The sequence below is a fragment of the Pseudorasbora parva genome, chromosome 10, assembly GCF_024679245.1.
Source record: "Pseudorasbora parva isolate DD20220531a chromosome 10, ASM2467924v1, whole genome shotgun sequence".
NCBI lineage: Eukaryota > Metazoa > Chordata > Actinopteri > Cypriniformes > Gobionidae > Pseudorasbora > Pseudorasbora parva.
Genome location: NC_090181.1, coordinates 14,902,397 through 15,046,575, shown reverse-complemented (window position 1 = coordinate 15,046,575; position 144,179 = coordinate 14,902,397). Strand labels below are relative to the sequence as shown.

Here is a 144,179-nt window from a genome sequence, read left to right as displayed (position 1 = left end):
ATATAGACAGGTGTGTGGCTTTCCTATTCAAGTCCAGTCAGTATAATCAAACACAGCTGGACTTAAATGAAGGTGTAGAACCATCTCAAAGATGATCAGAAAAAATGGACAGAACCGAATATATGAGAATCACAGCAAAGGGTCTGAATACTTAGGGCCATGTGATATTTCAGTTTTTCTTTTTTAATAAATCTGCAAAAATATCAACAATTTGTGTTTTTCTGTCAATGTGAGGTGATGTGTGTGCATTAATGAGAAAAAAAATGAACTTAAATTATTTTAACAAATGGCTGCAATATAAGGGGGTCTGAATACTTCTGTACCCACTGTATATCTGTTTAAATAGACAGTTATCTCCTTTTGGTGCATTCAAGTGCTGTCCCCCCAAAATGACAACAGAGTCGGCTCCCATCAGCGCTAGTTCTTTGGCGTCAGTTTGGTGTGTCCCAACCTTTAACAGCACAGTGAAAATATACATAACCGGAAATATCGATAGACTCCTTCGACGCCCATATCTGGTATTCAGTTCTGCTGTAATTAAGGTCTATTTGGTGTATCTGAGGAGGAAGATGAGGAACAAAATGTGCAGTGTTGGGTGGTCTCCAGAACAGGTTTGAGAATCACTGTTCTAGTCTATTCTTGGACTATGGTTAGACTTCTATTAAATTTTCACTGACAGCCCAAATTTTGCCTGGTTTTAGCCGACGTTAGGGCTGTGTTTGGACAGCTATTAGATGTCTTTTAAATGCAAAATTGCTAGTTGGGAAGTTTGCTGGCAAAAAAAAAAAACGCAATAGTGCCCGTAATAAAACAAGAATCAACATTAGCTTGGCTCTTTAGTGATGGCGAGAACAGTGATTTGAAACATTGTAAAATTGATGCAGAGATGGTGTTTTTATTACTTAACAGGTGAGTAAAGTATTTTATTTAACAGATAGATTGACATGTAGCTTTCTAACAGAGTTAATTGTAAAGCATCATCTATTGTGAAGGGTCATGTCATTACGGTTGTTGGAATTACAGTCTATTAATGGTTCCTTCAGCTAGTCACCTTTTCCATCTAAACTGGTCATATCTATTAAGCCTAGTGGTAATGTACCTTTAATTGTCCATTAGCTGAGCACAATCATTTACTATTAAAGAATGTGTGAAACATTTACACATTCTTTGCTTAAAATTCCTCGCGTAAAAATTTACCTTGGTGCCACCATGTTTATGTTTCCAAATTCAGAGGCCGTTCAGCTGCATTTTCCCAAGGAGGTGGATTAAAAATATTTCCTTCCGAAGCTGAAACGCAGCATTTTTCATCCAGTATTGCTTAGTATCCTCTTCCATATCCAAGGCATTGGGTTTAGTAGGTTAGCATGGTGCAGTTATCCCTAGTGGTAGAAGGAGGATCAACAGAAGCAGGTGCGAGTTTCTCCACCAGATGAGAGACACTGAACTGTAAAATATACAAAATTGTAAATTATGGTTCTGTATCAGCCCAAGACTAACATACTCTGAGGAAATACAGTTACCATGGTAGGGTACGAATTGATCACCATGGAGACAGATGGTGAGGTCAAATAAAGTTCAGCCTTCCCCGATTTTCATTTCCTGTCAGAAAGAAAAAGGAGGCTTGGTCTAACTGTACGGTGACAGTCAAGCAAATATGAAGAAAGAGTAATGGCTTGTTGAGATAAGCACAGTCTCGCATGTTAATAAAAAAAAGTTCTCATGCTGCAGCTACATTGCAGTAGTGCAGTAGTGCTACGAAAAGTAAAAATGAGCTCATGTCATCAATGACAAATTATGGGCACAGTATGAAACACAATGGGATATGGTGGTCACTTGATTTATTTGTTCCCGCTCGTATCAATCCATCTGTGGAGGACTTAGCAAGGACAATCATTTACAAGAGTTTAGTCATTAACACATTTTTAATAGGTAACTTATTCCTGCCATAAATGATTGGCCTTTGGTTTAATTGGAGAAGCCTATTCAGTGATGAATAGAAAAGAGAATGTGTGTGTGGCAGTTATTTTGTGAAGCACTAAGCGGACATGATGTCCAGAATCCTCTTGGCTACAGAACTGACAATATCATTTAAGCATCTTCTTCAGGAACTCCTATTCATTTTTAATAGCTCCATTTCCTTCATCTCGACCAGGCACTGCTTCACTATAGGTGCAGAGCACTCAGAGGGATGACAGCAGAGATGTAACACTCCGTAATGACAATGAGGGCACACAAGAACAAACATTTTCAGCAGCATTTATGAAGCTTTCCGAAATGAAGCAGTATAAAAAAAAATTAAAAAGTAGTTTAATTTTCTGGATACCATGAATCATTGATAAGATGACGTTGATTATTCATGTTCCTTTTTGTAGGTCAATCTCTACAGCTCAATAAGGCTCTAAATCCAATGCAGCATGTTTTGACCATGAATACAGCTTTGGTGCTCGTTCACTCGAAACAAGAAATCGGTGCTCGTTCACTCGAGTTACAATCACACAGTGGGTATTATCAAAGACGCAATCTGATGTGTCGCCCATGAGCTACTTGGTATGCTGAATATCTGGACCTGTCCACGATTTAAAATCCAGCTGTGGTGAAAAGTACATTAGCAATGATTTTTTCTTTCTTATTCTCTTACACGTGACGACAAATCTACTCCTACCACATGCAAGTCCCACATGGCCCCTCTCCGGTGCTGATGCCCCTAGTGGCACAAGGTTATTATAGTTTTGCTTTTTGAAATTAGTTTTTATTTTATTATCGTTTTCAATTTTGCTATAAATTTCAGTTTAGTTTTAGTTAGTTTTACAAATGGTTTTGCTAGTTTTAGTTTAGTTTTTATTTTGCAAATACATTTCTATTTAGTTTTTATTTATTTAGTTTCAGTTTTAGTTTTAGTAATTATAGTTTAGCAGAGTTACCATAATGAAGTGTAGAGACCAAATCAAGGTTTTTAATTTCAGCAAAGTTTAATGTTTGCACAGATTAGAGTTTAATCTTACTAAACATCCTTAAAGCCGCACTTGGCTACTTTTGCTCTCGGGGTCCCCCTACAGTTTGGAAAAAATAATGTCCTCAACTACTGTCATAAGAGCTGTCATCCTACAACAGGGGATGCCATCGCGCGTGCATTTGCTGACATGACAACCCTGATAGCCCTGAACTAGTGATGCGCAGGTCGTCTCATAACCCGCGGACCCCGTATGTCTATTCAATGGTCGCGGGTGCGTGGCGGGTTGTAAAAATATATACAGTGGTGCGGTGCGGGCCAAATAACTTCATAAAAGCGTCCCGCGGGTCGGTGCAGCACTAACAGTTCCCCTGAACACTGCAGGAGGAGTTCTTCTGGCGTCGCGTGTGAAACGTCTTCATCAGGTACAGTCAGTGGCATGTTTCAGAATGTCATATGAATATCATTTCATGGGTTTTATTTTTTTCAAACGCCAAATAATCACGATGCTCACGTTTACAAGCCAGCGTCATTATAGTAGTCTATTGGTTAGCGTTTTCCAGAATCTATATGATACTTCAGTTCAATGTTTGAGTGGTCGGTAATCACCGTAACAAGCAGGACCGCATCGGTCGGGCACGCCTCCTTCAGCTCACGCCGACGAGCAAACGCTGGTCACATGCTGATCCTCGTCCTGCCTTTAATCACAGCACTCTCTCGTTTCCTCTTATTGCTTTCCTCCAACAAAACCTTTTATTTCTTATTTGTCTCTGCTGCTTCGGACATGACTATATTATCCGACGAACAAAGTTGGGCTCGCACGTCCGAATGTAAGGAAGTGTGTGTGTTGGTGGAAGTGACGTATATGCCGTAAAGCAGTCGAATTTTGTAGTTCTTTTTTTTTCTCGGGTTACTACCCGAAACCCGAAGTTTAAAAGTAAGATTAAAAACGATACAGACCCCATCAGGCTATGGCAGACGTGTCATTCAACCTATTGTAAGTCGATTTATCATCACAAGAGTCTTAAAAAATATATTATGAAGGTAGAAAAGTTACCTAGTGCTGCTTTAAGTGAAATAACTTGATAAACGAGCATTATTGTTTAAACCCAGGACAGTCTTACAAAACATGCATAAAGTTGGGTCTTCACCTTTGAGCAAAAAAGCTTGAGTCAAACTATGACCTATACAAACAATGATCTGGAGATTAAAAATGAAATAAATTATATTTTGATATTAAAAAATTATATTTGATATTTTTGACATAGGCTAATACTCAGAGGATCTATCTTAAAGAAACAAATAAATGCAACGTAAAATATAAAAGTAAAAATTATAAATTCCAGACAAACTCATTCATAACAAAGATTAAATATTGTTAAACAATTAAAAGCTTATTTTAATTTCTTCAGCAGTACAATGTAGGCTAGCAGTGTAAGACCACAGCTAAAGTCATCTGAATACAGCCAACACACACTGTTGTGCTGTGTGTGTGTGTGTGTGTGTGTGTGCGTGTGTGCGTGTGTGCGTGTGTGCGTGTGTGTGTGTGTGTGTGTGTGTGTTTGTTGTGCTATAATTGTAAAGGGGACCAGTGTCCTCACTTATCTAGTAAAATATTATGATAACTGACTAGTGAGGACATTTGACTGGTCCTCGCTAGTTAAATAGGCTTATAAATCGGCCAAAACATGTTTTTATTTAAATCTATTGTTTTGCACGTTCTTGGGATGGGTAGGTTTGGGGAGAGGGATTGGGTTAGGGGATATAAAATATCATTAACCTGATATAAAATCAATGGAAGTCCATGCAATGTCCTCAATTATATAGTGAAACAAACGTGTGTGTGTGTGTGTCCTGGTAATACCAGGCTGGTATTCCCTACTTTGTGGGGAAATGTCTCCACACAGATAATAATATAATATAATGTAAATGATTATGATAACACCTTTGAGCCTGTCAATATTATGCAAACATGAAATCTCAAACGCACAGTAGGCTTGCTACTTACTATAGCTGACTTTTGCGCCTGCGTCTCTCGTCGCGTAAGAAACGGCATTCTAAAACAGTGAGCTTAAGTTAAAAGAAGTTCAACGTGCATCTCATTACCTTGTGTTATTTACCATTTCACTGCCACGGACGCATTGATTCTTTGTGAGCTGCCGTTTAGGACTAGCGATGTGTTGACTGTCTGCACGCGTCCGTCACAGGACAGCGGTTAATCTCCTCAAATCACTTCACACGCAGTAGCGCAATATAGACACTCCCTCAACCGCCACAGTCAGATTTTCGACCACATTAAAGAGAGCTTATTAATAACAAAAACGAATATTTATTTTTGCTAATTATTATTTTATTTCAGTTAGTTTTTTAGTAAGAGTAGTTAGTTTCGTTTAGTTTTAGTTTTTTATTTATTCAGATTTTTAAATTTTATTTCAGTTTACGAAAATGTTTTTTGACCAATAGTTTTAGTCTTAGTTTCAGTTTTCGTTTACGAAAATAACCTTGTAGTGGCAGACCGCTTATCAATTTGACTAGAAAAATTAAGCTTGCATAGGCAAGTAATCTAAAGAATGAGGTCTAATAATAGTACAGTGTGCCTGGGGAGTCTTTGCAAGGTACTCCCCGATGGACCCTCACTTAATTGCAGCTGTTGTATGCACCAAGGTGTCTACGCGTTCTGCTTGTGCACTTCAAAATAAAGACTATATTACATTCAGCAGGTACTTTTACAATAAACCTTTGTAAAGATTATGATTTTGTAAATAATAGAAAAATCACAGAGCCCTGTCATCTGTAGCTAAATACAAAATAAAGCATTCTAAGTTTAAAATTGTTCCTCAGGTTTAGCTCTACCGTGAAATGAAAATTCAGCATGAAATGAAAATCAAATTTTCATGTTTTAGGTCTTATTGTAAACAATTCATGCCTAAATATCTGACTTCAAAAGTGCAGCAAAGGCCAATTACCTATCCATCATTACATATTACTTATTACTTATCCACCTTACCTATTTTAGGGGAGAGTGGAGGTCATGTATCTGTTCTGGCTGACTGGGCTTCTTCTTCACTGAACCTAATAAAAAGCACAATGATCAATACAGTGATGTAGTGACCAGTAGCCAAGAGCATTTCTCATACCTTACTATCGATGCACTGTCAGTCTGTCTCAGTCTAAAGTTATGTCAAGCTGTATAGCCTATGGGAGGCTTCACTTCTGGGAATCAGACCAGTTGAGATCAATGAAAACCTCTGCATTTAATGTATATATATTTTACAGTTATGGAGTATGTGCAACACATTCATAGCCTGTTCACAGTATGCATCCTGCTTAAGGTTGCAGTGGGATACAAAAGACCACTACTGAAATGGCTGGATTTCCATTTAATATGGCCATTTTCTTAGTAAATTATATTACCAGCATAAGAGTTTAATGACATCATTTTGTTCATTTGTTCATGAAAATGTACATGACTTTCTTAGAAATGCTCTTAAATATTTAAATATATTAGTGCTGTTTGGATTTAAATTAGCAAATGCTAAAGAGTCAATGATTGGATCATTATTGCAGTGAGTTTTGAGTTTCTAGCATGTTATATATTTCGCAACAGTTCTTCCAACCCTAATTGATGGAGTGTGTAGCTTTTCAGGATGACAATGTCAAGATACATCAGGCTCAAACTGTGAAAGAATGGTTGGGAGGGAGCATGAAGAATAATTTTCACACATGAATTGGCACCTCTGAGTCCAGACGTGACATTCATTGAAAGTCTTTGGGATGTGCTGGAGGAGACTTGACAGAGTGCTGGACTCATGCTGGCAGAAAAAGAGTTAAAGACTATTTAAAAGAGTATTCCTCCTTCATGCGCATTGCTTACCACACTACCGCGACAACTGTGAACTACTACTGTACATTAAACACTGAATTGACAGGATATTCTTTTTTAATAGATAGTAAGCTGTATTATTCAGTCTCTTGGCGACATGAGTTGCATTACATCATTGTTTCAAAAAGCATTTTATTGTTCTGTGTGTGACTGAATAAACATATCTAGCATAGCAAACATAATAACCAAAATGTAGGGAACTATGACTTCATAACCAAAAAACCCAACCCAACCTTAAGATCAAACTATTACAGATCGATCGTCCTCCTTACAATGGACATTAATTAGTGGCATTGTCTTCGGCATTGTCTTCAGAGGCCTGTACGCTGTGTAAAAACCCACAGAACTTCCTTTCCGGAGCTTTACTCACTGAAATAAAATCCACCGAATAGGCATGAAGGTTTCTTTCCAGAGCAATACAGAAGTGTTTTTAACCTCTTTCAGATATTCCATAATAGTACTGGAGGATTATCGAATCAAATCGCTCATAAAAGGGATCCTGCAAGACTTCTCCAAATCTCTTTTTCCATTCTGGTTTATTACAAACATATGGTGTTATCCACACAAACAAGTTAGACTTCCCTTAACCCAAATCATGACTTTTGGACAATCTAAGCCATATAGCTCTACTTAAGAAGCTTAGGAGTTACTTTCAAGGGGGGAAAAGCTGATGTAAGAGGCACTTATTTTATCTATTACTATAGGTTTTTTTGACGCTTTTTTTGGCAAATTTTATTATTTAAAGCTGCAGTCCGTAACTTTTTGCACTCTAGTGGTTAATAAACAGAACTGCATGTTGCGGAAGAACATTGCAGCCGGAGCTACTCCTTCTGTTTATGTCTATGGCGGATCAGGCAGGGACTGTGTTCCTCCGCAGCAGTACCTACCAGTCTGGCCTGAAATAGTCCCAATATAAATACTTATTATAAGTGTATCATAATGATTCAGGGTAAGACAAAAACACGGTTTGGAAAATGGATTCATGTTGTACATTCTCATTATATAATTTTTGTAAATCTTGAACACAAAAAAAGTTACGGACAGCAATTTTTTTTTACCATTTTTATTTTTTATATTGGGTTCTATAGCTATAATTATTTTGGTTAATCAGAAGAGACAAGTCTGTACATTTATTATGTTAATTTATATAAAATATTCACAATTTACCAATTTTTTCTCAATGTGGAACAATGAAAAAAATCTATTAAGCAGTTTAGCATAATATTTTTTTAATATTACTTCAGAAAATCAAGAATATATATATATATATATATATATATATATATATATATATATATATATATATATATATATATATATATATATATATATATATATATAAAATGAAAATAATAAATATAAATAATAATATTTAATATAATAATAAATAATATAATAAATAATAAATATTTACTTGAAATTTAGTTGAAACTTTGAAATGGTTAAAATGGCTCAGCTTAGTTGAAAATGGTACAAATGTTTTTCATAACGTTATGAAACAGAAAAAGATTACACTTCTAAGAACTTGTTTGATGTAGTAATAAAATCTTTTTTATCGTCGACCTTACTCTTCACAGCAAAACAGTTTGCTATAAAGCACTGTTAATTTTATAATGTTCTGCACCATATTATATAGGATCATATTTCTATATCATGCTGAACTGTATTACTATATGCTATTCATCAATGCTGCACATAACAAGTAACCTCAGTTTACGGTCATTGATTAGACTACTATAATTAATGCGATCGTGTCATTTCAAAGAAAGTCTCTAGATTTGCTGCTAATCAACATTCTTTTCTTGTGCCGAGACTCTTTCAATGGTATAATGGCACAAATAATTCATATTAACATTGCAGAGTGACTAATAAAAGCTGGAAGGCCTGTTGGTGAGCAGCTCTTGATTTTACCCCTTTTGCATTTGTCTGCCTCTATTAAAGCAGAAATGCTCCTGTTGATTGATGATGTGCTTTGTGTGTAATCAGTGCCCTCATTAAGAGGGGCCACTTATTATTCATCTTCTTCTCCTTCATCACAAAAAAATATAAACTCATTGAGCACGAGAGGTGGGCAAAAATTCACATTGTGTACTCTGACATCCTGGGCCTCATATTAAACAGGAGTTTGATGCATGCTGAGCTTTCAGAGACTATTGCTGCTAATCTCATGAGTTTAACATGAAAGGGGTCATGATCTGAGAAATCAAATTTTCCAACTTTTGACATAAGAGAATTCTATAAGAATATCCTGTAAGATTCAGAACTAAAAACTACCCTTTTTTATCCAAAAACACCTTTTATTGTAAACCAAATCCAAATGACTTATTGTGGAATAATAGATAAGTGAAAGACTATGCAGGAGAAGCCTACTTCATCACTGCAACTTTGGTCCCGCCCACTCGCGTGTTAATGAGATGGAGGAGAGAAAGAACTTCCAAAGGATTCTGATGAATGTGCTTATTTATTTTCATCAATGCGAATGTTTCAGTTGAGCTTTTTTTATTATTATTCTGTACAGTTTACTGTGGATTCTTTGGATCAGTCTGCATCTCGGCACAGGCTTTGCAAACAGACTTGTACGACTTAACAGTAATGTGCCAACTTGTAAGTAACTGTGTTAATTCTAATGCCTGATCTGTGACCAGTTATTTCTCATATGTAATGATTTATGTACACTCAGATGTTCTTTGTCTGTGTCAGTAAATCAAACCAGTGACTAAACGGTCAACTTCACATTGTTTCTCTTAGTAGGATTAAAAAAAAAAAATCTGTTATATATTTTATACAGAAAGTTATATAATTTATGATTTAATATATAATGTAATCAATTATACACTGATTAAATTATATAGAAAGTGATCAAAGAACGCTCCCTTTACAATCGCTGGAGCTGTCAATCAAACAGCACGAGTTTATCAGTGGCTGATTTCTGGACTCTCGCAAAAACTCCCATAAGAATCTCTGTTAGCATTCATGCTTCAACATGTCTGTGATCGGCTACAATGTTTATCACTGAAACATTTCATGCCATAAACTAAAAATAATGACATAGACATAAATATAATGCTATAAAATGCTATGCAGTTCATGCCCCCTTTAAGGCAAATAACAACAACATGAATTATCTACAAAAAAAACAAGTTTCTGAACAAATTTGACATGGAGACTCAATACTGGATGGGGAGAGAGAGAGAGAGAGAGAGAGAGAGAGAGAGAGAGAGAGAGAGAGAGAGAGAGAGAGAGAGAGAGAGAGAGAGAGAGAGAGAGAGAGAGAGAGAGAGAGAGAGAGAGAGAGAGAGAGAGAGAGAGAGAGAGAAATACAACTTTATACTGATAGTCATTCTTCATCCATTTTTCACATTTGCCATGTTAGAATGACAGAAGAAAAGAGACACAAGCCTAATAATGCTTTTTGCGCATCTGACTGATGTCCACCAAAGGAGATAATAGTGACAAATCACAGTCTCTCAATCAAAGCTAAACATCACTTCATCACTCCTCTTGTTTCTTCTGTCTTCTCTCAGTGTCACTGGTTCACAGGGGGCATTTATTCAGACAAATTGTGCCTATTATTCACTTGTGCACCAGTAGTAGGGCACCCAAGCATCTGTAATTATAGGCTCTTCTGCAGAAACGGGTAGCACCCCACCTTCTCGAAACCCTTCACAACAGGCCAAACGAGAGGTTGTTTCAGGGCTATCTCCAAACAGCAGGGGGCAAAGAGAGCTGTGTGTGTGTGTGTGTGTGTGTGTGTGTGTGTGTGTGTGTGTGTGTGTGTGTGTGTGTGTGTGTGTGTGTGTGTGTGTGTGTGTGTGTGTGTGTGTGTGTGTGTGTGTGTGTGTGTGTGTGTGTGTGTGTGTGTGGCTCTAAATCAGTGAACTGGACCTGTTTCCACTTTGCAGAGGGAGATGAAGCATATTGATCTCGGAGACACTACCCAGCCTGAGCACTACCCAACAAACACACACACGCGCGTAACATTTCTTCAGGGTGAATGGGCATAGATGCAAAGAACACAAAAGCTTGGGTTCACACTCCAAATCTCCTATGGGGTGAATGTCTAGTCAAAAAGATTATTTCAGATATTCCTAACTATTACTGTCTAAAGCAACTAGTCCTTTCAATGTCCTTCTATGGATGTGAATCATTAAAAAAGACCTCAAGAGGTGGTTGGTAGTCATTTAGAAAGGAATGGCTTTCATTATATTATTACGGCCATCAAAAACTCCCATATGAGACTACAGAGGTCAAAAGTAACACCCACACACAGAACGCCACCATTATAATACATCATAAGGTTATAGCAAGACTATGTGAATAACCTTCTTGGTCTAGACTCTAGAGATTCCAAACCCTCAAGACCATCTAAATTTTGATTATGTGAATGGTGAAATTATAAAACATTAAATATTTCTCATTAAATATATTTTCATATATTATTTTATTGTGTTATTAATAATTATTACTATTATTATTTATTTTTATTTTTTATATATGTTGTGTTTGACAGTATTAGCGCAGTAAGACTATTTAGTCCAGTAATCACGTGTCTGAAAGGTGCGCGCGCTCGGCGCTTGTAAAACGCGAATGAAATGTTTAACAAAAATGCGGCTATAGCGTATTTATATATATTTATAAACACCCCCTAACTTTAGTGCATTTGATTGGATATTTGCTCATATCAGTGTGTAGACACACAGGCACATTCAAACAGAGCCGAAATAAACTGAGAGAAATATTTTTCAAAACGAAGAAAAATAGAAATAATTAATTAAATGCAAAACCAAATTCAAAAGCGTGTATTGAACCTTGAATGCAGTACCGAACGGTTCAATATTATATTGACTATTGTGGGATCCCTAATATACACTCACCTAAAGTATTATTAGGAACACCATACTAATACTGTGTTTGACCCCCTTTTGCCTTCAGAACTTTAATTCTACGTAGCATTGATTCAACAAGGTGCTGAAAGCATTCTTTAGAAATGTTGGCCCATATTGATAGGATAGCATCTTGCAGTTGATGGAGATTTGTGGGATGCACATCCAGGGCACGAAGCTCCCGTTCCACCACATCCCAAAGATGCTCTATTGGGTTGAGATCTGGTGACTATGGGAGCCATTTTAGTACAGTGAACTCATTGTCAGGTTCAAGATACCAATTTAAAATGATTCAAGCTTGGTGACATGGTGCATTATCCTGATGGAAGTAGCCATCAGAGGATGGGTATATGGTGGTCACATGGTCAGAAACATGACATGGCATTTAAACGATGCCCAACTGGCACTAAGGGGTCTAAAGTGTGCCAAGAAAACATCCCCCACACCATTACACCACCACCAGAAGCCTGCACAGTGGTAACAAGTCATAATGGGTCCATGTTCTCCTTCTGTTTACGCCAAATTCTGACTCTACCATCTGAATGACTCATCAGACCAGGCAACATTTTTCCAGTCTTCAACTGTCCAATATTCCAATATACCAATATACTATTGTAGTGGAGATGAGTGGTACCCGGTGGGGTCTTCTGCTGTTGTAGCCCATCCGCCTCAAGGTTGTGCGTGCTGTGGCTTCACAAATGCTTTGCTGCATACCTCGGTTGAAACGAGTGGTTATTTCAGTCAAAGTTGCTCTTAAAAATTGCATTAATGAGAAATTGAACAGGTGTTCCTAATAATCCTTTAGGTGAGTGTGTGTGTGTATATATACCAAATTTAACCGCGATAACCGCTTTCACCAGAGTACTAATCACGCACAGCTGCAACCCATCATCACCACAATCACCAGGAGCACAAAAGGCGCGCACACGCACTCAGTCACTGTCCGGTCTCGTTAGAGAAAGGTACTAACCTCTTCTGCTTACCTTAAGGACTCCCTCGATGATACTTACCCGTCTCCAGTGTCTTCTCCCAGTCTCCAGCGATCTCCAGTGTCCAGCGTGTGTGGGTTTAGTTTTCTCCACCGTTCCTCTCCTGCGAATCCTCCTACGATCTCCAAGTGCACCCTGAGAATCACAGACCAGAACCATCACCTGCATATCTTCACTCCGTCAAGTTAATTCTCTACTGGTTGCTCAATAAACCTGAATAACTCACCATCTTGTCTTCGTAGACTCTGTACCGTAACAATAATTTACTATAAATTAGTATTATTTTTAAGTTGTTGTTGTTGTTATTATTAATACATGTTTTATTATGATTATGTTTTTTCAAATAAAATATACCATTTTATAATTAAATATTATTATAAATATGTTAATATTAACTAAAATTATCACAAACTATATTAAATATCTAATGTCCCTCCTAACTCATCATTCATGCATGCAGAGATACGGGTATGTCCTCTGATCTATAGTTGACTGATGACAGCAGTCTCTCATCACCTAAAGAACTCTTAAAGCTACACTGTGTGATATTTTCCCCCATCTAGCGGTGTAAAGGTATATGAACATCCATTGAATATTAGTTTCTGTTCCTCTCAATTCCGATTTCGTTTCAACTCCTACGGTGGCCGATTTAGTCCAAGATTAACATGGCAATCCCCCTCTTCACATTCGACACGGTGCCATCGAGTGTTAAAACGCGAAAAGCAAAGCTTGAATTTATGGGGATGTCCCTCTTTGGCTAATGTACTTTCAAGATGGAGGGTCAACATGGCGGCCAGCATTCGAACCCCTCACCCGTATGAATTTTCAATGGCATATGATAAACTTACGAGAATACTTTATTACTTGAAAGAAGTAAATTTACATTAATGAGCACATATATTTTTGAAAGAGCTAAGTGTTTTTAGCTAAGAATAAACTAAAAAAAGTTACACAGTGTAGCTTTCAATTTTGAGCTGATGAGGGCCTCCACTGTACCTGGCCGGTGGAGGATTATGGACAGTGTTGATTAATAATTACATAACCACAGCTTGCCTTCCCTCCCACTCGATGCGACACATAATCATACATAATTACAGACATGGCTGTTCTTCCATCTGCCCTCACCACTGGAGCAAAAGCCGTAGGCTTCTCCCAACAGTCTGACACATAAAACACATGTTTGCAATAGTAATGATTATTTTGGAGCCAAATACCTTGAACTATTGCCATTACTGAATAATAAAGTAAATGTTGATATATATATAAAAATCTACAAAACATGGCAAAAATCACAAAGTACTAATACCCAGTAAGGTTTAGTTTTTTACTTCTAATGAAGAAAGATAACACAGGGCTTTTGTTCTAATGCCAAAAAAGCTAAATACTAAATTATAATGCTACCACATCAAAGCACTGACTGGAGGAAATACAGTAGAAAAGCGTCCCCATTTACAGTCCATCCCTGTCATTACAGTCAAACCCTTAGAGTAGGTTTCCTCCCCGGTGAACAATTACCAGCGCGCCCCGTTCCTCCCTCTCTTGTGTGGGCTGTGAGACGACACAGGAACACTACGGTTCTGACCTTGACAAGCCACTCCACTACTCCACTCACGCAAAAAATGAAGCACTCTTATCTCCATGGCGATGAGAGCCCTCTCCCACCCCCGCGTGAGCAACGACTACCGCAGATGCCATCAACTTGATTCATAACTGCAAAATTGTTCAAAGATTTGTAATGTATAGCATAACAGCGTTTGCACAAAGGCCATTTTTCAAGCTTAGTCACGGTCAATTGTTGCACTCTAAGGTTAAAGATGACGCTAAGACGCAACCTCATGTTAACGCACATATTTGGTTAACCGGTAATATGGTTTATCCATTTAGATGTCAATTTAAACTCACTGTGATTTAATAAGCATGCTATTAATCTGCTAAAGAAGCAGCATAGGTAGTCACACATGGCCAGACCTTCAGACTCAAGGCAGTGGACCGTCCAAGTCGATGTCCCTGCAATAACAGACAGGCGATTCGTTAATCAATAAATGATTAATTCAGGAACGTTGAGCTAATTTACTGCAATAATGGAGCTGTGAACCTCACATACTTTTGAAAATTTAGCTGTTTGGCATCACAGCATTTGTTACTAGGCAGATTGTAAAAGAACACAACACACTTGTCTCGCAGACATCCTGTAGAATTCAACCAATCAGAGGATGACTTTGAAACTCCTGAAGTGTTTGTGCCATATGCATCAGGCGTTCAGCCAAGTTGACGTGACATCTAAGGCCGAGACTACAGCATAGGTTGACATCATTAAAGGAGTACTTCAGCGCTGGGAAAATGAATCTGTATTTAAACTGGGTCATTAATGTAGTAGAAATGTGAATTTTATTTTTAATTTAGTGCTTTCTAGACTGAGAAAAGACAGAAAATGTATTTTTGTTTCATGGGGATGAAAGACTACTATTCCCAGAATGCTTCGCTGCCCTGTGAGGCCATTCCCAAAGCCACCGCTACTGGGTTACAGTGACTGAGTTCAGAAAGTACAATAAAATACTGAACGTGTGTGTTCAATATAACGATCGAGTTGCGCGTGCGTCTCACAGCAGACTCAGATTAGGAGTCAGATTACCTTTAACGTCATACATGAGCTGAGGGGGGAGCACAATCATTTGAATATACTCCAGGGTTTCTACTGATACAAAGCCATATGCTAATCGCTGAAGTAACCCTTTAATTAACTGTTGACAATAGTGGAAAAAAGATTAAAGCAATTTTTGTACAAAACAATCTTTCAGACATTTCAGACGCTATATATTAAAATGCATTTTGTTTATCAGAAGGCACTCAATTAGTCTTTCAATCCATCTAAACAGAATTTGCTTCAATCAGAAGAAATATGACTTGCCTCATTAAAGATTACATTTTTTTGGACATTAAGGGCAAATATGCTGAGGCTGCACCTTTAATGTCACATTTTATAAAAACAAATAGTGAATATGTCAAATTTAATAAGCACCTTGTTTGTTATCTTATACCACCTAAAGCTACACAATGTTAAAGTGTATTATATACAAATCTCTCAACAATCATTTTGAGTGAGGTATTAGTGAGGAAACAACTATTTGAAGGCCGTATTTACTTAAGTTATGTCAATAACTTTGTTCAGAGTTGTTTTCTGATGTATAGAGAACTGAAGCATCTGCATGATGCTCTAAAGCCAGATAAACTCAAGATGAGCTTTTGTTTTAAATTAAAAAGTATCTTAATAATTTAGCAAATTTTGGCACTACAGCTGTTATAGCAAGGTTTACTAAATACAGGAATACTGTCTTGCCAATATATGTATAAAGCAGCAGTCGCATCAGCAGCAGCCACAACTTATTCATAAATGAACATATAATGATGCTAAATCTCTGATGCTGTGATTTCATAACTAACTATACTAAACTTAATTTAGTCATTAATTACATTGACATTTAGCTTAACATTATTAGTCAGTCGCTGTCTCGCTGATGATCTCATAACCTGAGCAAGTTCAGGCTGTGAACTCATTAATAACTTCAGTGATCTTATAGTTCTTTTAAGTTAGCCAAACCAAAACATTTTTGAACATGATGGTTGGCTACTTCTATAACAGATTAGTCATGTGTTTCAATTCTGCATGTAAACACATTTACCAGAAAGACTATTTAGATAAGCTTTGATAAAGTCTCTTTTGCTCACCAAACCATTTATTTGATCATATATTCAGTAAAAACAAATGTTGTGAAACATTATTACAACTTAAAGGTGTCATGAACTGGCTTTTTCTTTTTTATACTGTTGTCTGAGGTCAACTAATGATGTTTGTGTGGTTTTTACATTCAAAACCATCATAACTAATAGGTAACATGCTATTTTCAACACTGCACTGTAAAAAAATATTGTTTTTTGTTGGTTTAACTTAAAAAAGTAAGTAACCTGGTTGCCTTAAAATTTTGAGTTTATTGAAATTAAAATTTTGAGTTGATGCAATGAAGGACATTTGTTTAATAAATAGAAACTCAAAATATTATTGTATCTAAACCACATAAAAAAATTGATAAATCATGAAAATAGCACTATTTGGCATGTTTAACTATGTCATCAGAAATAAAACACACAAAATGACCCGATATGCTTACAAAATCTTTTAATAATATTTTAATAAAGGTTGTCGAATCTCAAAAAATATTCATTGTATTAACTCAAAAATTTAATTTCAATGAACTCAAAATTTTAAGGCAACCAGGTAACTTTTTTTCTAAATAATTTTTTACAGTGTGGTTTTGAGGCTCTGAGGATAAGATTTGTATATTTATTGAGCTTCAGTTCCCCTTTCAGTTCAGTTCACATGAGGGATTGTTTCAAAAGCAGCAACCAAAATGATTCTCTCGATCACAGGGCTCATAAACGTCGTCATCAAACAAACACTATAATTTATTTCTCATCCACCTGCGATTGATTGGAATATTATTTCTGTATTACTTGGCCCGCCCGATCGGTGAAAGCGCCAACTGCAAACCGCAAACTGCACACACACACACACACACACACACACACACACACACACACACACACACACACACACACACACACACGTGCGCACGCCCAGATCAAGAAAGGAATATTATTTCACTGTTTGAGATACACTGGCCTGCCAACTGGCGTATGTTTTGGTAGCCCATCTGGAAAACACATAGCCCCAAGACTACTATTACATATAAAAAAGACGTTTTACTCACATAAGCGTGTTGCACGATTCCTGTCAAATACAAAATAGAAGGAACAGTTTGGTGTTTAAATCTCAATATGTCTGCAAATCCAACACGACCTGAGACTCGACCTAAACGATTCTGCAGTTAAATGAAGTGAACACGTGTACAATGTCTTCCCCATGTGAGCTGGAACTTCATTAAAAATAAATGAAGTATTACACATTCCTAATATTAGGATCCAAAGGAAGCTTATGCAGTGACTGTGTTCTTCTACAACAGGGGTCAGCATGTATATTTTTTGCCACTAGATAGCAGGCCAGAATATAGACAAATATGAATGAAAATAACTCAAATAAAAGAGCATTTGTTTGATGTTTGAGTGCTCTTAACAAAATGTGTTTAATTATTTCCACTTTCCATATTGTGAATAATAAATGTATTTTAATTTTCTTGTTACACATGGAACCTATTGTAATAATTATTTGATGTCACGTATAGCATACCTTTACGCTCAGAATTATTCCTTGGCATCCTCAAGTAGTAAACTGCATTTTTTTTATCGTTTGCGTGCTGGAGGTAAGCTAAACGATTATCGAGTGCAGAGTGATGTTAACATTTAAGATCGCACTATCAAAGTGTCTGAAAAGAGGAAACAGCGAAAATTTGGGCATACAAAGAAGAATGGGAATTAAGACATCTGTGCGTGCATTCTACCTGGTTTTGTGAATGCAAAGCTGGTCTGTCTAATCTGCAACAAAGTTGTCACTGTTTGTAAAGAATGTAATATCAGACGGCACCACGAGACATGACCACTTTTTTGTTGGTTCTTGTCAATATTTTTTGATAAAAAAGGAAGCTGAATTTGAGTTGTTATTGTATACCTGTGTTGTGCTGAGGCCCCGCGATATAGGAGAACGTTTCAGTGGTACACTGTTTGTTTTATAATACCAGACATTTCATGACGGCTCTTTAAGAGGCGTGTCTAGCGATCTATTCCACAGACTCTTGAATGTCTTTCAGAACTTTTCAAATTAAAAACTCTCAATTTATCCCAAAATAAAACATTGCTGCTAAAACGTTGTGTTTTTTTGGAGGTAAAATCATTAAAGACAAAATTGAATGTAGTGAATGTTAATATACTCGGATTCACACTGCCCGCTCTGAGCAGGGTTCAAACTCAGGTCTTTCCGCACGGGAGTCTGACGCTCTATCGACTCTAACGAGGCTATATGCTAAATAATTTAGCGTTCGTCGCTTGACTAGTCGAGACTGTTTTCCAAGATGCCGCCTGACCGTAAACGCCTAATGCACTGTCTTTATAAAGTATCTTCTTATTAAACTGTTTGTACACTTACAAAGTTCTCAATGCTTCGGTTTGCATGTAGGGACCCTCATTATGTGTTAGTGTGAGGCTATTTTGAGCCTTGTTAGTGGTATTAACTAGCAATTCAATTTCACTTACCCTTTGCCCTATACACAAGCGTTATAAGCTAATCTGTTTTTAGAGATAAAACTCTTTACATTAGCATCCCAGAGAACAATCTACTTGGTACCCATCTGTTAATTACCCCTATAGTAATTTCTCACCGGAGTTGTCCTTAAAGGAATTGGTCCTTAGTTAAGGAATTGGCTTAATATGAAAAAGCGGTAGAGTATCCCTTTAAATGTCATAATAAAGTCATAATAATATTTTTTGTATTTAGAATATATAATATTCAACACACTATGATTGACAGCTTTAAATATAATACATTTATAAGTAAGCTTGTCTAAAATATACTCAAGATTCATATCCTTTAATTTGCATGGGTAAGAAAAAAACTGAAAATGTGTGTCCCATGCAATACATAAGTTTGTGTCCTGCTGGCCACAGCTGCTTAACTGAGGAAAATATGAGAGTTGGAAGGGTGGGGTAAATTCTATGAGCGGGTATAGATATGTCACCCCCTTATCGAACTTGAGAAGTTTTGTCATGTGATGTGATTATATTTTTAGAAAAGTCACATTACAGAGACACATGAGAAATGTTATTTTTGTTTTTGCAAGTCAAAGCATATTTTTATGCTTTGACATGCAACTAGTTACAAGTTACTAGTTTAAGTAAATGCTTTTCTTTTGAAATTTAATTGTAATAATATTCCAGAATAATGCTGTAAAAGCAAACGATAAAAAATCTTACCAACACTAAACTTTTGAACAGTAGAGTACAAGGTCTTGGTGAATTGTCAATGTATAAAACTATAAAGCTAAAAATTATAATAAATTGTTCAATGGTAGCTGTGAGGTTAAGTGTGTCAAAAGCTTTGGTATTATGAATTAGAAATCATATTTCTGTTGCTTAGTGGTGGAATGTAACGAAGTACAAATACTTTGTTACTTTACTTAAGTACATTTTTCACGTATCTTTACTTCAATAGTGCATACTTTTTACTTTTTTTTTACTTCGTTACATTTTGCAGCAAATATTTTACTTTCTACTCCACTACATTTCTACAGCATTTCGTTACATTTTCGGATCAGTTTCAGGGCTCGAGATTAAGGTTTGTTCGGATAATTAATGGATAATAATAGGCTAATGTATGAACTGATGGTTGCGCTGTTGACAATCGCGCAGCCTCTCGAGGAGAAATGGAAACAAACCAACGCCGCTCGTAGCCTACAGAGAAACTCAGTAACTGCAGTAAATATTTAAAATGTGAAGGTTTTTATATTTTATAACGTATAATACAGTTAAAAAACATCACATGACACGACCAAGAGTGCTGTTTTCCTGAATACCATCACGACTGAAAATGTGACACTGATCTCATGACAGTTCCATAAACAATTAATTAAAATGAGTCACTTACATTGTAGATGCAATATAAACTGCTTTTGTTCTATTACAGCAGCGAAAATATTTCCAAGAACAGATCATATTTCCACATCAGAACCACAACGCATCTCACAGCAATAGTGTGTTAATAAATAATTCAGCGTTTGAATGAATCGGTTGAATCAATGACCTGTTCGTAAACGACTGCCTCATTCATGAACGAATCGTCCGTTTGAACGAACCGACTCAATAACTCACTCATTAAGACCTGCCGCCACCTACTGGTAGTTTAGTTTCCTGTTTAAACATTCTTTCCAACGTTTCTTATTGTATTAAAAATATATAGTTAAAACAATCTCATAACATTATTTAATGCACTTGTAATTTGTCAGTGTAAATTGTTTAATTTAACAAGCAGCGTTATTTTAATTTAATTTATTGATCAAATTTAAGAATATAAAAGGAAAGCTGAAGCATATCCTATATTTAAGATTAATCCTCATAAATATGAAGATTTAAATACATCAAAGCTGATGAAAATGTTACTTCTGAATATTGATATTTAACTCGGATGATAGGCCTAAGCACAATTAGCCTATATACATTAACCCAAAACTAACTTAATTAAAACACCACAGCCCATACTGTTTTCTCCTTTTTAATTATTAGAATATATACATTAAGAGAATAAATTGTTGTACAAGTACTTTTACTTTTAATTTTAAAAGTACATTTAAAATCAAGTACTTTTTTACTTTTACTTAAGTGGGATAGTCGTTGTAATACTTATACTTTCACTTAAAGCAGCATAGGTAACTTTTCAACCTTCATAATATATTTTCAAGACTCTTGTGATGATACATCGACTTACAATAGGTTGAATGAAACGTCTGCCATAGCTTGATGGGGTCTGTATCGTTTTTAATCGTACTTTTAAACTTCGGGTTTCGGGTAGTAACCCGAGAACAAAAAGAACTACAAAATTCGACTGCTTTACGGCATATACGTCACTTCCACCAACACCCACACTTCCTTAAATTCGGACGTGCGAGTCCAACTTTGTTTGTTGGATAATATAGTCATGTCCGAAGCAGCACAGACAAATAAGAAAGAAAAGGTTTTGTTGGAGGAAAGCAATAAAAGGAAACGAAAAAGCGATCAAATTAAAGGCAGGATGAGGATCAACATTGGACCAGCGTTTGCTTGTTGGCGTGAGCTGAAGGAGGCGTGCCCTAACACTCGGAAAGCGCATTGCTAACCAAGCCATCACCTGCTGTTAGCATCCCATTGACTCCCATTCATTTTTGAGTCACTTTGACAGTGGATAACTTTACATCTGAGGCGTTTAAAGACTCCATTTGGCCATTGTTTATTTCTAAAGAAACACGACAATGCATAAAAGGCTCCGTTACCTTGTATCTTACACTATCGCCCCGCAGAAGCTGTTTTTGTAAAAATAGGCTAACGATTGCATCATAACCAACGTGACTTTGTCGCACAGTTGAGAAATTACCGTATAGACCTGAGGAGACGCTCAGAAACAATCTTTTACTGTCTATGAGGCAGTCGGGGGGACATGGAAACATAAAGTCTGATAAAGTCAAGGGAGAAGAATGGGGAGAAGCCCATAGTGAGCCAAAAGCAACAGGAGAAAATATTTAAACAACGTGATTCAGATTTTACTCTCTACAACTACTAGAAGACCTACAACTGCCAGACAGGAGGCTCACGTCACATCACTGCCGTTTCTAGGCATAGGCAAACTAGGCGGTCGCCTAGGGCACCAACAGCTGGAGGGCGCCAGTGAGCCCCCGCCCCAACAAGATTTTTTCATTATTTCATAAATATTTTATTATTAATATTTCGTACTTTTACTATTTCAAGGCATTATGATTAGTTGCGATTATTGGAGTGAAGTCGCCATGGTGATAGTGGCGCTGCTGTAATGAAATGAGATCATGTAGAGGGTGGCAGAGAACGTCGTCATCAGTGCTTTAGTTTCATCATCATGAAAAGGTCAAAGCCATCAGGGGCTCAGTATCGTAAAAAGAAAAAAGAGGAAATATAAAAAAGAAAGCGAAATATACAGGTATGTTAGCCTACTTATTGTTAATTGTTCTCTAATAAGCTGGTCGCTCTATCATAACGTTGAGCAAAGCATTAGACTGAATTTTAGTAGCCTACTGGACGGACCACATGCTCATTTATTTCAGGTGCAAAACATTATAGCAGTTAATTTGAATAAAAAAAAAAACATTACATCAGAGATAGCTGTTTAGTGTAAATTGGTCAAGTAAAACTATCATAACCATGAGCATCACACGCCCTTTTTTATGAACTTATGCCTCAGCCCCCCCCTAAAAAAATATGTGATTAACCTTTAAAACATATGAATCTTGCCTAGGGTGCCAGAGAGGCTAGAAACAGCCCTGCGTCACATCTACGTCGTCAAGCTCAGTCTGAGCCTGCGCAGTTCGCTCAGCCATCAGGAAGTGAGTGCCTCTTGATTGATCTCATTTTCCGCCGTTGAAGTCTATGGGAACACTCTGTCCATTTCTTTTACTGTCTATGGGCATGCCCGACCGATGCTGTCATGCTTTATAGTGATTACCTACCACTCAAATATTGAACTGAAGTATCATATAGATTCTGTAAAACGGTAACCAATAGACTACTATAATGACTCTGGCTTGTAAACGTGAGCATCGCGATTATTTGGCGTTTGAAAAAAATAAAACCCATGAAATTATATTCATATGACAGGCTGAAACATAAGCCACTGTAACGAAGAACACCTGCATGTGAACTCCTCCTGCAGTGTTCAGGGTAACTGTTAGTGCTGCACCAACCCGCGGGCCGCTTTTATGAAATTATTTGGCCCGCCCACCACTGTATATATTTTTACAACCCGCCCCGCACCAGCGACCATTAAATAGACATACGGGGTCCGCGGGTTATGAGACGAACCGCACATCACTAGTTCAGGGCTATCAGGGTTGTCATATCAACAAATGCACGCGTGATGGCATCCCCTGTTGTAGGATGACAGAGCTTACGACAGTAGTTGAGGACATTATTTTTTCCCAACTATAGGGGGACCCAGAGAGCAAAAGTTGCCCAGTGCTGCTTTAAGTAAATATGGCTCTGGTTATTTGTACTTTTACTTAAGTCCTGAGATTCAGTACTTCCTCCACCACTGCTGTTGCTTAGTTATTGATCGATCTCCTTACACTTTTTAACTAAAACGTGGTGCATCTTACCCTGCTCGGTCAGTAATCACTGGGTATCCACTGCAAAAATACTTTATATCCCTCAATAAGAGCCGATGGCTTAAATGAGAACCTTACATTCAAAGCACTGCAGCTCTCTCACTTCAGTTGTTTGGAGAATTCAATTTGCTGGTTGCCTGCATTTTGGAAAGAGGCATGCCTTGAATTGCGGCAAAAGGATTTTGGATATCTGTCCTAATGCTGCCTGTTAGAGCCAAACAGCTCTCACTTGAATACTACTGAAACAAACTATTAGATATAACCGCTGTATCAGAACATAAATAAAGGATGAGCATCTGAATATTCATCATGCACATATGCAGATGCAACTGGACTAGATTTTTTTTTAATCAGATGGGTTTAAATGAGTTGTAAATGGGGCTTTTATTTTAGAGGGTCTTGCAGGGAATTTTCTATCAAGCTAAATGCAATCTAATAAATTGATGGCATTGGTGACAGCAAAACTACACTTCATCATAACCAAATGTACCCTGGTGGTTTCATGATTTACATTTTTGAGCTCACAGCATGGAGCAAAAGCAATATCACATAGATTTGAAATATTGATCTTTTTGAGTCACAACTCACAACTGAAACATCTTGCTGTGTTGTGACTGAAATAAAAATAAAAATTCTCAGGGATATAAGGGCAGACATGTTCATTATCTCTTTGGTGATGACTAATATAGACACTATATGAGCTATGAACTCTATTGAGGCTTTTACTATTCAAGTGAAAGTGTATTGAGGAGCTCACAAATGTGTAAAAAAAAATAATTAATTCAATACTAGTAGAACGCACCCCTTGAGGCTGATGAATCACAGAGAACATACACCAGGCTGATCAATGGGCTTGTTTTAGGACTTGAGTCTTGTGATCGAAGAACAGCAGAACTCCTTCATATAATAAGCTAAGTCTCAGTCGGCCTTTGTGATGGATTCCTCATTAGATCAGACAAGGCATACAGATAGTTTACTTCATCAACAAAGACAGACAACCAATAAATCTGAGGCTCAGGAGACCATCCAATTATAAAATCTTATCCAATTACCATCGCAAGGGTTAAAACGTATTTGAGCCATTAAATGAGTAATCACTTTTTGGAAATTAATGAACAAATAAGTATGATGATTATTTTATAATTGTCTTTATTTAATGATTCTTATCTCAATGGAGCACTCAGTGTTTTTTTATTTATTTATTTTTTATGTTGTATGTCATGGATGTCTAAACCATCTTTTCATATCAGCGATACTTTAGAGCTGTTGTCTGCTATTTTCTGAGTTTGGAAAACCTTTAGAAAAAAGTTATTTTAGTATTATTTACTTTATTTATTAGTATTTATTTTTATATTTTCAGTATTATTTTACTTTTATTTGTTTTTTATTTTATTTGTTTATTTGTTTTTTGTTTTTATTTGTTTTTGTTTATAGTCATGTTGTTATCTGGTTTTGTCTTTTTTTCTTCATATTTCTATTTAGCTTTAATTTGATTTCAGTTTCAGTTATAGTAATTTTAGTATTTTAATTTAAACTTAAAGGTGCACAATGCAACTTTACGTCCACTAGAGGTCGCCTATTCTAAACAAAGGCGTAGTTTGATGACGCAAAGTTTCAGCGCAGCATCTTGGGACATGTGGTCTTCACCTCACAGCCGGTGGAAAATGGACTCAGGCAGAAATCACGTTCATGCATGCGGTTATTACGTTACTGTAGTGTGAAGCAGAGCAGGACTGAGTGTTGTGGAGCTGAGCACGGCCGCTGGAGTGATTGTTACACAAATACCTGCCTCACGAGCACCGGGACTTTTATCATGACGGGACGGGACACATTCGCCGGGCGCCTGCACTATTTCCGCTCTCACGGTTATGATTGTGAGGTAATGCAGCTCTGTTTATCATTTTAGATACATTTAAGTGTGTTTAAAATGATGTCATGACGTTACTCCGTGCGTTCACTTGTTCTCACTGCTAAGAGTAAAGCGCTCCTGCCAAGTAAAACCCGAAACCAATGGTAGCGCAGATATGACGCAATTGACAGGCGACTTCCTCAGAAGCTATGCTGAAACGTCCCAGCCGCGATATTTTTTTCCCCAGGATGGTAGGGGAAGGTACCGCCTTTTTCGTCTATGATTGGCTAGAAGGGCTCTCCTCCGATTGGTTATACATCTCACGTTCATGGTAGGCTGTAAACTAGTCTGTTTTGATCATCTTTACAACAGAAGTAAACAAAGTCAATTCAACATAGGCTACACACAAACACACACACACAAGTGTGTTTTTGTGACATATGAGGACATTCCTAGGGCGTATTGATTTTTATACTGTAAAACCCTATTTTCTATCCCCATACACTGCCCCTGCTCCTAACACACAGCCCCTAAACCTACCCCTCACAGGAAACATTCTGCATTTTTACTTTCTAAAAAAAATGAATCCTGTAGGATTTATAAGCCTTTTGAAAAGTGGGGACATGGCCAATGTCCTCATATTTCACCCTCTCCTTGTAATACCTGTCTCATACCCATGTCATTATACACATTTGTGTCCTCATATGTCACAAAACATGCCCACACACACACACACACTCACACAATTACTAGTATTTTAACCATAGACTTTAACATGCACTAAAATTGTCTATTAGGCTACTAGCAAGTTTATGCAATGTTAGATTCACAATAAATAAAATATGTCATATTTGAATCATACTGTGGTGTCTCTTCTATAAAATTGGCTATGAAATTGTGAACTTGAAATATAAATCTGAAGACACGGACATACAGCGCTTTTCTTAGTATGTTGGATTGACTTTGTTTTGTTTACTTCTGTTGTAAAGACGCTCAAAACAGACTAGTTTACAACCTGCCATGAACGTGAGATGTATAACCAATCGGAGGAGAACCCTAGCCAATCATAGACGAAAAAGGAAAAAATAGCAATTTTCTCACAATTTACAAATAGTTTGAAACATTTAGGATATTAGGTACTCAACTGAACAAAATATATAACACTGGCCTAGTGTTTTTTGGATATTTTACTGCAAAAATACTACATTTAAAGTTAGTTGCCAAGCAATATACATTATATATAGGCCTATATATTTCAACTTTATTTCAATTACTGCCGTGGAACACTCACAAAATATTTATAAATTAATAAAGATATTTTAAAAATGTCTCTGCATTTAATGTTCTTGATACTGCAGCGTAGTGTATCATATTTTGATGTAAGATCTCTTCAATTATTTAAATATTATTTTACATACATTCCTGGGCAACAACAACAAAAAAGTACCATGCCCAAAATGGCTAAATGTTAAGATTTGAATTGCCTTAACCACAAACTATTGGTCAGGAAATGTACTAAATTTAAGCAAATGCACTGCATAAAAATCCATTGCTGTCTCAGAAAAACATCACAGACAGATTTTTGACAGACAGATTAAGTTTTTGGCAGAATATGGGAAGTTTGTGTGGAGTGATAAATTGCTATGAAACATGAGTTGCATAGTGATGCTCCAGAGCGGTGTCTTCAAAAATCAGTTAAGAAATGCATGTTTACCACAGTGAAGCATGGAGGAAGAGGTGTCATTATGGGGATCTGGTATTGGTGAAATACTTCACTTCAAAAGCCATGTAATGCTTTGGAGTACAGGAGAATATTGCAGAATGTCTCGCTTCCCACAATTGAAAAGTTGTTAGCTAAAGATAAATGATCAGATGTTTTTTTTTTTTTTTTTAACAAGACGATGCTCCTGCCCAAATTGAAAAGACAACCAAGAAGTGGCTTGAGAACGAGTCCCATCAGTTTCATGATTTGGAACCCTATAGTGAATATTTGGTCTCACATTGAACTCAAATGAACTGGGAAATGACACAGACTCTTCTTCCTGTAAAATGCTGTCTGTAAGTTTACCCAAACGGCCTAAACACTTAAAGAAAACAAAGGCAGGGGCTATTCCATGCTAGGTTACTTTATCTACAGTTTATTTGGTTAAAATGATTAAGACCATTAAAAGACCACTGACAGGCCAGAATTCAGTCGTGTTACTCCATGGAGGTAGAGTCCCTTGTGCGCTGCAAAAGTGCGTTGTAATGCGCCTTGGCGAGTGTAATGCAGTTCTTAATGAGATTAATCCACAGGCTGAGAGAGACAGAAAAGAGGAGCACCAGCCATGATTTACAAGTCTTACAGGATCAATTAGCAGAGCTGCTTAAGCGGCCAATTGCTCAGCTGAGACAAAAACTGTGTCACAGATTTTAATACGAAGCAATAAATCAGCAGGAGGCCAAATGATGGCGGGGCAGTGCAGTGTTTGAAGACGGGAATGGTGAACTATAATGCTGATCTAATGTGGCAGACAAGGGTCATACCCCAGAATTTAAAGAGGTGAACAGGGAAACATATTAGTGATAAAAAATGTTATTCATTCTTTATTATTATTTAAATATATACTTTTATTATTTCAATTGTAATCTAGTTTAGCTTTAAATTAGCCATCAATTGCCTGGATTACAGCTCTACACATTCTAGGCTTCTTCGCAATGGTTTTTAAATAGTTTTTAATTAATTCCCATGCATGCTGCACACTTCTTGGCTAGCTTTTTAATCCCTATTCCATCTGTTCCATCCAATCCATTACAAAAATACCTTAATTAATTTTTATTCAGTCAAGTAGACACCATTAATCTAAAGAAAACTTCAAAAGCTTTGGATTTTCATTTTTCATCATAAGCCTTTACATAGAAGAGTCACTACCAGTTCAACCTTTCTAAACACTGTTTTCAGAGTGTGTTCAAAGTGTGCAAGCAAATGATGATCTGACTTTACTTTCCTTAGTCATTTTCACTATTGTTTCACATTCAGTTCACAACAGTTATCTTTAAGATTAGACTAGTTCTAGTTTTTATAAGATTTTCTTTTTAATTTTAGTTTGTAGCTAAAGAAATGTTGCTTTGGCAACTAGCTGAAATAAAATAAGGGTTTATGTTTTATTTCAGTCAACATTTATTTTATTTCAGGTAGCAATTTTTTTAATACAGTTTTAGTTTTAATAAACCATTATAACCCTGCTTCACGTATAGATGTTCAGGGATATCTCACCCCAAAATTAAATAAAAAATAAATAAAAAAAATGCTGTTTGGATCTCAACATTCTAAATGACTGCCTTACTTTGTCAGTCCTCAGCACGGCCAAAAGGGCTTGAAAATCTTGAACCAGTGTCGAAAAATAGCGGGATGTCACCTGATGACACGTCTGAAGCATCTGTCCTGTCCAGAACGATAATGGCACATTCGTCTGCACAGTCCCAGATGCAGACCACAGGGACTTGCAGATGTTCTTTTAGCCTCTAGTTATAATATGGAAATTGGCTCAATGAACTATTTGTAGATAACTCACACTTGTGTGTTCTGGCCAAGGACTAGCAGCATAATTCATGCACTGGCCAAGTACTTTCTGTTCCAGCTCTATCGATTTTGTGGCAATGGGTTACTGTCGAGCCATTGAGATTATATGCCATATGTTTGACATGAATGAACGGTTGGGTTTTTAAATCTCTTTTGGACTGAGTTGGGGTCGGACGGGTAACTTCTTACTGCTCATTAAATTTCAAAACTCTCTTGCATGCATCTAATTTGGCACATAGTAGGCCTAACGTTACTTCCAAGATCTTGGCTCAAAAAGTAGATAACAGACTCCTTTGAATGGTTCTTAACCACCATACACACGATGTTGAACCTATTAAAAAATTATTATTACTATTACTTATTACTTAATAATATTACTTACTAGCCAACACCTGTACAGTTAAGTTAAAAGGTAACGTTATGTAGGCCTACCCTTAAAAAAAATTATAAAACGTTAAAGTGTTCAGCTGTAATTGTATCTATTACATATTTCTTTTCTTTTTTTCAAATCTCCAAAAGAAGTAACGTTAGGCTAGCTTACAACAGAACTACATTCTCCATTGTGTGTGTGTGTGATGTAGCTGGAGAGCGAGTCTTTACCTGCCGTAGAGTCGTTCGCAAGCTGCACGTGGAAGTGTTGAAGTGCTTCTTCATTGCTGGCAAACGATTATGATGCAATTTCAACTTTGTTTCAAATTATTGTAGGCAAATAAATAAATATCTATTTCATCCAGAGTGGTGGGGTCGTATCACGGACTGTCTGTGGATTTTGTAAGCTCTCTCTTCACCTCAGGGCAAAAAGCATTGGCTTACATCCCAAATGGGTTCTGCTAAAGGCCCCAAATGGTGGAATGACCTGGCAGTTTTTTTACAACCCATCAACATTTCAGTAGCCTACCTTTTAAAATGAACTATTTAAAGGTCCTGTTCTTTGCGATTCCATCTTTCAAACTTTAGTTAGTGTGTAATGTTGCTGTTAGAGCATAAATAATACCTGTAAAATTATAAAGCTCAAGTTCAATGCCAAGCGAGATATTTTATTTAACAGAAGTTCCCTTTCAAAGCCTACAGCCAACGGCAGGCGGGACTAACAGCCCTGAACTTCCTTCAGGAATGACGTCGCTAGAACTGTTTGTTCACTAACCCTCCGCCCACAAGAGCGCGCAAAAAAGGGGGCGTGGTCTTGTTGCTCTCGCAGCATGTCTCCCAGGTGGAGAAGAGCAGGCATTCATATGAGGTGCCCCTAGGGACATTATTCAGAATTGCCATGCATTTACATGTGCTTTTCCTCTCACATACACATATGAAACGAAATTCATTCTCATTCTATAATGAAATGCTCACACACATACAAGTGAAATGCTTTACAAACACAACTGAAACGCGATTATACATACAACTGAAAATGTTATGCTCTCACACATACAAGTGAAATATGCTTTTACACACACAACTGAAATGCCCTCTCACACACACAACTGAAACGCTCTCATACATACAACTGAAAATGTTACGCTCACACACACAACTGAAACGCTCTCATACATACAACTGAAAATGTTACGCTCACACACACAACTGAAACGCTCTCATACATACAACTGAAAATGTTACGCTCACACACACAACTGAAGCGCTCTCATACATACAACTGAAAATGTTACGCTCACACACACAACTGAAACGCTCTCATACATACAACTGAAAATGTTACGCTCACACACACATTTGAAATGCGCTCACACACACAACTGAAACGCTCTAATATATAACTGAAAGCGTCGCAGAGTTGCCATGGATACGATGCAGCAGCAACCGACAAACTACAAAACTCCCTCTGTTGTTTTTCTCCCACTGCTTTCAGGTGAGTTTATTCTCTCTAAAGTTACACAAATAATACACACAGCTTTTCCTAACACTTTTCTTACGTGTAATTGACACTCTTCTGTTGAATATTTACTTTATAGAAATGTAACAACGTTATTGTCTTCGAGAAAGTTCGTTAGCATCTCAACTGTTTTCAGAGCAGGTAACGCAACTTAAGCTCTTATTAATAAAGTTTGTGCTTTTAATAACATATTTATGGGTAGATTAGAGCCGAGGTGTTGAACTTCACAGTTTTGTAAAGGTTTTGCTGGAAATTGAACTGGTCATTAGAAGTTGGCTTATTAATTTAATGTTAGTTAAATGTGTGCGCTGTTAATCGATGACATCAATCGATGAATGCGAAAAATGCGAATGTGAAACTGGTTAAAATATAGATAAAAATGTTCTGTGATTTCAGGAGGGACAAAGTAACCACTCTATCTCTCCCAAGATTCCAACATTTCTGGAGGAAGCTGCTGACAGAGAAGTAGGAAACACAGGTGAGCTGATAAAGTTATAATCTCTGATGAAGTAAAAAATAATGTTTTACCAATATTTTCCACCTATAATATCACCATACATCTATCTTCTTTTTATTTTCTCAAATGATTGGTTTTATTTATTTTGTTTTAAAAGGCTTTGACATCCATACGTAAGTGACACTGTATGAACAATATTAAAGGTGCACTATGTAGTATTTATATATGTGTTATATATTTTGTTCAGTTGAGTTCTTACAATATCCCAAATGTTTCCAACTATTTGTAAATTGTGAGAAAATTGCTATTTTAACCAAGGACCAGTGGCGTCTCAGCATAGCGTTTGAGGGAGTCGCCTGTCAATTGCGTCATATCTGCGCCTCGGCAGGAGCGCTTTACTCTTAGCAGTGTGAACAAGTGAATGCATAGAGTAACGTAATAACATAATTTTAAAACACACTCAAATGTATCTAATATGATAAACAGAGCAGCATACTCATGACCGAAAAAGTGGAAATGGTGCAGAGAACAGTGTTCCATCCCGTCATGATAAAAGTCCCGGCGCTCACGAGGCGTGTGTTGTTCATCTCATTAACAATTGCTCCAGCAGCCTTGCTAAGCTCCACAACACTTGGACCTGCTCTGCTTCCTACTACATTAATGTTAATAATCACATTCATGAACGAGTCCTATTCTGATTATTTTCCAACGGCTGTGAGATGAAGACTATATGCCCCAAGAATCTGCTCTTAAACTTGGCGTCATCAAACTACGCCTTTGTTTTTTGCTTTGCATTACGTCATGTATAACCTTGCGCACACAGAAAGTATTAAAGAAAAGTACTAGCTTTAAAGAGGTTAAATTACTTTGTGAATTGCTATGTTACTACAAATGATGGTTGATGAAAGTCTTATTTATGCTCTACTTTAAATGATGTGAAACAAGTAATACAAAATTTGCTCCATCTTCATTCAGGTTCTGTACAGCAGTCAGGCCCAGCATCTTCAGAGGCTGATATAAAACATCTCATGAAGAACCATCTTCGAGCTGCTCCCAACAGATATGAGGGAATGGGACGCCAAAATGGTCAGACAGCAATTGATCTGTGTTCAGATTCAGATTAGGAAATTGTTCAGAAATTGTATTTAATGTGTGTATTGTGTCTGACCTCAGCGTATTTCCCTATTGTACACCACAGTTATAAATCATACAGAATGAGTTTTTATAAGAAAGTAAAATGCAGAATGTTCCCTGTGATGGGTAGGTTTAGGGGCAGGGGCAGGGGCAGTGTGTGTGTGTGATGGGTAGGTTTAGGGGCAGGGGCAGTGTAGGGGGATAGGATGTACGGTTTGTATGATATAAAAACCATTACGCCTATGGAATGTCCCCACATTTCACAAATGTGTGTGTATGTGTGTTAAAACACTGTGGTATAAAATTTTTAAATGTTCTAATTTGTTACACTGTTTATTTAAAGGGATACTTCACTTTTTTCATATTAAACTATGTTATTCCCTTAATTAAAACGAGTTGATATATATCTCTTTCGTTCAACACGAATAGTTGAACGACCAAGTATGGTGACACAAAGAAAAGGAAAAGCACCACATTTTATTTTTTGTCATCATACTTGATCGTTCAACTATTGGTGTAACTGTATTTAAATAGAGAAAACGTGGAGGTGTTTGGTCGCTTCTACTTGATCTCTGTTTGGTACAATAGTGAATGAACTGGGCTTAGTGGGCTAAGCTAAATGCTATCAGATCATCACCGCGCGTCAGAGAGATTAAGAGCACGCACTGAGACGAGAGAGGGATGTATCAACTCGTTTTAGTTAAGGGAATAACAGTTTAATATGAAATAGCGGTGAAGTATCCCTTTAAATTTGAGTTATGTTGTTATATTTTCCACAATTTAGATTTTTTTTATTATCAGTATCATTAATGTTCATATATTATTATTTATGTTCCTATCTATTATTTATATATTCCTACACTGTCAGAAAAAAAGGTACATTGCTGTCACTGGGGTGGTACCCTAAATAGGGCTGTGGCAGTTTTTTGCTGTGCCGGTAAACATGCATGACCAAGGGGGTAATCTAGCACTCGGAAAGCGTTCCACCCCTAGGGGCTGCCATTGCTAACCAAGCCATCACCTGCTGTTTGCATCCCATTGACTCTCATTCATTTTTGAGTCACTTTGACAGTGAATAACTTTACATCTGAGACGTTTAAAGACTTTTAAAGACTCCATTTGTCTATTGTTTATTTATAAAGAAACACGACAATGCATAAAAGGCTCCATTACCTTGTATCTTACACTATCGCCCCGTAGAAGCTGTTTTTGTACAAATAGATTGCGTCATAACCAACGCGACTCTGTCGCACAGTTGATAAATTACCGTATAGACAGGAGGAGACGCTCAAAAACAATCTTTTACTGTCTATGAGGCCGTCGGGGGGACGTGGAGACAAAGTCTGATAAAGTCAAAGGAGAAGAATGAGGAGAAGCCCATAGTGAGCCAAAAGCAATGGGAGAAACAACGTGATTCAGATTTAACTTTCCACAACTACTAGAAGACTTACAGCTATCAGACAGGAGGCTCACATCACATCTACATAAAATTTGGTTTGGCCGACCACAGCCACCACGTTACTTATACATGCTCTTAAATTACCGATATGTACTTTTTTATGTTACTAATATAGGGGTGAGTAAGGTACAAAGATGTACCTTTTCACTTTTGTACCTTCGGGTACCGCCAATGACAGCACTGTACCTTTTTTTTCTGAGAGTGTAGCTTTGGCAATATTGTATGATTTATGTCAATAAAGCAATTTTTTTTTATTTGAATTTACAAAATCCAGTATTGTATGAAATGTATGTATGTATGTATGTATGTATGTATGTATGTATGTATGTATGTATGTATGTATATATGTATGTATGTATACTGATTAATAAAATTATTATTATTAATTTTGTGTCATTATTTTGGTGGTCAAGAAAACATCAATGTGTGGGTGTCAAATTGACGTTTAGTTTTTGACATCAATTTGATTTGCATTTTTTGACGTCAATGTTGATGTCAATTTGACGTCGATTTGACATCAATTGCCCGCTGGGTTGTAAACGCATTTCACTTGTAGCCTATGTGTGTGAGCGTTTCAGTTGTGTGTGTGAGAGCGTTTCAGTTGTGTGTGTGTGAGAGCGTTTCAGTTGTGTGTGTGAGCGTTTCAGTTGTGTGTGTGAGAGCGTTTCAGTTGTGTGTGTGTGAGCGTAACATTTTCAATTGTATGAGAGCGTTTCAGTTGTGTGTGTGAGAGCATTTCAGATGTGTGTGTGAGCTTTACATTTTCAGTTGTAGGCTATGTATGAGAGCGTTTCAGTTGTGTGTGTGAGCGCATTTCAGTTGTGTGTGTAAAAGCATTTCACTTGTATGTGTGTGAGCGTTTCAGTTGTGTGCGTGTCGGTGTAACATTTTCCGTTTTATGTATGAGAGCGTTCCAGTTGTGTGTGTGAGCGTAACATTTTCAGTTGTATGTATGAGGGCATTTCAGTTGTGTGTGTATGAGCGCATTTCAGTTGTGTGTGTAAAAGCATTTCACTTGTGTGTGTGAGCGTAACATTTTCAGTTGTATGTATGAGCGCGTTTCAGTTGTGTGTGTGAGCGCATTTCAGTTGTGTGTGTGAGCGTAACATTTTCAGTTGTATGTATGAGAGTGTTTCAGTTGTGTGTGTGAGCGCATTTCAGTTGTGTGTGTGAGCGCATTTCAGTTGTGTGTGAGAGCATAACATTTTCAGTTGTATGTATAATCGCGTTTCAGTTGTGTTTGTAAAGCATTTCACTTGTATGTGTGTGAGCATTTCATTATAGAATGAGAATGAATTTCGTTTCATATGTGTATGTGAGAGGAAAAGCACATGTGCATGGCAATTCTGAATAATGTCCCTAGGGGCACCTCATACATTCAGCGCTTGCATCTCTCCGTTATGGTAAGAGGCGGGACCTTTCCGGGCAAAGTACGCTAAGCTGCTGTCCAATCACAACAAGGGAAGCGCTGGCCCAATCAGAACTTGTTACGTATTTCTGAAGGAGGGACTTCATAGAACAAGGAAATCGTCAGGCCGTTTTTAGGACGAAGGAAACAGCGGTGTGAAAACAGTAAATTGTGTGAAAAATACTGTTTTTTTACACGCGAAACATGAACTCATGTTATATTGCACACTGTAAACATAATCAAAGCTTTGAAAACATGCGAAGAACAGGACCTTTAACTTATAATAAAATATAACTAAAAATATATATATTATTTTATTATGATGGGCGAGGAGATAGAAAGCCTCAAAGAGTGTTAGTTACTTATTTAAATAGTTCTAATGCTCACATGCACACTGTTGGGTCAGCTATGCAGCCCCATACATAACAAACTGCAATACACTGTGTATTCTGACACCTTTCTATCAGAACGGTATTAACTTCTTCAACAATATGAGCTACAGTAGCTCGTCTTTTTGATCAGACCACACGGCCCAGCCTTTGCTCCCCACGTGAATCAATGAGCCTTGGCCGCCCATGACCATGTTGCCACTTAACTGCTGTTCCTTCCTTGGACCACTTTTGATAGATACTGACCACTGCAGACCAGGAACAACCCACAAGAGCGGCAGTTTTAGACATGCTCTGACCCAGTTGTCTAGCCATCATAATTTGGCCCATGTCAAACTCACTCAAATCCTTATGCTCGCCCATTTTTCTTGCTTCTAACACATCAACATTGAGGACAAAATGTTCACTTGCTGCCTAATATATCCCACCCACTAACATGTGTCGCAGTGAAAAGATAATCAGTGTTATTTACTTCACCTATATGACTGATGAAATCTTATTTACTTCCCTTTTCACAGTTTTAGTGTCCTACTTTTACTGCAGTCCATCTATGAGCAATGACCTGGCCCATATCCACACTAATCTCAAAGAATTTCATCTCTAAGATCCCATCAATCGCTATGAGAAGACAGAGCAGGTGCTACATTTCTCTGCATGCACTATCTTCTATCGGTCCATCTTTTACCACAACACTCCACCTTCTCTTCGAACAAAGGTGATGCATTTTGGTACCAGCCATTAGTCTGCACTCAACCTGCTGAGGCCCATTCCTGTGTGACGAGAGAAGGATTGAGTTTAAGATTTTACAGAAGAGCCTCCAGCTCAGTATTTCCTCCTTTATTCCATCCCTCTGCGTTTACATCCGCTGCAGACCCCTGGAAAACCAAGACCCAGTGTGTTAAATCAGTATAAAATAAATGTTCAGTATAAAATATATCCAGCCTGTATTTAGCCAGATAGGGAGAATGCAAATTTGAGTAAATTAATTAAATTAAACTCAACGGATTCATTTTTCTTCATTAGAGCAACCCATGGTTAGATGTTGAATTAAAGGCTTAACAATCTAATTATGCAGATAAATGTGAGACGAATGTGAGCCCTGTTCTTGAATTCAATAAGTAGATAATGGTCAACAGTCATGAACAATCAAGAGTCTTTTATTAAATATACTGAGTGGGAACGAAAATAGATCCAAAAAAATGTAAGCAGAATCAGACTTTGTTTTTGAACAATTTCTTTCAATGTCTTACTCATATAGAAAGAAATGCTGTGGTGATCTTTTTTTTTATATATATATATATTTATTATTTCCATATTAACCTCTAAATTATGCACCATATACAGTATTTCTATATAAAAGAATACAAATATTAGAATTTTTTTATGTTTAATGAATTCAGGGTTTAAGATAAAAACAGAGCAAAGGCATTTCAAATTAATAAAAGAAAGAACATTGCATCTAATACTATGTAATCACTAGATGTGTAATCACTAGATGTGTAATCACTAGATACCTGCATATGCTATCCTATCGCGTGCAGAGGGAGTTTGAAAGACAACCGTTTATCCCGCCTCTCAGATTGAGCCCTGTCTATGGTGAGTTTCCAGACCAAACATCTTGATGTGGGTCTGGCTTGTCCAGCTAGCACTGTGTAGGATTTTTGCTATAAAATATCCAAAAACCATAGGCCAGTTTTATATATTTTGTTCAGTTGAGTTCTTACAATATCCCAAATGTTTCCAACAATTTGTAAATTGTGAGAAAACTGCTATTTTAATCAAGGAGCCGGGACGTCACCTGTCAATTGCGTCATATCTGCGTTACCCTCGGTTTCCGGTTTTATTTGGCAGAAGCGCTTTACTCTTAGCAGTGTGAACAAGTGTCACAGCAGCCGCTGAGCGAACGTACATAACAATTAGTAACGTCATAACAATTTTAAACCCACTTAAATATATCTAATATGATAAACAGAGCTGCATTACCTCATACTCATGACCAAAAAAGCAGAAATGGTGCAGGCGACTGTGTCCTGTCATAATAAAAGTTTCTCGCGTGTGTGTTGTGTTCTTGTGTGTTGCGCAAGAATCGCTCCAGCGGCCTTGCTCAGCTCCTACAACACTCGGCACTGCTTCATTCTATAGTAACGTTAATAATCGCATCCATGAACATGATTTCTGCCGAGTCCTATCCAGATTCTTTTCCACCCGGCTGTGAGGTGAAAACCATTTCCCAAGATTCTAAATTCAAACCTGGCATCATCACACTACGCTTTTGTTTTGAATAGGTGCCCTGTAGCGGATGGAAAAATGACATCGTGCAGCTTTAATTTCCCATGGCAATCATTATTGGCTGCGAAGATAAGACCAATTAGCCAACTAGCCTTCTCTAAACATGTCTAAACATCTCTTTTAATACAGCAAATTCCACAAAAGTCATCACATTTTGTAGATGTTCGGGTTTACTACGATGGCTATTTGTTTTGTTTTTTCACATGCGTTTATCCAGTACCTTTTGTCCATGGAAACAAATTACTCGTTACTAATTACAAATTTAGGCATTAAAGTTCATTAGCATTACATTTGGTGGTATAACACTGGTCATTTGTCAACAGTGTAGTTTCTCTTGTTGCGCTACAAAAAACCCAGAAGAGTCCATCTGGGGCCTGTACCATGATGGTAGTTTAACAAACTCAGGGTTAAAGGATTAGTTTCGAGTTGACAAAACCAAACCATTGTATTAAGGCTTTGTTGGTCCCATGATGCTGATCATCAGCTTTCTTTGTCAACTCAGGCTTTGATCCTGACTTCAGGAGTTTAGCTGTGACATCAGCAGTGAACAGCCAATCACACGCTGTGGAACTGAGATTCACTTCTCGCGAGACAATCAGTGAGATTAATTTCTCTCTTCTGCAGAATATTGCATGATTGAAAAATATTAAGAATAAAAAATAAAAAAAATACACAGCAAGAAGAAAAGCTGTTTATGAAAGAGGACAACTTTAAGAAAAAATTGTATACGTCAATGCAAGTAAAAGTTATGAAGTTAGTTTAGTTGATATAGAGAAAATAAAACATTTAAGCTCAGTGAGCATCTTTTTTTTATAGGCTATTTTTATTTATTGATTTTAAAACTTTGTCCATATGACTTTATGCAGGTGATGTTATTTATATGACTTATGTATTAATTTTAACAAAGTGCCTATTAATGATTGATTAACTAAAATGATAAATGTGTAATTGATTTAAGGTATAATAATTACATAAATTATAAGTAAATCATTCAAAATTAATATTATTATAAATAAGCATTGTTAAAAGCAAGACGCTTTAGTCTTTAAAACCATTTGCTATGTAATGACCTTTAATTTGGAGCAGAAACAGGGGGAGTGGCTTTACTGCATCAGAGGTGTGTCACTTTTCTCACAGCTGATTGGCCCAATTTCAGTTTGAGATCTCTAATCCAGAACATAACCTGCCCTGGAGCAGGTTAGCCGTGGAGCATAAGTTACTATGGCGATGAACACAGCTAAAAGCCAAACCACTTTAATGGTACCTAAAACCCAGGATTGGCACAAACTAAGCTTAAACAAATCAGGCTAGCCAGCTAAACCAGCTTCATGGTACAGGCCCCTGCTCTCAGCAAGCTAACCAGCTCAAGGTCACTGTGTGTTTCAGTGGACATGGTGCAGTTCATCTGTGGATTTCACAGCTGATTTCCACATTTATATACACAGGCTAGCCATCGATCTCGCACACTATTAATTCACTCTCCAGCATCTCTGCTTCAATGAAAGGTGTATGGATACTCGGTCTGCTCAGATTCTTACTGACAAGAAATGCTGATGCATGAAAAAAGTGAAGTTTTCACACCCTCAATCCATTTAATGTAAACTTCTGTTTTCGTCTCCAGGAGGTGCCAAGAGAGATTCAAATTCAGGTCTTTGTTTTTCATTTCATTCTCCGGCTAGGAGACGGGGGTAATAACCAGAGAGGTATGGGGGATTTCTCTCACTTTAAAGTACCACAGCATCATGGCCCAAAGCCAGTCTTTTATTGCTCTTTCACTGTTGCCGTGGTAGCGGTCGTGTCCTGGATGCTCAATCATTTTCTTATCAGGTGCAGCTGTCAGACTTTTTCTTAAAAATGACCCATCAGAGAAAGAGAAATATCCCCAAGAAACAGAGGTAACAGAGACCGTATTGATGCTATTCCTGAGGTGTCAATACAGTGTGACCCAGTATTAAGCGAGAGGCATTTGTTCAGCCCTTTCAGTGGAAAACACTGAGACATACATTCACACCAGCATAAGAACTTTAGCAAGAGTGCCTGAAAGCTTCGGGGTGAAGCTCTGGTGCGTGAAAACTGCTCAATTCCTGGATGTTTAGTAAATGGATAAACAAATGATGTATCACAAATAAAGGGGCTTTTTGACAATATGGGTTTAGTTAAATTGATTTTATAATTCGCTATTAAATTGGCTTTTGCAGTGCTGCCTGAAAACTTGGCATTAAAAACAAACAATTAAATGGCAATGTAAACACTATTTAACAAATTCCACTCCACTTCATTACAAATGGCACTCTCATTAGATTCAATTCCGTCAGTAGTTTCAGAATACATTAAGAAATCAAATGTATTGCTCAAATCTTCAGACAAAACCCGGCATACAATATCTGACTGTGTACACAGCAACTAACTATGTTTCTGCCATTTATTAGACATCAATTTTATCAGACCGGTGAAATGGACATAACGTTAAAATTAAATTTAGCTCAATACTGCCCTCATGTGTTTCTCTCTGTACACTACACCCCTTTATACAGCTCTGGAAAAAATTAAGAGACCACTTTTTAACCAGGTTTTTTAGTATTCTATTCTTAGGCGACAAGAACAGAAAAAGTTACGGAGAACATGGATTTTTCAATGTAAAGTGGTTTCTTAATTTATCCCAGAGTAAATCAAAATTGTATTATTTTGTATAATCTTTATAGTAAAGAAAACAAGCATTTTCCAAAAAGAGTTTATTATAAAATGACATTAATTATATTACAATGCACAAAAAACTTAAATAAATGAAACGTTGAAGATTAGTCAATCCGTTTAAATACCAAAGCTGTCACACTGTTACCCGTCACTCCACCAAACTGGAAACGGGGGGTGGGCAGCTCATGTGCCAACTCAAAACCTGCAAGAAACAACTCTCTTAAAATCATTACAGTATTTGAAACAACGTTAGTTAAAGAAATGTGCTGTATTACCAGATTTGAAGATCTGCAGCAGCTGATCTTTGGTCCAGTTGCAGGAGGTGATGATGAAGTAGCCGCCTGGTTGCATGACACTTCTTAAAGAGGTCACATAGCACTTTTTTGCCTCCTCTCTGTCTTCTGGGCTCAAACTAATGGCATCAAATGTGCCTTTATCTATACATACATCAAAGCCCTTTAATTCTTTGCTGGGGTTCAAGAAATCCTCCACCTGAAGTCACATGTAAAACACAAAAAGAAATCCTTTTCCGTTCTGTGTTCTTTAGTTGATCAATTAATTTATGTAAGATTAAAACAAATCGTTTCCATTACCTGAACTTTAGCATTTTTTAAACCTTCCTCTTCCAGAATATTTATGGTGAGCTCTACAGCAGCCTTGGAATAGTCAATCCCAGTAAGATTTGAAAAGCCATGCTTGGCCTTAAAGGGATAATTCATGTGATTATAATTTATAGTAATTCCAAAATGTATTGGGTAATTAAAGATACAGTACAACACTAAGTGAAGTTATATGTTGAACTTTTGACTTGCCAGTTCCACAAGAAACATCCCGTTTCCAGTCCCAATGTCAAGTATGGCAGCATTTTCAGATAAATGTTGTGCTGTCATCCATCTGAGCACTCTGTCCATGCTTTCCTCACCAAACCTAAAGGTTGACCAGGGGCATATAGAAATGAGACTTCATATCATAGTCGTAATTTGCAGAACACAACTAATACACCAGAAGACAACGTTCTTCTATTCTTCTGAGTTCCTGTTACATGTCCTCAAACTGGCAACCCGTGTGAGGAGTAGGGTGCAGGGCAAACAATATTTTGAATCCCGACTGCAGTACCTATTTCATTGTCATTCTTACATACTGCACTTTTATACAAGCTTGATGTATTTCTTTCTTCTGCTGAATACAAAAGAATATATTTAGAAGAATGGGTAACCAAACAGTTGATGGGCCCTATTGACTTCCATGGTACAATCTTGTTTTTCTTCTTCTTCTTCAAAATATCGTTTGTGTTGAGAAGAAAGAAATTCATACAGGTTGGGAACAACTTGAGGGTTAGTAAATGACAGATTTTCCATTTTTGGTTGAACCATCAAATATAAAATCAATATGGACGAGCACTCATAAACAAGTATGCAACACAACAAAACAGCAAATTTACCATATTTCTCCCACATCTCCAATATCCTTGTAAGTCTGCAGCTCTCTCTTATAAGCTTCATCCCAGCTTCAAGAAAAACAGTAGAAAAGCCAGATAAAAAACAAATTATATAATCACCAACAAAAAGTCATATTTTATACAAAGTAATCACTTAAAACAACCATGTTTAGCTTTTATTTAAAATACACAGGTGGTGTAACATCGCACTTGAAGCAGTTGCTGGATCGAATATACAACATTCATGTATGGTCTCATAGAAACAAAAACATAAATGTATCCTATGTGCTGGTCTCCACCATAATACCAGGGCGAACTAATCAAGTAAATTCTCTTACTACTCCTTTGTTCCGAGTTTTGAAGGAGCAAAGTCTTCTGATTCTGTACACTGCACCAGACAGTCTTCTGCACCATGTGTGCTGTTCTCTGACGATTCCATCATGCATGACGTCCCGTCTCAGCAACATCCGGTGACGTGATACAGAACGTGACAATCGACGTGACACTTCAAAATAAAGGTTGAAAGTTGAACTTGCTTCTTCAAAATTGAATGCAATACATTATATATATATATATATATATATATATATATATATATATATATATATATATATATATATATATATATATATATATATATATATATATATATATATATATGTATGTTTGCATTCAATGTTGAAGATACTGAATAATAATCAAAGTGATATTGTGATAAGTGATATCAAAGTGAAATATTAATGTAAAATAACATTAAAATAAATAAAAACAGCACACAGTTGACAAAAGGTGCACTTCAAAAACAGTTAATGCATTTGAAATTAAGTAATATATATATATATATATATTGAATATATATATATATATATATATATATATATATATATATATATATATATATATATATATATATATATATAAATATATATATATATATATATATATATATATATATATATATATATATATATATATATATATATATATATATATATATATTAGAACGTTAAGATATATTTATTTTATTTATATCATTTTCAAAAATCTTTCAGTCAAACATGAAAAGCCTGTAAACTTTTCAGGCTCAGCATTATGATCGGTTATCTTTTTTTTATTTTTTAATGCAATGTTTAAAAACAGAGTGAATAATTTTAGACAATATTTTAAATAATAGACGTTATTTATGGCTCAATTAAAAATATAAAATATATAGAGAATCCTAATTAACCTACTGAAAAATATTATCTAAGAAATGGAAGAGAAAGAAAATAATTGAAAAAATATGTATGCTATTTTACCTCAACAGAAGGTTTGTTTATTCATGAGCTGGCTGATGTGCGTGCGCAAAGGATTGTGGGCTCGGCGCGTATGTTTCCATCATGGCGGCGTCAATTTCGGGATACACTTTTAGTTCTGTGTGTTATCACAGTGCTAACAGCAATTCTGACCATGTAAGTACACTGTCACCTAACTTTGAGGCTAAATGTTTAACGGTATGATCGCATGGCGAAACAGCAAACAGTGTATTCCATCAAATCAGAATTAATTCATTTCCCGGTGTCATCTTCCTGGTGTGGCTTCAGGATGGCTGTGTATCAAAACCTGGTGAGCTGTCTATCTAGACAGCGTGTGTAAGCATCAATGGTGCTCAAAACATTCAGGATTCCGAGTCTTTGCCGTTTTTGTAGTGTTTCATGTCTACGGCATTTTCGATATCCTAAGTCGAATAGAGCTGACTCAGAACACGCCTTTGATGTGGTCTAGGTAGGCAGCTTACTAGGTTTTGAGACGCAGTTAGGGTGACAGCTAGCAACCCTACACGCCGATGGATTTTACAAGCTTGTCAGAAAGTGACATTGCCGTTTATTCAGTTTATCATCGTTCGCTTTCATAAATGTATACTGCCGGATGACGTTCAGTGAATTCCATCTCGCCGATGTAGTGATAGGCGTCAATGCACATTAACGTTAGCTGACTGGCTAACTTGTTTGTCAGCAACAACTGTCAAATGCAAACTTACATGTCTAACAGACGTATTGAATGAAGTATTAAAATAAATAATACATCACATGATAGCTTGCTTAACATGATAACAGTCATTGTTATAGCCTTTTTGCTCTGTCAGTCTCTCTAATAGTATTTGAGGCATTAGGAAGTAGCTGATCTGCTATTGACCCTGCAGGCTTCGCATAGTTGTTTTCAGCTAGTTAGTCAGGTGTTATGCTTAACCTGTTTTCAACCAAATATACCAACAATTTTTTACTGTTTGTCCTTATTTAATATCTAAATGCCAACTACTTTAGTTTTAAATTGAACAATTAGTTTCAGGTGGGATGTAGTCACCATCTATCATATTTATATATGGGCTTTTGATACTAAACCACCTTCATGAACTCATTTTATTTTAATTGGAAAACATAATCAGCAGTTTCAGTGTGATCTAGTTGCTCAAACTGAACACGTAAACAGCCGGTGAAGTTGAGCTGAATGCCTGGAGAACAGTGTTTCTGTTGTTCTCTCGTTGCATCAGTAACATTTCTGTATTTCAAGCATCTTTGTACAAACTTGCATTCTTTTTTTAACATATTTACTGCATGAATTCATAATGTGCAAAAGTGCAAAATTCTAATGTTTTGTTTGTTTTTTAAACATGTAAAATATTTGTATCCCTTATTAAATGCCATTTTTCCCGTTACTGTAAGGAAATAAAATATAAAAAATAATTATTATTAGTTTTTCAATAACTATCTAACATGATCTTTGTGTCTGCTTAACTCTGTATATTACTAGCATATAACTCCCATTACTTTGACTCATCTCTGACTAATCACAGAGTAACTCTTAATTGTAACATTGAAACAAGCATTTCTGTAAAGCTGCTTTGAAACAATATGTATTGTGAAATGTGCTATACTAATAAACTTGAATTGAATTAAAATAAAATATGACCCATATAAAGCTGATAAATAATGGATTTTTTCTTTCAGATGAGATGCTTCAGATGTGCACTGTTCATCATGATGGTTTTGAATTGAATTAAATCACTTTAAAAAGGAAAATGTAGTTGAGTGCTAAATGCAGCGCAAGTGTCATATAGGCTACATAAAATTATAATTAGAACACATTCTAGAATATAATGCTTGTGTGCTTGGGACATGGCTTTTAATAGTGAGACTTTTGGTTTTGTAATCATGAATTGTAAACTGTCAATGTTGATTTCATGGTGACATTAACTACACTATCTTTGCCATTTGAAATGCCGTTTTAATGGTACAGCAAAATTGTTTACTGACTCTTTTAGGAGGGCTTCCTGTTGGGAGAAGTGAGACAAGAGGAAACTTTAAGCATCAGCGACTCGCACATCGGTAGCTCAGAATTCCTCAATGTAATAGGTAAAACCATGTTTGATTATTTATATCTGTCCTAAAGCTACAAATAAAAATGTATTGCTTTTTAAAGACCATTTTAAGTTTGGGAAACTTGATCATCAAAACAAACATTTCATCACTGACATCCTTGGTGGAAACCTCTCCAGTCTCAGAGCACAGACATAACATGTTTCATAGTGAGGACGTGATGACCTTCTTGTGAGAGCAGCTATGTGTTATCAGTTCATGATATGGCTGCTGTAATCTGTTCATTCTCAACCATCCAAAGTACTGTAGCAGACTGCCCTAGTTGTCAATAACCTGATAAACTATGCAGCTGTTAGACTGGATTTGCGTTTTTAAGTTTGTGTCAGCCAGTATTTCTGAGTAAAGGTCTGAGAGATAAAGACTCATATATCAATGAAGACCTTTTTTTAACTCAGAAATGCTGGGAATAGCTCCTTTCCAACATTAAGAGATCATGTTTCTGAGTTTGGTGCTACTCCCAGATCCCTTCATCTCTGATCACTTTACAAGGAATTTCAAAAAGGACCTCCAACATTAAAAGTGGGCCCGGATAATATCTTATATATGCTGTAAGAAGTCATTATTAAGGTTGTTTTGTGCTCTAGACAACTCTGTTAATGACAGCACACTGCCTGCATGCTTTCCTTTGTCCATTCCAATGTTACTGTTGTCTGTATGCATATATGAATATTTAAATTTAGACCTTTTGAAATTTCACAGGGTGATTATTTTACTCCAATAGTGATATAACTGATCACTTGCATTTACTTTTTTTTCAGAGGTCCATAATCATGAACCTTGTGCACAACTGTTTAGGTAAGAATGTTCTAGTAGATGTGTTGTTAAATATTTATTATGCTATGAAAATATACACTACCATTAAAAAGTTTGTGGTTGGTACATATTTTATGCTCACCCAGGCCACATTTATTTGTATGGTAAAAACAATAATATTGTGAAATATAAAAAAAAAAAAAAAATATATATATATATATATATATATATATATATATATATATATATATATATATATATATATATATTCATGTGAAGGCAAAGCTGAATTTCAGCATCATCACTCCAGTCTACAGTGTCACATGATCCTCAGATCCTTATACCAAAATGCTCATTTTCTTCTCAATAAAAATGCCTTATTAATATATAATATAATGTTGAAAACATTTTAAATATTTTATGAAAAACACAATACATTTTTTTCAGGATTGTTTGATGAATATAAAGTTCAAAAGAACATTTATTTTAAATAAAAGTCTTTACTGTCACTTTTTGCAGCAAAAAGTTTTAATTTGTTCAACAACAAAAAAAATCTAAAATCTTACAGCCCCAAACTTTTGAATGTTATAGGATAATATAAATATTTCTTTATTTTTTTAATCAAACTTACAGTTGTCTTGCATGTTGCAGCTTTTATGACTATGCAGGTAACGTCAATGAAGAAAATCTCAACACAATCCTCAAGGATAGAAGAAAAGTAAGCAGTTACCATGAAATATGCATAAAAATGTGAGACAGAAAAGTATGCTATTAACTTGACAGTACCTTAAATTGACAGGCTCTTTGTCCTGTGCTGTGCCTCTTTGTGTGTTTAATTCAGCTGACCCACTTCACAATGTTTCTTCTGTCTGTGCAGAATGTTATCGGCTGGTACCGGTTTCGAAGAAACACCCAACAGCAGATGTCGTTCAGGGAGCAGGTGATACATAAGCAGTTGACCAATATACTTGGCATCCCAGATCTGGTCTTCCTCCTCTTCAGCTTCATCTCCACAGCCAATAGTTCCACACATGCTTTGGAGTATGTGCTCTTCAGGCCCAACAAAAAGTATGTACAAGCTGTTGAATACAAAGTTATGGAGATATGGAATTGACAATATCATGATTCATTTGAACTGTTTAAAGACTTTTTTCTTTTATTGTTATTTCATAATACCAATAAAATATTGTTTGCAAATGACGCACGCTATGTACCTGATTGTTTCTGTTGTAATTTTGCTATTTAATCCAGCAGGTATAATCAGAGGATATCTCTAAGCATCCCAAACCTGGGCAACACCAGTCAACAGGAATATAAAGTCTCATCTGTGCCGAACACCTCCAAGAACTACGCCAGTGTCATTAAAGAACATGGGTGAGGCAACCTAACTGCAATGTTCAATATTTGTTTTAGCTGTGTCAGGGAATGCAGAAATAGTAAATTATTGTGTTACTTTGTTTTATTCACTACTGTTTAAAACTTAGGGTTTGGTAAGATTTTTAATGTTTTCAAAAGTTCACAGAGGTTGTGTTTCTTTGATAAAAATACAAAGACAGTAATATGGTGAAATATTATTACAATTTAAAATAACTTCTATTTGAATACATTTCAAATGTAATTTATTCCTGTGATGGTAAATCTGAATTTTCCACATCATTACTACACTGTCACATGATACTCCAGAAATCATTCGTATATGCTGATTTGGTGCTCAAGTAAAAATTATTACTATTGTCAATGATGAAGACCGTTGTGCTTCATAATATTTTTGTTGAAAATGTGATGCATCACACAAACCTTTGAATTTTATTTTAATTTGCTGACATTAAACATGTTACACAACATTTATTAATTAAATATTAAAGAAATTACCAATCCTATTAATCAACTGTATTAGACTCAGAATTGCTAAATATTCTCAGATCAGTCACCCTTGCCAGTATATTGGTCTATCAGTATAGAAAAAGATTAGATTTGTTTATATATCTGTCTTTATAGCCATTTATTTGCACAGCTCACATCATGATTTTTAATGCAAACTGCACAGCATAAAAACCGTAACACTTTTCGCTGCAGTAAATACTTGAAAATGTGATCGCTAATTCTTTAATTTTTTTTATTATTTATAGGACTGACTTCTTTGATAAGGATGGGGTGATGAAAGATATTCGAGCTATTTTTCAGGTGTACAGTGCCCTTCAAGAAAGAGTGCAGGTGAGTTGCATCATTATACTGCTTCTTAAAGGGATAGTTCACCCAAAAAATAAAATTTGATGTTTATCTGCTTACCCACTGTGCATCCAACATGTAGGTGTCTTTGTTTCTTCAGTAGAACACAAATGAAGATTTTTAACTCCAACCGTAGGTCATATAATCATGTGAATGGGTAATGTTATATGAAAGCAACAAAAAAAAAACCATGCTTAGACAACATGCTCAAAGAGCCCTTTGGCTCATGACGACACATTGATATCTTAGGACACAAAACGATCAGTTTGTTTTAGAAATCAAGCCGTATTTATATAATTTTTTACCTCAAATGCAACGCTATATCCAACAGCCTGGAACGCACTTCACTTCCGGTAAGGTCAATAACACACTCTGGATAGACACGCGTCACTTCCGGTAAGGTCGATATCCACGCTCTGGCTCGTATATCTAAAGCATGGATATTGACCTAACCGGAAGTGACGCGCGTCTATCCAGAAACAAAGACACCTACATGTTGGATGCACTGGGGGTAAGCAGATACACCCACATTTGTCAAGTTGTCTGGTGTTGTTAATGTCAAGTCCTGATAAAACATTTATATGTTTTAAATAAATACAGTCAGAAATACTTTGTATAATATTTAGCATAATGCTGAGGATGTGCTATCTACAGTATACATTTTCTGTCATCCCGCAGGCAGTGTGCTGTGAAGTGGATCAAAGTGAACGAGTGAGGGAGAAAATCCAAGAAGAAGTGAACAAACTCAAAGAGGAAATTGCTCTCAGGAAACGTAACAGCGCTGAGGAAGAGAGAAGTATGTGCTGATGACAAATTTGCACAAAAAAAGAAACCATTTCTTTTAATAACCTATGCATTTTCTTAACAGGACTCCAAGAGGCAGCCGCTGTCCCGCTTCCCGATAACTCTGCCCTTTCCGACTCATCACTGACTCGAGTCGTGCTCTCAGGTCCCTCTGTTGAGCCCAGTTTAGAGAGACCCGTGAACTCGTCGTCTCCACCAATCTACAGCACCACACTGCCTCCAGATTCACCAAGCGCTATACTGCTACCGCGGCCCCAAGCTGTGGGCTCCCCCGGCCATCCGTCTCACAGTTTGGGCCTGGGCAACGGAGACGGCTCGAGCTCAGATTCCCTGAACCGCCAGGCCACCGGCCAGGAGGACCAGGAGGATGAGGATGACGACGACGAGGACAGTAGCGAGTACGAAAATTTAGTTAGCGAGCAATTGCAGCCACCTTCTTTATCGGAAGCTGTTACATTAGGACGACCTGCTACCCTGTGGCCCGACGGAGACGCCCACAGTCCTCCGGGCTCATAGTAATTGAACAAATCACTTGGGATGTTGACAAACAAACTGAACTATGTGTGATTGTAAAGTCGGTGGTGTTCAGAACACAAACAAGCACTTGCCTTTTGTGAGTTATGACAATGCTGTCCTGTTTTACACATTTAACAGCTCTGTGTGGGACATCATCGGGTTGTAACAGACTCCGAAGTGGCGATGGAATGATGTTCCCATCTATGTGGACCGACGGACCTATTTTTCTCCTTTTCATGCTCTTTGTTTGGGTGGAGAGGTGCATCCTGCTTATCTCGGCGTCTGGAGACATTCGGTTCTTGCACCATTTACCTCTTGCACTGTTCTGCCTTTATTTGATCTGCGTTTGAATAGATTAGCAAAGGGAAAGACGTCTTTTTTTGCGGCCTTCAAACACATGTCTGTGTGAGCTTAAACCATGACTTGTTCATTGTCTCAAAAAAAAAAAAGAAAAAAAAAATTTGCAGTTACAATAAGTGCTTAGGACTGCAGCTGCCTGACACTTGAACAGTTCTTGTTCTAGAAAATTTATTTTATTTTTGGTTTTATTAGTTATATTTGATTTGAGTAATATAATGGCCTATTCCTAAAAAAAAAAAAAAAAAAAAAAAAAAAAAAGATTTTTGGTCAATGATTATAATTTACTTTGATAAGGGGTGCTTGTATTTTTATGATGTATTGTAGATCACTACTAATTTCATTGGCTCAAATCGAACACGTTTTGGTCCTGATGAATGAACCGATAGCTATTATTTTTGCTGGATTCAAACTTTTACCATTGAGCTTTAACTGAATTTACAGGTCGTATGGTTTGACGGAGCTTATCAGAAACTGGAAGGGTCAAGAGTTCAAATGCAGCATCATCGATCTCAGGATTCTTTTACAGTACCTGGACTGTTGCTTTCTATCATCATCTTGTTCACACGCCTTTGTTCAACAGTTGAGAAGATACGATCGCTTTACTTAAAGCAATGTAGCGGTGGATCAGTTTAGCGCTCTATGACAATGTGAAATAAAGATTTCAGCCATATGCAGCAGAACTTTAAGGGAAGAAGCACAGTTTTGTCATCTGTTAGTGGATATTTTGCTATATCTGATCAAACCTAAATGGATTTTGTCCCTTGAAAGTCTGTGTACGAGTCTCAGAAAAACATGTCTGAGTCACTTTACCATGATCCATTAAATAATAAGAATTTACCATTTAATAATAATATACAAATTGTATATTGAGTAAAATATTGAAATATAAATATTTTACTCATATATATAATCATTCTCATAATCTTCTAATAAAAAAATAATACTCATGAAAATGTATTCCCAATCCCCCCCACCCCATAAAGTAATTCGATATCAAATTTGGGGATAAAACTTTTTTAAAAAAAGTTACAAAAAGTGTTACTTAATGGTACAAAAACACTTTTTATTGTTTTATATACATACATATATGTGAAATATGACAAAGGCATGTTCTTGTGAGATTCACCCATGTAGTGCATATTGCCAACAATTTGGGCAAATCCGACTGATGAGCTTTTCACCCAAAGAATCCAAAAATGTTATTCCTTTGTTTCATCTCAGAATCTGACACTGACGTTTATTTTGGCAGAGGCCGGGAATGTCTCAGTTTTCATTCAGTATATTTCTCCAGTTCTGTGCAGGACAAAAAATAACAAATGTTTGTTCCCTGGCATGAGTGTGAATGAGAGTACTCTTGACAGAAATGTTTTAGTCAGCTGTATCATGTTGCATTGACCGTCTGCTTTAAATGTTTCTCCCTTTGGCATCCATCTTCATGTGTAAGGCCAAAAAAAACACCACCAACCATGGTTTTCGGCACAAATCTGAAAGCGTTAAAGTGAACAATGACTGATGTGGAGAAATGCCACATTTAAATTTGACATGGGCTTGTTTGGACAGCTGGCAGTCTCTCAGAGCTTTAAAATGTGATTTCTATTATACTAACGTGTTCCTTGGATAGTTTTGAATGAGCATAAATGTCACTTAAGATAAGGAAAATATATATATATACATATACACAGTCTGCTTTTTTTTTCAACAAATATTTACTATTTATAATTCACATAAGTTCGCACTGACCTCTTCTGAACATCTCAAGGCAACTAATTTAGTGTCAATCCTGCTGCCAAATTGCCTTTTGCCCAGATGCTTTCAAATCTAAAAATATGAAATAAATCAAAATGTGGCTGTGTTCCATTTTAATGGGGAAATAGCAATGATGTGATTGTCATTTTTATTATAATCAGCTGCACATCAGACATGATTGTTTCCTCACGATCGAGCAGCTGTAAATGACTAACATTGTTCCCATCAGAATTGATCCGGAGTCTCCCATGTTTTACAAATGCAGTCTGTGCTTGGCAGGCTGCTGCACTACTGCAGCGAGCATTAACCATTCCCATCTACTTCTGTCATAAATCTGCCCGCATGTTTACAGATAGCCTATGATGCAAATAACCAATTTTACAGTTAGCAGTATTTCAGCAAACACGTACTGTAACTTTAGCATCCTTGGTGGGCTGGTGGCTAATTTGCCCATTGCCATCGTTTACTCACCCTCATGTCGTTCCAAGTCTTTTCTTTCTTCTGTAGAAGTAAAGGAGATATTTTGAAGATTGTTCGTGCAACTGTTTTCTCACAAGCGCCATAGACAAAAAACAAAAACACTATAAACGCATAATAAAGTTTGTCTATTGTTATGCACTATACTGTAAATCTTCTAAAGCCATAGTAAAGCTAAATGTCATCACACCATTCACTTTTGTGGTATATAAACAATAATAAATTAATGAGATTTTTCTATTTGTAAAAAATGATATTACTACAACTACTTGTAGTAATATACAAGTAGATTTTTTTTAACTTATTTTCCTTAGACAAATATTTGTTAAATAATATTGTCTTGCAGTCTGTAAAAACTAGCACTCGACAAATTTTAACCTGTGATTTGCTAGCCTCATATTTTACTCCACCTCCAGCCAAGAATAACTTTGACTACTCTTTTCATAAGGCAAAGTGATTTGAGCGCTGAAATGCATGAGAACAATCCCCCTTTCACTGTATGTGGTCGTTTTAAAAACTCACCTTTGATGGTAAAAGCTTTCAACCACACTAGGACTCCTGCGAAAGTAAGTCTGGCGGAACACTGACTTCGTTTCAAAGAAATGTCAAATATTTGATCATATACGCCCATTTTTGTGTTTGAGGCTAGTTGTGTTAGCATCTTTGTTACAAAACAAACACGTAGGGATTGTGCCTACAGCCTGATAATGTAAACAAATCAAATCAAGTGCAGTCGCTGATTTAGTAGCGTAGTTCATAACCTCACCTGAAGGTGCCGTTCCTCATTCACAGGTCTCCAGCGGAGCTTTCTGACAAACGTCTCTAAAGCAAACCAACGTTGCAAGCAGGGTTGCCAATTCCGTGATTTTTGCGCGAAATTCGGCTACTTTTAAACTCTCCATTTTGCATACAATAAATTTGACTTCAGTGCTTGTATTTCAATCATATACCCAATTTATATTCTTAATTATATGATAAAACTGTAGATGACTGATGAGGAGCTTGTGATCATAAAAGTGACAGACCAAGAATTAGAACAGAATCATTAAAAAAATAAATAAATAAAGGAGTGCATTTTGTTCATCAATCTTAGGCACAATATGTAAGATATTAAGATTAAAATACCCAAAAATTACTAGAACAATGTTATATATTTTGTTGACTTGTATATATTATCCCAAATTTTTATCCCAAACAAATCCAAATAAGCTATTTTAACCAGGACCTATAAATGACACCATACACTTTACCCTCGATTTCCATGGAAACACCAATGACTCTTTAATAATATTATGCAACAAGTGTCTTACAATAGTCACAGAAGGAACGCACAATAACATAACTTTCAACGCACTCAAATATATCTAATATGATAAAACAGGGCAGCGTTACCCCACAAACTCATGGCCCGAAGAAGCGGAAGCTGTCATTTGCGGCAGAACATTTTTCGTTCCTATGGTATTAATTTCCTATTAAATTCGTTCTCTGAGATCATCTAAGGCAGAACTAGGCTATTGTCTGTTCCAAATTTCAAGATGAGCTCTTTTGGTGGTAGGGCTTTTAGTTGTGCAGCTCCCAAGTTATGGAACTCTCTACCATTACTCATTTGGCAGTCGGATTCAATTTCCCAATTAAAAGTTCAGATAAAAACAAATCACTTTAGATTAGCTTTTAATGATATGATCTAAGGCAGAACTAGGCTATTGTCTGTTCCAAATTTCAAGATGAGCTCTTTTGGTGGTAGGGCTTTTAGTTGTGCAGCTCCAACGGCTTTCAGTCCCACGCTACTTCGTACTACAATAATGTTAATAAATCTAATACATTAGTTCATTCCTAAATATGAGTTCTGCTCGATCCCATCAGATTCTTTCTTACCGGCTGTAGAGACGAAGACAACAACTCCTATGATTTCACAAAATCAAGGGTCATCAAGCTACGCCTGTTTTGAATAAGCGACTTCTGGCAGCGAAAATTACATATTGTGCCTTTAAGGTATGATTTTTTAAATTGGTAACACTTTACAGTAAGTTCCTATTAGTTAATGTCTGTTTGCGCATTAACAATAAGCAATCCATTTACTCACGACAAGTATGTTGTTTCAAACCTGTATGAATTTCTGTTGAACACAAAAGATATTAAAAAGAATGTTGGTAACCATAAAATTGACAGTAGCCATTGACTTCCATAAACATGTTTCCTCCTACTATAGAAGTCAATTGCTGCCATCAACTGATTCGATTACCAACATTCTTTAAAAAATATTATTATGTGTTCAATAGCTAGTTGGCCAATGGGCTGAATTTTTTTAGTCAGATCTGGCAACCCTGATTGCATGGGAACATATTACAGGCATGCTACCATTAGTTGTTTCCTCATATAATGTGCGACTAAAATAAAACAACATCAGGCAAACATCATTTGTCAAAATCATTTATTTACTATAATACATAGCAGATGATGTTAAAATATTTAGTTTGTACATCATATGAGGCAGTCATATGAACATAATGTTGCTCTGTTTTTAAACTACACTAAATGGGATCCTAGCAGCTGCACACTTACCCTATTGAGCCCTTTCCTCCATTTTAGTGAGTCAATCGAGATAAACTTTGTCATTTTTATTCCCATCCATTCACATACAAGCTCCTCACAACTAAACATCTCCGAGTTGTGCTGTATTCCACACAAAGACTGCAAGCTTTCTAAACAGCATCTGTTACAGTGGAACAAAATTCAGTACCATCTAATTTAAAAAGAAAAAAATGAAAAATAAAAATAAAAGTTTTATTCATACAGGGAATTAAGTACAGTCAATGGATCTAACCCCAAATTTTAATACATCATACCACAAAGAGATCTGATTACAGGTTTTACAAGATTATACAGAGCTCCAGTACCCCGTGATTTTTGTTTCATCAGCCATCAAATGATGCTGACATTTATATATATATATATATATTTATATATATATATTGTGTATATATAGAGATATTTATATTTTCCTATTTTAGGGAAACAATTAAAGCCAAAATAATGATATTAAAAGTGGAACTATGGCATGACACAAACAAACAGATATAACAATTTTACCCCAGTTTAATGTTCCCTTAAACAAGTTAGGTTTAAAAAAAAGTCTTGCATAAAAACAGTTAAGCATTAACGGGTTTCCCCCGCATTACTCTTTCAGTTATTACAAGTGGCAAAGAACATGCAAATTCAGTTCACGAAATGAATGAACAGAACCATATAGAAATAGAAATTCCGAAGGTGTCTGTGGAACCGAGACGAACGAACATGAAACGAGACGGAGATAAACCAGGCGTCTTCTGAAGCTTGGATCTCTGAGATGTGCCAAATGGTTGCAGTGGGCTGTTTCCCTTTCTGTGGTTTCCAGAGTACGAGGGGCTCCCGGTTCAATGTCTGTAGGACAAAGTGCATCCTAGGCAGGCGCCCCTGATTTCATAAACTCGTGTTTGTTCAATCCCAAATGCCTTGGGATACCACCACCCTGACAACGACTGCTGTCTTTAAGATAAAAATATCCTAAAAATATATCTTTAGTCCATTGTAAAATAAAAAGGGACAAAACGCAAGCAGGGGGGAAAAAGCACATTTTGCCATTATGGCAAGCGTGCATCGTGTGGTGTTGGTTTTAGTGAATGATTGACAGCTCCATTGTCTTTCCAAAAAAAAAAAAAAAAGTTTTATAAATATATCTTCCTTAAGTTCGCCACGTTTGAAATTAACCAATGTGCACATTTACTGTCAAAGTTACATTGACATTTTCTTTACAATTTTTCTTTACAGATTTATTCGCTCTCATTCAGTCAGGCTGAGGAATAAAATAAGGGGGGAGAAAAAAAATGGGGGGGGGAATTGTGCAAGTCACATCTTTAGTATAAAAGAAAAAGTAAATTTTCACTTCTTATTTTAAGAGGCTTACACACACACACACACACACACGTACAAGCGTGTTGCAGTCAGCCGAATGTTGTGAGCTGGGGGTCTATATGAGCGGTTCAGGGGGCAGCGGGTGCTGGATCTGCTGTGGTTGGAGGGGAGGAGGGAGCTGCAGGGCCAGCAGAGACTCCAAGCCGTGGCCGTGTGGAGGAGGAGTCCCCTCGGCGCTGGAGGGCTCTGTGATGTCACCGCCATAGAAGAAATACTGGCACTGCTGGATGAAGCTCTCGATGACGGACTGGTTGAGTTTGGTGGTGGACAGTGTATCCTTGTTCTCAAAGTCAGGCCTCATGAGCGTAGGCCAGAAACAGATGGAGAGATTGTCGGCCGTCATCAGCGTGGTCTTACTATGCTGACTTACCCTGGTGGAGAAAAGAGATGCAAATGAATGTACAATTTAAGTTTCTTTTTCACACACGCACGCACACACACACAGTACAGGCCAAAAGTATGGACACATTACTATTTGTAATGTTTTTAAAGAAGTTTCTTCTGCTCATCAAGCCTGCGTTTATTTGATCAAAAATACAGAATTATTTTTTAATATTGTGATATATTATTACAATTAAAAATATTTGGTTTTCAATTTATTACACTTTAAATGATCATTTATTTCTGTGATGCAAAGCTGAATTTTCAGGATCGTTACTCCAGTCTTCAGTGTCACATGATCCTTCAGAAATCATTCTAATATTCAGATTTATTCTGTGTTGGAAATAGAATAAACAGTTTTATTCATTTGATGAATAAAAGGTTCAAAAGAACTGCATTTATTCAAAATAAAAACATATTTTCAAACAATATAAAATTAAATCCTTTACTATCAATTTGTATCAATTTAACACATCCTTGCTGAATAAAATGATTGATTTATTTCAAAAAAAGAAGAAAAAATGACTGACCCCAAATGACTGACCATTAGTGTATATTGTTGTTACAAAAGATTTCTATTTTAAAAACATTTGCTTCTCTTTTTTTTTAAAAATATTTATTTATTTGTACTTTTTATTCAACAAAGTATTAAAAAAGTTTCACAGGTTATGACTGGTTATAACTGTTTCCAACTTTGAAAATGAATCATCATATAAGAATGATATCTGAAGGATCATGTGACACTGAAGATTGGAGGAATGATACTGAAAATCCAGCTTTGCATCACAGTATTTTACAGTATTACACAGTATTTTACAGTATTTATATATTACACAGTTTTGTGTAACAGAATATATTTTCATAGTGTTATTTATAAATAAAAGGGATGAATTATTTATTAATAGGACATTAAAGGGATAGTTCACCCCAAAATTGAAATTGTGTCCTTTACTCACCCTTAAGTTGTTCCAAACCTGTATGAAGATATTTTAAAGAATATGAGTAACCAAACAGTTGATTTTGTTTTTAAATGTTTGGTTAGCCACATTTTATCAAATATCTTCTTTTGTGCTCAGCGGAAGAAATAAACTCATACAGGGTTGAGGGTGAGTAAATGATGACAACATTTTCATTTCTGGATGAACTATCCCTTTGACAAAGATCAGCTATTTTTACTAAAGAAGGGAAAACCAAAGCTTTACCTGTTAAGGTGAGTGATGACATATTTGAAGACTTCATAGTTCACAGGAGGAAATTTTCTCACAATTTCCTTAAGCACCTGCAGTCTTTCGTAATGATCTACAATTTCTAGAAGAGGACACATTTAACAAACTCGTTAGACAGAGAAGTGGGGAAACAGTCAGAAATTTGAAATACGGCACCTTCCCTTTGATACAAAACCTTCCTTTTAGGCTTTATTTTGTCTTAATAAACGGCCTATTTATACATTAACCTGCTTATTATTTTAATAAATTAATAAATAGACATGATTTGAGTTAGGTGAGAAAGAATGATGCAAGACATAATATGATATGTAATTTACAAATATTGATGTTTAATTGTACATAATTCTCTGTTTTTATATCTATCTTAACAATCACTAGTCATTTCACTGTTAAATGAAATCTTAAGTGAATTTCAATGGATATTTATTTTTCATACTGTACATTATAATGCTATGATGCATAACTTAATTTGTATAATTTAAATAATTTTCGTTTTAGTGCTTTATTTTTAAAACATAGAAGTGCTATAAGTCACCTAAATAAAAGCAGTGGATTACTGTAAAAAACATAATAATAATAATATTTCAGACCACTATTGTGTATTTGAACATTTTATTTTTTTATTTTTTCTATTTTTTTTATTCTCTATACAACAGTTTTAATTATCCTTGTTTTTATTTTTAATTCTTACACATTATATTCTTAATTCTCATGCATATGTTATCACTGTTTTAAATAATTTTTTTATGTTAAGCACTTTGAATTTCTATTTGGTATAAAATATATGCTATATAAATTACCTTGCCTTGCCTTGCCTAATATCTGTGCATCCCTATATATTATACAAATTGTATGTATACAATTTTTAACCGCAGATTGTCCCATCAGAATCACGCATTCTGAGAGATGTGCAATCGGTGATGTTCAACAAGAACTGATATGATATGACATGCATTTGTATAGTGTAGTTATATTTTGTATTATATAAATCCTGTATTGTTTTGTGCATATTTTGTATTATGTACCCAAGACATCCGCTACTACTTCTGTTTTGGTGGTGTGACAATAAAGATGAATTGATTTGAAACATTTTGTCTTTTCCAGCAGAAAGACAATTAAGATTTGCATTTGCGTGTTAAACCTCATCAAAAAGAAATTTCTTTATAAGATGCAATGAGCCACAATTGCCTGGCCGAGAACATGCGAGGGAAGGAAAAAGATAAAGATGAAATATCAGTACGTTCATAGAGAACAACATCCCAGCTCTTAATGTAATTTATCTACAGCAGTGTGGATCAGAAATAATGAGGAGTACGTCACAGGGGGCCCTGGATTAGATTCAGCACTCGGAAGCATCAAACGGAAATGCAGATGCATTTAAATGACTTCTCAGCTACCTTGGGCTGGGATTAGACGTGTGGTGATAGGATTAATATTGAACGTAGTTGAAAGCAGAAACCGAGTACGCAAAAAAAAAAAATTGACTGTTCAAACGATGAAATAGCACATGCAGGCCTCTACTTGTTCTCATAGTTGTAGCAGACACACTTCCTGCCTTTCTTGTAGCCGCAACCTGTGCTGATGTGACAGGTGAAGGCTTTTTTACTGAACCCACCTCATTTACCTCCACACACTGCTGCACACCTGCTGTATGTGAAGACTAATGTAAGAATGAGAGGCTAGGGTCAGAGCTAGAGTCAGACACATGATTAAAGTCAACTACAGGTTGACACCACACGTTGACACAACTACATTCCTTACACTGGCAATAAGATAAAGTGCTAACCCAGATCTTCAGCTCAATTTTCTCAATCCTAGTGACATGTAAAAATTGTTCCAATTACTTTTACCAAGACCTGTTGAAACACATCTATACCGTGATATTATAAATATAATGAATAATGAAATTAATCCAATTTCAAAAATGTATTTGTCAGCAAGTCTCTGCTTTCCAACTGTGGGCAAACAGTTGGATTTAGTTTTATACAAATGTATCCTTTATATTTGAAATCTTTTTTTGTGCAAATTATGTATTGCATTGCTCAAATTGAAACATTTATATTAGTTTTTTTTAAATATACACTACTATTCACAAGTTGGTGAAAGGGAGATACGCCAGACCACCTTCCGTAGTCAACTTGCGAAGAAAGTGTAACGCCTCTCGCAGTTCAAAACACTTATGCTAAATATGGATATTTTTCTTACACAAACGCATCGCTTTAGCCTAGAAATCTAGACGCACCCTAGCGGCAGCAAATTTAATCTGCCCGCAAGTGTCGTCTAGGAACTCTCAATACCCTTCTGAGCTGTATTCCTCTCAATCTGGACGGGCCAATCACATCGTGTATAGAGTCGGCGGGCGGGGCCATAATGACGACGGCCGAGTTGCGTTTGCGTGCTACTAGTAAACACAGAAACTGGCGAACGGCGGCGGTCTTTCGAATCAGCTTTGACTGCGATTCTGGAAGACTTGGAGTTAAGCTTTTCTCTGAGAAAAGAACAAAGAGCGGCACTGAAGTCATTCTTAAAAAGGGAAGATGTGTTCGGAGTCGACCGGATACGGCGAATGTTTAATCTATCAACAAGCTCTGTTTCACCTTCGTTGCTCTGGTTGGTTGTAGCGCTATCCTATCGCGTGCAGAGAGAGTTTGAAAGACAACCGTTTATCCCACCCCTCGGATTGAGCCCTGTCTATGGTGAGTTTCCAGACCAAACATCTTGATGTGGGTCTGGCTTGTCAGGCTAGCATCGCTTCAATTCAGAAGTCCTTTATTAACCCCCCAGAGCCATGTGGATTACTTTTATAATGGATGGATGCACTTTTTTGAGCTTCAAATTTTGGGCTCCCGTTCACTGCCATTATAAAGCTTGCATTAGGCAGGACATTTTTAACATAACTCTGTATTGGTCTGAAAGAAGAATGTCATATACACCTTGTATGACTTAGAGTGAGTAGTGAGAAAGTAGTTATTAATGCTGTTAAAATATTCCTGTTTTTTAAAAAAGTTCTTTTAAATGTTCTATTCATCTTCCTGAAAACCAAACTATCACAGCTACTATTACCATTAAAATATTATAATTACATTTTAAAATATATTTAACCAGACTCTGCATTAAACGTTGGTGTGAAAATGACTGCTAATATTGAATTAATGTCAGTAAATTACATGAGATATTATATGAACAGGCCTTTAAACTTCTAAAACAATGATAAGCTCAAAGATGAAGTGTGTCAGTGTCAAACACTCCCTGATTTGGTCAAAACACACACACACACACACACAGACACACACACTTTATTACTTAAGGCTTGATAAAGCATGCCACTGAATGCTACATACCTGTCAGGTTTAATGAACGTTTTGAAAAAAATATGCAACTAGTAAAACGAGACCACTCTAAAGCAGTCCCTTACCACAAACCTCAGACAAGAGAGGAAGCGATGGAGAAATTGAATGAGTTGATACTTACTGGCTGCTTCCACTAGCTCTGGATGGAGAGAGTACGGTATGAGGGGGTCAGGGAGGTCGGCAAAGAAGGCCTTTAGGGCCCCAGCCACAGCGTTCACGGCTACATCCATCACTATCAGGTCAATGCTGTGGTCTGAGAGAAGAACGAAAATAGTGTGAGCATCCAACCGCCTTTATCAGTATTAATAAAGCCACTAAAGCAGATTGAACTGGACTGAGCAGTCTAGAAGGAAAACTATGGGGAAAAAATGTAAATAAACAGGAATGAGAGAGGATGGGGAGGAGAAAGAGTGGCTGTAAGGGTTTAAAGTGAAATGACAGCTGTCAGATTAGATCTCTCCGCAAAGGCACTGAATGAACACAAAAAGGGGTAAAAAGCAACCAATTCACAGTATCGTGAGGATGAAGAAGAGAAAGAGAGGGAGACTAATGGCTCCGGGCCAGTGGGCAGACTGATGCCTATAGTGGCTCTTTTGGGCAAACGATGGCTCACTGAATGAATAATGTGGTCACTCAGCTGTAGATTTTCCACCCACTCATCTCCCCAGTTCACCAGCCATGACTAGTGTTTTATTTAAAAGATATGTGAAAATAACAACATAAACCTATTTCCTGTAATAGCGACCAATATGAGGATATTTACAAGTGAGAGCGTTACAGAAACAGCAATGCAAATATAGTAAATGTGGAAATACATCACAAAGAAGTTAAATGAGGAAGAACTTGGGGGTTTTGCTAAGCACAGCAAAAACATTTTTTTGGTTTTACTGTTTTTATGTTTTATGTATTTATTGTTTTTAACTGAAGTGTTACATAACATGTTAAAAGCTGCTTTTGCACGGATGGCAGACTTCATTTGTTATGTATAATCTTATCATTTGGTTCTTGTCCATCAAGTTCCAAAGAAAGAAAGAAAAAAATGAATGAGACGAAGCAAAAGATTGCAATCTCTGCATTATCTACAATAGTTACGGTTATAAGCCATTTTTTTCCTTAAATTTGCAAGATAACTCCATTAAGATATAAACTGTTTCTGTGAAAAAACATTACTCATGACATTAAATAAATTTTGGTCATTTCGCCCACCGCTAGCCTCTAAATGCCTCAATATATCGTCAGAGTAGTGACAATTTAATTCAGTGCTTTGAAAAGAGAATATAACAGATCACTTTAATGCATCACAAGGAGATTTGAGATAAAAATGTCCTGCCTAAGATAATAACTAGTACGAATCACAGCTTGATGGAGGCCTACAGGCACCATGCCAGTCAGAAGCCACAAATGTCAAGTTAGTTTTTACAGGAATGGGTAATTTTCAGTGTGACATATCATAACTGTGTTATTGTATTATTCAAGGCCTGTTTCTCATAACTCATACTGGTGAATGTTGGGGAGTGTTCACCTGTCTTGATAGTTTGAAATTATAAGAAAATATTACATACAATAAGTGTGGGGTCTAATGCACTACTAAGTAATTCATTACTGCAATTTAACAGTTACTTTTTACTTGAAGAATGTAAGTAAGGGATTTCAATATTTTAATTACAGTTACTTTGGATGTAATCGCATTAAATACTGTATAGACTATTCAACCATTTTAAATAAACCAATTGAACCTCAAAATGTAATGTTCAGAGGTTAACTTGCGATTTAGAGAGTAATTACTAATATATATATATATATATATATATATATATATATATATATATATCACAAATGACCATAGTTGTTTTGTTTTTTTATATATTAATCATGATGTTGATCATGTTGATGAATCGTTCTTTTGATTTATATATGCTGGTTTTGCACTGATGCAAAGATTGACGTGACTTTTCATATTAATTATTGCCATGGGTGTTATTATTTTATTAAAGTAATATTTCTATGACGACACCTTATGACCTTCACGTGACACCGCAGCCACAATAGTGCTGTATGGCAAATCCCATTTTTTTTGTTTTTTATTAAAATATTCACAAACTTACTTAATATCTCATCAACTACCTGATATTCCGATTCTCAAATACATGTAAGTGAACGGGTTTTGTTGCTAAAAAAAAAAAAAATGATGATCCTGTTAATCGTAATTTGGTAATTCGCCATGTTAGTTTTCGCTGCATTTCAGAGAATCGGATCGGTCAGATTTGTAACACTTCAATTTATCCACTTGTCATGAAATACATGAAAGTAAGTGGCTGGTTAAGTGGGAGAAGAATATAAACATTTTAGTTACTTACATGAAATGTAAAAATGTCAGTAAAATCACATATATATACACATACAGACACATGTATACACTCGCATACATCACATTTTTTCTTGAATATATTACAAATTTAAATGAAGTAAACAACAGATGTAGACATGAAACCTGAGACTGTTTTTGATGAATACTACTGTGCAGTGTGTCTTAACCTATTATAGGTCTAAATGGTGAAGGGATTTGTGAAGACGCCAAGCTCAAATATATAAATTAACCCTTCAAACTGGATTTTATCAGGGACTCTTATCCAATTTGTGAAATATCTTCCAATGTGTGTCCTAGCCGCATACCATCAAACAACTGCAAACGAAGCCTAATTTCCTTCAGAGACCAGTTAAAATCAGTACATACCCTGGTCGAATTGTTTCTGAATGTTGTCTTGATCCGTCTTGTTTCCACTCACTCGATAAAGGCCCTCTGTGGTGAGACCTGCAAATTAAGAGCAACACTTCATTAAAATCAATCCCACTAAGGTTATGTGATGAAACCTCAGTGGAACAAAGCAGTTAGTGTTCTAAAAAAACAGATTAGACTTGAAGCAACCAAATAAAAGGATGCAAAAATGAAAGAAATGGGTGTCAACTCCAGTTTCTTATTAAATATGGAGTAAATACAAATTAAGATACACAATCAGTAAAGGAAGACAAATCAAAAGTTGTGAAAATGGTGCTTTTGATCATTGATTTTGAAAAAAAATCCATCTTTATGAACTCTATGATGATCCTTTGTTATTTTATCTCAAGTTTTTTATCTAGATTCTTTTATTATTGCTGAATGCAAAAAAAAATCATTCAGGTATTTTGATTTTTTTATTTAGTTTTTATCAGAGAATGACTACAATTCAACAAAAGTTTAGTTAAGTTAATTGATTTGAAATATTTTACTCCAGATACACAAAATATATTTTTTTAAATAATCTGCTTCATAGCTTGAACTGTAGGAAACTTCGTAAATTAACACATAATAAATCATTTAAAACAATTATAAAATCATTTTAAAAAATCCTTTACACATAAAAACAATTAAAAATATTGTACACAATAGTCGCAAAAAATAATAATTTAAAATAAAATCCTTCTACAAGGCCCTGAAGTATAAATTCAAAATCATTGTGATTGTAATAAAAAATAAAGCTAAACTGAAGACTTTTATGTTCAGAAAGGCCATTATGTATTGATTGTTTGTATTTTTCTTTATTTTTACTTATTTTTCCCTTTTTCCTTTGTTGCACTTTGAGATTCTTCTGAATGAAAAGTGCATTATAAATTAAATCTATTATTTATTATTATTTATTTAATACAGCGGGTCAAAAAAGTATTTAGTCAGTCACCAATTGTGCAAGTTCTCCCACTTAAAAAGATAAAATAGGTCAAAATAGATAAAATAGGAAAATAAGTATTTGGTCAATAACAAAAGTTCATCTCAATACTTTGTTATGCTTTGTTGGCAATGACAAGTGAAACGTTTTCTGTAGTTCGCCACAAGGTTTTCTTTTTACACTTTATTTACTATATTGACAGAGGTCAAACGTAGTAATATATACTATATTACTATACTTACAATATAGTAGTTTTACTTCAAGATTGAGATAACCCTGCTAGCCTGAGCAGCTTTCTGATAAAGTTTGAAATATGACTAGTTGTGTTTCTGCTTTTGTCGTTCTTAGCACAAATACTTTGGCTTCTGTATCCATTAAGTATTTGATACTTTCTGAAGTAACAGTATGGATGTTCTTGTCAGTCACTGGTAAGAATGTCTCTGCCAAAACTCAACATGTTTGTGTCACATCCGTGAAAATTATGTCATTATAGAGGTCTAAATCTTCCACAGAAGAATAAATATTACTGAGAGCAGGAAAGCCACTAGATGTACAGCCTTCCCATATCACAGAACAGCTCTTTTCCTCCAACCTTTGCTCAAATATTTAAAATCATGCACTCAACCCAGTAAACTGGGCCACTCCAGATGGATGAGTGGACATACGAGCTGATCTCACTGAGAGAAAAGTAGGCCAGAAATGCAGTTAATGCGGCAGAATTCAACCCACACTTCCCCGTTCCCTGACCGATAGCGCTGTGTGTATCTCTTTATTTTCATTATGTCTAATCTACTAAAGCCCGTTTATCAATCTAAAGATAGCTCTGTGAAGCCATGACCTTGTGCAGCTCTGCAGTGCTCCAGAGCACTGATGCAAAACACAGGGCCCCCACATTCACTCTCAAAGCCTTGTAGGCTGCTAACTGCTACAAGTCAAAACCGCTGTGCATTCTTGAGATGCTCCCACATGTCAGAGCCAGTCCCTCCTCCAGAGAGGTGGGAGGCGCCTGCCTCTTAAATCGCCACTGTGTTGTTACGGAAAAGGGCAGGTGTAGTGACGAATGTGGGCTGCTTTACCGCCTTGGTGAATCACCAGTTTCCCTCAAACAGGTCAAAAGAATTTAACTTTAGAAAAATCTTGAGACACTAACCTTTTTTAAAAAAATTATACTGGACATGTTTGATAGAGTTCAAGGCTGAGTGATCTAGTTAAATAGAATATAAAAATTAAAATAAAAAAAGTATATATATTCTAAAAGCAAGTTCTTTTTTTGGGCCTTTGTTATGGTTACAAACTCGCTCTATGCCTCTCTACACCTGCATTTTGAGTGATTCATTGGCCAAAAAATGAGAGAAACCTTTATTTTCAACTAAAACACATTTAAAAAAGAACTGGAGAAACAGAAAAATCTATTTATTAAAGATATTTACATAGTTGTTATATATAAATTTGTTTAAAATATTTTATATTTTAAGATATTAGATATATTAAATCATTTAGAGTACAAAATAATTAGCAAATAAAAATATCACCACAATATTAACTGTTCGCTTTTTTAATTCGAGCAAAATATATATATTATCAGTTATATTCTCCTGAGAATAGAGTCCATATAGCTTGTGCAAAAAGTATGTAGTTTTACTAGTGCTGTCAAATCAATTAAAACAAATCGCTAATTAAGTGCACATTTTTCTGTAATTATTTGCAATTAATATTAATTTTAAATATTTTTATATTGTAATAATTATACAGTTACTCTTTTAATTAATGTAGATACACAGTATATTCTAAATATTTGTTGTAATGGTATCTTTTTATAAATGAAGGTCAGTATCACTGATAGTAATACAGCTACTGATGTCTCTATGAAATTCATTTTTTTAACATTAATGATAGACATTCGACATTACAGTATAATTGAACGCTATATCAATTTCAACATTTATTAGGCTTTAAAAATATTTTTTTTTATTTAAGTGAACTTTAATTCTAAAATTAAAATTCTTTACATAAACCCATTATAATAAATGCATATTTACCTGTGTTGTTCCAACCTGTCTAACAGTAGAAAATCTACAGAAATTGAATAAAGTTCACTCTCTGTTTCTGTTCCCCTTGTTCTTTGATTAACGTTAATGCCAGACATCATAAGTGGCTGCAGTGGCCTTAAGATCTGCCACTGCTGAACATGACGTAGATCTGACACAAATGTCCCACGCGTCTCATTTTCTCAAATCTTTAAGTTCATTTAAGAAGTTTTTTTAACTCAAGACTGTTCTTATAAGAATACCTGACAAAACTAGCATTTTGACAGAATTCTGTGTGTTATAATTCGATCAAGCGTGAAAGAGAACTTCTGGTGCACAGTCTGTGCGCACGATACGTGTGTGTCTTACTGTGTGTGTCAGGACAGACAGCGCGTTCTCTTCTGACTTGCCGCGCATGAATGGTTTAAAAGCATTTGCATGAATAAGAGTGTGATCATATAATGTAATGCTAGCCAAAGGATGACAGAAAAAACGGATGCTGTGTTAATTACGTTAAATATTTTGAACACGTTAAACTTAAGTTTAACTACAAGGCATGAAGTTTTACATAAAAATATGAAGCAAATAACAAATTAATAAACCAAAAAGAAAAACATCTAATGTAGCCAACTTCTTTTTTTTTTCTTAATCAACCATCATGACGCATCCATAGTTGCTTGCTATTGTGATATCATCTGCGAGCCGTTGATTACTCACGGAGATTAAGTGATGGTTTGGTGAGGTTACCATGCAACGGCGTGGGTTTGGATGCAACCCTTTTTGTCAGGCCTGTCACATGTGAGAGCATGAGCTCTGGACTGGTGGTGTTATGCCCTGCCTGACACTGTGAACAGAGTGTGAGCTCACTTACAAGTGCAGGAACACATCGATACCAAATCGCACTGTACCATATCAAAGCCCAAACCTTAAAGGAGTTCACACATACAGAACTGTCCGTCTGCTTGGGAATGTGTCAGCTTACTATATCAGATAGCGGATAAAGCCCACACACATAGACATTCACACTTTTTTGAGCTTTAACCACAACAATAAGTTGGTGTATAGTATAAACATGCTTCAACTGGTCAACATCACATAAAATGTTAAAGGGGAAATATTATGCCTATATATTAAGTCGCTGATATCCCCAGAGTGTGTATTTGAAGTTTTAGCTCAAAATTCCAACTCAAAATATTCCACGGATCATCTTTATAAGACTATTAAAATTGGCACTTTTTGGGGTGAACAAAAACGCACTGTTTTTGTGTGTCCTTTAAATTCAAACGAGCTGCGGGTCCCTGTCTGTTCTTTAAAGAAGAGGGCGGAGCTTAGAGAGCTTGTGCAACAACAACAGAACATGTCAGAAATTGTTCAGTTTCAACCAGACATGCCAAAATCATCAGTATTAAAACAATAAAAGACCTGAAATATTTCCGTTGGTGTGCAATGAATCTTAAATATATGAAAGTTTAATTTTTATCATTACATTTCGGGAAATAATGAACCTTATCACAATATGCTAATTTTTTGAGAAGGACCTGTATATGTTGAAACCAGAAAATGATTCAGAAGTAGAAGAGGACGATCAAATTATACAGAGTCGTTTACAAGTCAATGTATCAGAATGGTAATGTGTTTAATGTATCCCTCTCTACAATGCCAAACATAGAGGTAATTGATATTGTTAGCCTTTGGCTTGACTGCATTATCAAACAGCTAATAATGTGTTGCTAATGGCATACTAGCTTTCTCACATGGCTTTTTTTTTTTGCTTCATGTAAAACTAATGATAACGATATTTCAACTATCAAATCAAATCTGTTATGTGGCATTCAATGACATGCTTTTCAAATGATATACGGGTGAATAATACAAATAATAATAAAAAAAATCTGTATATATATTTTTTTTAATCAAAGATTATTTCCAAGACAATCAGACTACATTTTATTTGATTGGGGGAAGTAAGGGACCTAGATAATGTGTAGATGGCCCAAAAAAAGGGCTAACTACTGCGTAAGTGTTACACAAACCATGTTCCTATTCGCCATCTCAGATTCAGACAATCTGTATCTTAATGATAGGAAAAGCCCTGCTCTGCATGTTGACAAGATTGTTTACATGTTTGTGACAGTAGGGAACAGGCGCGTTTTTGAGGCGGTCTTTAGTACACTGCACTTTAGTTCTATAATACACAGCAATAGTGTTGACTAATGCATTTGCACATGGTTTGTCTTAAGGCATATTAAAACAACCACAAAGACATATAAACTATCATAAACTATGACATGTAAACAAATTTTCACTACTGTCTTTTTATTTTATGCAGAAAAAGTGCATTACCATCTTGCGCTGCCCAAAGTAATTTGAATGCACCAGACGTTTAATGCTGGCTTCACAAGCTTTCAGAATTATCGTAAATAAGAGTTTCCTAGGTTAAAACACCTTCTGATGTCGTGTTTACTAGAGCCCGACCGATATGGGTTTTTGGGGGCCGATGCTGATATTAAAGAAATAGTAATCCAATGTAAAATATCTCTTCATAGTCTTCACTGTATAAATATACATTAACCCATATTAAAGTTATTCAGTCAAGAGCAGTGAGTATTTTTTTTCTCTGTCTTTTGTTGTCTTGTCTTTTATGAGAAAACACTTCCCTGCCATTGATTAGATTTTCTGGATGTCCGTGTGTTCACTGTTATAAGGTAGGGGGCGCTATTACGAATCTCCTGAACGAGTACAGAATCTTCTGATCAAAGCACAGGGAAAGAAGAAGCAGAAACAAGCAATCTCATATAAGCAGATGCATATATAAAATAACAAGATCATCAATATTAAACAGCATATAAATCAAAATGGCTGTGTTATTGAATGAAATGTTGACCCAGGACGAGCTACAGGACTGTGAAGCTTTGGTGGACTGCATCTACTCCCTCTGTGTTTTGATCATCGTTCTGAATTCAATCTGCCTTAGACAAAAACACAATTTTCTCAGCTTTTTGCTCAAATGTTGCTTTTTTTCCAAGAAACTTACCCACATACAAATGTTGATCAAAATATTTGATAAAATACATGTTCAGACATTCACACAAAACATCTTGTGGTCCAAGAAACTTTGGAAACAAAAAATTACTAAAAACGCTGCCGGTCAAGTGGCAAACTTCAGGTTTATGTTCACTTACGTTCACAAGTGTATTGTTGTTTTATACACAATGGAAATACTAGCCTGCATTTGACCGAAATTACAGAAAGTGGACAATCTGGATAGCATCGGAAATGTTTATATGGTTGTCAGTGCATGTGTCAATACATCCAATTTTGTTTTTAATAAGATTTTCCCATTAAATAGGCAAGAATAAACATGGTGTCCTCCATGATTTCTGTTCATTCCGACAACAAAGCACTTGAATACAAAAAGGTCGACTTCTGAAGTGGGAATTATGACATTTCCAATAAATATGAGCTTCCCAGATGGACTTAAGCGCACCAATAATCAGCGACCAACAGCTGCTAGCCATAAAAAGTCAAATCAGTTAGCATACGGACCCTGTGTAGCATGTCAGGGATTTCAGACGTGATGATCTTATTTAGTCAAATGCTGTTAGGAAGGTCAATGTCAAAAGTGTGGAGAAAACAGTAACAGGAAGACGTACTAAGGGAAGTGATCTTAATTTGGATGCATGTCTATTGTCCCCTCCCATCCACCGTTGGACTTTATCTGCACCTCCTCATCAGCAGATTACTATCACATTCAACCTCAGAGGCAACAAAAGAATACCGTGATGCAGGAAATCACACACACATTACCGCAACATAGGAAATGTCAAAATAGAGCACATATGCAAAAACAGACCATAAATCACATCAGGCACTCAAATAAAACCCAGAAATCACAATATAACAGATTTATCAGTCTGGCTTCAGCTGTTCTCCTTCAATAGATATGATTTCAAATCTGGTTTGAAATTATGTGAGACGACATATTAAAAAAAGGTCAACGTGGTAATGAAAACCTGCCATTGTGAGCACTGCTGTTTTATCTCCTGATGAAGTGTTTACACAGCAGGAAGAAAACAATATCACACAAAAAGTGCACCGCACACAGACTCTGCATGTCAGATGCTTCATTAGGGGAACTAAAATGTCAGGTCGTTCATGAGTATTTGTTTTCACAGTGAGCATTAAGCCTTCATAATAAAAGTGAGATTCAATGAGACTTGGGGATTTCCAGTGACATGAGCGTCAGTGACAATGCAAGCATGTTCAGTTGTAACTTCATGCAAATGAGCGTTTTTCCAATGCGACGACTACCACTAGAGCACAACAGTGACCTATGGGAACGTGTTTTTTTTTTTAATGGAAGTATTTGCCTGAACCAAAACCAACCAACTCTGAAATCAATCCCATTACATTTAAGTTTTTTAACAACCCAGCCCATGATGCACTACACATGTATGTAATTAAAATAAATGTGCATAAATGTCCACATTATGATTTTATTCTAATAATAAAATATATTTGTATATTTATTGCAAAATAGTAAAATACACTACAGTTCAATTGATTGGCTTCCTAAAATTCTCGTATGCCCACAAAGGCTCCATTTATTTGATCAGTAAAATACAGATTGAAACAATTTCTTACAATTCTATTTTAATATATTTTTTAAAAAGAATTGACTCCTGTGATAGCAAAGCCAAAAAAACAGCATGCATTCTTCACTCTTACTCTGGGTTGCATAGTTTAATACTCTAACACTTGTAAATCACACTTGACGTTTCCATAGAAGCATAATCTATTATTTAACAACCTTTTTTATTTAACAGAATAAACCTATATTATTGATACATGTCTTTTTCTCTGTGGAGAAAGTGAATAGGATATTAACTTCCATAACCCGAATGTTGCGCTCTATAGGAGTGAAGACAGTGGAGCCCACATCATCCATCTGTTGTGAGATACTGTAAATGAGTGTGGGAAAGAAGTTAATGTTGCGAATGAGTAAATCATTTTCAGAAGCAAGAAAACTGATTTCTTGTCAAAGTACAATGACATCTTATTTTAACTGGTAATACATCTTATTTGTTCGTCTCGCAACCTTCATGCTTTAGGCCGGACCAGAGAATAATGGCAAATGTCATGCATCGCATTCCCATGTTACCGCAATGTCTTGAAGGGGTCGTACAAAATAAAAGGGCAAAGCTTAGGGTTATAGCTTCTGTAAATGCTACAGCGCATGTCTGTGCGAAATCAATGTTCTTGCTTTAGAGCTGGGACGAACGTCACACCGGGACTGCAACCTTTTCACTATAATGCTGTCATCAAATCTTTTCTGAAAAGGGCGTGCCTGTACAGGAACACACCAGGGATGGGCCGCTATCAAAAGATTCATTCCTCCACAGAGGCCTGTGTAAACCCAACAAAGGGTATTCCCAGTTTGCTGCTTTGATCCATTTTTTACATGCTACATCTTTTCTTGGGAATTTTATCTTGTGTATCTTATCTTATTATTCTGAAATGTTTGAAAACCTTAAAAGGATTCTGATGTGAAATCAAATGTTTGATGTGTCTTCCTTCAGGTACCCAGATTGCACCTGTTTTACAGCACCCCGACTAGCACAGCTTGTGTGAAAAATAATTTTACATAAATATAGAATGTTAAATCTGTATTGAAACACTTTATCTCTGTTGTAAAAAATGGTGTTAATTCTCTTTAAAAGGTTGGCTGCATTTGAGGCAGCACTGCATGTATCCTTCTAAGATTCCTAACCCAGAATACACTGTGACAAGATAAGCAGAAAAGAATAATACATAATTATTATTTTAAAAAAATGCACCATAGCAGACAAGAGAAATGTTGATTATAAATATATTAAATTCATACAAAGTACCAATGAAAATATACGTTAAAGGTGCACAATGTAGTATTTTTGCAGTTAATATTCAAAAACCACTAGGGCAGTGTTATATATTTGGTTCAGTTGAGTTCTTACAATATCCCAAATGTTTCCAACTATTTGTAAATTGTGTTAAAGAGCCGGGACGTCTGAGGGAGTCGCCCGGTAAATTTGAGTCATATCTGCGTTACCCTCGGTTTCCGGATTTATTTGGCAGAAGCTCTTTAATCACAACAAGTGTCACAGCAACCGCAGAGCGTACGCACAGAGTAATGTCATAACATAATTTTAAACACACTTAAATGTATCTAATATGATAAACAGAGCAGCGTTACCTCATACTCATGACCGGAAAAACGGAAATGGCGCCCACGACTGTGTTTGTCCCGTCATAATAAAAGTCCCGCTGCACTCGAGCCGTGTGTTGTTCAACAATCGCTCCAGCGGCCTTGCTCAGCTTCTTCAACACTCTGTCCTGCTCTGCTTCATACTACATTAACGGTAATAATCGCATCCATTAACATAATTTCGAGTCCAAGCCCGATTCTTTTTCACCAGCTGTGAGGTGAAGACCACATGTCCCAAGATTCTGAGCTCAAACTTGGCGTCATCAAACTACACCTATGTTTTTAAAAGGCGCCCTCTAGCGGAAGGAAAAATTACATAGTGCGGATTTAATTTAATAAATATAAAAAAAAATATAATACATAGGTTCCATGCAAATTTGGAAGCTAACTTAGAAGGATGCTGCAGGCAGTATGTGGGCAGTAGGGAGCAAGGTGCCTCACTAGTACATTTTGGAACAGAGCAAGTGTGTTGGCAGGAATTGAGAGAGATTTCCGATGCATCTTTCCAGCACCAATAACCCAAAACTGTTCAAATGAAGGGAAATGATTACATGGAAGATCTTGTGCATCTGGTGCTGATGCTAAACCATTATACACAATCACTTGACACCATCTGCTTAATTATTCTGCCATAACGCCCACCCCTATGGTGGAGTTTAAGACCAAATTTCAGGGTCCACAAATAGACATGGAGGGAAAGTGCTTTTCTAAACCACCCTTCATTTGTCAGGGCAGACGCCTGGTGAAGAAATGCTCCATGAGCTACAGTATGATTGTGTTAGTGGGGGGCAAACGTGAGTTTCAAAGCTATTGCCTCAGCATTCCACTTACACATGATAATAAATCAGCAGAGGGGAAGCGTCGACTCACATGCTCATTCCACAGGAAATCGGTTTAAAAATATACCAACCCTTATTAACCTTATTCCTCACAGGGTTTCAATATACTTAACGAGGTTTAGGAAATAAACTCAGGTCAGGGTTGATCCTGCAATGTGAGACGCAAAGCCTCAAATGCCAACATTAGTGTCACTCCTCAAACAAAAGCCACACTGGAAATCGAACTTTGCAGAATGTAGAGGGGGCAGAATCTGAGTCAAGTCATCAATTTTCACACTACTGTGATAATAATTGCCTCTGCAGCTCTTGGTGCCTATAAATCAAAGCGGCAGATGTAAAGGAAAACATCAAACCGTATCAGCTCTCCTTTTATTGATTCCCAAATGTTGACAATGTCCTTTTATTAAATGGATAGTTCTCGCAAAACGTAATATTCTGTCATCACTTACTCACCCTAAAGCTGTTGCAAACTTTTATGACTTAAGTGATCTAAGTTTTGAAGAACAAGCTGGTTGCTATTTTCTATTCAACTGTAAAGAATGGATAGTGGATTCCCTACTGTAGACTCTGAGTACAGTATGTCACTGTATATTTGAATTGCATTCTGGAAAAATATTAGCCTACTGTCAATCTTAAAGGGTTAGTTCACCCAAAAATGAAATTGATGTCATAAATGACTCACCCTAATGTCGTTGCTCACCCGTAAGACCTCCGTTCATCTTCGTAACACAGTTTAAGATATTTTATATTTTAGTCCCCAGAGCATATGCAGTCTATACACACTTTACTGTCCATGTCCAGAAAGGGAATAAAAACATCTTCAAAGTAGTCCATATGTGACATCAGTTGGTTAGTTAGAATCTCTTGAAGCATTGAAAATACATTTTGGTCCAAAAATAACAAAAACTACAACTTTGCATTGTCTTCTCATTGCATTGTCTTCTCTTCCTTGTTTGTGTTCAATCCTCAAATAAAGATTAAAATGGTTATGAATCAGTGAATCGATCAATGATTCGGATCGCCAGTGTCATGTGATTTCAGCAGTTTGGCACGCGATCCGAATCATGAATCAATACGTTGATTCACAACCGTTTGAATCTTTATTTGAGGATTGAAAACAAACAGGGAAGAGAAGACAATGGTTATAATTGTATTTTGTTCACTGATGAAATATGGTTGTCAGGCTTTCACCAGACCAAGCTCAATATAAGATTGAACATTGGTCTGGGGAGTCTGCTCTGTGTTTTTAATGCACAAGAGGCGTGATATATGAGCATTATTCAAATGACTCTGCAACTGGATAGTACTTCAACCAATCAGGCCACAAGAGGCGTGATCAATGGGCAAGGACCCTTCAATTCTCTATCCATCCGTGTTAAACCCACCAATAGTGCGCCAGGTGGATAAGCTAGTCTGTGATTGGTTTCCGCAAAAGTGTAACAGAAGCGGTAGAAATGAATGTACAGGTTTCCAGACTGATCTGCAGGGCGAAATCAAATCACCGGCCGATCAGTCTAGAAATATGGTAAATATGCTGGTAAATCTGTATATTCTTATACAGCTGTGAAATGTAAAATAGGAAAACAGCCTAAAAAAGCTGTTGATGTAAAGCAATTAACTTATGAATAACAGTAAAATAAAAAAACAGCATAATGCTATACTTTATTTTACAGTATGCTTAAAATTAGTTTATACAGTAGTTTGACTGTGGTAGAAAATACAAAAGCTTGCTGGCTATTTGTTGCCAGTAAGTTACTATTAATTCTACATGACATTTATTAAGGTGCATGTAAGGTCCCAAGCCTAATATTTTTGCATAAATGCTTAGATGCCTAGATTCTGGAATCCGGAGTCAAACTACTGTCTAAAAGTGGTTAAAAATTAAGCCCTGACATATTTAGTCATGCTGAGTTGACAGCTGCAAGAGTGGCATAAGTGCTTTTAAAATAAAAACGAGACCAATCTAAGTTGTGAGCACAGCAAGTTGGCTGTTATCAAAGAGGGGTGGGTTTGCGTGTGTTTAGCCCCATGAGAAATTCATGGCAGTCGAGAGGATTTAGCAGAGCCGAGCGGCCTTATCTACTGCCTGCAGCTAAACGACATCCCCTCGCACAGTCCTAAGAACTATGTGGCATTGATTTAACGCAGAATATCTGCTCGCCTTGAACAGGCAAGCGGCACAGGTGCGTAGCGGGTTGATGGGCATAAATTCTGATATGATGAAAATAAGCAAGCTGTTTGTGGAACAAATGCAAAAAGCTAGACAAAACAGAACTAAAAGCAAAACCATCAAAAAAAGCAAACAACAAAGCATGTTCAATTATTCAGTGTAAATTATCATCAAGGGCTCGTTGTGAGGCCACTGCAGCGACACTGTTTCGGGTCTGTGTTTAAAGCAGTAATGCATGCGTAATGTGTCGGCGGACGAGCTGTGGTCAGCTCGACCATGGTCTGACCGGCATACCCAGGACATCTGCCCTTCAGCAAACAGTGATGGCATCATTCGCTCCACCTCATCTTTAATTCATCATGAACAGATGGGATATGCTTAAAAATAGTCTTTTTTTAAGCTGCAAACTACTGCAATTGCGTAATCAGCAGCAGATACCGTGTCTGTTTGGGAGTAGGTGTATTTACTGAAAACCAAAGTGCTGGTTACATTGTGGCTATATTCTTACTTCTCCACAGCAAAAATCTAAACCAGAAACCATGCATGTCTGTTTAGTTAACAATAAAACACTGGGCAAAATATAGCCTACTGCGCAGTGTTGCTGCTTACTATCTTTTAAAATCAATATGTAAAACAGGACACATTATGCAACTATTAACCTTTCAAACAGTATAAGAGTCACATGATCTCTATGTTACATGTTTAATTCAATAAGTGCCAAAGTTATTTTACAAAACTGATCTAATCTTGCACAAAAATAACAAACCTAGTTTATGCTAACTCTAAGACTGATCAAATATGTATTAAAAAAATGCTGATTTTTTAGTTCATTTGTCAAACTGGAAACAGAAGGTCAAGAAAGGTGCACATTTTGTCTAATTTAGAATAAAAATATGCTTCGTTTTTGAACTCGTTTTTGCAATAAATATACCAGAGAGGAAAGGGTTAAATGAAATGCTGAAGCACTAGCTATTTAAACATTAACATAATAAACACGGTACTCATCTTTCATCTCCTGACGTTCAGATCAGATCGGACGAAACCACGAAACAACAGCATACCTGTCCATGTAAGAGTACACTCTTCAAAATGCATCCCGCTTTTTAATCCAAAACAACAGAAAAATAAGGGAAAATATTGCTTTAGAGTAATCAATCATGTCCTTTTTAATGAAATACAAGCAATTATAATCATTATTCTGACAATCTCCCCTGTACTGTGGACTGTTCCTGTAATATAAAACCCTCCCAGGTCTCTCTCCTTCAATCACAGGCTCTCTGATGACACATAATATAAACTGAGCATGTAACTGGCTGCTAAAGCTGTCAGTCAAATGCGCCTATGCTTTTCGTTGGATAAAGCCAGTCAATGCCTAGCCAATGCATAGCCAGCATTTGATTGATGGACATAGTAACGAATCAAAAAACATTATTTTGCACAGTGTTAGTAAGATATGTCAAAAGCATTGCATGAATATACCACATGCTTACCGTCTCCATAGCATCCAATAGTATTTAGCGCAGCCTGACAGTTTTAGCGCACATACTTAATTGCACACGCACAGACTATATGATAGACTGTTTTTCAACTAACTATGAGTTTTTTACACTTGTAATTTCTGTAAATAGTTTCTTTAGTCTTTCAGGAACTGTAAATGCATTATAATTAGCAGTTTACTGCAGATTTATATATATTTATTAATAAAAACTACTCTTTACAATTACAAATGTTCTAATATAATTGGCCTTTTTGAAAGGACACCTAGTCTTTTTTTGACATAAATGCTTACAGAAGCTAAATTTTTGAGAGAATCATCCTCACATTTGAATCAAAATATGATCAGACATTCATCTTTATATTTAGGTTATTTTATTTGGGTATGTCGTTTTCAGAAAATTCTCAAAAATAGGGGGGCAGATTAAGAGGTTAACGATTACTTTAGTACTTTTGACTGTTGAGAAAGCTGATTCATAACTGAAGTCTTTACACTAATTTGTTAAAAAGAATTAGCTCAATTGGTGTGAAACCGGTTCTTGTTAGTAGTAGTAGCTCATCTAATTCTATGCATACAGAACATTTTCAAAATGTGTACAGAGCCTCCCCAAACAACCACAATCAGGCACATTGGGAGATTAAAAAGTTAGTTAAGTTCTGCTTGTCAATTCTTCAAGTACATGTACTTCATTCTTCTTCCTCACAAACTCCCAGAGCTTATGGCATCATCGCCCTCCCCTTCATTACGTTTTCTAAGCCTCATCCTGAGTCTTGATGCACTGGCTGATGTGTGGCGACAGCCTGTCAAAGCCAAGTGCTTCTGACATCCTCTCCTCTCGAGCACAAGCAGCAGTAGCAGGCCAAGGGGAATAACAGGACTTTGCGTTGTCGGACACTTATTGCTAAGCATTCGCCAGAGACCTTAATGTGTCAAAGGAGGAAAAAAACAGAGTCATCAAAACATTCTTGCAACCCTCCAGCAAGGTGCATGTCTACAGTGGGCAATCCAACAGTCATCAGGAGGGGAACTCCACTTGCAGACCAGCCTGATAGATTAAATGCATCCTTAATATGCTTAATTCACCCGTATCATATAAAGAAGGGAAGTGTGGGAAGTGGTGGCAAAATAAGACACACACTATGTTACATGCAGTCAAATAAACCAATAGTAGTCAGCATGAAAAGCCAACATAAAAATGACATAATTAGAAAAAAAATATTATTTGATCAGAGTGGCGGAGTAATTCTCCAGCACTTGCAGTAGATAGATCCATATATCAAAATGAAATCAATCTCAGGACCCGCATAAAAACATTAGGATTTTACTCGTACACACACTCGTACTACAATAACACAAACAAAACAAGCCGTGCACACACGAGAGACGGTCCTGTTAACGAGAACTACCACTTCCATAAGCCACCGCTTTGAAATGGAACTTCGTCACTCTATTCCACAACCTCATTCACAAAACTTACCACAAGTCACACACATTGTAGATACGAAAGAAAGAAACGAACGCACTACAAACATGAGTGAAACCACTCACGAATTCTGCAGAACAGGCCCACCTTTATAAGATGAGAAACAAAGATCATCTTGTCTGTCAGCTGTTCACTCTCATGATAAATTAAATCAGACTCCTGCGGCGTTAGTGCTGCAACTCTCGTTCGGCTCACACTGTACTGAGCAGACATGTTTGGTTTTATTTGTAGTGTCTGTTCTCTAACTGACTTAAATTACTTTTTTAACTATTAAAGCAGCACTAGGTAACTTTTCAACCTTCATAATATATTTTTTAAGACTCTTGTGATGATAAATCGACTTACAATAGGTTGAATGACACATCTGCCATAGCTTGATGGGGTCTGTATCGTTTTTAATCGTACTTTTAAACTTCAGGTTTCGGGTAGTAACCCGAGAACAAAAAGAACTACAAAAATCGACTGCTTTACGGCATATACGTCACTTCCACCAACACCCACACTTCCTTAAATTCGGACGTGCGAGCCCAACTTTGTTCGTCGGATAATATAGTCATGTCCGAAGCAGCAGAGACAAATAAGAAAGAAAAGGTTTTGTTGGAGGAAAGCAATAAGAGGAAACGAAAAAGTGATTGGATTAAAGGCAGGACGAGGATCAACATGTGACCAGCATTTGCTCGTCGGCGTGAGCTGAAGGAGGCGTGCCCGACCGATGCTGTCCTGCTTGTTACGGTGATTACCTACCACTCAAACATTGAACTGAAGTATCATATAGATTCTGTAAAACGGTAACCAATAGACTACTATAATGACGCTGGCTTGTAAACGTGAGCATCGTGATTATTTGGCGTTTGAAAAAAATAAAACCCATGAAATTATATTCATATGACATGCTGAAACATGCCACTGACTGTACCTGGGATGAAGACATTTCACACGCCACGCCAGAAGAACTCTGAACTCCTCTTGCAGTGTTCAACAACCCGCGGGCCACTTTTATGAAGTTATTTGGCCCGCACCGCACCACTGTATATATTTTACAACCCGCCCCGCACCCGCGACCATTAAATAGACATACGGGGTCCGCGGGTTATGAGACGATCCGCGCATCACTAGTTCAGGGCTATCAGGGTTGTCATGTCAACAAATGCACGCGCGATGGCATCCCCTGTTGTAGCTTACGACAGTAGTTGAGGACATTATTTTTTCCAAACTGTAGGGGGACCCCGAGAGCAAAAGTAGCCAAGTGCGGCTTTAAAATCAAAATGACGGTGGGGGCGGTGTCACGGTGGGCAAGTGATGTAACCGGCGTTTCGCCTGTACATCGTTAACACCGGCAACACCAACAAATCACAGAAAGCCTAATGTCAAGCCCTGCATATTACCATTACATTTCTTAATCAGCAGTCTATATAAAAATTCATTCAGATAGAAAAATATGAAAAAGGTAAACAGAAACACAAAGCAAGTAGGTCAATGTACTTCTTACAAGCCACAACTTTACATTTGCATTTACATTTACATTTGTTTCAAAATGATCAATTTCCAAAATGTAAGTTAAACAAAATGCTACTAATAAGATTGCTGTCGGACCGTAACCTCATCTACATAGTCTTTTTTTTAATTATAATGCTATTGGTCATCCTTTACGTCTGTATATGGGTTTTACAAATATTTAACCAATGAAAAGCATTTAAAAGAGGTTGTGACTAAACCTTGTGACTCCACTGGCTTAGAATGTGCTGTGCACAGATCTACTTGTTTGCAATGCAAGGGTAAATAAAGAACTGATGTTTGTTTGAGTAAGTAAGTACAGAGTTTTCTTTACTCAAGAAGCATGGCTTATACTCAAGTATTTGCAGTCTATTTGAAGCTGATATATTTATTTACATACATATTTACTTAACTAAGGATTTTGAGCTAGTTACAAGCTTTTGCAGGTAATCCATTGTGTGGTGCTGTTTGTATGATTTGTTTTGGTTTGCAAATCTTAAGGATGTTTCAAGAAATGTACCAAAAAAACTGAGAATTGTTTTTAATGTGTACTACTTTTGATATAATATCTAGTTTTAATATATATGTGCAGTTGTGTTATATTTTTATATAGTGGTGTGCCACAGGATACACTACAATACTCTGAAATGGGGCAAACTCCAAATCACCTTAAAATACAACATTTCCTGTCTCTGCAGTCAACAATGTTGTCGGTTCAGATTTAGACAAACTTTATTGCCAAGTTTGCAGTGCACATACAAGGAATTTCTCTTCATGACAGAAGCTTCCAGTGCACTGACAGAACGACAGCGACAAGACAGATAATGAAAGTAAAATAAGCGAATACAAATAAATACATAAATAGACAAGACAATATAAAGTATGTATGTTACAGTCAAACCAAAATTTAGTCAGACACCATCATTTTCTCACATTATTATTATTATGACAAGAAAAAAAGTTACACTGTGTCAGAACAAATTCATCTTGATAATGTCAGATAACTTTGATAGAAAGGTATGTAATGGATTTCAATAAACCAATCAGCGGTCAGCTGTTCAATTTAAGTACACACATAATACCAGGTCAACCAATGACCAAGCAATTCTTCATTTTGTTCAGGCTGTGCTGTAAAAGATAATATTAGCAATTAAAGAAAACATGGTCAGGTCAAAGTGTCTGAATCATTTTGGTCACAATATTTATACATTTTACTGGTGGTCCACTATGAAGAATTTTTGGGTATAATATGTCACAGTTCCCTTTATTTTCCTATCCTCACTTACATAAACGAACTATAGTGTCCTGCACCCACTAGTAAAAAATTATATCTGGTATCTGAATAATTTTTTATTTGACTGTATATACAATGCAAGGAAATGTGAATAAGACGTAGGGTATGATAAATAAATATGAGTATAAATAGTGTTGTGTATTGCACATGTTTATTGCCCAGTGGGGGAATTTAACCATTCATGAGGTAGATCCGGTGCTCAGTGATCTGTAGCACCAACCAGACAGCAACAGTTTAAAGAGGAAGTGGTCTGGATGTGAGGGCTCCAGAGTGATATGACACTTAACCCTATAAAGACTACTGTATCATATTTGATACGCAAATTTCAGAGGCCTCTGAACCATCAACATGATCAAAACTTTACAGAAAAACCTGTTGTACTACATGCCTTCTATCATCTGACTGATTCTATCATCTAACTTTTTTACCAAGTAAAAGGCCTTTTAATATAATTCTAAAAAGTGTCCCCTGTGAGCTTGTGGTACATTTGTGTCTTTTTGATTTAAATCTTGATTAATATTGACTGATTTTTATGAAGTAAACATAAAAAATAACTTCTATATTGTTAGTAAAAATATTTTAAAAAGAACACTGAAGAACCTTTTTATCCATGCATTAATTATTTAAAGGGGGGGTGAAACACTCAGTTTCAGTCAGTGTCATGTCAATCTTGAGTACCTATAGAGTAGCATTGCATCCTGCATATCTCCGAAAAGTCTTTATTTTTTTAATAATTATATAAGAAAGATGCGCTGTTCCGAGTCTTTCCGAAAAAAGCCGAGCGGGTGAGGGCGTGTCGTGTGAGCGGAGCTAAATAATGACGTGTGCAGCAGCGCGCTGTGTGTTGAGTCGAGTGCGTCATCCCTAACAGCGGGAAAAAAACTTTATTCAAAATAAAAATATGGCTTTTAATCAGATACAGCCATACATCTATGATCCGGAATCAGACCCAGAGGCTGCAGTTGAACAGGAGCAGCAGCAAAAACGACTAGAGCAGGACGTCTCTATGTGGTACGATATACACTAACTATATAATATGCTTAGCGGCTTGTGTTATTTACATATTTATACTTGAATTATATCGTCGTATTTTTGTCTTTGAAGGTGTACATGTGGGAAGTGCAGTTGTGCACGTGTGTTTACGCGTGGTTTGTGTAGACAGGTTAAGTTAGTGTTTACATAGAAAGACACGGAATAGTAGCGCATTTGAATGAAGAAGAGTGCTTATTTAGTTCAACATATTTCCCCCCTCTTTGTGTATTGTTGAGTGCTTTTACAATACACAAACATAAAGTTACACATATAGTGGCCAGCTAAACAAATGTACACGCACTACACATCGCATGCTCCATTGATCAATTTCTATATATAGTAATATATATAGTAACTATACGTGATCATGTTTGGGCTACTTGATGAGCATAGACACAGACATTTGAAGCAGTCTAACTCACCGCCCGCGGTTCTAACGTTGGGACTGCTCCATCCTTCAGCATTAGGCGATCTGGAAAATCCTGTGTCGAGCTGGGCCTTGTTTATGAAACAGTCGGCACCGAAATGCAGCGAACAGATATAAACATTCGCGCAACTCAGTTGCTGATCCGGAAAAGCAAATTACATCCACTGTTGCCTTACCGCGGGGTTTTGGGGGAATCTGTGCAGGACTGTCTTGGTCTGGCAACCAAAAACGCACTTTTTGATGTCATTGTTAATTGTGCACATTGCCTGTGCAGCGCAGCCTACGAGCGCTTTGATGGGCATAGCCTGTTACTTTCGCTCTCTCCCTCTCTCTCTCACGCGCTTCCGGTAGAATTGTCCGTAAGGCCCATACAAGGAAATTCCGCCCCCATTAACGTCAAAGGGGACGCATGATCTCAAAAAACTTGCCGAAACTTATGACTAACCGGAAGTAGTATTTTTGACAAAGAAATACTCCCATCAAACGTCCACCTTAACTTTTGAAACTTTGTCCATGTTTAGGATGGGATTCCATGTCTTTAACAGTGTAAAAAGATCAGTATGCATGAAACAGCATTTCACCCCCCCTTTAAGGAAAATCATATTAAAATGCGAGTATCAAATATAATACAACATGCTTTTGAGGATCTCTCAGGTGTAATTGTACTGCGCTGCATTATGTTTTACCTGATGTCTGAAATATCAGGTAAAATGCTAAGTCGACCAAAAGCATGACTTAATACTCCATCAGAAATAAATAGTAGTAGATTTCTAAACTTTCTCTGTTTAAAAGTAATTAAATATTTAATTACAAATTAAATAATTTAAAATCTAAACAGTTTTTAGAAGATTGTGTTTTTTCAGTAGCAACAATAACTGGAATAACTATAAAATAGTTACAAAAGTATTCAATTCAAATAAGACTGAGCCATTTCCTCATTTAAAATGCAATGCATCATGTTGAGTTGTGATACTCTGCAGCACTAGGTCTGAAACTGCAGAAACAGGCTATGACAATTATTCCCTACTGAGTTAAGTAATCCCTATGGCTGAGAGAGAGCCGTACAATATTGAAAAGCAAGGCTAAAGGGCTAAAGACTTGTGAAAAGGCTGACTCCTGCCTTTCCACTGCAAAAGAGTCACTTTAAAAAGTGCATCATTGCAACAGCATCTTTGGAAAATGTGCAGCATCTTGCTTTTGTGATCTGGTCACTAGTATAGATGTCCTGAAACAGTAAGATGTACAAATATTGCAAACAAAGAGCAAGCTGTCTAGTTAGCCACTTGGCTTTAAAGCACAGCGATAGACACAGGCTGTAATGTAATACTCCAGAAAAATAAGGTGATACACATGTGGTGATAACGTTTTTGGGCTGCACTTCAAACCACAGTATTTCAAAAATATATATTTGTCATACAGTAATAACAGTGCAGTTTATGGTATCATAAAGTGTAAATAAACTAAAACACAGACCTTGAGAGGAAACATCAACAAGCTGTAAACAATTTGGTCCATTTCCCCATCACAATTCATCAAACGTTCATGGAAAACAGTCCAGTGTTGTAGAATGTTGGTTAAGGGATTGTCTGTAAACACACTTATGACCTTTCAGCCAGTGCTGTCTTGATTATGAAATATTAGTTAGCTGATTAATTGTTTTACAAATACTTTCGCCTTTTCCTTCAGTAAAAGCAACTCCACATGTGCGGCCAAAAACTGCTGGCTATCGGTGCTTATGCAGGACATTTTCTGCTAATCTTATACCCAGTCTGTCGAAGCATACTGAAATCATTCAGCTATGAGCTTCTATAGCACATATCTTATTTCACACTTGGTAGCATCCAGTCATTGGTGAGGTAATGTATTGTTAAGCTTGCGTATGGGGCAACATCTGCGCTAGATCACACGTGTGCATTGGCCAAGTCGGGTTTTTAAAGCTGATCTTTCATTTGACTATATAGACTGGGAACAGTAATTTCTGAAGTTTTTTCTGGCAATTCATATCATATTCAAATTTGGACCAGAAGCCTCTTCTATGGTCTAACTGCTTTACAGCAACTGACATTTTATGATATTGGTGCCTTCAGCTGCCACCGGTTTGCTGCATAGACAGCCAATCCGAGTTATTGGGCCTTTCTTTACCATTTGAGTTAAAACCAAAATGCGCCCACAGGGAAGCCTTTGGCTGTGTCCGAAACCTGGAAAATGCTGCCTTCGGAGGACACATTTGAAGGCAGGAAGGCATCAATCCACGTCCGAATCTAAAGTTTGCTTCACTTCCTGTCTCCTGAGATACCTTCATCTGATCGATTTTTGAAGGCAGCATACATGTATCCTTTGCTGCCTTTGATATCCAACAATACTGTGCTTTCCATTCAGTGACAGTTGAGCTGAGAAAATAAGATGGCTTCCAAAAGTTGCGTTTGCTGATCAGTTTGTGTGTAAATGTATGTTTTTTAACAAAATCTTCCACTTCTGATGTCATTTCTAGCGAGAAATTACTAATGTAGTAATTAAAGGTGGGGTAAGTGCTATATGGTAACCGTTGTTGATATTTCAAATCACCAAAACAAAGCACGCCCCTACCCCCAAAAAGGGTCTTGGGCCTATTGTGATAGCTCCACCCCACACATAACCCAGGCAACAACTATGGCAGAATCTGTGTGCAACTAATCCAGGTCGAATATTCAATGAAAAAGTCACTCCATCCATCACAAAAACACAAACCGTTCTCATGAACAACTCGATAGATCACGAGCACGACAGTCCAGCTGACGAACATATTACAATTATGACAAGATTAGAGTTACAGCGATCACAAAACACAAACTGTTCTTATAAACAACTCAACAGTACACGAGCCGACAGTCCAGCTAACGAAATATCACAATTATGACAAGATTAGAGTTATAGCGATCACAAAATACAAACAGTTCTCATGAACAACACGATAGAACACAAGCTTGATAGTGCAGCTAACGACAGTACAATTATGACCGGATGGGTTATATAGATGAAAAGAGGAAACAAACACATATTAGTGAGTATAGTATCTTACCTGTCGGACACATTTTGTGAGCTGACACTTGAAACCTTGAAACACTGAGGGGATTTAGATGCTCAATACGGTGTGGAAATGAACGGGTCTTTATCTTCGCTGAAGTGAGCGACAATACGATCACAAATGGGCAAACAAGCGAACATGACACACGAGCATATTCAAACAAAAGCCAGCATGTATTAGTTCTTTCTTGGCTAATGTCCGTCCTGTGCCCGAGTCCTTTTTCTAAAACGGTTTTGAAATAACACTTACCCCACCTTTAAATATGCGTTTAGTTCTCACCAAAGCTCTCTCTATTTTGCTGTAGAACATTAAACTGTTACACTGCCTTAGAAGTCTGTCCGAAATGAGTTTCCTAAGGTGCCTTCATGCATAAAACGCTGCCTTACAAGCATTGCCTGATAAGGCAGCAAGGCAACGAGTCAGCTGCCTAGGTTTTCGGACGCAGCCTTTGTATTTGGCTTTTCAACCAGCCCTGAGTCCATGTTGTGGATTTCAATGACAGCTGACCAAATTATGCTGGTAAAGCAATATCAATTGAACATGAAATACGGGTTGAGATCTTTTACACAGAATGAATAAAATGGCTTCTGCTAAAAATATTTTGCATGCCTACGAGTCATAGAAAAAAAACCTGTTAATGTAACACTTTGTATAATTAGTTAATAGTTCAATATTTGAGGTCAATTATTTATTCAAATAATTAGTTAATATTGCGATTCCAATGAGTTAATATTCAAATATTTTTAGCAAATTCTGTTACATAAATAGTTAGTTAATTAATATTAAAATTTGGAAAATTAACTAATTGTACACTCACCTACAGGATTATTAGGAACACCTGTTCAATGTCTTGCTAATGCAATTATCTAATCGACCAGTCACATGGTAGTTGCTTCAATGCATTTAGGGGTGTGGTCCTGGTCAAGACAATCTCCTGAACTCCAAACTGAATGTCAGAATGGGAAAGAAAGGTGATTTAAGCAATTTTGGAGCGTGGCATGGTTGTTGGTGCCAGACGGTCCGTTCTGAGTATTTCACAATCTGCTCAGTTACTGGCATTTTCACGTACAACCATTTCATGGGTTTACAAAGAATGGTGTGAAAAGGGAAAAACATCCAGTATGAGGCAGTCCTGTGGGCGAAAATGCCTTGTTGATGCTAGAGGTCAGAGGAGAATGGGCCGACTGATTCAAGCTGATAGAAGAGCAACTTTGACTGAAATAACCACTCGTTACAACCAAGGTATGCAGCAAAGCATTTGTGAAGCCACAACACGCACAACCTTGAGGCGGATGGGCTACAACAACAGAAGACCCCACCGGGTACCACTCATCTCCACTACTAATAGGAAAAAGAGGCTACAATTTGCACAACCTCACCAATATTGGACAATCGAAGACTAGAAAAATGTTGCCTGGTCTGATAAGTCTCGATTTCTGTTGAGACATTCAGATGGTAGAGTCAGAATTTGAACGTGGTAAACAGAATGAGAACATGGACCCATTATGACTTGTTACCACTGTGCAGGCTTGGTGGTGGTGTAATGGTGTGGGGGATGTTTTCTTGGCACACTTTAGGCCACTTAGTGCCAATTGGGCATCGTTTAAATGCCACGACCTACCTGAGCATTGTTTCTGACCATGTCCATCCCTTTATGACCACCATATACCCATCCTCTGATGGCTATTTCCAGCAGGATAATGCACCATGTCACAAAGCTTGAACCATTTCAAATTGGTTTCTTGAACATGACAATAAGATCACTGTACTAAAATTGCCCCCAAAGTCACCAGATCACACAGACGTTGTGGTGCTCACTTGAAGGCGTTGATTCATAATTTCATAGCATTCATACGTTCTGACATAAAAACTGGTAGTGCTGTATTGTGTTTACAACGTAAACAGCATAGGAGACTGATATCATCTATGTGGGGTCAGAAAGCTCTTGGATTTCGTCAAAAATATCTTAATTTGTGCTCCGAAGATAAACGAAGGTCTTGCGGGTTTGGAACGACATGAAGGTGGAGTAATTAATGTCAGAATTTAAATTTTTGGGTGAACTGACCTTTAATATCTAATATTTCCAGGAAAACATTTGTTATATAAAAAAAATTGCTAATGTTCCAACTGTATTGCACAATAACTATTCAAACATGCACACTTAAGCAAGAAAGCACTGTTTGTAAATTACCTCCTTTCCACAAAGCTGTTTAACGCACCGCTGCACCCATAGGGAACACATCAAGTCTACTAAAATGCATCTAATTTGCATCCTATTTGTTGCAACATTTCTAAAATTGGCACAAAATTTCTTTATTTGTATAGAAGCATTTCACTGTGAAATCCAAAGATTGTCCATTGTGGTCAGCTCATTTATTCACTCATGCAGTCCTATGTAAGGCTTGGAAAACATCTGCTGGAAACTGACATAACAATGTTTTTCCGATCATACGTCCCTAGTGTCTGTCAAGTTCATGGTTTATTTCATAGTTAGTGCCTCATATAAATATCTAAACATCCATAACATTTCACACAGAAGAGGTTATTACTGTGAAGCCCTTCAAGGAGGAAATGACAATGGGGGTACTCTTCTGATGGATAAATGAAGCATCCAGGCCTAAATGAGCCATGAAAGTCAATTAGGAAACATCCATAAAGTCCATTTCCTCCATACAGTTTTAACGCCACAGGCTCTTGGTTTTCAGAAAAGATGGGCCGCGAGAAATAAAGGACTATGTGTGTGCATGCATCATGTTTGGAGGAGTGGATTGTTGGACTACTTGTTCTTGACCACAGAAAAAAATGTAGTAAAGTATTATAATTTCCTCTGGGTTTCACAATGCAGTACAGAGCGAGAGGGGGGCATAAATGGGAGGGAGTGAGCGTTTGGCTTGGGGGGCAGGGTGTTTGATGAACCTTTTCATCTGCACAGCTCTGTGAAGCAAGATGCTTTCAAAAAGCTCTTAAACAGAGCCCCGCGATGCTCAGATGCAGCCACGGGCACAATGTGCCATCTCATCTCATCTCACCAAAAAAGGCCCAGATTCAGCCACGGTCAATACGGCTTAATTTTAAAGTAAAAGCAAAGATATAATAAATATTCAATATTAATACTAACTATTAATAGTGAATATTTACAATATTTCAAATCAGTGTTGGTCAATATTAGATATACAGTATATTGGTTGTTATTAGTGTTGTCACGATACCAAAATTATGACTTCGATACGATATCAGACTAAAATATCGATATATCGATACTAAATCGATACCACAGTAAAAAAATATATAAATAAATAAGATAAGATGCTTAATATGACAACAGAACTTATTATTCATTGTTATTTTTAACTAAAAATTCATGTGGCCAGCATGTTCCTTAGGGTTGGGCATCGTTTTGATTTGAACAATTATTGATCAATTACTATTAAAATTATCTCAATGTATTTTTTACAATAGGGTAATTGTGTTGCAATAGCTTACACACAGCACAAGAAAGCTTGATTTCGAATGGTAAATTGAATTTAAAAAGACGAGTAAACAGTAATAAAATAAGAACAAATAAACAGATTACAAACAATAGCACAAATAAATGCAATAGAATAGAAGATACAAATTAAACAGACTGCTTTATTTTTTCAGGTAAGTCTAACATTCAGATAAGAAACTGAATTAAAAAAATGCATAGTAATTACATTTAAAACAACATTGGATAATGTTCTTTGTAAAAAAAAAATTCAATAGCGTACAGATGAAACTATTAAAGTTACACAAGTTGATCAGTCAAGAGCAGTTGATCGTTTGTCTTTTTGTAGTTTGAATAGCAAATGACTGCGGTCCCTTTAAGACTAACGGACGCATGGACACTGTTCCTGTTACTCGTTCTTCCTGAACTGTTTGCGACTGTGTTTACATTAATACTCTTCCAGATGTGCACAGATAATTCTTTGAGTGTATTTGACCAATAATAAGCTGGAAAAGGAAGCAAATGTTTGCACTTGTATCATGTCAGAGGCGGCTTTATTACGGTAGGCTATGTGTGTGTGCGCTTCAGATGTGAGCACGAAATCTGCGGGGATTAGTAGAATTAATTTATGTGCAATCCCGCACGAAATTCAGACCGATCACACACTAACACTAACACACTGTCATGAGGAAAAAGTCCAGCATAACGCGCGCTCGCCGTGCTCAGAGGTTAACCGGGCTGAGTGAGAATATGCCGGTGTGTGTCAACTCGCTGACGGTCAGAGAGGAGAGCGCAGCTGATATCGATACTGTAAAAACTGAGAATCGTATCGTTTCAGATATTCCAGTATCGATATATATCGAAATATCGATATTTTTGACAACACTAGTTGTTATTAGATAAAAATGTTCTTGCTCATTTAGAGGGCTGGCCATTGACACACATTTCACAAGCTTGTGATTAGATCCATATTCATATTGATATTTCAATATCAAAATCAATATTAATTCATTTGATATATATCAAGACAGTACATATCTATTTTTCAAGGAAAAAAAACTTAACAGTTGCTTTATCTCTTCTGAAAATATCAAAATTAATATCCATTTTTAATTAGGGATGTGCATTTCAAGCAAAAATAATATTCGATGATCGCTGGGAATTATTCGAATATTATTCGAAAATCGCACCCCTCCCCCGCATGCACGCAAACTGGCATAGGTATATCGTTAAATAAAAGCCTTTGGTCAATTAAACGCCGGATAGTGGCGTGGTCAGCACAAACAAATAAAGGCCGGGGGAAAATGTGTGTATAATCTCCTAAATGCCTTTCATTTAATGGGCACTCAAGTTCATCGTGTAGGCTACAGTATGGTTGTGCCGTGAAGGCTGACCAACATCACGCAATCATCCTGATGCCACGCGCCCGTTCTTGCGAGTGCGACACATACTAATTCTATATAGTCTCTTCTATAGTTAACCTAAAAACTTTGTAGGGATGGCTCTGTAAATTAAATTGAGAATATAACTGATGCATTTATGCCATTTTAAATAGGTTAAACGATGAGAGATGAGATCTGTGAAAATACCGTGTCAGGCAGGCTACACAAATATTGATCTTCTCGTCTTTTTTATACGTCTTAAACACTATTCGCACGGGATTAGTATTATCTAGGGACCTCTGTGATTTAGAAATTACTCCCCCACATCTGAGTTTTGCGTGGCGCGCATTCGCACGGGATAAGCCTGTGATTTTACTCGAATTTACTGACTTATTACCCGGATATGATGTCAAGACTTCGTTATAGATATAGCTGTATGAAATCATTAAACAGGCATCGATTTCGTTTTGATTATTTTATAGTAATAAATAAACATAATTTCGTTTTTTATTTATTACGCAAAACTCAGATGTGGGGAATTAGCCTAATTTCAGAGGTCCCTAGATAATACTAACCCCGTGCGAATAGTGCTATAGCCTCTGCATTTAACTTAAAAAATATTTTATTTTGTACACAGAACAAACAAAATAGAATAGGCTTCAAAATAAACTATGTTGATGAAATATTGTAAATTGGTCATGAACTATAGGCTACACGAACGACCGTTAATAAAAATAGGCAAAATCAAAAATGAATAGGCCCTATCTCCGAGAAAAGTGCGTGCAACCTATTGGAAGCACGGGTGAGTAATTAGTTTGGTCAGAAAAATAACTAAATTATAGTTAAAAAAAACTTAGTTAAAAAAATTATGTAAAGCGACATATAAAGTGCAAAACTCTTCTTACGTGGAAGGAAGCTTTTTTCCCTCACGTGATAGCCTTTAGAAAGCGCGGAGTCATTAATTGGGTTAAAAAAATAACGAAATTATATATTTTTTTTTAATAGAAAATAATATTTATGTAAAGAAATATATTAAATTAAAAAGTGCTTAAAAGTACACTACTCTTAATGGAAGGAAGCTTTTTCTCTCACGTGCAACCTAAAGCACTGAGTAGGCTAATTAGTTGGGTTAGTAAAATAACGAAATTACAGTTTAAGGATAAAAAATATTTATGTAAAGAGATATAGTAAAATAAAAAGTGTTAAAAAGTGCACAACTATTCTCAAGTGGAAGGAACCCTTTTTCCCTCATGCGCAATATAGAAAGCGCAGATGCATCATTAGTTGGGTTGGAAAAATAACGAGATCAGTTTTTTTAAAGTAGACAATAATATTTATGTAAAGAGATGGCCTATATTAAAATAAAAAGTGCTTAAAAATAGGCTATACAACTCTTAAGTGGAAGAAGGCTTTTTTCCCCTCAAGTGCAACCAGGCTGTAGAAAGCTGAGTCTGGTTCGGCTAAAATAACCTCACGTGCAACCTATATAAAAAATTAAGCGAGGAATAAGCATTTTACATTTTTCTCAATGCTTGTTACCGATTAGGCTACAGTAATTCTGACCGAAATTGCTTTGTCGACTTTCTAGCTTGGGTGATATGTTTGCATGTTTCGAAAAAAAGAAAGAAAGAAAAAATCAATGATAGATATCTGTCCACTGGAACGTTATCGCTTTTATTCGCTATTAATTTAAAACGGTTTAAAGGCTACATATATGAAGAAAGAGAGGGAGAGAGACCAATGGTGACTGTTTAATTCATTATATAGTTAACAATTAATTCACTGTAATGTGGATAAACGCGCTGTCCATGAATCTGTCGTCAGTGCCATTTTTTCAACTATCCCTAACTGACTGTGCAGCTCCCTTACGGTCATCAAAAAGTTTCTCCAGTCTGACAGTGATCGTCTTTCTAGACGGGACAGTAAACTCGGGTTCTACAAACTCCATCAGACTTCTAAAACCCTCTCCTTCTACAAAGCTGATCGGAAGCATATCTTTAACGATCATCTTCGTGATGAGGGCCGTTGTTTGCTCTGCCCGTCTAGCATCCGACTTGGTTGATCGGATCATAAAACTAGCCACTGATTCCTGCTGACCTGTGGATGGACCGGATTTTGCTCTCAGATGACTGTGCATTGTAGTGGTTGACCTATGATAAGCAAGCATCGCATGGCAGAGTTTGCACTGCACTTCTTTTTCATTAATTTTATTATAAGAACTCCACACAGAACTCTTATTCGACATCGTGACTCTACGTAGTGTGCATGATGATGTATTATTTTTTTGTTGTGTGAAAACTGATTGACAGCTTTTACATGCGGTTTTGACAGCGCGCGCCACCCGCTGGTTACATTAACACGTCACCACCGCATCAGCGCAGCAAACCTGGATTTTTTTTTAGACGACAATCGCACAGCCTATTCGATATTCTATAGTTAAATCAACTAATCGAATATTCGAAAATCGTGACTCATCCCTATTTTTAATACTGTACATGTGTTGTCACCTGTAGCATTTAAAGTGCCTGACTTTAGTTAAGTCTTTTATGTTGTTAGACAACATTGTGTCGAATTTCAAGAGCATCCACTTATCGGCCCTCAACAATGACATGAAAATAACTAATTGGCTTAGAATTTTAGAAACGTTCATATTGTTTTTTTATAATTTTATGAATTACACCCATTTGTAAAGTTAAATGATAATGCTAAATGCTTCCCTATAGTCCACAAACCTGCATGTCACAAAAAGCCACTCACCAACTAAATCAATAGTCCTGCACATTAACAGTGCACACAGCACCAAGTGAGATCTAAACAATGAGATCAGTAAAAAAAAATAGGTGTTTCGGATTATCATAAATAGGCTTCATGGGTGTACGGCCACACGTGCACAAAGAAAAACCAGTTCAACCAGCAAATTGGCCTAGAATTACACTCACCACAAACACTTTGCCCAATTCCAGTACATACCATAAAAACCACAACCACTAACAGCAGCTTAATAATTTCCTTAAGAAACCACATCAATGCATGTCATCCATGCATGAGTTTCACTATAGCCACAACCAACCTGTATGACAATATGTGGGTGTCACCTCACTAATGAAACCTCAAGCTATATTATGGGTCGGCTGGGTTTATTGACAGCCGTGTTAGTCAGAGTTTCCATTGAACACAGTTACAGAACAAGCTACTGAAGGGCATGTTGTAAGCAAACAAACAGCCACAGTAAAAAGACCTCTATCACTGCTTTAAGCATATGAAGCAGACTTTGTTTGAGTCCAAATATGGTCATGTCCCGAAATTATGTTAAACCCAGCCCATGGCTACGATGCTGGCCCCTTAGTGTTTACACATCACTTGCAGAGTCCATGTAAATGCAAACCACAATCTAACTGAACAAAGTGCTCTAGGAAAAATTAGATCATCATAACACGTGCCATAAAAATCCATTCAATCGTTTACCAGACGGACTTCCCTCCTCCACCACCTATAAACTTCCTGTTGTGTCAGAATTTATTACCTCAGAGTAATGGATTTCATTCATTTACTCATTGATGATATTTGAACCCCATAGATAATTTTCTGTGCTTTAAAATATAAAAGTATGCTAAGTAAAACGCACAAATGTACAATTTTCAATAAAGCACCACAGGACCAGGAACAACCAATTTTTAGTAAATGTTACTAAAGCTGAAATCTACTGAATAAAAAATGAATCAAAATCACTTATGCTAGCAAAACTCAAGAAAGATACAATTCTCAAACCGCATTCAAACGGAGAACTGACAAGAGAGTTTACATATTTTCAGACGCTATTTAGATATCTCAGAATTAGAAAACTAGAATTAGAGAAACGTACCTGTTTGCTCAATGTAGTCCACACACTTCTCAATAAACAAAGGTATGGGCCTATCAGGAGTGACCAAGTTCTGAAGAGGCACCCCAAAATAGTTGCTCTCCCAATTTCTTCGAGTTGGTGGGTACAATGGCTTTGTGGTCTTTATTGGCTTTGGCTGTTGAGAAAAGATGACACATTACACTATGATCACTACAATGCATACTGACGACAATCACGTTTCAATGTGCCTGCTGTTAGCGTTTAAATAGGAGAATGTTGGAAATAATCTTCCTCATAAGCATCTTAGAAAAAATATACATCTTAGAAATAATACTTTTGGATATCTTTTATAGGGAGCACAGATATGAAAACTCTGTCAAATAACCATATTTAAATGGTATACTATTTTGTCTAAACAAATGAACTAAAACATTTGTTTAATTAAATACTAAAACCTAAACTTGCTCATTTTAACTTGAATTTAGGAATCACAACATTATAATACAGTATTAAAAATGTATATTCATTAAAATAATACAGCAAAGGTAACCTAAATCTTAAAATAAGAGAAACAAGCATGCACAATTATTACACCATATTGACACAAAAATCTATAACATTAGCCTATACTGTATGTGGAACCTAATCCTATTCAATTCATAATCCTTTGAGTTTAAAGTAATGATTGAGTACATAATACTAGCTCACCCTTTTGGGTTCCTTGATCTTTGGTGGTTTCTTTTTCTTCATTTTCTTATCATCCTGCTCTGGGTCTGATGTAATGGCTGGATTGTCTATCCCTCCTTTCCACGGATCCACTGGTGAGAGAAGTGGATCTTCTTCACTTCCTCGGTTGCCCCTTCCTTTCTTCTTCTTCTGAGTTGCAGGCCCCGACTCATCGTCACTGACATCTGAGTGCACTCGTCTTTGATAAGCTTTTGTCTTGCTGAAAAGGATCTTGGAACGATGTTTATACTTAGAAGGCCTTCTGCCAGCCTGAGACTTAGACATGGAGCCAAAACCATTCTCCTCATCCCCGTGCAGAGCAAGTCCACCGAACGAGTTGCGGATCTTGCCAGATCTGCTATGCGCGTCTTCCGGTACTGCATATATGTCATCACTGAAGCCTTTCAATTTGAGAAGAGTGTCGGCCGGCTCTGCATAGTTGTCGGATGCTTCAAGGTCATCGCCATGACCCATCATTGGACTTCGTGTCCACCTGGAGGTCCTCATTCCAGCCTCAATGGTCCTCAGAAGGTTGGGGTCCAGCTTCTTAACATTGGGTTTGGGCAGCACATTGGGCTTGGGTTTTACTGGGGGAGGCACTTTGTGGTTACGCTCGTGATCACCAAGAGGTGTGCTGTGAACCGGGTACTCGTTTCCTTCTAGGTCGATTCTGTACTTCCGTTCACTAGGATTAGGCAGCAGCTGTACATCATCGCCTATCGGGCTGTAAGGGGGCGGTCCCTCCCCATCATCCTCGGAGTCAGGGTAGTATTGGTAGGCAGGCGAATGGCTATGAGGTGACTGCGGGAAGACATCTTCACCGGTGCCTGTTCCGTCCCTGCTGTTGTCGAACATGAAGGAGCTTTCAATGTTGCTCTTCTTCTCGAGGACCTCATTGAAAAACGGTGTGAAAACTTCTGTCTGCCTGTGATACTGGGACAACGAGTAGAGAGCAGTAAACTTAGCAGTAATTTCCGTGGCAATGTGCTCCCCTTCAGTCATCAGCTCTTTTATCGCTTCATTCTCAAAGAAGTCTGCCTGGCTGTCCGTAATGGCCACCATTTGAACTGGAATGACATCCTGGACTTCAGCCAGGAATGCCCTCAGCATAGCCATGGAAGACTTTCGTTTTGCTGAGTAAACAAGAATGTACCCATGCACCAATTCGTCCTTTCTGATTCCAATTGAGGAGTGGTAAGAGAGCACAGTGACCTGTATGCGTCTGCGACTGTCGCCTATGATTTTGTCCAGGATCAACGTGTTGCACTGTCCGGGCTGTCCGGCGCTGCAGGAATGTGAGTCCAGGAACGGTGAGAGAATGAGATCCACGCTGAATGGATCTCCACACATGGCACACATGACTATCCGTAAATCTGTCTCAGAGAGATCTTTAATTGAGGGCATGGGGCTCATCATGTCGAAATTGTGCTTCATTCCCTCCAACACAGCTCTGAGGGCCTGTTTTATCTGAGACTCATTAAACTTTCTGGGAAAAGTGCCGGAGGGTATATCTACAAAAGTACACTGTAGCTTATTTGCAAGCTGTTGGCCCTGATGCCTTAAAATAGGCATGTTTTTGCAAACAGTTTCGCGCTGATTTGCTAGAATGAGAATGAATGGCAGTGGCTGGCTATACCTATCCCTTCTGCTCTGGGCAATCTCAACTCGTATCCGGCTTACGCGGTCACCAATGTAATTAAGCGACTCTATAGAGCTGAAGACACAAAAGAACCCATGGGGCTTGAAAGTCGATATCCAGGAATGGTTCAAAAGCATGCCAGAATTGACATCCACAGGCAAAAGGTCTAATTCATAGATTTTCCCATCAAGGGTGTATTCATCATCAGTGGACTGAGCTCGAATTTCATTTGCAAGCTCCTGCGCCAATCCTTCTCTGCCTACGAGACACAGGTTAACCTTATCAATGTTGGCACTGTTATAGTAGATATTCGAGCGGCCATGATCCAGCTGAACTAGCCTGTTGGCGAGGATTTGCTCAACTTTGAGATCGATGCAGGCCGTGCCACTGAGGCAAGTTTCTTTTGTGGGGTGATAGACAAACCCAATGTGTTTCAGTAAAAGTGACTCCCTGTCTGTGGCGAGTTTCTGGAGAGCTCTATATCTAGGTTCCTCATTAAGTACAGCATGAATCTCACTCATTTTGTCACAGCTCGGGGTTGCATTCAAATCAAGGTCATAGAACAGCTCTGCATGCTCAAAAAGCATTTCCTGAAACTCCTCTTTGGCCCTTTCAACTATTTCCTGCTGATGGCGACTGTAAACATCCCTGCGATCTGATTCAGTGATGTACTTGTACGCCTCATCCTCCATGACAAAGCACATGACCTCTTCCCACGGTTGGCCAGGGCTAATGAAATGCACTCGCTCCAGCGTCTTCTTGAATTTCTCCTTCATCTCCAACCGCCTCTTCTCAGATATCAAATGCTGGACGTGGTTTTGATAAATCCTCTCTCCTTCCATGGTTCTGAGGATATCGAACGGCACTCTTCTGTCGTCGGTTTTATCAAGGTGGTCGGTCTCATACCATGGCGTTTGTTCTAACTCAATGAAACAGTACTGAAACTCATGCCTGCTCTTCATAAGGCTCTGAGCCTCAGTCCAACTCAGCGTCTCAATTTCCTCCAGGTTGTTAAGCAATTTATTAAGAATTTTTGGCAGACTGGTAAGATAATCCTCACGCCGCCTCTTGATATGCTCTTGTCTCAGCTGTTCTATGTGCTTTGAAAAGATGTTTCTGGCCTTTTTGGTGCCTTCTAAGTTGATGTACTCTTCATAGTCTGGGTGGCTTTTCAACTTATTGCTGACAATTTTCCAGCTTGTGTGATAATCTCGGACAGTTTGAACAATGAGCTTTTCAAACTTGTCTGAGACTGAAGCTACTAATTGTCTCTGGGATTTGTATGCTTCCAAATAAGAGATGATTTTGGGTTTACCTCGGGTTTTGTCCATCTGCTGTGTCAGAGCATTGAAACAAAGTTCCACGTTCACAGATGCTCGAGCTGATGTTTCCACCAACATGAGATTCTTTTTACCTGTAACAAACGTCTGAACCTCCCTCAGGTATTGCTCGACACATTCGTCACATTTTGTTGCAGCAATGATTATGGGTTTTTTCGTCTTGGAAATTTGAGAATAAAGACTGTGGACAAATTTCATCTGGTCATCAAATTTTCTATTGCATCCTTTGCTTACATCTATACACAATACAAAGCCATCAATGTTGAGCTTGCCATCAGGCATCTGCTTCTGATCAAAATCCTGCTCCAACCCAAGCTGGTCTGTGCAAATGTACATCAGTTTCTCAGCAGACTGAAGCTTCGTATTTGCAGCCCGTTTCGAGTAAGGCTGCAGGTTTGTGCTCCGATGAGGCAAGAAGGTCTGGTCATCGATGAACTCGGTCTGCTCGATAACCTGAATTCTACACTCAAGGCCATCATCCCCTCGATGAAAGACTTCACCCCAGTATAAGAAGTGATCGTTATTCACAACACGCCCTCCAAAGTCAATTGTGCTCAACACAGAAGTGTGCTCAGAGTAGTAGCAGTCTGCACTGGGGTGCACATATCTGTTGCATAGGCAGGATTTACCTACACCACAGTTGCCCTTCTCTTTCTCAGTGCCTGAGAGCCCAACGACACTGACAGCGTATGTCGGACGGGGCTCCTTATTCTTGGCCATTATATTACCCCGCTCATTGCTTGTTACACTAAGCAAAGTATGCCGGCAAGGCAAGCATGTGCTTCCATTTGCTAGTGCAGGCACATTTCCATGTCTCACTTTGAATGAGCCGACGTAGCTTTAATCTGGATCATCTGTCCCGCACGACTGCTCTTTCTCCTCTTATCACCTTCCTGCAATACAAAAATATTAAATTAGTCAGCAATAAGATAAAGCTTAAAGTTTCCAATAGCAGAACACTGATCATTTAATATTCTGCATTTGATAACTTTGTTAACAACATAGACACAATCACAACCCAAAATTGGAAGCCTTGAATAATAACCAATATAATTATTGATAGCTAAATTTTAAACATAAAAAAATTATTGAGAATATTAATATTATTGTCAATGCATTTGCATTTTAATACCCTTTTTTAAAGTCTGCAAACCCTACCAAAACTGCTCTGAATACAACATTTCACAATGATCCACATTTGACACACATCTGATTATTGAGCTCCTCCATTACTGTTCAACTAGCTCAAGCATTGGTTGATCTTAATATAAGTAGGAGTAGCAACACTGTGGCACAAGCTCATTCACTGGAATAAACATTTACTGAATGTACCCCAGTGTTTTTTGTTTTTGTTTTTTTATGAGCTATACTTGTCATTGGCAGTGAAAACCTTTGTTCTGATAAATAAATGTCTCTGACAGTAGAAATAAGGCAATAAATTATCTAATTTATGCTCAAGAGCATTCTGTTCATGATAAACAAAATAACTGCAAGAAATGATTGTATGAATGCCATTAAATTCAGGGTCGGCACTTATTACATAACTATAACAACTACTGAATATGCATATCAATATTTAGCTATCTTAAGACTAAAGTGGATCTTTAAAAAAACTATGAGATGCACTGATGAAAATTGTCATAATTTACTCATCCTTGTGCCGTTCCAAACCTGTGTGAATTTCTCTTTTTCAGTGGAACACAAAAGGAGATGTTAGAAAGAATGACAGTCACTTTGATTGCATTTGTTTTCCACATAATGAAAGTGAATGATAACTCAGTCAATTCTGTTCCACAGTAAAAAAAGAAAAAAGAAACAGGAAATTGTAATGCATTCTCGTGGCATTTCAGTCATTTATCATTACTGGACAGAGAATTTTAAAGGACATTTTCGATTTGCACAAATTCTCTAATGAATCTTTCAGACCATAAAAAAAACATTCTGTCAGACCATTCTGTGAACCGGTTTGGCCAATTCTTTGAATAGAACCGACTACAAGAACAATCGGCTCACAAATCGATTCACTCTATACAAGATTAATACCTAATTGATGACATATCTCAAACGGTCTCACTTTTGAAATGTCCATGACTTTTTTCAGGTCTATTAAACACTTAATTACATTAAAATGTTTGATATTTACAATTTTGCCATGACCCAACTGTCGGAGTAAATGATGACCAAAAAAAACATTTTTGCCGAATTATCCCTTTGTGTAACGTTAGTGAATGTCATAAATAACGACCCCATTTATGGGACACCAAAAACTGGACATCACGAGCACTAAATCGCGGAAACACTGGACATTAGAGTGTAAAAAACGTTTCTAAATGACAGCGGGCTGTATGTATTCCACAAGCGAGGATGTAAAGCAGACACAAGCATTTGCTGAAGGTGAGGAAGAATTCCAACCAGCACGCGAGCGCTATTGTTACGGCGAGTCGCGAGCCACACTGCGATTCCCAGAACTAGTCGAGTGAATTATTCGCCGTGATTGCTATGACAACGAGCTGAATAGGGGGGTCCAAATTGGCCAGAATTTGTGTATCGTTTACTTCGAAACACCTCAAACCAATAGTATTCACTGCATTTAAATCTCAGGATTAGAATTTCACGTCAGAGTTTTATCGCAACAAATTAACTAATTAAGGTAACGTTACACGCACGCGATTGCTGTATTAAACAACAAGGTGATTTAGGCCCGTTTAGTGTGTTTTAATATCCGTATTTGTATTCGCATCGACACGGGCCTTGCCTCTAACAAGGCATTAGATGCTTGCTAGCTTCCCAGTTAGCCAGAGCTAGTTAAGTGTGACACCGATACAACACACTGTAGGCGAGACAGACAAATCTGTGCATTTACATAAAGCTACACAACTATCGCTTATAAATAGAACAAAAATCTCACATTTACCAAATTCAGTAAAGCAAACGACAAAAAGCATACTAGAAAGTCACATACTCCGTTTGCATTCCCCTACCTAACATGGTCGCTCCCAGCTCCCGACACCACAGCTAGGAGGTGGCATTCCAACTATTTCCTTTAATTTCCACGGATGCGATTTCGAAACAAATTCCAGTTTGGTTGTGTTTCCCGTGGGTAATTGGAATAATCGGCAAATTTTCCCTAAAGTGGTTGTTTTAAGTCTTTCTAGCCGTAAGAGTGGTATGCGTGCAATCGGAGAGCCATCCCCTCCCCTCTCATTCCAGTCAGTAATGGCGACGGATAGATCCGGCTCTCACTCACTCTCTCCACACTAACTTTTCCATTTCGCTCACCGCGGGGGCACGACGGACGCGCGCTCACGATTCATTCTCAGGATCATGTAGGTTAATACTTTCTGAGTTTTTATATCTTAATGTGATCTATGCTATTGCAAAAATAACAAGTGAAATCAAGAAATAAATAAACCTTACAAATGCATATCTATCTATCTATCTATCTATCTATCTATCTATCTATCTATCTATCTATCTATCTATCTATCTATCTTTCTATCTATCTATCTATCTATCTATCTATCTATCTATCTATCTATCTATCTATCTATCTATCTATCTATCTATCTATCATTAAAGGGATAGTTCACTTTGAAATTAAATGTTGATATGTTTTAGCTTACCTCATGGGCATCCGAGATGTAGGAGTATTTGTTTCCCCAGTAGTTTCAATTTTAATCATTTTAGGTCAAACCGTTCTTGTCTGTGCCTCACATAATGCAGGTCTATGGTCACCACCTCAAAGAGCATACACAGAGAAGTCCAAATTAAACAATCCCCCATCGTAAGTACACATTGATGGCCCAAGACACGAAACGAGTATTTATATAGTTTTTACCTCTTGTAAACCACTACGTCCGAATGATCCGAGGGCGCGTGTGCATGTTTCCTGTTGTGACATTCGCACGTTCTGGCTTTAGTCTGCGCAAGCGCGGAAAGCGCCGGAAGTGGTATCACATTCTTGATCAGTGTATTCAAATAAATATGGTTGTGAAAATAATTCAACGTTGTCTGTTAATATATCGAAATCTTTTTCCATTGCGATGTCCTGTACGTCTAAATATCTTCACAGTGAAAGGTAACATTTCCCAAATTTACAAACACGAGCAAGAGATCCCTGGCACTTTCAGCGCTTGCACAGACTAAAGCCAGAACAGGAAACACGCGCGCCCTCGGATCAGTCGGACATAGTGGTGTACAAGAGACATGGGCGTCGGAACCATTGTGTGTGGGTGGGACAAGACCCATCCACTTTTTAAGACCAATGATATTGGACCCACTCACTTTTATCGTCTCTAATTCAGCACATGTCTGCTTACCTTGACTACCCCTTAACCGAGAAACTTATTAAGAAACTTATTATTAAACAAATGTTAAACGCTTTATTTCCCCTTTATTAATATTTTCTCTCTTTTTTTTATTGAAAATAAATACCTTTCCGATCTGATATGTGATATGTTACCCCTACTCTATAGCCACAGTAAATAATTCAGTGATTTCTGTAATTTTGGCCAGACCCAATCAATCGTTTAGTAAACGGCACTTTTTCTATCTGGACACGGAGCATAAAAAACATGCAACTTGTTCATTATCATTATCTGTGAAACTGTTGATTTCTATGGCAGTTAAATGAATATAGCCTTTTTATTAGAATATTGGTATTGACTGGTTTGAGGTCTTTTTTGGTATTTTTGGTATAGGAAAGGGATATGGCCTCAAACGCACCATAATGCAGGAAATCACATCTATGAAATCCTTTTTTTTTTCTGGGGGACAACCCCCAGACCCCACGCAAAACAATTTCCCCATCTATCATATTTTGCCTTACTGACCCACCCACTTTTTATTTGCTTCCGACGCCCATGACAAGAGGTAAAAACTATATAAATACTGTTCGTTTTCTCACACAAACCGCTCGTTTCGTGTCTTAGGCCATCAGTGTGTACTTACGATGGGGGATTGTTTAATTTGGACTTCTCTGTGTATGCTCTTTGAGGTGGTGACCATAGACCTGCATTATGTAAAGCACAGACAAGAATGGTTTGACCTAAATTTAATAAATATTTGTTTGCATATTTTAAATTGTGGAATATATTTATTGCAGCACCTCTTCTATTTTACTTTACCATTTTATTTTACCATTAAACCAGCTCTGTTCTGGTCTGGCCAGTTTGTATGAAGGCTCAGCTGCTATTTCAACAGTACAGAAAACACCACAGATTAGGGAGGTCGAGGTCGGTCTTATCCTGTTTGCACAATTTTTATCTATTTTTATAATATATCTGGAAAGATTTGGCACAAAGTCTAAAGTTACATTTAAAACCATTTCTAAGCCCATCAGAGCTTTTATCATAGTTCATCATACCTTCATCAATGTGTCAATATAAGTATTCATTCAGGCCTATAAACTTAACAAACATCTGTAGTCTTTTTGTTTTTTGGACCCAAAGGTTACATTGTTTGCCATGTTAAGTGACCCATACGATCCCATAATTATAAGCCTATTTGAATTTAATTTGAATAAAAATTCTATTTGTTTCCTTTTTATATTGCGTTTCGGTTGAGCTTCAGACACTAGCATTTCCAGAATCATTTATAACCACATAAACATAAAAAGCTTTTGAATTGTGTGACAGGCAGAGAGATCCCCTGGCTGCAACTAACCAGTAGAACTAGGTCTGATTAAGGAATAAAGGTGGGTCAGCCCACGCTGCTGCTTCTCATGTGTTTGATGTGCTTGTGTTTTATAAAATAATTCTCTGTTCAACAAATCTATTGTTTAGAGCACATCATTCTGTTCCCAAGACAACGCCTACTGTGGTCACTGGTCAGCCCCTCCCTGTCCCGAGATTCAACACAAATGTCAAGTTTCTTCTTTTGTAAATGCAAATGGTCAGTCAGACCACTTTTGGGTCTGAAATCATTGTTTCGTTAGGTGGTTAACAGCATTTTTGTTTTCAAAAAAACAATGCATCATCCATTTAAAGAAAGTGAATTGAAACGTATCACTGCAGGTTGTAAATATGTTTAGATTTTTAGGGGGTAGAATTTTTTACAGTCAATATTTGCTTCATATCATTGGCATTCTATTACATGTTTTCATACTGTATACCATTCAAAAGTTAAAAAAGATCAGTAAGATTTTTTATGTTTTTGAAAGAAGTATCTTACACCCACCAAGGCTGCATCTATTTAGTAAAAAATACAGTAAAAACAATAATACTGTGAAATATTACAATTTAAAATAGCTATTTAGGTGACACTTTAATATAGGGAAAATATTATTAACAAAAAATGTTGCCTAAATAAACTCCTAATTTATCTTAATAGTTAGTGATGTCGTTTTTGTAGTGTTTAAGTTTAGGTATTGGGTAGGACTAAGTTATGTATATGGTCATGCATAATAAAGCATTAATATGTGCTTTATAAATACTTATAAAGAGCCAATATCCTAGTAATATGCATGTTAATAAGCAACTATTAATAGTGAGAACTGACCCCTAATATAAAGTGTTCTATTTTAAATGAAATGTATTTATTCCTGTCTTCAGTGTAATATCTTTAGAAATCACTCTAATATGCAGATTTGGTACTGACTAACATCTCTTATTATCAATGTTGAAGAAGAAAAAAACATGTTAGTAAATCGTAAATCCGATCATTTGACACCTCTTTTAATCGAAGCTTGTTTTGTTGTTGAACGATGATTTGAAGGCCTGCAGAGTGAATTTCATCACAGTGTCATTATGATTGTGTCTGTATTTGACATTCAAATGTTACTGCCATCAGCCATGTGTAGCCAACACTTCCTCTAAAAACATTCATTTGAAAATCATCCATTGAAATCTCTATTCTCTATCTCTCTCTATAAATATACCTATACATATATTGTCAACAATAACATCCCAACATTTATTATCTCTTAATAATATTTTTTTCTTTCTAAGTTGTCATGCTATAGTCATTTAACAGAATTCAGTAATGATTGAACTTCCTCATCACAGGCTGTATGCAGAGCAGCAGTAAGTAATTAATGTTCATTAGGGCAGCTACTGCTCACAAAACACAAACATGTGGACATCAAATGCTCTGCATCCAACCTCACTAATGTATCTGGCCGTGCCTCCTTTAAATCTCTTCCCTCTCTCTTTTTTACATCATGAATTATTTACCTTCCCCCCACCCCCAAATCTCCTTCCAACACCCCTCAGATCTGCAGATTCACTGTCAGCTGTGCTTGGAGCCTTGCTGAGAAGCACTGGTGTCCACACCCTTTGTGCGAAGCCTGATTGTGCAAGATTAGGCTAGTCCTCACTGCGGATTTAGTGTAATCTAAAATAGCCAAGAGATAAAGTAAATAGTATCCCCGAAAATCATTCTTTTTTTTCTTTTTTTTTAAATAAATGACTGATCAGTTACACAAACTGCTTCTTATATTATAGTTTTATACGGCTAATATTGCTTATAGAGATGTCCCTGAAGTTTATTGTAATGACCAATGCTAAAAGCAACTCTCAGACGCTTCTTTAAGCATATATCGTCCCCCTCCTGTTCTTTTGCGCTGCAGTGCAATTGGAACCAGCTGCTGCTGCTATTTACCCTGAGTAGCAGCACAGCATTGCCATGGTTATGGATCCTCGCTTGGGATTGTGGGAAGGGCTGGGTTTCCGGGTCACTGAAAGAAAGGCTTCAGGAGAGAGATACCATGCAAATAAGTACAGCCACACGTGGAATATTGTCTAAATGTCTCTCTGATCTTAAAAATGCTGTTTTTAGCCAGGATGAAAAATTGAATACATGCTGAAAAATTCTAGCACATGCTTCCAATGAGTATTTTCAGTGGGAGGAACTTCAGTGGGTAAGCTGACAGGGGGAGAAAGATCCCACTTTACAGAATAAATGAAACAGGAAAGCTCTAAATATAGACAACCCGGTCAAAAGTTTTTGGACGGTACAATTTTTAAATGTTTTTAAAATAAATATTTTCTGCTCACCAAGGCTTCATTTATTTAATCAAAAATACAGAAATGTGAAATATTTTACCATTTAAAATAACTTTTCTATTTGAATATATTTTAAAATGCTATTTATTCCTGTGACGGCAAAGCAAAATTTTCAGCATCATTACTCCAGTCTTTAGTGTCACATGAAACTTCAAAAATCATTATATTATGCCAATTTGCTGCTCAAGAAACATTAATTATTATTATAAATGTAGAAAACATTTTCTTTTCAGGATGATTTGATGAGTAAAAAGTTCAAAAGAACAGGATTTATTGGAAATAGAAAGCTTTTAATTTACATTAAACTCCTTTTTTAAACAACATTATACATGTGTGTGGGTGTGTGTGTGTGTGTATGGGTGTGTGTGTACATATTACTCCTACAGTCAGGTGTAACCACATACTTTGAACCTTTTATAGGGGTAAATAAGATGTTTTGCCTTTAAGGGTTCTGCCTGAGTGACAAGCTGTTCCTTACAACTGGTACAATTTTTGAGAGGCTGATCGCTGCACAGCCATGGATGGAACATGTAGTCCAGCTCCCCCTTTAGATGTCATTTAGGTGTGGGTGTAGCTAAAATGTCCAAACACACCCTAACCCTATACCCATAACTCCCTCCAACCATTAGATGAGGTGGACCTGGAGGTCAAGCCAACCCATGACATCCCGAGATGGGGAGCTGCAAAACCTTGGTCCCAAAAGGCATGTACCTTATATCATTTTACTCAATTATACATATGTCTTTCATTATACATGTGTAGATCTCTATTTCAGCCAATATACATGTAGGCATAAATCCAAGACTTTATCATAAGGATGTAGAGAGAGCTTTCTTTAGTAATGTGAACTACTGTGAATGTGAACGGCACAGAAATAAGACGGTCCTGTCCTCTTGGGCTGCACATCTACCCCATTTAATTATTGATTTTTTTTCCATAGCCTTAGGAAGTAGAAACTATAAACCGTATTTACCACATGGGGCAAAGTCTGCTTTTATAATGCCACTGATAACACTGGGAATTGTGTGTGTGTGTGTTTTTTATTTTTAAGAAATTCATTGCAAAACTGGGAATTACCTGACACATGCTCAATCATGTTTTTTTGTTAAGTAATCAGATGCCATCTTAGACTCAAATAGTTGAAGTTGTTTGAACTAGGATTATTATGAAATTTCCTTTCTGGGACAATAATCCCAATCAGAATTTTGGTGAATTCCACATCTCACTTATCTGCTGTTTACACACCTCAATAAAACAACTCATTGCAGTGTGAGTCACACCGCTGCACTCAGTGACATCAGACAAGGCATGTTATCGGGATAACGCTTTCTTTATCATGATAACAAAGAGAAAATAAATAACACCACATGTGTAACTGTCCAAATTCAACTGAGGTCATCGTACAGCTGAAACTCCGGGGTCGGCATTCTGGGAACAGTTAAGCAATTGAGACTAAAAGAAAGGAAAATAGCTTCATTGCGGTGATGAATCACAGACTGGTCTGTCTGGCCTGTTACACAGGGGTGGACTGGATACGGCTGTTTCAGCTGAGTCAAGGGAGCTGTGAAAATATGCAGGAAGTGACCCTGTTTTTCTCATCCCGTGAAAACTTCATTCCGCTTTCCAACTTGACAGGCAGCATTTATCTTTATTAAAAATAATAATAAATTAAATATTAAAATAAGTACAAAAAAAGTCCAATACAGTTAACTATCATAATAGGAAAAGTCACAATTTAACAGAAAGGCCTAATTTAGCTTGCTTCACTATAAATCAAGCACAAAGCACAATAAGATGTATGAATAAATTTGCAGTGCCATCAAGTGGTTACGACTTGTAATGACCATATTTTATGTCGAGAGAAAGAGTCTGGAATGACACATCATTGACTGAAGCAGCACTAAATCTGCGCTTTATCCCAGTTCCTTCCGGGTAAACCCAACTATTCTTTTCACATTCTGATGAAAAGATCCACACCTTAGATTTGCACACTAAAAGAGACACTATATTAGTGACAAAATGATCAGAATTGCAGTCAGGTCTTAGTTTAATTACTCTGTGATAAAATCATACATTTCCCCAAAAAATATTTATTAGTTTGTAAATAGCATTAACAGCATGTCTCTATAAATAAAGAACATAAAATATAACAATTCTAATACGCATGTGTTCCCAATTTAAATGGGTAAATAAGTTACAGTTACAATACTGATATTTTTCCTCAGATCACCAAGACTAGATTAAAAGTGGAAGTCATTTAACTCGGATGCTTCGCCAGTTGCCGTACTACAGCTGCTGCGACTCTCCTGTAAGCTTCAGCCTGCAAAACAGATATGCATAAGTACTTTAGAAAAATAGTTTATGAATGTTTTTTTCAAATCTGTTATACAAGTAATACATTTGTTACTTGTAATATTCTCTGTAATATTTTGCCAACCAAAGATCCTGAAAGACTTACAATGAATGCCATCATGGAAAACAATGAAAAGCAAGACAGGAGTCCATTATGATCCACTTACTTCTGGGCTATTTGGGGACGACACAACCACAGGCTGTCCTTTGTCTGATGTCTCTCTAATGTTAAGATGAAGAGGAATGTCTCCTGCAGCGAGAACAGAGAAACTGTGTGTCCTCACAGATTGGCTAAATCGAATTTGTATTTGACTTCATATACAAATTCGACTATATAAAAATCTTATTATATTTAATAAATGTCAGTTTTTGATAAATGTGCTTAAATGCTAAACAATGAATCATAAAGTAATATTTTTTTGATGAATGACCTTACCAAGCATCTCAACACCGAGAGTATGAGCCAACTCTTTAGCCCCATCTGAGCCGAAAATGTGTGTTTTATGATTGCATTTGGGACACTGAAAAACACTCATGTTTTGAACCAAACCCAGAACCTGAAAAAACAATTCACATACTTAAATGTATATTTATAAAGCAAATCAAATCAAATAAAAATACTGAAACCAATCAGTCAATGTGACTGTTACATTGCTTCATTGTAATTACTTTACACTATAAATAATTACAAAAGCAAATGCTTTACCGGAACGTTAACCTTTCGGAACATCTCGGCACCTCTTCGTGCATCTAGCAAGGCAATGTCTTGAGGAGTGGACACTATCACAGCACCTAAGAGGTGAAACTGACATAAGTCCGCATAAAGTACACAGAAAGCCTTGTCATTTAATGAGTAAACCTGTCAATTACTACTTACTTAGATTGTGACTTAGAGCAGTAAAAACAGATTTTATAATGAATGTTCTGAATACTAGAAAATGTTAATGCATCCAATTGTCTCCAACCTGATAGAAGAAATGTCAATCAAGCCTTAAAGGGATCGTTCACCCAAAAATGAAATTGTGATGTTTATCTGCTTACCCCCAGTGCATCCAAGATGTAGGTGTCTTAGTTTCTTCAGTAGAACACAAATGAAGATTTTTTTAATTCCAACCATTGCTGTGTGCCAGTCATATGCCAGCCATGTGAATGGGTAACAATTCTGTGAGAGTAAAAAAAAAAGCATGCTTAGACAACATGCACAAAAACCCTGCTGCTCCTGACGACACATTGATGTCTTAAGACACCAACCGATCGGTTTCTGTGAGAAAAAATATTAGTTATTTTTTTTACCTTATATCCAGACGAATCGCATCTAGTGTTCCCTTCCACTATTACTTCCGTCTGGTAAGGTCAAACTGACACAATCATAGAAATATATTATGTAGATGTCTCATTCAGCCAATCGGCACAGGCACTAATGAGAAATATATATATATATATATGATCACACCAGTTTGACCTTACCAGACGAAAGTAATCCAGTAATCTGGATATGAGGTTAAAAAAAAACACAGATCGGTTTGTCTCTTAAGACATCAATGTGTCGTCATGAGCAGCAGGGTTTTTGTGAACGTTGTCTAAGTATGTTTTTTTTACTCTTATAGAGAGTACATTTTTTTTACTCTCATGTTACCCATTCACATGCATTATGACTGGCAGACTGCAACGGTTGAAGCTAAAAATCTTAATTTGTGTTCTAGTGAAAGAAACAAAGACACTACACCTTGGATGCACTGGGGGTAAGGAGATAAACATCACATTTAAAAATTTTGGTTGAACTTTCCCTTTAAATGAGAGTCTGACTCGGAAAAATGTATGGTGCTGTGTTGTGACTGACAGAAGGTAAAATTCTTCTTTCAGACCATAAATCTGCCATTACATTTGTTTATTTACCTGCTATAGGAATGTTCTGAGTAATTGACAGTTGGACGTCTCCAGTTCCAGGTGGCATATCAATCACAAGGTAATCCAGATTCCCCCAGTCTACCTGCAAGGAAAAAACCATTACAGTAGTGACGGAGACAACAGTATTGCGTAAATTTGACACAATTTTGCATGAAAACAATAATTCATGATCTGCCAATGAATGCAAATTGAACGCACATCTATTTGTTCTGGATGAGGACAATGAAAAAAAATAAAAATAAAAATGTATAATTATATATATATATATATATATATATATATATATATATATATATATATATATATATATATATATATATATATAATAATTTTATATAAATTTTTATTTTATAAAAATTAATATATTTTTTTTTTTCATTGTCCTCATGATAAATCCCATTATCAACAGCAATTTCTAAATCACACACCTGTCTAATGAGTTTCTCAATAGCTGACATCACCATCAGACCCCTCCACACAATAGGTGCAACCTCTTCAACTAAAAAGCCCATTGACATGCTGTAGAGGACAGGGAAGCAAACTGTAAGACTCATAGAAAAAATATGACTTATAACAATGTTTTGGGGTCAGTAGGATTTTTTGCTTGTTTGTTTTCAAAATAAATTAATATTTTTATTCAGCATATTTATCAAAAATATGATTCAGCAAGTGACTTTTATTCAGCAAAGACCCATTAAATTGATCAAAAGTGATAGTAAAGATATATTGGGGGGGGGGGGGTATTATTATTTTTATTTCAAATAAATGCTGTTCTTTTGAACGTTTTATTCATTGAAGAATCCTGAAAAGAAGTATCATGATTTCCACAAAAATATTAAGCTGTTCAAACTGTCCAATGGTGATAAGAACGTGACACTGAAGACTGGAGTGATGCTGCTGAAAATTCATGTTTGACATTACAGGAATAAATATATTTTCAAATATATTATGTAAAAAAACTTTCTTTTAAAATTGTAATAGTAGTAATTTGCAATATTATTGTTTTACTATATTGTTTATCAAATAAATTCAGCCATGCTGAGGAAAATATTTGAAAAATATTTTTTTTTTAAATGGTAGTCCATATAAAATAACATTGTCAAACTATTATTTAGAAATGTACTTACCAAGAAATTCCAAAATTTACAAGCGGCCTCATTAAGTTATCTGAAAATAAGGAGGAAAAAAATGATAAAAAAGGCATAATAAACTAATTGACTGACCATTTTTATTATTTTCGTTTACAAAGCAAATATGGCCACAACACTCACTGTCTGTTAATTCAGGGTTTCCTTTTAGGTTCATTAACTTGGGAACTGAAGGGCCGTAGACATCAGCATCTAGAATACCCACTGATTTACTCTACATGCAAAAGTGGCATAAAAGAAGATTTCATTGTAGGCAAAGCATCTGGAATAATTATGTGGATTTAATACAGTGGCTAAGATAGGGTTATCTGGAATTTGTATGTTACCTGATCATTAGCCATTAGTCCAAGAGCAAGATTCACTGTGAAGACATTAAACTAAATGAGTATTTCAGGGAAGTAATGGCAATTATTATTGTTACATCATTGTGAAATGAAAAAACAAAGGCCAATGAATGCAAAGGACAATAGACCTGCTGTTGTGGACTTTCCCACCCCTCCTTTTCCTGATGCAACAACAATGACCTCCTTGACTCCAACTATAGGCTTCTGTTTGGGCAAACCTCGTGCCATGTGCTGCCTCTGTCTCTCATGAAGAGCTCGTTCACCAGCACCTGAAGTCTAAACACAATAAAGTGTGAGAATATGCAACAGCATTACAGTCTAATTTAATGTAGTTGGGATTATGCATCTTTGTTAAAAAAACAACAACAACAAAACGTGCTAACAACAATAATAGTGTGTCACCTTTAATCACAACATAATTCTGAGATGTACTTACCTTGAAACGGAATTCATGAATATTTTGATGTGATGGAACAAATCTGCTAGGCAATAGCGGCGTGCCTATAATATTTGAGGAAATTTTATATATTTGCAAAAGCTTGTTGTAGTTGTCGTGTAATTTAAACATCTTGTAAAGCTTATAAAGATCAGACTATGTCAACAACAAAACAAAGACTACCGGTGTGGTTTCCATGTAAAACTCGTTTCTATCAGTTTAGCACTCGGTTACGATGGAGCGGTAATTTATTTCTTGAAAAGAAAAACTTTAAAACCGCAAATACAGTGAAGTTTTTCAAAATATGTATGGCATGAATTGTCGTGAAGTATCGTCGCTCTGTCTCATGTTGATGACGTATAATGTTTGGCTTTACACGCGGAAACGGAATGCCTGTAACTGTTAGTTCCAGAGTTCATTTCCATAACAAATGAAATAGTGGTTCGCTCAAAAAACATATATTTATATTGTCTCGGAAGTAAATTAGTCACAGTCATCGCAACCGTCATTTGTCGGCTTATTTCGTAGCAATGTCCGAGAGAACAGATAACGGCATGAAAGCGCGAGTGATTCTCCAGCAGTGTCTGAATGCACGACTGCAGGTCAAACCTCCAGATGCTGAGAGTGAAGCTGAATGGGTTGAGGTAGCAGAAAAATATTTTTTATAATAAATCTTAATTAATTCCAAATGATTTTTGTCCACATGATAACCTGCCTAGTGCATTTCTGATTCAGATTAATAGGGGAATGGTTATCTACATCTGCTTTTTCAAAGGTGCAACTGAAGATATAATCCCCAAAATGGGTATGCAATTGCTCCTGCCTCACATTTTGCAATGAAATATACTGCATGCATAAATTCTGAAATAAAAATGTAATATATATGCTAGGCTATTCCATAACAGCTTAATTTACAGCTGTTGTCCCCCTCTCAGTGAACACTCTGCTGAACATGAAGCTTTGTGAGACAGAATCTGGAAAGTATACCTCAGTCCTTGCACTCCCTGGCAGTGTTCTCATAGTACCCCAAGCCACACTTGGAGGAAAGCCAAAGGGAAAAGGGATGCAGTACCATGGCAACATTGGGAAAGATGAAGGCTTGCAACTCTACGACAGCTTTGTGTCTCTCTGTCAAAGTGAGCTCTCAGCCTGCAAGAACAGTGACACGGTTACAAAGGTCAAACATGGAACGTATGGAAACCGACAAGTACTGAAGCTGGATACAAATGGACCTTATACTCATCTAATGGAGTTTTAAGAATGGCTTCTTCACTTGTTTGTAGAATCTTATATGGGCATGATGAAGCTATATGGACTTCAGAAGTACAAAAGATGTTAATGCAGATTTATAGTTCCACTCCTGATTAAAGTGCCAGACATAGCCTTGTGTGTGTGTGTCTGTGTCTGTGTGTCTGTGTTTATGTTATGTTTATGAGTGCTGTGATTTTGTGAGTATGTTAATCACCTTTTTGCCTATATTTCTGGGCTGTAACTATTTTTAAAAAAAAATCTAAACTATAATATCTGTGCCAGTTTTTGTTATTATTAAAATAGAAGTAGTAGTCATATAGTTTAAAATCATTTATTTAAAGTCATATATAAAAATCCAAACTATAACATCCTGTCATCTGTGCCAGTTTTTGTTATTATTAAAATAATAGTAGTCATATAGTTTAAAATGTCATATTGTACCCTTATAGTTTTTGTTATTATTAAAATAGTTTATAATAGTAGTAGTCGTACAGTTTAAAATTATTTTAAATAATATTTAATTTAATGTATTTGTTTTCATAGGATAACGATCTTATACATACACATACATTAATGATATAATAATCAGAATAATGATTTTAAAATGAATTATTCCATAAGAATTGTTACTTGAATTCCATATTAAATTTAAAATAGGCACAAAAAAATGTTAAATATATTAGACCCTCTCAATCTTGAGATATTTTACTCATATCCTAAAAATCAGACAAGCCATAAATCAACCTTGACATTTCTTTATTTACCTGCTATATGAATATTCTAAGTAGGACCTTGCCTGCCGATATGGGGAAAATCATTATAATTCATATTATGTACAATAAAGGAACAACAACGTTGAGTAAATTTAATCGTTTTCTTACTACCGTGAGATGCATGTCCCTCTCCTGTCCAGCAGGTGCCAGTGAAGTGCAGACAATCCCAATACAATCCCAATCCCAACCAACAATTCACACATCCAGCAGAACAGTTGCACTCACCAAACATGAGCTGGAAAGTAATAGGAGCATTGCACTATTTAAAGAGCAAGAGAGTGTCTCATTCAGCGACATGTCAACAAGAACCGGCTGCACGATATTAAATCATGTAAGGATTCAATGTTCATGAACTCTGCGTCTGAAGGCTCTGTCTTTATAGTGTTTTTGCTACTCTAATAATGACTCATTGTCTACATAAAAAAAACTGCTAATGGACGGCAGACCGAAGGAGCTTTCCTTACAAAGACAAGACACATCTGCTTTAAGACATCGAAAAACATGTAAGGTAAACGAGGAGGCTGAATGCCTTTCCCAACCTTCTAATGGGACTTCTAACGAGGCAAATAAAAGTATACCCGAGCAGGGAAGACACTTCAGTTCTCCCTGCAGAGATGATCATGTGCCCGTTTATACTTTGGTCTTGGTGCTTGTGCTCTCTGTATGTACACGCTTTTACAAGATCAATGAGCCTCCACATGTATGGTAAGCATTCGATCTGTAGAATTGTTATAACCTTAAGTACCAGTGCACGATCGATAACTATTATGGTCCATTATTGCAGTTGGGATGAGACTCATTTCGGAAAAATGGGAAGCTATTACATTAATCGCACCTTTTTCTTTGATGTCCATCCACCCCTTGGAAAGGTATAGATTTCATTGCATATTGACCCCTGTTGCTCCACAATAATCTGAATTGTTTTGTGTAGTTTGTGACTCAAAAGGATGCATCTACACTCCTCACGCAGATGCTGATCGGCCTTGCTGGGTACCTGACAGGATATGATGGCACCTTTCCTTTCATAAAACCAGGGGACAAATACGAGCAGCACAACTACTGGGGAATGAGAGCGGTAAACCTTAAATTGTTTCCCATTTAATGGCATGCAGATTTTTAAAACGCATCTAAATTATTTTAAATTGTAAATGTCAGTACAATATCTGGACCAAAAATGGATGCACCTCTTAATGATGATGAATGTTTTTTTTAAAGAGGTGCATACATTTTTGGTCGACATCTTGTATTGACAATGTAAGAGTCTAGAACTCTGTCAAGTCTCCTCCAGGACATCCCCAAAGACTTTCAATGTATTTAAGGTCTGAACTCAGAGGTGCTAATTCATGTGTGGAAATTCTTCTTTTCCCCTCCCATCCATTCTTTCATAATCTGAGCCTGATGAATCTTGACATCCTGGAATATGGCCATGATGTGTCTTCCTACATGCTTGTTTAAGAAATAAAAAGCTACACACTCCATCAGTTATGGTTAGAAGATTTTTTGCCAAACACATAACATGCTAGAAACATAATAATCACGGCAATAATGACCCAATCATATAACATTTAAGCTGATTATGTTTGTAAGAAAACATAATAAATATGTATAGCTATATATGGAAATTGCAATAGAGTATGCATTAGTATTGCAGTTTATATACAATATAATTTAATCAGATTTCTTTATATAAGAAAAATATATATAAAATATAAAGTTAGTAAAACGTATATACTGTAATTTTAGAAAAAATATTGTAGTATAGCTTATTTATGTACACGACTTACTAAATCTAGATGTAATTTATCTTTTTTGTTTTTATTTAACCATGCAAATCTCAATCGTTCTTTTAGTTTAAGCTCTAATACTTGTGATTTAATTCCTTTGCATATAGTTCTGTGCAGCTCTTGGTTCCTGTCTTCCTCCTTTTGCCTTTCTCATTGTCCTGGAGCTGTCACATTCTACACCAGCGGCGCTAATCGCAGCCTCTCTTCTGATTTTTGGTGAGTGTGGTGGTGATCATTAAAACAGAGCTCAGCTCTATTAAATGATGATAATCAAAAGAATAACTGGTCTGTTTTACAACAGACACTGGCTGCATCACCCTATCTCAGTACATTCTCCTGGATCCCATTCTAATGTTTTTCATCATGGGCTCTGTTCTGTGCACGGTCAGATTCAACACACAGAGACTCAGGTAGAGGAGGAATCTCCCTATGTATCTTTATTTTTTGAGTTTGTGCGCTGAATATATCAGGAATGCAAATGGTCTCTCTTGTCTTCAGGTCTTTCAGCTTCTCCTGGTGGCTCTGGCTGCTTCTGACAGGGGTCTGCCTCTCTGGTTCTCTGGGAGTGAAGTTTGTGGGGCTGTTTGTTATCCTCTTGGTGGGAATCAACACAGCATTTGATCTGTGGAGGCTACTTGGGGACCTCAGCTTGTCTCTGGTATAAATTAGAACTTTTTCACGATTGAAAAGTTTCAAACATATTTAAAAGTTTGGGGTCGGAAAGATATCTTTTGATTTCTTATTCTTACCAAGGCTCAATTTATTTAATCAAAATGATAGTAATATTGTGAAATATTATGACAATTTAAAACAATGATTCTCTAGTTTAATACATTTCAAAATGTAATTTATTTCTGTGATGGCAAAGCTGAATTTTCACCATCATTACTGTGTCTTCACGTTACTTCAATATCCCATGATCCTTCAGAAATCATTCTAATATGCTGATTTTCTTCTCCACAATCATTTATTGTAACTTTTGAAAACAGTTGTGCTGTTTAATATATATGTGGAAACCGTGATACATTTTCAGAATTCAATGAATAATAGAAAGTTCAAAAGAACAACATTTATCTAGGCTTTACTCTCATTTTTGATCAATTTAATGCATCCTTGTATAAAAGTATTAACTTATTTTTAAAAATCACACTTTTTTTATGGTAATGTATTCTGAAAATTGTTTCTTGTTTTTCCACTAGGTGGATTTTGGGAAGCACTTACTTGCTCGAGTTTTCGGGTTGATAATGCTTCCAATGTTTCTGTACACTACAATATTTGCCATCCACTTCATTGTCTTAAACAGAAGGTATGCTTGTACCAATATTGATATTCAGTTCTATTCTTAAAGCAGTTAGTAATTAATACAATTAAATATAATTTTAACAGGCTTTTTTTTTCCATACACAGTGGTCCTGGGGACGGTTTCTTTAGCTCTGCTTTCCAGTCTCGCTTGATTGGAAACAATCTACACAACGCCTCCATGCCTGAGTGTTAGCACAAATTAAAAGCTTAATATTTGACATTTTTACTGCTTTTGTTTCTTTTATTACTTCATTATTTGTTCCTCCTTCCACACAGATCTGGCATATGGCTCTGTTATAACAGTAAAGAATCTGCGGATTGCAGGAGGATATCTGCACTCTCACTGGCACCTTTACCCAGAGGGGGTTGGAGCTCATCAGCAGCAGGTCAGTTCACTACCCTCTTTTATGCCCTGTTTACAGCTGGTATTAAGATGGTTTTGGTTAATCAGATCACAAGTGGACTGGTCTAATTACAGGTGAAACGAACAGTGTTTAAAACATTTTGAGCTTGTGGACTTTTGGCCACTTACAAAGGGAGTCGAAAACGCATTTGACCGGATCGCTTTCGTAGTGTAAATGCTCATGTGGTCGAATGCGTTCGAACAGCCACAAAAGACTGCCTACTCTCCACCTACTGACTTAATGTGTAAGCATTAAGGGAAATGCACTAGGATGGGGTTTAAACTTTGTCGAATGAAGACCTAAGTTTGGCTTGAAGATGAAAAACATATCAAGCACAATGTTCTCTCACCATGATTTCTAACATGCACTCACTGTGTTCGGCATGGTCCTGTGACTATCAGAGCAGAAATGAAAGTTGATGCTCTCTGTATGTTTTTCCGCCATCTCTAGGTGCATACATACATAAATTAACAAGCTTATATTGTTCATTAGATCGCTACATTATATATACACATAAATGTATATACCGCCCAGGGTATATGGAAATCAAAGAAATCAGGAGGGATTGAAAGTGGACAAAAGCATTGGATTAAAACACCAGAGGCCAGATTTACTAACAACTTGCACAAGTGCAAATCCTCTTTTGGTGTGAAAACTTCTGTGAGGGTTCACTAAAGACGCGCAGTGAAAAATTTGCGCTGAAAAGGTGTGGGCTGTTACTTTTGTGGCCAACCTTTCAGATGCAACATTTATCAGAGGAGAGTATTTAAAGGGGCATGAAACCCCAAAACACTTTTTTTGAGATGTAAACAGATATGTATAGGCTGCACATCATTGAAAACACTAAGGGTACTCATTAATTATATTTATATGTGAAAATAGTTATTTTTGCATTTTTCAGAGCGATTTCTGTCTTCCGGTTTGAAAAGCTTAGTCGGAGCAACGTCACAAATGCTGACGTCGGCGCGGCCTTTTCGGCCCAAGTATGGGCTGCTGGGCACATGCTGACGTCGACCGCTCCGAGCGATTCTCGATATATATTCATGACATTAAGCTCATTCAGTCCAATCCCTGCGCTGTAGTATGCATACAAGATAATTTAGTTAATATGCATGAGACAGTCACTTCTATCAGGCTCGTCTTCCATCAGTATTGTAGAGATATGGTGGGGAAGTTTTGGAAGCAGCGTGCAGAAAATTTACGGAGGAAAGCTAGGCGTTGTGCTGATACGAAGTAACGTAAAGGGTGCCGAGCGAGCTGTAACCGGCGCCGTCTGTGGAAGCCTTTGCTACAAAGGCTCGGTAAAGTAAAATTCACCTGAGGAATCGCACGCCGAACCTGCAAGCGTTGACTATCTATGTCAGGAGTGCAAAATAACCAATCTGTAGACTAATGAACAAAAGCCACGTCCTCTCCGTTTTATTTGTCGTCACAGCCATGCACGTAACCGCATGTGTTCGGGCTCTTAGTGAAACAGTGTGCTGCATATTTGGACAAATATAGATTTAGCTGCCGAGTGATAGACAGCGCGGATCGTCACGGCAACCCAGCGCGTGTCGCTCTGCTTCAGATGCGCGGTCGAGACTATGAAGCCTCAAACCCCTTCGCTTTTACCCCGATCTAGAATTACACATCTCTATCACATCGCATGTTGGGTGGTTCACGTTCTCTTATCACGTCGGCGCGTTGTTCATCTTGCCAAACAGCGTGCATATTTGGACAAATATAGTTTTATCACGTTTGCAAAATATTTCGTCATGCAGAATAACATTTATTTTCATTTCTCACTAAATTATGCTGGTTTGAAGAGCTGCATGATTAGCAATCTCTGCTGCACGCCACTCATAGCTCTCTCATTCGCTGTACTCATCCCTCATTTAATCTCACTGTGGTAAACAATGCCAACGTGAACCAAGAACATGTCTCAGAACCGTTGTAACTGCTGCTATTGGTATCGCTATCTTAATGCACCTACTGACACTCCTCTATTTATGCAAACTTTCCCTCTTTCCACACAATACCATCCCACCTTTTCACAGTCGACCACTCCCCTTTTAACAAGCTTTTTCAAATCGAAGGTGTGAAAAAACACCGCTGCAGCAGGGGGGTTTCATGACCCTTTAAAGCTGCAGTCCGTAACTTTTTGCACTCTAGTGGTTAATAAACAGAACTGCATGCATGTTGCATAAGAACATTACAGCCGAGCTACTTCTCTCTGCTTATGTCTATGGCGGATCACGCAGGGGACTGTGTTCCTCCGCAGCAGTACCTACCAGTCTGGCCTGAAATAGTCCCAATATAAATACTTATTTTAAGTGTACCATAATGATTCAGGGTAAGACAAAAACAGGGTTTGGAAAATGGATTCATGTTGTACATTCTCATTATATAATTTTTGTAAATCTTGAACACAAAAAAAGTTACGGACAGCAGCTTTAAATGAATCATGCAATGTGAATTACTAAGGTTTGTGCTCGACAATTTACTGATGTTTGCGCCATTATTGACTCCCTCCAAAAAAGCATGTTTTAAACCAGATGCTAACTGGTCGATTGTGTTGGTCATTATGGAAATGATCGGGCTGCGTCTGTGTTCTTTAATTTGCACGTCGTCAGTAGATTACACGCAGAATCTGTTTTTTGTTTTTTTGTGGAATTGTAGTCTCATGCTAATTTGCCCTGTTTAGTCAATCCAGCCCCAGTTGTAAACGGTTATTACCGTATATATATCCAATCAACAAAAATACATCTTAATACCAAGTGTAAACAAGGCCCTACTCTTACCAAACCCAAACAGCTAGACAACATTATCTGGAAGATTTCCAGATGAAAATCTTACCTTTTTCTCATCTTGGTTAATAATTTCTAATTGCAGGGTCAGTAAGATTTGTATTCATTATATTGTATACAACATAAGAGGTGATAGACATTTTAATGTTACAAAATATTTTTTATTTCAAATCAATACTATTAACCAGCACAACTATTTTCAACAGTGATGCTAATGATAAAAAATGTTTCTTGAGCACCAAGCCATTATATAAGAATGATTTCTGGAGGATCATGTGACTAATGGCTGCTGATAATTGTTCTTTGCCATTACATGAATAAATTACATTTTAAAATATATTATAATCGAAAACATTTATTATATTAAAAATAAAATAATTGTATTATATTTCACAATATTATGGTCAAATTCATGCAGCCTTTGTGAGCATATAAGACTTCTTTCAAGCTCTTTTAGACCTTTATTCTCTAAGGTGGTGTGTAACAATAAATAATCTGTAAATCTATTTTGCATCTTATTCCATGTAGGTTACAGCCTATTTGCATAAAGATTATAACAACCTATGGTTGGTCAAGAGACCTGACAACTCTGATGGTGAGTTCTTTTACATGTTTGCACTACTTTACTATTCTATATCGACACTGCACAAGATTCAATAACTCTTGTTCTCTTCTAAGATCTCACAGGGTCACCAGAGCTGGTCCGGCATGGTGACATCATTAGACTGGAACACAAAGAGTAAGCATCAAGGTTTTTTTATATTCGAAAGTAAAAGTGATAATAATAGTTACAGTGCATACCTGATTCTCCTCATCAGAACTACAAGGAATCTTCACAGTCATTTCCATGAAGCTCCACTGACCAAAAAACACCTGCAGGTCACAGGATACGGCATTGTGAGTACTAATAGAAGTTACAGTTCATGTACGGCAGGTTTTGGCATTGCAAAAGAGTGATGATGTATTTTTTATGGCGAATTCGAAGTTATAGCATCATCCCTCGACAAAAACACAATATGATTTTTCCATTGGCTTTTGAATTATTGGATAAAATAAGCTCTTTGATCAACAAAAGTTTATTGCACACTGTTCATCATGATAATGTTCACAAATGAACACAACTGTTATGAATTTAGAAACCTAAATTCAATTGGCGGCAGTAAAAAACCTTAACGTAAGCTATATATGAACTACACCAAGGTCGCACGACTTCAGTCACACTAAGCTTCCCACAACTTTCAGTTTTTTGTGTTTGTTTGTTTTATTCCCTGAAAGTTGGAGAGAGAATAATTTGCAAGAGCATTATTATGATCGCAATGAGGCTGTTTAGTGTAATGACGTTTGATGTCCCTGACAACCTCTAGTGCCATTTTGCCATTTATTAGAAGGTAAAAGATTATTACTGATAGACAGGTGCTGGTCATATTAGAATATCATAAGAGAGTAGATTTATTTCACTAATTCCTTTCAAAAAGTGAAACTTGTATATTATATTCATTCATTACACAGAGACTAATATATTTCAAAAGTTTGTTTCTTTTAATTTTGATGATTATAATTGACAACTAAGGAAAATCCCAAATTCAGTTTCTCAGAAAATTTGAATATTGTGAAACGGTTCAAATTTGAAGACACCTGGTGCCACACTCTAATCGGCTAGTTAACTCAAAACACCTGCAAAGACCTTTAAAGGGTTAGTTCACCCAAAAATTAAATTGATGTCATTAATGACTCACCCTAATGTTGTTCCACACCTGTAAGACCTCCGTTCATCTTTGGAACACAGTTAAATATATTTTATATTAAGTCCGAGAGCGTATCCAAGTGTATGCACACTTTACTGTCCATGTCCAGAAAGCTAATAAAAACATCATCAAAGTAGTCCATATGTGACATCAGTGGGTTAATTAGAATCTCTTGAAGCATCGAAAATACATTTTGGCCCCAAAATAACAAAAACTACGACTTTATTCAGCATTGTCTTCTCTTCCGCTTTTTTTTTAAAACCTCAAAATATTCAAACGGTCATGAAGCAGCGTATTGATTCATGATTTGAATCGCCAATGTCACATGATTTCAGCAGTTTGACACACGATCCGATTCATGATGAATCACGAATCATGAATTTAGTTCGATCCAAACAAAAATCGTAGCATCATCTAACTTAATTTCTTTTAATTTCAGAATGGAAGCGGAGATATGAATGACTTGTGGCAGGTGGAGGTGTGTGGAGGGAGGAAGGGAGATCCGGTGAAGGTGCTGCGTAGTAAAGTTCGCTTTCTCCATCGCTCCACGGGTTGCGTGCTCTGCTCCTCTGGAAAAACCCTTCCTAAGTGGTGAGAGTGTTTGTTCAGAAAAGATCTCCGATATGGGGTGCGTTTCATAGAAGCATCTTTAGCCAACTGTGGTTGCAAGTTCTATTTTTGGCGTTTCCAGAAACCATAGTTCCAAAGAACATTTGCAAACACAATCGCAAACTTACATGGTTGGAACCAAACATGGCATGCCACACAGGTTCTGAAAAGTGAAGCCAAAGTGTCTCAGTCGCCCCCAGGTGGCTGGATGCAGTGTAGGTCATAAACCCCGCCCTCTCCATGAAATGTAATGGGACATAGACAATCTAAACAATAAAATTAGACTTCACATATATTTTTCCAAAGATGGTAATTTTAGGCAGTTTGTATCACTGATGTTAGTTCAAGTGTTCATTCTTTAAATAAGTTTGGTTATAGTTAGTTATTTGATGCTATAAAATAAGGGGTGTGACGTTATGACAGCTGAGATTGACAGCTTCTCTGTGCGAAGTAGTCACTGAGGCACCAATAGACCTTTTTTAGGAACTTCTACATTTCCTTAACTTTTTATTTCACAAAAGGTGCAGTGGCATGTGATTGATTAGTTTAGACCAGAGCAGTCTATGGGTGGGAGTGTGGGCCGTACCTTGATGTTGTGCTCACTACTGTGCAGACTCGAGACTCAAGATGTCAGTGCCATATTTGGAAACTTGCAGCTTCATTTACTACAATAAAAGAGTAGTATGTTTTTTTTATGTCTCTGGTTGGAACTACACCTCTCAAGCTTTAATTAGAAGCATAGTTTTTTTTTTTGTTAAATGACATGTGGATTTATATACATCATGCTCTTGGGTGCAATAAGCAAGCTAACATTCAGTACAAAAGCAGTGAAAACTGCGTGAGTCATCTTAACAACAGTCCTATATCACTGAACCAGTGTGGACCGTGTAAGACCAAGTTACTCTGGTTTCAGGAAACCGTCGTGACTAGTTGATTTGTTTTTTCCAGCGATGCATCGAACTATGGTAGTTAATCAGCGAGTTATATTTTTGTGCAGGAAATAGTCAGTAGTGCATAACATATCACAGAAAGATATTTTTTTAAACTGCATTTACTTTCAACAGGGGATGGGAACAAGTGGAGGTCACATGTAGCCCGTATGTCAAAGAGACCCCCAACTCGCAGTGGAACATTGAAGATCACATCAACCCTAAAAGTATGTCCATATTGTTACATTTTAATAATATAGTTAGAAATGTCCAACTGGATAGTTTTTCTCTGCTATTTGTGCAATGTTTTTGTGTTTCTGTAGTGCCCAATATCAGTCTTTCAGTGCTCAAACCCACTTTTCTGGAGATCCTCTGGGAGTCTCATATTGTGATGATCAGGGTAAGATTTTCATATGGGAGTGATTTATGGAATAATTTATATGGATTAAGTTTATTAATACTTGTTTTGTATTTTGTTTAGGGAAACAGTGGTTTGAAGCCCAAAGACAATGAGGTAAACTCTAAGCCCTGGCACTGGCCCATCAACTATCAGGTATGTTGTGTAAAATCTGATAGACAAGCTGCGTTTTGCGTAGCAGTGTTATTTTAGTATTATTCACATGCTAATAAGGTATTTATTAATATTTTGAATTAGCTTTAATTTACATTTAATTATTTATTTATTTTAAGTTTGATTTTTAATACATTTGTTCTTTATATTTAGCTTTAAAGTGCCCCTATTATGCGTTTTTAAAAATTTAATGCAGTGTGTAATAGCTGTTTGTGAATTTTCAAAGACTGTCTCCCAAAAAAAAGAAAAATTAAAAATTATTGCCAAAATTAGTCAGTAATTCCAGTCTTACTTCCGGCCCAAACCTACATATGTTTGTAACAAATTTGCAGAATGCCAGCCTTTAGTTTTCATCGGTCTCCGCACGAACAATGTCTACCTTGACCTGCCCTCAAATTATTATAGTTTTAGCTAGGGCCTGTAAAAAGCATGCGCTTGCAAAGACCCTGACTCAAATTGATATGGTTAAAAACAACGGCATACTTATTGTTCATATCACTGTGTATAATACAAGTGCTGGGGAAGCTTCTGAAGCTGAAATAATAATATTAAGGTCTAACGTGCGCTGTAAGTGGTAGATCATTCACAGCAGTCTGAAAAGGATGGGTTTAGAGATGCTGAATCCTCAAACAAACCGTTTTCAGACTCTTTGAGAAAAGATGTCACAACAATGTATTTTATGAGAAAATGTATGGGTTTTAAATGTTTTTTGTGTTTTACCTTGGATGCATGTAAACCTATTGTAGTAGACCTCCAAAACATAATTGGGAGCCTTTAAAATAGCATTATAGGGGCACTTTAAGCTTTATTAATTTTGGTACTTTTTTACAGCATTTCTATTTTGTTAGCCGTATTTCTGTGAACAAAAGCAGTTTAAATTAGTTTTAGTACCTTAACAGTACTATTTTCAAGATCCACATCTGTGTACTATTTCATCATTATTCATAATAGGGTTTGAGGTTTTCTGGAGTGAATGAGACGGAGTACCGTGTTTATCTCCTCGGGAACCCTGTAAGTGTCCTTTTTCATGCCCTCTGTTTGCTAAGAGCTTTTGTTCTGCCATTGCCAAAACATCATATTTCATCCTCAGGTCATCTGGTGGCTGAACCTATTGAGTCTGGCTCTATTTGTTGTCATGCTGGCAGTGGCTTCTTTAGCTGTACAGAGAGGAGTGGAGATGGAAGGAATGAGGAAGGGTAAGTAGCACCTCAGATTGTGCAGAACATAGCCAGTCCGAAGTCTAAAACAGCCAATGTTTTCTTTCAGTACATTGTCACACTCTCATGGAAGGTGGTGGGATGCTACTTTTGGGCTGGCTGTTACACTACCTCCCGTTCTACATCATGGGTCGCATACTGTACTACCACCATTACTTTCCTGCCATGCTGTTCAGCAGTATGCTCACAGGTACAAAGGCAAACCAGATCTGAAATCTGCTGATATTCTTATCAAACTGTCATATGGACTGAAGATGAATAATTTGCCCTATCTAAATTATATAAAACCTACTTCAGTCTTTAAAATGTTTTGGTCAGCAATAATTGTTAGCACAACATTATTACAGTTAACACGCTTAATGATCTTCTTTATTTAAGGTATTACTCTGGACGTCTTCCTTCAGAATTTTCAACTTCTCTTTAGTTCATCCATATCCCGTTATCTTCTGAGGGGAGGTCAATCTATACTCTTGTTAGGGTTCATCTACAGGTAAAGCTGTAATATTTAAATGTATTTGTCACATTTTGCTAGCTTTGTTTAAAAAAAAAAAACTCTTTACAAAATGTCCCATCAGGAATGAACAAATTTCATCTGTATTATTTCCAAAATTGTGCATTGTATAAATATTCGATGTATTATGTTTGGGTCAAAAATTCAGTACGTTTCTAATAGTGATCTCATTCTGTTGTTTCTCTTGTTTCAGCTTTTACCTATTTCACCCTCTCTCCTATGGCATGAGGGGTCCGCTAGCACATGACCCTGCCTCCTCCATGGCCGGCCTCAGGTGGATGGAATCCTGGGAATTTTAGACAATATTTCTAATAAATTTTAGACCATTTTAATTCTGTTCCATTTTAGACCCTTTATCCTGGGGCTTAAAATGTTTTAACAATTTTAGTTGTTACATGTTGACTGCCACGAGATCAGCCGTTGTTATGCTGTGATAACTTTTTAGAATAGCATTTCAAAGTTACAGTATTTTACAGTTATGAATTTTTGATAATGTCTAACTGCTGTTGTGGATCTAAATAAACTGACAGAAGTAATAAAGTGCCTTTATAGATTTAAAGGTGCTGTATAATGTATTCACTTTCTTGACTGTGTTTTTTACATATTCATTTGTTACATAATTGTTCTCCATTTAAGAAGAAATTTACAAATTATTGTATTCAAAAACAGGTGACATTTGATATGGATCACAATATTATATTTCTAAGCCATCCAAGTTGTGTTTAATTGTTTGATTAAATACTACAAAATTTCAATTGGATTCATGTTGGGAGTTTGGCTATGTGGTTCTAAAATAATAATGTTATTTGCAAGATTTTTTGCTGTTTGCTTTCATTATTGTCTTGCTGTAATTGTTAAAAAGGATAGTTCACCCAAAAAATGAAAAATGCTATGATTTACTCCCCTTCAAGCCATCCCCAGGTTCTTCTTTCAGACAGATACAGTTAAAAAAAAATTAAGCTTAAAAAAGTGCATCCATCTATTTTAAAAGTAATCCAGCCATGTGGATTACTTTTAAAATGGGTGGATGCACTTCTTCAATCACTGACTAAAATGGATAGTCTTTTACTGAAAATTTAACATTACAATATTTAACACGTATAACTTTTATAAACCACATTTTATAAACTATATTTGGCAAGTCTAACCATTTTCTTAAATATATCCTGCTTAACTCAGACTGAATCTTGTATTCAATTTATTAAATAAACTTTAAGTTGCTTTTCGGGTAATCTGAAACATGTTTACCAATGATTCTCTGTCAATGGTTGCGACAGAGCATAACATGAGAGGGCGGGGCTTCATGTATCCACGGCCTTCAGCCATTGGCTGTCTTGAATCACGTGTGTTGTTGTCAAGATGGCGTCTCCGAATGGAGGTAAATTTTAATTCCTATTTTTTCCTGGCAGCATAGTTGTAAATGTAGCAGTGCAACGGGCCGATTAAACCTCATAACCCCATATACTGTTCAGCATACCGTCTTTAAGAATGACCGAATTGAGTTTTAAAGAAAGCTTTTACCTCGGAATAGCGTCTTAAAATTGTTTGGAGTCAGTCATTAGCAAGCTACGTGTCAAGCGACACCAGTTACTATTAAATATTATACGAATGCAATGATGCAAAAAAGATTACTTTTTGTATATTTTTGACAAGCAGTGCTATTTAATGCAGCTAGCTCAGCATGATCACAACAATGAGTAATCATAACTTTACCACCCCCTCTATTGTGTCCAGTCATAACATAACGTTACTTAACTAAATATTAACGTTATATTCCGACTAACACGTGAGGTTTATTGTTCCCAAAGTCACAGAATTTTAACTCGTCTGTATTATTATTGCACTAATGTGTTTTTTGTAATAAATGTATGCTTATTGTTTTGTTTGTTTTGTTTGTTTTTCAAATATATGTTTGTTTTTATACATATAGGTGAGGACTTTGAGTCCTCTCTGCTGAGTTTTGAAAAACTTGACCGGGCTTCACCTGACCTGTGGCCAGAGCAGTGTAAGTTTGATTATCTGATGTTTGTAACTGAATAGTATTTTAAAAGATGTCACATTCACTGATGTTTCCGCATATGACCCACATTTATGTTTCACTAAATGCATTAAATTAGATTTTTACAATAGCTTTTTTAAATGTATCATTGAATGTTGTCTGAATGTCCCATGCACCCCTTTGATATTTTAACAGTACCAGGTGTCTCAGAATTTGCTGCATCCTTTAAAAATGTGAGTAAAAAAATCTAATTATAACAAATTATTTTAAACCATGAAACACGAGAGATGAATTTGTAACTTTTGTTTGTTATTCCAGCCCATCACAAATTCTCCGCCCAAATGGATGGCTGAACTGGAGTCAGAAGATATTGAAATGTTGAAAGGTCTGCTGCTTTTTTTCCATCTCTTAAAACAAATTAATATTGAGCCTCTTGATGCATCATTTAGCATTTAATTGTTTTATTGTTACACTGTAAAAAAAAAAAAAAAAAAAAAAAAAAGTTGCTTCCTTAAATATTTAAGTATATTCAATTTGGATTTTCAACTTAAATTCTGTTAAACTGACTTTAAAAATTAGTTTATTCTTGTATAACTTATTTGAGTGAGTTAAAGCAAGATATGTTTATCATATATATATATATATATATATATATATATATATATATATATATATATATATATATATATATATTTACAGTGTAGGGTCCCATGTGACATGTTTGCTTCATTTAAAACACTTAAATGAAAGATTAAATTTCAGTGTGATGTAAGATCAGTGAAATGTGATCAGTGAAAAGTTCAGTGAAATGTAAGATTAAATTTCAGTGTGAATTGAATTTAGAAAAGTATGGTCATTTTCATTTTCTTATTTGTTCTGGCATTGGCACACATCAATACAAATTAAATGTGATTGGTCGTCTTGTTTTGTTTTAGAATTAGGAAGTTTGACCACAGCAAATTTGATGGAGAAGGTGAAGGGACTGCAGAATCTGGCTTATCAGTTGGGCTTGGAGGAGTGTAAGTAATCTTGCCCTTGGTTTCACAGAAAAGGCCTTGTCTCAGACTAGAATGTGTGTTTGAGTTGTTTTAACTGAAAGAATCTTCAAATATGTCAGTGCCATTGTTTTGTTTCAAGATGCACACCGGTAATGTTTTTTTCTACGGCACGTTTATAAAAGCTACATAAATGTCCTTATTGAACTATGGCCTAATCCTGGCTTAATCTAAACCGTGTCTGAAACCAGGCCTTAGTTTCTTAGTCAATGCATCAGTGCACTGTTCAGGCCTTGATTTTGCAAAGCCTCCACTAGATGGCATTATTACCAAAGAAAAAAAAATCACAAATGCATCTTTTGGTATGATATTAAGACATTTTACACATCTACACTTGTGGGCACCCAAAATGGCTAAACAACACTAAGCTTTTAATCGTCTTAACCACACATTTTTGCTATGGAAATTAAAGCAAGCAAAATTAAGCAAATTCACTATTTAAAAAGTCATTGATGTCCGAAAAAGACGGAATTAAGTTTTTGGCAGAATATGGGAAGTTTGTGTGGAGTGATAAATTGCTATGAAACATGAGTTGCATAGTGATGCTCCAGAGCGGTGTCTTCAAAAATCAGTTAAGAAATGCATGTCTACCACAGTGAAGCATGGAGGAAGAGGTGTCATTATGGGGAGCCTGGTATTGGTGAAATACTTTAATGTTAAAAGTCATTTAGTGCTTTGGAGTACAGGAGAATATTGCAGAATGTCTCGCTTCCCACAATTGAAAAGTTGTTAGTTAAAGAGAAATGATCAGATGATCAATTATTTTTTAACAAGACGATGCTCCTGCCCAAATTGAAAAGACAACCAAGAAGTGGCTTGAGAACGAGTCCCATCAGATTTGAACTCGATGAAATAGTGTAATAGACCAAAATAGACCAAATGTTCAAATGAAATAGTGAATATTTGGTCTCACATTAAAATCAAACGAACTGGGAGACATTTTTCACTACTCATGAGCTCTGAAGACATCAACATTGAGTGGAACAACACAGACTCTTCTGTCTGCAATTTTACCCACACAACTTAAACACTTAAATAAGAAAGAAAAAAACAAGAAGAAAGCTATTCTGTGCTAAATTACATTTTCTAAAGTATGTGTGCAAATCTTTCTAATTTTCCTAACCACTAATTAAAATGGTTAAGACCGTTAAAAGACCATTGAATATTGTATCATTTTTTTGCTTTGCCCTTTGTGTTGTCGATCAAAATGTGTTGTTGTTTTTTTCCCTGCAGTTAGATTTGCAAGTTCTTAAAAACATAAACTATTGTAAATAATCTAGGATGTAAATCTAACTGAAACCTACCTGAAAAATACTTAAAATGACAACAAAACATCCTTTTGTAATTTATTTTATTTGATAAGTCTCAAATGAATCCCCACTCTATATTTAAACAGAACTGGCTTGTTGCCTAGTGGCTCTGAAATGTTATATCACAGAATTGCTAGATGTAGTCATAATCCATACTGGCAGGATTACAGGAAAGATAAGTGTTTTCATGATTTACGAGATGAAAATCGGCATCAGATGTACAAATCTAGCACAATTTGAAAGTGACCGCTGCAAACCAATTGTAAACACTTGTTTCAAATATATTACATTCTTTCTGACATTTTGACCTTTTTCTGTGGCATGTTCAAAAACGGCCCTCAACAAGCTTTCCTTCAATGAGAAAAATGGGTTATTTCAGGTAAAATCTCAGTCAAAGTATAAATTTGAGAGACTGTGATGATGCGTTTAGTAGAGTTTGCCATACTTTCATTGTAATTTTTTATACACATTTATAACATTATACATTTTGTTATATTACCTTGTCAGTAAATGAAAAAATAAATAATAATAATTAACGCTGCTGCGAGGTTGTTTCTAATACAACGGCTGCGGGAGAGATGGCAAATTTGATTGCTGTAATCCATCTCAAAATTGTTTTCCCTCTTTTCAAAAAAGTTGTAGAAACTAAATCATGGGCTTTTACTTTTGCTATTATGGAAATACAAAAATGATGCTGTCTCTAATTCACTGTTATAGAAGTTTACTTCCCCTTTTCAGAACCCTGGATAGGTCCATTTTGAACAATTTTATTTATTCTAAATGAACGTAAATTAAAGGACTTTCTGACTTGGAAAAAAATATTATTTTATGAATGATTCTATTAAATTTGAGTGAAGCGGATCTCCATATTACTTATCTTATAATGTCGTTGGTTGTAAATGGTGCATCAAAATAATAACTAGTTCTGTCAATTAACTGTCGATTAATCACATCCCAAAAAAAAATGTTTGTGTGAACTGTGTATAATTATTATGTATATATAAATGCACTCATATATATATACACACATACATGCAGATATTCCTTAAATATATACATGCATGTTTGTGTATTCAAATATATATAATAATTATACACAGTACACACATTATATAAACACAAACTTTTATTTTTGATGCGATTAATTGATTTGACAGTTCTAATAATAATCACATAAGAATATATTAATATACTTTCCTCTTTTATTTTTTTAAAAGAGAGAATAAGTTCCATAATTTTTTCAATGCATAATTTCGTGTTTTATAATTGAATATTTAGAATGCTCTGGGACATTTTTTTTTTTTTTATGTCTAAATGTAAATTCCTGGGGCAAATATCCCATTTTTGGATTTGGCTTCCATGCCACCTTTTCTATGTAAAGATGGCAAGGAGAAAGGACAACCAGAGTCTTTTCTGCCTCCATTTAATATATTCGCCTTTGCACATAGTAGGCTTCCTAGCAGTGTAATAAGTCAACCTAGATGTCTCCTCCCTCCAGTCATTTTGTCCTCTGCTTTTTCATGGTGACTTCTGTAGGAATGCAACATACTTCAAGACATTTATTATTTTTAAAAGGAGTAAGAAAATTAATTTCCAATGCTGGAAGCAGGTCCTCTCCATCTAATATATAACCTGTGCATGACAAAACTGTGATTTAGTGTGAGTTTGTTTTCACATTTGTTTCTTATATATCTTTGGCTATACCCACCCACTGGTTACTTAAGTCTTTGGTCAAACTTGGTGCTGTAATGTGAAAAATATACTGGTGAAGTGATGAGAGGTAGCCTTGTGAGTTCACTGTTGATTTGTAAAATCTCCATCAAGACACCTGATTAAAGCAAGCTCGTTCAACCAAGATTATGCCAAGCGTAATTTGTCACAGCTCTATGCCATTGAGCAAAATAATAGTTAGAAAATAGTCAGCTGCATAAAAAAACTCCACACTTTTTGCTTAATGGGTAAATAACACACAAAGTTTCTGCCAATCGCATATTAATATTGAGTCCCAATAGAGAAGTATGGCATCCTTCATATCTCAGAGTCTTTAGTTCTAAAGAGAGCACACACACACACACACACACACACACACACACACACACACACACACACACACACACACACACACACACATCATGGCATTATCCCTGGATAACTTTCTATTCAATGTTTGTGTTGTTTACATTATATGCACTTATTTGCCGACAAAACAGACATTTGATGCATTTCCACTCAATGGTTTCAACTCGTGACGGAGTAAACAAACACACTTGCAGCATCCAAAAACACACTTCTTTAGAGACATTCTTGATTTCGTGGTCTGAAAACAAAATGACAGTGAGGTCGACGACGTCTATAACCTCCCCCAAAAAAACATTGACGCTCATCTGGGAGAAGTGACCATACAATGAATCCCACCCTTTATGACGTCATACAGGGCCATACTGGAAAGAAACTTTCCGAAACTTGTTTGAATGTATTTGGCACAGAAATACCGTCATACATCCAACAAATTTTTTTTTAAATTGGCCATGTTTATCATAAATCCAACTCTTTAACAGTGTAAATAATAAATTATGCATTTAATAGCATTAAAAAAAGCATTTTTACCTTGTTCAAAAATTTAGTCAGCAGATATTTTCTTTTTCTTTTTAGAAATGAATACTTTCAGTCAGCAAAGACATTAAATTGATGCATACAATTTTATTAAATATTTATCTTTCAAATAGACTGTTCTATATTTACCATAGAAGAATGTGATTAAAAAAGTATTAAGTTTCCACAAAAGTATTTCATGTTTTCAACATTGATGGTGATAAGAAATGTTTCTCAAGCAGCAAATCAGCATGTTAGAATGATTTCTGAATACTGTAAAATTTTGAATAAACAGACCTTGTTCAAAAAAAGAATGATTTCTGAAGGATCATGTGACACTGAAGGCTGAAGTGAAATAAAATAAATTACGTTTATTAGAAAAATTCTAATTTTAATTATTTTAAATTGTTATATCTCACAATTACTTCTTTCAAAAGCACAAAATCTTACTGACCCCAAATGTTATGACTGTTGTGTACATTATCATGTTTCTTTGTATTACAATTTTTTATTTATTTTTTTAGCTTTAAATTAAAAAAATTGCAGATTCACAATATGGTCTCAGGTGTTTGGACCGTTCTGTTCACATGTGTAACATGAATGTAGGGGAACTAATTCACTCTGTGCTTACATCAATTCCTTAAATTGTTATGCATAATTTCAATATCCTATATTTAAATACCATAAATATATATATATATTAAATAACCGTACTGGTATATAATGCCTCCTACTCTGAGGAGACGGATATGAAATTTTGATTATCATTCGGCTCAGAGCAGCATTTAACGCAGCGCCCTTTAATGTGGTGTGGTTTAATTTTCTTCCTTCTCCTAGCTGTCAGGGGAAGCCTTGTAAATCTGAGCTACTTTTTCATCATGTTTCTTTCTCTCTTCAGCGCCTTTAAACGAGCTGACGAGAGGTAGTGTTAGGAGACGGGAGGGTGAGGAGGAGAAGGAAGATTTACTGCACCTTTGGCTCGACGGCCATTAAAGTTGTGATCTAGTTAATGGGGATAATGCAATCAGGCAGTGAAAACTCACCCCAAAGGCAAGGTTATCAGCCGCACATTTGTTTTATATATTTATTTAGTTTCTCGGCTCAGGCACATGCAGATGCTGAGCCTTTAGATGCATTAGCTGCATATGTTCTGGGTGGAAAAATATGACCAACTCCAGCATATATTTAGCTTTAATTAATCATGGACTTATGTTAAAGCTTAAAACGTATAAATAAGTGTATATTAAGTATTTTAATCACTTGGTGTTGAGTGAATCAGCACATTTTCTTCTGTAACTGCTAACTGTGGAGCGTAAACCTTTTGGGGGATGCGACCATAGGCAGATAAGGATATTGTGCACGTGTGTATTTATTTGCGTGTGTTAGGGTGACATGTGCCACACCAGTCTCCTTGGGGACGTTTACCCACTCCTCTCCTAGCTAAGTGACGCCGATCAGGGTCATTGTGGGAGGGCCTGACGCGTGCCTACCCCTCCAGCCCCCCCACCAGTACCCATCTGCTCCAGGCCGTGATGAATGCTGCTGTCGGGGGGCTGCTGAGCATGGTCATCAGGCCCATCCGCTCCCACAGGACCAGTCACTACACTGATAAGTACTGTTATTGAAGGTAATTGAATGGAGAGTGCTCCTCTGGGACAGCCAGGCCTCAGGCGATGCTGATGATACCCCCGATTCCACTGCGGTGGATTGCACAGATGATGTAACACACTTGTTTCTACTTGAATAATTATGGGGGTGTTTTTTTTAAATGGTGCGTTAAACAATTTAGTAATATTTTGTAGGTCTAACAAGATTACAACTGCATTTTTGCTCATTTTAACCAGAATGAGCAGCAGGAAAATGGGAATGTATAGAATAATGCCCACTAAAGGGTTTTCAAAAGTCCCTAACCCTGAGGATTAAACGGATTAATAATACCTCTAATTGTGTAGCTTGTTGAGGAGAGGTGGGCTATTACTTTTCTAAACGATCCGTTTCAGGAATGTACTAAGAACCTCTTAAAATCTCTGGCAACCATTCTAGTGTCTTGGCAGCATGCATTCTTCAGAAAATGTAGTAATCTAGTTATTCTGATGTTTCCCTGGGTAGATATCATGATTTATTACAGATGCTACAGTAGGAGCATATGTGGCTCAATGAGAAATAAGTGGCCACAATAAAGAAAAGAAAATAAGTTTTAATATATATAAATAAATCTACTGTTTGTATTCATGTTGGTTTGATCTCGTTTAAAAAAAAAAAGGTTGTGTACAAAGAAATTTCTCAAAAGGGCTAGAAATTGAATGTGGTGTAACAATCAAGTAAAAAACTATTTTGTTTTCATATTTCCTTGATGGATGGATGGATGGATGGATGGATGGATGGATGGATGGATAGATTTTAGAAGACAAAATTATTTAGCAAAAAATAAACAAACTACAGCTACATGTTTTTTCAATTCGACACAATGCATTGAAAACAAAAAGCTTCCAGAAAAAGCATATGTTGACTAAAATCTAAGTTATTAGTATTTTAATGGTTCTCATGTTTGTTTGTTTTTGCGTGTGTGTACACAAATATCATGAATTAATTAATTAATATAATGGTTTTGGAGAGTCAATGTCATTGACATTTTACAACCCGATCTAGCCTTGCCTTGTAATAAAAAGGCCAAAGCATCTGCTATTTTAGAGACTTTTTGACCTTGACATGCACTCATGAATGTCTGCAGGGACGTTTTTGTTGTTGTTGTTTTTACGTGTTGGTTGAATCACATTGATAATTTACTAGACAAAACTTTTTAAAATATAAGCAGTAAAAAATAATAAGAATATGCAAAAAAATGTATTAATACAGAAATTCAAAATATGATTGTGTGGATGAATTCCATTTGTAATGCATTTTTAAACATTAATAGGTCCTCACACAAAAACCAGTTATCATGTTAGTGACTCATATGGTGCTTTCTATTGGAGGTGAACTGGTTGAAATGCAAATGATAAACGTTAAAGATTCAGGAAGGAACAAAACTCTGGCTTGCAACATTCAAGAACCTCCAGCTGTTCAATCTGTTCTTGCACCCAGTATGAAGGTCAGACCCGTCCAGCGCTAATGGCCCCAATGTTCACTGCCTCCTCCCCTAGATCAATCTCTTCTCTATTAAGCGGAGTGTGTCGCTGAATATGATTGCAGTGATGCTACCCTACCCTAGTAATGTGCTTCCATCAATCCATCAGAGACACCCGACCGCAGGGGCAAGCAGTTATGAAGTGCTGCTCGATGACAGGCTGAGCTGGGGGAAAGCTCTCCTCGACTTTACTCTCCTCTGTCTTCCTGTCCTCTCATCTTCCCCTCCCCTCACACAGTCCTGCTCGCTTCCTGCATCTTTATGGCTGATATAATGGCAGAATGGAGCAGGGAATGTTTGCAGTATCACATTAGAAATATAATCCTAATATTTTTTTGTCTTAATATCAGTAAAATACCTAAACAAACATATACATCTGCTTGAGATGCAAAATGACGATGTAAAGTCTTAGGCTTTACAGTATATATCTTTTTTTTTTACCAGTGACAAAAAAAGAACAAATATGCTGTAAGACAAATAAAGCTTGTTTTCATTTTGAATTATGTTTATTTTTCTTATCCCATTGCCAGATATTTTTTCTTGTTTTAAATATAATATAAACTCATTAATTTTAATTCATTTAAACACTTTAATACCTTAAGAAAAAGGTCAGTTCTCCCAAAAATGAGAAATGTTATATTTTACTATCATATTGATCCAAACCTGTAAAAATTTTGTTCATCATCTTACCAAGATATTTTAATGAAAACTGAGATTTCAGTCCCCCGATTGACAGTCCACGCAACTACTATTTTGATTCTCATAAACAAATTATAAAACGAATCCATATGAATTGAGCAGTTTTTTTCACTTTATACAGATTTGCTTTATATGATGAACAAATTTGATTTAGGTGTCTTTACCTAAATATTCATCAACGCATCAGTTGTGGAAAGCTCAAGCATTTTCGTTTGACATGCGAGAACCAATGAAATTCATTCTTGTGTTGCGCAGCATATTTGAGCTTCATCAAGAACCAATGAGGTTCATGTTCGTGTCACGCAGCACGTTTGAGCTTCCGCAAGAACCAATGGGGTTCATTCTTGTGTTACGCAGCACGTTTGAGCTTCCGCAAGAACCAATGGGGTTCATTCTTGTGTTACGCAGCACGTTTGAGCTTCATCAAGAACCAATGAGATTTGTCGTCGCCCGTCAAGCAGGTTCGGTTGAGCTTCTTTAGTGAATAAAAGCCTAAATTCAGTCTGTTTATTATATAAAGCAAAACATATTTTGGAATAAACCTCGCAATTCAAATGGATTTGTTTTACAATCACTTTGAGATTTTTGAAGCGACAAAGAGGTAGTTGCGCAGACTGTCAGTGGAGGTCTCTGATTTAATTTAAAATAGCTTCATTTGTGTTTTTGAAGAAGGACAACAGTTTTAGGGTTTTGAAACCACATGAGGGTGAGTAATTGATTATCCTTTTTTTCTTTTTCTTTTTTTGGTGAACTAACACATTCAATTATTTTGTTTCTCAAGTACATTTATCTTGTTTTAAGAACATTGAAATATTTGCACTGTAAAACAAGTTAATTCACTTTGACCCTGACATGCTATGGCGTCATTCCGACTCTTCGACTGCACAGATACACCTTAGCCCGACTTAGAATTTGGACTAGTATAACGGGGAGTTAAAGAGGAGGGAATTCATCTAAATCGCTCTCCCTTCTCTGTCCTAGCCACCACCTCTGTCAACAGATCGGAAATGACACCTTATTTCCATAAATACATTAGGAATTCATTGGATTTTCTTTCCCAGCTAATCATAGTGCCTGTGTGAAACCTTTTAGGGTTTTTAATGAATGAATTTTGACTGATTGCCTATTAATAAGGACACCTCTTGAACAGGGATAGGCTCTGGCAGGGCTGGCAGCGTGCGTGAGCGCATGTGTGTAATGATTCGTGGTGTCAAGCGGTTGGAGGGAGGGGTGAGAAGAGGAGAGCTCTCGGCTGGGACATTAAGAGGAAGCAGTGGCTCCCCTGGGAAATCACTCACCATGTCTGCATCTTAAATATCTCTGTGAAGTATCAATAAGTAGGTAATTGAATTTTGAACACAAACATGAGCATCAGGTGTATGTGTTCCAATGCGGGGACGAGAGGGTGGGTTTGTGTGAGAGCGTGTGTCTGTCCTCCCCCGTCCCGTGAGGTTTAGGCAGCGAGAATGGATGTTAAATCTATTAAATAAAGATTACTCCCCGTAATAGCCAAGTGGCAGTTTCAGATGCGCAACAGGGGCACGATTAGTGTGTTTGACTTCTAATGAAAGTGAATTGGGGCAGTCAGGTTTTGGAGAAAATTCAGTTTAAGGTCCAGGAATTCATTTTCTCCTTGGGGTTAAAAACAAACCATCTTGTCGCCAGATGTGCTTTAATGGCCTCTAAAAGATTCCCACGATAAAAGAGCATCCATGACTGTTAAACTGCATTCATTTTAAAAGAAAGAAACTTTAATGGTAACATACAATACATTTAATATATATTAATGCCATAATATATTGTAAATGTATAAAACCTGGATATAATATAGCAAAGCATTATTTTAAAACAACCAAACATTCTATAACCGTTTGTATACCACTTGAGTTTGCATATTGTATATAGGCTTGTTTCTGTAACCATTATTTTGCCTATTAACTCATCATGAAGCATATTTGCTTTATTCAAATATGAACAAGTGTACATGCACCATCAAAAAGATAATATGGCCTCTGGAATCTATAATATGCCATTTAGTATGGATGTCACCAGCAACAAGCTGCTGATTAACTAAGTACAGAATTAGTAATTGACCTTTCTAATCAACTAAACAAATCTCTAACTCCTGCTAATCAGTATTGATCTAACCCGTCCAGTGACAGCACCAGCTTTGTGCGTGTGTGTAAATGCACATACTTGTCTGTGTGTGTGTGTTTGAGCTGGCAGGACCCTCTACACTCCCCTTTTTTAATCTAACTCACTCAATGCAAATCATTTCCCTTCTGCTCTGACGGGAATTCAGGGATAAATGGAAATCTAATTAATGAGTGGATCAGAGGGGTGCACTCTGGTGAAGGGGTCTCATGGGAGAATGCTTGGCCAGACAGACTCCTGTATTGTTTTGGACAGAACATGTGAGGGAGATTGGGAGAGGGGTAGTAAGAGCTAGAGTAGGGTTGTTAGTTCAGCTATGACGACGCTCTTTCCCCGCTTGTGGACCCCTCCAGAAACCAGTGGCCCATTTAACAAAGCGTTAGCTGCCCTATCATTGACATTAAACCTTGGATTAAGACACACATATACTTATTGAAAGTACTTAAGACACTAATCTCTCACATTGAGAATGCAGTGGGATGTTTAATGACTGTAATATCTTATAATGCTCATCATTACTGTCTGTTTTTGTTTTGGTCTGTGCGATAGTGCACGTTGCCAGTTTACCCAATAGTGTTTTGCCCCCACAGGTTGCCAGTTGGTGGAAAACAGCCTATTGTAGCCATGGAAGACAGCAAACAAACTGGGTCAGAGATCACAGATTCCACCTGACCTAAAAAGCCTCTATATCCATTTAAAAGTCTCTATGAACAGAAGCACGTCAAAATTCAGAAAAATCAGTTCCTCAACTTGCGTCTATCTTTACCTTCCATTGTCAATTGCGCTCATTCCGGTTGCGTGTCCTTACTCTGGCAACCCGTGTGAACTCTGAGGAGGGGGCGGGGCAAACAATATTTTGAATTTGGACTGCAGCACCCATTCAACCCACTAGCTGTCATTGATTCTTACATACAGCACCTTTAAAGGACAACTCTGGTGAGAAATGAATCTAGGGGTAATTAACAGATGGTTACCGAGTAAATCGTTCTCTGGGATGCGTTTTCATGAAAATCGAATGTAAAGAGTTTAATCTCTAAAAACAGATTAGCTTATAACACTAGTCTATGGGGCAAAGTGCGTGAAATTAAATCGCTAGTTAATACCACTAACAAGTCTCAAAATATCCTCACACTAACACGGTAGCATAATGAGGGTCCCTACATGCAAACCAAAGCATGGAGAACTTTGTAAGTGTAAAAACAGTTTAATAAGAAGATACTTTATAAAGACAGTGCATTACGCGTTTACGGTCAGGTGCCATTTTGGACCTTCCTTATGCTACCACCGTGTTAGTGTGAGGCTATTTTGAGCCTTGTTAGTGGTATTAACTAGCGATTTAATTTCACTTACCCTTTGCCCCATAGACAAGCGTTATAAGCTAATCTGTTTTTAGAGATAAAACTCTTTACATTCGTTTTTCATTAAAACGCATCCCAGAGAACGATCTACTCGTAACCATCTGTTAATTACCCCTAGGTTCATTTCTTACCGGAGTTGTCCTTATGTTGATATCTGTTGTATAAATATACTGAATATTATGATGACTTTCAGGCTTAAATCACAGCGTTATGTAGGATCTAATGTGAGTTAAATGTTCATGTGTCTACAGTTTGAACCTGTGCTAAGGAAAATAGAAATAATCAAACTGCTCTTTATTCCTGTGAATTGTACTTTTGATTTACAAAGCGCACAGTGTGTGAGAAATACAAAGTCATTTAAAAAGAATATTAAAATAAATGTGTAATATCCTAAAATACCTTAATTATATATATATATATATATCTATATATATATATATAATTTTTTTTTTAGTAAATTTTGGGGCCAGTAATTTTTTTTTTAAAGAAATTAATACTTTTTTATGCAGCACGAATGCATCAAAAGTGACAGTAAATGTATGATGTTACTTGAATGATTTATATAATGCTGTTCTGATATGAACTGTCAATTATCAAAGAATCCTGAAAAATATTTATCACGTTTTCCAAAAAAATGTTAACCAGCACAACTTTTCAATATTGATGATGCTAAGAAATGTTTGAAGGATTTCTGAAAGAGTAATGATGCTGAAAATTATTTACATTTTAAAATGTATTAAAAACATTTTTTTTATAATTTATTATATTGAATTTCAAAAATTGAAACTTGTTTTCTGTCAAACTATTCAGTTTTATCACCTTCTTTCATCTTGATTTAATAATATCTTTGGAGTTTTAACTCCAACGTTTAATGAGAAAGTATAAAGTTCTGAATTGAAATCCAGGAAGCATTGTGTTTAATCCAGAGATGGAAAGCTGAAGGTGAATCCACTGACACTTGCTCTTGTCATTAACACGCCACACAGGGCAACTCATCTAAATTACATTCCACCACATTATTTCATTAGCTGCCGCCCAACATCGTCGCTTACCCTGTCTCTCACACCCATCATTTTCCTGCCTGAAAAACACACCCAACAGCTCATCAGTGCCTGTGTCAGTGTGACCACAGGAGGGGTCATGGCTGTTACACCTTCTTTTCTAAACGATAAGGAGAGTGTGCTGTAGATTATTTTGATGGAGTTTTGAGAATAAAGATGAAATAATGGGTTCATTAGAAACACTTTAATGCAATGCATTATATATTTACTTCAATAATTTCCCTCATTAAAATATGCCATGTAAAATTACTCAATGTGATCTGATAAGGTTTGAAGACTTTGTCTTTCATCTTATAGTGCAATAACCTGTTGCCTTTATTGTTCTTTTCCAGCCCGAGAAATGACGAGAGGGAAATTCCTGAACATCTTGGAGAGACCCAAAAAGTGAAGACCCAGATGGCGACCGCTGACCTGTCGGTTCAGCCACCACCTGATTGTGATCTTGTAAGGCAGAAAACGGTAGCATGATACGTCGTTAGCTTTTAAATGCTTTCAATACGATTTGACTGATTTGGAGTCAAAACACCACAACAGCAATGCATCATTTTTGTATATATGTTCACAAAATGTTCTTTAAATGATAGGTGCTGAGTAGAAATGGTTGGATAGTGGTGTGCTATTAAATAAATGTTCATAAATGTATTTATTTTTCACTCTGCTGTGTTTAATACAGTTTAATACAACTTTAATTGTTTTAATAAAAATTCAGTGTTGTTTAAATGAAGTACAGTTGGTTGTGTGCCCCCCCCCCAAAAAAAATACTGATCTTTGTTTATTGGTACATTTTAAGCACTTTTGCTTTTGGCATCAGCTAGTGCAGCTTTGCTTCCTATTGGCCAGCCAATGATGTTTTCTGAAAGTAGCTTCCATCAAACAATGAGGGAGTTCATGAAGTAGCATTCAAACTTTTAATTAGGGCAATAACTTCATGCCTGTGCCACTCCATCGACTGCTCCATTAACGTCCCTCTTTTGCTCCGGACATGTAAAAGGCTTTGACATGAGAGTGCTTCCACACCAGTGCAAGGCCATTTTTTCTATTTAATGGGAATTGGAAGTTTTGAAGGCCTCCAGTACAAAACATTGCGTAAAAATAATATTGCTCATTGTCATCCCTGGTAACAAGAGTTGACATAATTACTAGGGCCATTTCTTCTCTAATTAGCACACTTCCAGGGACATTGGCGCGAACGGTTTGGGAGAAAAGGGAATCAGACAGGCATGTTGAACGGCAAACAAAGAACGCTCTGGCGAGCTTAATTAGGTGAGACAGTGGCCAGGACTGTTCTCGGCTGGAGATGTCGTAGAGGCTTCGGCTGTGGTTGGCGAGTGTTCGCTCCTGCTCCCACCAATTCTTAGGGGTGCGCCTCTCCCCCAGTGTCTAATAAGCCCCTAATTGTCTTTCTGGTTCACATAGAACAAGGAAGCTGCTGATTTAAAGCCTGCAAAGCTACTGGTGTCTGATCCCGCTCTGGAAGCCCTAGATTTGCCTCGCTCTCGTTTTTTAAACTGCCTAAACAAGCTTTTTTCTTGCAAGTTTAAAGTGAAGCGAGCTTGCAAATTCTCTTGCAAACAACCTTAACCTCAAATAGTCTCACATACTAGCTGAATGAAGGTATATTTTTCTGTCCTGTTGATCTTTTACTAGGTCCAAAATATAGAATAATCTAAATCATGCCGTTCGAATTTGCTTGAAGTTTGTTTCGGGTGTTCAAAAACTGCTTGCAAATGTTCTGGAAAAGTTCTGGATGGTAAACACCTTCAACCTATCATTCGAACTA

The 144,179-nt window shown here is 36.7% G+C and overlaps 7 protein-coding genes and 1 long non-coding RNA gene across 11 annotated transcripts; 4 read left to right on the top strand and 4 right to left on the bottom strand.

Annotated features, from left to right (window-relative positions):
• Positions 1 to 40,676: 40,676 nt before the first annotated feature.
• On the bottom strand, positions 40,677 to 42,591 carry eef1akmt2 (EEF1A lysine methyltransferase 2). Its single transcript, XM_067455281.1, has 6 exons — positions 42,434 to 42,591; positions 42,099 to 42,164; positions 41,470 to 41,584; positions 41,251 to 41,358; positions 40,933 to 41,149; positions 40,677 to 40,859 (listed from the first exon to the last, which is right to left on the bottom strand). Exons 1-6 carry the CDS (start codon positions 42,535 to 42,537, stop codon positions 40,762 to 40,764), a joined length of 708 nt encoding a protein of 235 aa, XP_067311382.1. The 5' UTR covers positions 42,538 to 42,591; the 3' UTR covers positions 40,677 to 40,761.
• An 822-nt stretch (positions 42,592 to 43,413) lies between these two features.
• On the top strand, positions 43,414 to 51,850 carry abraxas2 (abraxas 2, BRISC complex subunit). Of its 2 annotated transcripts, none has more exons than XM_067455280.1 (9): positions 43,414 to 43,546; positions 45,397 to 45,487; positions 46,270 to 46,306; positions 46,916 to 46,982; positions 47,142 to 47,332; positions 47,519 to 47,638; positions 48,394 to 48,478; positions 49,172 to 49,289; positions 49,362 to 51,850. In XM_067455280.1, exons 1-9 carry the CDS (start codon positions 43,475 to 43,477, stop codon positions 49,811 to 49,813), a joined length of 1,233 nt encoding a protein of 410 aa, XP_067311381.1. In that variant the 5' UTR covers positions 43,414 to 43,474; the 3' UTR covers positions 49,814 to 51,850. The 2 variants fall into 2 exon arrangements, with proteins under 2 accessions (XP_067311381.1, XP_067311380.1); XM_067455279.1 differs by having other exon boundaries at positions 47,516 to 47,638.
• LOC137091122 (uncharacterized) lies at positions 47,204 to 53,129 on the bottom strand. The gene is made up of 3 exons (XR_010908017.1): positions 52,919 to 53,129; positions 52,391 to 52,420; positions 47,204 to 47,343 (listed from the first exon to the last, which is right to left on the bottom strand). It is a non-coding gene; the product is annotated as an uncharacterized lncRNA (long non-coding RNA).
• A 1,681-nt stretch (positions 53,130 to 54,810) lies between these two features.
• On the bottom strand, positions 54,811 to 102,206 carry arhgap5 (Rho GTPase activating protein 5). Of its 2 annotated transcripts, none has more exons than XM_067455286.1 (7): positions 101,931 to 102,206; positions 95,972 to 99,861; positions 95,285 to 95,438; positions 64,039 to 64,116; positions 61,426 to 61,557; positions 57,931 to 58,036; positions 54,811 to 56,718 (listed from the first exon to the last, which is right to left on the bottom strand). In XM_067455286.1, exons 2-7 carry the CDS (start codon positions 99,686 to 99,688, stop codon positions 56,403 to 56,405), a joined length of 4,503 nt encoding a protein of 1,500 aa, XP_067311387.1. In that variant the 5' UTR covers positions 99,689 to 99,861; positions 101,931 to 102,206; the 3' UTR covers positions 54,811 to 56,402. The 2 variants fall into 2 exon arrangements, with proteins under 2 accessions (XP_067311387.1, XP_067311385.1); XM_067455284.1 differs by having other exon boundaries at positions 101,950 to 102,206.
• Positions 102,207 to 109,041: 6,835 nt separating this feature from the next.
• On the bottom strand, positions 109,042 to 113,291 carry nubpl (nucleotide binding protein-like). The gene is made up of 11 exons (XM_067455278.1): positions 113,160 to 113,291; positions 112,852 to 112,999; positions 112,706 to 112,740; positions 112,503 to 112,593; positions 112,359 to 112,398; positions 111,660 to 111,750; positions 111,220 to 111,313; positions 110,030 to 110,115; positions 109,760 to 109,880; positions 109,491 to 109,573; positions 109,042 to 109,291 (listed from the first exon to the last, which is right to left on the bottom strand). Exons 1-11 carry the CDS (start codon positions 113,289 to 113,291, stop codon positions 109,229 to 109,231), a joined length of 984 nt encoding a protein of 327 aa, XP_067311379.1. The 3' UTR covers positions 109,042 to 109,228.
• dtd2 (D-aminoacyl-tRNA deacylase 2) lies at positions 111,226 to 114,541 on the top strand. 2 transcript variants are annotated; one of them, XM_067455276.1, is made up of 4 exons: positions 111,226 to 111,289; positions 113,688 to 113,803; positions 113,895 to 113,964; positions 114,095 to 114,541. In XM_067455276.1, the coding sequence occupies exons 2-4, from the start codon at positions 113,690 to 113,692 to the stop codon at positions 114,415 to 114,417; spliced, it is 507 nt and encodes a 168-aa protein (XP_067311377.1). In that variant the 5' UTR covers positions 111,226 to 111,289; positions 113,688 to 113,689; the 3' UTR covers positions 114,418 to 114,541. The 2 variants fall into 2 exon arrangements, with proteins under 2 accessions (XP_067311377.1, XP_067311376.1); XM_067455275.1 differs by lacking the exon at positions 111,226 to 111,289 and having other exon boundaries at positions 113,670 to 113,803.
• Positions 114,542 to 115,365: 824 nt separating this feature from the next.
• pomt2 (protein-O-mannosyltransferase 2) lies at positions 115,366 to 127,856 on the top strand. The gene is made up of 21 exons (XM_067455277.1): positions 115,366 to 115,888; positions 115,968 to 116,052; positions 116,154 to 116,258; positions 117,075 to 117,183; positions 117,269 to 117,377; positions 117,466 to 117,625; positions 118,167 to 118,273; positions 118,375 to 118,457; positions 118,546 to 118,655; positions 121,991 to 122,057; positions 122,141 to 122,201; positions 122,281 to 122,359; positions 123,647 to 123,798; positions 124,881 to 124,972; positions 125,069 to 125,145; positions 125,227 to 125,298; positions 126,268 to 126,327; positions 126,407 to 126,512; positions 126,583 to 126,723; positions 126,912 to 127,023; positions 127,238 to 127,856. Exons 1-21 carry the CDS (start codon positions 115,617 to 115,619, stop codon positions 127,341 to 127,343), a joined length of 2,265 nt encoding a protein of 754 aa, XP_067311378.1. The 5' UTR covers positions 115,366 to 115,616; the 3' UTR covers positions 127,344 to 127,856.
• Positions 127,857 to 128,368: 512 nt separating this feature from the next.
• Positions 128,369 to 143,119, top strand: lin52 (lin-52 DREAM MuvB core complex component). Its single transcript, XM_067455274.1, has 6 exons — positions 128,369 to 128,422; positions 128,975 to 129,049; positions 129,239 to 129,276; positions 129,362 to 129,428; positions 129,979 to 130,062; positions 142,732 to 143,119. Exons 1-6 carry the CDS (start codon positions 128,404 to 128,406, stop codon positions 142,785 to 142,787), a joined length of 339 nt encoding a protein of 112 aa, XP_067311375.1. The 5' UTR covers positions 128,369 to 128,403; the 3' UTR covers positions 142,788 to 143,119.
• Positions 143,120 to 144,179: the final 1,060 nt, after the last annotated feature.

Coding starts and splice junctions, on each gene's coding strand:
- eef1akmt2 (XM_067455281.1), bottom strand. CDS start 42,537: ATGATGGAATCGTCAGAGAACAGCACACATGGTGCAGAAGACTGTCTG. Junction 41,585..42,098: donor GGAGATGTGGGAGAAATATG/GTAAATTTGCTG, acceptor GTCAACCTTTAG/GTTTGGTGAGGAAAGCATGG. Junction 40,860..40,932: donor GCTGCAGATCTTCAAATCTG/GTAATACAGCAC, acceptor TGTTTCTTGCAG/GTTTTGAGTTGGCACATGAG.
- abraxas2 (XM_067455279.1), top strand. CDS start 43,475: ATGGCGGCGTCAATTTCGGGATACACTTTTAGTTCTGTGTGTTATCAC. Junction 47,333..47,515: donor CTCTTCAGGCCCAACAAAAA/GTATGTACAAGC, acceptor TATTTAATCCAG/CAGGTATAATCAGAGGATAT. Junction 47,639..48,393: donor AGTGTCATTAAAGAACATGG/GTGAGGCAACCT, acceptor TATTATTTATAG/GACTGACTTCTTTGATAAGG.
- arhgap5 (XM_067455286.1), bottom strand. CDS start 99,688: ATGGCCAAGAATAAGGAGCCCCGTCCGACATACGCTGTCAGTGTCGTT. Junction 61,558..64,038: donor TCAGAAACAATTCGACCAGG/GTATGTACTGAT, acceptor TTCTTCTCTCAG/ACCACAGCATTGACCTGATA. Junction 56,719..57,930: donor GTCATCACTCACCTTAACAG/GTAAAGCTTTGG, acceptor TTTCTCCACCAG/GGTAAGTCAGCATAGTAAGA.
- nubpl (XM_067455278.1), bottom strand. CDS start 113,291: ATGTTTAAATTACACGACAACTACAACAAGCTTTTGCAAATATATAAA. Junction 111,751..112,358: donor GTAAATTTTGGAATTTCTTG/GTAAGTACATTT, acceptor TGTCCTCTACAG/CATGTCAATGGGCTTTTTAG. Junction 110,116..111,219: donor TCAGAACATTCCTATAGCAG/GTAAATAAACAA, acceptor TTCACCTCTTAG/GTGCTGTGATAGTGTCCACT.
- dtd2 (XM_067455276.1), top strand. CDS start 113,690: ATGTCCGAGAGAACAGATAACGGCATGAAAGCGCGAGTGATTCTCCAG. Junction 113,804..113,894: donor GTGAAGCTGAATGGGTTGAG/GTAGCAGAAAAA, acceptor TTTCTGATTCAG/ATTAATAGGGGAATGGTTAT. Junction 113,965..114,094: donor AGATATAATCCCCAAAATGG/GTATGCAATTGC, acceptor TCCCCCTCTCAG/TGAACACTCTGCTGAACATG.
- pomt2 (XM_067455277.1), top strand. CDS start 115,617: ATGGACGGCAGACCGAAGGAGCTTTCCTTACAAAGACAAGACACATCT. Junction 117,626..118,166: donor GGGACCTCAGCTTGTCTCTG/GTATAAATTAGA, acceptor TTTTTCCACTAG/GTGGATTTTGGGAAGCACTT. Junction 126,328..126,406: donor TTTATCTCCTCGGGAACCCT/GTAAGTGTCCTT, acceptor TTTCATCCTCAG/GTCATCTGGTGGCTGAACCT.
- lin52 (XM_067455274.1), top strand. Junction 129,277..129,361: donor TTGCTGCATCCTTTAAAAAT/GTGAGTAAAAAA, acceptor TTGTTATTCCAG/CCCATCACAAATTCTCCGCC. Junction 130,063..142,731: donor TCAGTTGGGCTTGGAGGAGT/GTAAGTAATCTT, acceptor GTTCTTTTCCAG/CCCGAGAAATGACGAGAGGG.